The following is a 144,179-nucleotide window of genomic DNA, read 5'->3' as shown; positions in this document are numbered from 1 at the left end:
TTGCTGATGCTGCACCTGCCTTAACCCGACTCATCCCCAATTTTAGATCCGACAATCCTGTGTCTCTCCCCAGTGGTGGGTCACTCCCATGTGTGTAGCATTCAACTCTCGTATGTCCTGGAGTTTTTGTCTCGAAATCAGAATCTCTTCTGCAGCCACATTATGACAAGAATGAACTTCATTCCACAGTTATGGCACGTTTGGATAATGAAAAGCGCTTGATCTCTTAAAACTGCTGTACTGTGCCACAGATAGCTTCTCTCTAGAGTTCATATGTTGTCCCCTCATTGGGCAGACCCTCTGATTGTCCTTTAAGCTTTACTTGATTAATCCTCTTATACCTACGGTTTCTGTGACTTTTGTTCTGCTTTTTATTCAGCTCAGATTGTATCTCAGCGTTGGATCTGACCTTCCTGTGATCTTCCTTCTTCTCAAGAGCTCTATTTACATGGTAGGCCTCATCAAGCTGTTATTTGTACCCTAGGGCTTTTCAGTACTCTTTGCATGGGGCTTCCTGTTTCTGGGCACATTTGGTAACTATTTCCTGTATGAGCAGATAAAAAGTGACATTTCTCTTCAGTGTGCTAAGAGTTGTGTGACTTGCTCACCCTTGTGTGACACCCCACACAGGACTGGAACAGCTGGAAAGGTGTGTGTGTGAGAATATGTTCTGTAATCAGGCACACATAAAAGGATATGAAAAGCCGGCTCTTATTCAAACAGTTTGGGAAACATGTACCATGATTATGCAAAGAGCAATTCATCCCATTCTAGGTCTACTTAGAGATGGTTAAGACAATGCAACACTTCGCAGGCCATATCTTAGAAGATGCTTTAGTGGTTTTGAATATATCAATAAAAGTCTAGGCGCGTTCTGAGTAGTTGTAACTAGCCTTTGACCAGTGGACTAGCAACTCTGCTTATAGCAGGACATACATAGGGTGCGTTGTTGTTGGGAAAGTGGATGAGGGAAGTAAACGTTCATAAATATGAGCTGAGGAGGCGTATGTATTCATGAGAGAATTGTGTTTTGCGAGCTAGTTTAAGAATATATTCAAAAAGTGAGTTTTTAGCCTCTTTGTGAAAGACTGGAGGGAGGATTCGTTTCTCAGCTACACAGACGGTGAGTTTGAGAGGTTGATTGCTGCTCCGATGAAGGACTGCTGTGTTGCTTGATAAGTACTGAATTTAGTGGTCGCATGTTATAGTGAGTATCTTAGTAGAAGCAGACTATAAGAGATGGTAAGTAAGTTGGCAAAATATGGAGGCTGGCTTGGGTGAACGGCTTTATAAACAAGCAGCTGATTTTAAATGTTTTCTTTGATTTTAGAAGTAGCTAGTCAAGGTCTCGTAAGAGATGTCTGATTTTTTGTGTTCTTGTTCAAGGTTACTTTGGCTCTAGAGTGAAAGGCCACTTTGACGTGCAGAGCTGAGGAGAGCTGGTTACTGTCTAGAATGGCATTTCCAAATTTAAGCTGGGAGATGATTGTGCCTTGAATTGCTGTTTTTAATTGATTCTGGAATAGAAGTTTTTTTATTTTCTTTAGCAAGTGTAAGTATAAGTTTGGTGATTGAACTGTCCTGTGTCTTTGGGGTTTTAGAGTGATAAGTAGTACATTATCCCGGGTGAAATCCGATGATGTTATCATTGGTGATAGATAGATAGATGTTATTTATCGATGATGTCTTTGGGTGTTGTTGTGTACCACCTGCATGTTGGGGCATTTTGACTCCTGTGTCAGACAAGTGAGCGCTGAACGGTTCTAAATGTACTTTGATTAGATTCAAAGTACTTTTAGTATGGATCCTCCAGGGTCGCTGCGTGTCATGCCAAATGTTGTTGAGGTGCATTTGCCAGTCTTCACTATCTGACTCTGGTAGAACATGAAGAAGGAAGGCCGGTGTATGACTTAACTTTGGATTCCCATTCTGTAGTTAAGCATGTCCAGCAATTTGCCGGCGACCAACCATATCAAACATATCAGACCGGTCCAGTATGGTGAGTAAGTACTGTTGTGTTTGTCCAGGACATGGTGGACGTCCTGTAGGATTTGTAGGGTTGCCATTTGGGGACTGAGATCTGATCTGAAACCTCACTGGTGGTCTTCTGGAACGACGTTGTGATGTATGTAGGTCAAGCTTTGGGAAAAAAGACAACTTGACTATAAACTGCCAACTACCATCACATACTGTACGCTCCTTTGGTGAACACCTAGCAGATTTGATAACCCACTGCTCATTCACTCGCACACGCCAACAACATCATCCTAAGGCACCTCAACCTGCACTGGAGCGACGTAAGCAAAACTCTTATCAGGTCTTTAAAGGACCTCTTGCTCAGTAAGAATCTCTCCCAGCTTTGCAAAGGGCAAACCCAAAACAAAGGCTTGACCCAACTAAGGAAAATTCTGACTTTTCGCTGAATTTAGATCCTGTTTTGTATCTCCTTTTTTTAATAATAGGAATTTTTGATTAATTTTATGTAATTTTTCCTTTTTTAACAATGTTTGTTTCCCAATTTTAATTAAGTTTCTATGTATTCTACTAAACCATGCGGAATTATTTTACTATAGTGTTTTCACTGTTATTATATATATATATCTTTGTTTTGCTTCCATATTTTTACTTTGTTGTTGACAAGTTTATATTTAAGTGTTTGTAAGAATTTATGTCTCTACGTTAAGGTGCCCAAAGGGAATCTTATTTTTGACTATATACGAGTGGAAACCTACCGGCCCACTTGTGTGAGGTTCTGATACTATGAACTTTCCCTGTTCGTAGCACTGACATTCTGCATGTATGTAGTGCACGTATGTGTGTGTGTGTACCCTGTGTGATACATACATGGTGTATGTGTGAGTGAGCCGGAGGCTTATGAGATCCATTTCGGAGGTGAAGGTAGGTTCTTTTCCAGACAGTGGATATGTATTGCTGACATTCCTGAAGTTGGAGGGAATAGACCTAAACATGGATATGAGGCGAGTGGGACATGGCTGCTTTAGAAACGTGCTTAGATGTTTTGATTGGCCAGGAGCTGCTGATTAGTCTTCCTGAAACCTGCCGTTTGGTAGATGGTAGAGTAGGCGAGAGGGATTAAAATTTCAGGTGAGGGAAATATTTAGGTGAAATCTGATTTTTTTTGTCTTTTCCTGATTAACTCCTTCAGTTGGCTGAAGACAACCAGGCACAGCAAACGCACACATCTTTGTGCCTTTTGTCCAGGCACAAGACCGTCCTGCTGTGAGAGGCATCACTAAGCAGAAAGGCTGAGTCTGGAGAGCAGCCTGGAGAGGACACATGAAAAGGACAAAGACCTCGAACTATTCCTGAAGCTGCAGACAGTGGTGTGATCTTAGTGTATAAATGTGGGACCTTACTTCAGTTCCAAGACTTCTATGGCAATTAAGGGAGAGCTCTGCAGATGACTGCTGTGAACCCAGAGTAGGGGTCTGCCTCACAGCCGACTTCCCAGAGGCGACACAACATTACCTGAGTCTGGATCTCCTGCTGGAAGACCGGTGCTACTCGACACAACAAATTCCTTGAGAGCGAATCTGTTCCCTAGCACACTAGAAAGCTTGCCCCATGCTGTAAAAAAAGCCTTACAAACAGGCTTGTGTGCATAAAGTGTCCTGTGAATAATATTAGAAAGTTGGCCGCCATAAAGGTTCAGGGCATAAAATTGGCTACCACCTTGCTGCATACCTAGTGAAAATACAAAACAATAAACACAAAAATGACCAGATAAACGTAACCTAACATGGGCGGACGTAGAAACAGAGCTAACACGGCGGAATACCCATACTGCATTTCCCGGGACTGTCTTTTTCTTTTCTTTTTTTATTTGGGACAATCTATCCCAATAAATTTAAGTAAATGTGTCACATTTCTGAGTTTTAGTAGAGAATGAGTTGAACAAAGAAGGAGGCAAGTTTTAATGTATTCCAAAGCAGAATTTGTTGGCAGCACTTGAAAGATATCAATTTAGTTAACACCAGTAACACTGTAGGTCCTACACATTGCATTTATTTCCCCTTATTGTGTCATTGTATGTGGCCTCTTTGATGGGGAGTGCTATCAGTTATGTCGTTTTTTGTCTCTTGATTGATGTCAAATTGCAGTCTCACTTCTGCGTGAGTGGACTGTACGGGGTTTGGTTTTGAAAATCTCGTCACCGTACATACATGACATACCTCTTAATTTAGGTCAGAGAATCTCCGTTTTTAAGCAAATATTTTAACGTTCTCCTGCTTTAAAATACCTCCAATCCACTGAAACGTACGCGGAAATACAACATTTCCAACTTTTGCATCCAAAAATGTTAATTCTAAAAAAAACTGGGAGATGGGGAAAACTCACCGCAACCTGGAAGGAAACGTTACTGAGAACAGCATTTACTCAGCAGCAACATTAAATACATCTGTAATCAAACAATATAGTTCGTATAATGAGGTATATGTTCTTCTAAGTACCAGTTCCATATCAGGTCACCATCTAGTCTGCATAGTATAAGCTGGAGTTCAATAATGTGGAGAAAATTCCATAGTCATAGTTCCAGGAGTAAGATTTAAAAAATACCCATAAGCGCATAATTCATCTTGGTGGCCTAGAGTTATTTACCACAAGATCTACAATCTACTATGGATGACCAGTGCCTTCCTACATACGGGCCAACATACCCATATGAGACGGGAAAATCCTGATTTGTAATCCAAAAATTGCTTCATTTTAGCTGTTGTTTTCTTTTAATGGCTGCAAAAGCAACAGTAAATGATCACATCTATGGACAGCAATAACACTCACTATTTAATAAGTTATCAATGTGTTTCAATGGAACAGATAACTGACACAATCGTGTGCCATCCCAGGATGCCGGGCATCCATGCCGAAACCTTACTGTGCCAGTCTGTTGCGAACAGTCTCTCGTCCCCACTGGTGGCTGGTCAAGGCGTCCCTCAAGGTTCGATCCTTGCTCCCACTCTGTTCAATCTCTATCTGGAACCATTGGGGAACCTCCTAAGCAAATCTGGAATCCTCTACCATCTCTTTGCGGATGACACCCAAATCTACCTCAAGGGGTTTTCCTCACAAGATCTCTCACTACTCAGCTCTACTCTCAACGCTACTCACAACAGGATGTTAGCTCACCAACTCCTTCTCAATCCCTCCAAAATGGAATTCCTCCTCTTATCTAGCTCTCTCTCTCTCCGCCTCCTGTTCAAGCCTGGATGGATCAATCAAATCTACTCAACAGTAAACCCATCATTGTGGACTGCGCTAAATCTCTAGGTGTCATACTTGAAAAAAGACTCAACCTAATCTCACACATCAACTCCATGGCCAAGAGCGCACATTATCAGCTGCGCCTTTTATGGGGGATTCGCCGGTTCTTCACGGAGAAAGACTTAAAAACCTTAGTCCAATCGCAAGTTCTCTCTAGACTGGGTTATTGTAATTCTCTTCTGACTGGCCTTCCCAAATCTCACCTCTCCCCCCTCAAATCTGTCCTCCATTTAGCAGCTCGCTTCATCTCAGGGTCCAAATGAACTGACCACATCACTCCTATCATGTCTTCTCTCCGTTGGCTTCCCATCGAGGCTAGAGCTATCTACAAAACAGCGTGTATCACCCACAAAGCTTTGCACACTTCCTCCCCTCGCTATCTGGTGAAGAAACTAAAATTGTCTGGAGGCTCAAGACCTTCTCGCAATGCGAAAAAAGTTCCTTCTTGAGCCCCCCTCCTTCAAAAGGAAAAAATTGTTGGCACAATCGTTCTCAGGTAATGCGGTGAAAATCTGGAATTCGCTTCCTCCTTCGCTCCGTGCCATCACCTCCATCCAGATCTTCAAAGCGGACCTCAAATCTTTTTTTATTCAAAAGACACTTTCAGAACTAATTCCGTCCTTCTGAGACCCCGCCAGGAAGTTTTTTAGTCATTGTTAATTTGTCACATATATTTATATTTTTGTTTGTACATCCTGTGCTTGCTGCATTTGATATTGTGTTCCTTTTGCCTGCGTTGTTTTGATTCTATGGCCTGCTATTTTTCGCCAGGAAGTTCTTTAGTCATTATAAAATTTGTCATATTTATTCTTATTTTTGCTTGTACAGTCTGTTCATGCTGTGCTTGAGATTGTGTGCCTTTTGTTCCATTCCTGCAACAGTTCTCTCATGTAACGTAACTGGTTCTATTGTACAGTGCTGACAATACGGGTAAAGTCCGCGCTTTATAAAAATGCATTAAATAAAACATTTTTTAAAGGCAGAATCTATCGATACTGGTTTCACCCAGGAGCTCTGCGTGTTTATCTGCATTTGTCGCCATTCTGCAGCCGTGACCTGTTAGACCAGGCGGGTGAGGCCGGGATACAAAACCCCTATTTTATCAGAAAATGTGTGAGATCCAGTAGGAACAATTACGATTTGAATGTATCTTTAGCAGGCAGAAAATGTTGATTAAACCCCAAAACAGCTTGCAAGGACAAACAATAGCCTGGTTAGAAGCCTCTCTCTCTGGACAGCACAGATCTGGTCAGTATCTGCCATGGACTGGATCCTATAAGCTCAGACAGACTGTGCAGCAGGACAGGCTCTGAGCTTCAACAGTGTCTCTGCCAGCTGACAGCAGGCCTTGGTGAAACTTTCTTGGCAGTGTCAGACCGTTCAGCTGGTCTCTGTGTTCAGTTTTATGCTGTAAGAGGCTGCTAAGTAGTTGTAGCTTTTCATAAAATATTTTTTAAACTACAAAACCATTTCATAATATTTAGACCTTCCACAATTAAGGAATAGTGTCCACCGTTCTTTAGATTAGAATTTTTTAATGGTTACTTAACAACACTAGTAAGAAATACTTTTAGAATCAAGTCTTTACAATAATACAAAATCCTAGTCTTTGCTGTGGTAACAATGTGTTATTCTATGTCAGGACCAGAGGCGAGGATTATGCATAACTTTCTTCACTTTTTATTATTCAGCAGATTCAAAGTTAACAGAAAAAACATTCCACACTACAAATCCCATGAGTCCAAGGGAGAGTGTCCATGACAACCATTAACCAATAGTAACACTGTCCGTAACTGTCCCATAAGGCCCTGCCGCATGCAGTCCTTCCTCTTTCTTCATTGCTGCCTCAGTTAAATCCCTCATTCTCTTGACGACTCTTGGGTTGTAGGGTGATTTGGGAGATATTGAGCACTTCTTGACAGATTTGTTCACTGCTATTATTGTGTTGGGAACGAGATTCGCTCCACAGCGATTTTTCTCTGCGCAGCAGGCTTTGGCTTCGGCACGTATTAGTACCGTGCTGGTCCACTAGCGGTGCTGTTTGCGACGTCCGCAGCCTCTTCGAGGCACATTGCGGCCTGTGGAGCAGCACTCTCGATTTTACTGCTCTCCACAGATACACCACGCGTTAGAGAACTGCTGTGTGGGTCAGGTTCCCAAATACATAGCGACTGACTTAGGCGGCTTTAGGGCAGTGCAACAGGTGTGGCTGCACAGGGCGCATACCAGTGAAGGGGGCGCTAACCTCTGGGGGGGGCGCTGTTTTTATCAATAACTTATGAATAGAGAGGATGGGCACTTTTTCCTGGTGGTAGTGAGAGATTCTGAGCAGCCGGACATGGGGTGTGAGGGTGCCCAAAAGGATTGTACACCCAGCGCCACCAGCGCTAAAGCCGGCCCTGGACTTACTGCTGGGGATTTTCCCTCCCTTCCCAACCCTCGCAAGACACAGCTGCGTCAGTAAGACTCTAAGGCCCTTCTTAGGCCAACTGACAGTGTGTTCTGGTTTTTTTCTGACTGGCATCAAGCACCTTCAAGGGGCCGCCCTTGGAAACACAAGACTTGAATGATTGAATTTGGTGCTCACACCCCCTGGTTTATATATGGCATCCTTCAGGGACCACGACTTCTTACCTGAGCTGGCCTCTGAGGAGGAATGGCCCCCACAACGCGGTATCCCTGCAGGGGTGGACAAGCTCCTTTCCTAAGCTATAACTAATGCTCCAGCACCCCTGCAGGAAAGCTTTGACTTCCCAGGTCTCAAGCAGCGCCGGGATCTTCAAGGACATAGGGGGAGGGCAGTTAACACCCAGGAGACCCTGGAACATTCCCAGCACCTCTTTTTAATAGAAAAGACAAGAGTTTTTTCCTCGTGATAAACCTAAGAAGTTCAATGAGTGGCTGGTTTACTGTCACTTTAAGATGGACGTCATTCACTTCCTCAGAGATCTCTTATAGCAAAATGACTGGATGGTGCGTCTAGATCTCATGGATGCGTACCTTGAGGTTCCTATTTTCTTCCCTCATTGCAGTTTTCTACAATTCCAGGGGAGATACCAGATTTTTTAAATCCAATCTCTCTGTTTAGGTCTGTCCTCAGCACCTTGGTGCTTCACAAAACTTCTCTGGCCAGTGGTCGAGACACTGAGGATGAAGGGCATCAGGCTGAATATATACCTCAACGACCTCCTCCTGATGAACCAATCACACTCGCATCTGGTGTCACATTTGAACACGAGTATTGCGCTCCTTCAGAATCTGGGTTTTGTCATCAACTCACAGAAATCAGAGTTGATGCCGAGGCAGACCATGAATTTGCTGGGGTTTCTCCTAGACTCCAAGAATGGGTGGCCATTCCTTTTCCTTTCTTGGTCCTAAGATCTGGAAATCTCTTCCTGTCTCTCTGAAGAATGACTCTTCCTATCTCAGCTTCCGAAGAAACCTTAAGACTTGGCTATTTTTGCAGTAAATGCTCCCCTGGTCACTCTCCCTCTAGCGATTTGTTTGCTAGTCGCCAGGAAACCCTTTTTGGGTAGCTGCGCGCATTGCAAATTTAATTTAATAATAATAATGATAATAGACTCCACCACAGCCACACAGAACCTTCAGGTATTGAAGGCTTCATGAGATCAAGAAGGAACTGGCCAAAGTACCGAGTAGAGACAGGATCTCTCTCAGCTACTGGCGGGATCTTTTGCGATCTGATCAATGACAAGGGACAAGGTCTCATGTTGTGTCCTCCTTAAGATGGCCAATACGACAGCAATACAATATATCAACCGCTTGGATGGTACTCGATTGAGAGCATTGGAAGACCTGGTCACTGACTTCCAACAGCAAATTTCCATGACGGCAGAGTGCCTTCCAGGCTCTCTGAACTCAGTGGCGGTCTGGAACTCTAGACATTTCACGGACTCCAGCGACTGGCAGTTGGACCCGGCGACCTTTCAGACGTTAATGGACCTGCGGGTTCCCTGCTGTGTGAACCTGTTCCCATCCAGACTGAATGCCCAGGTTCCTCGATATGTCACCTGGAGACCAGATCCGGGTGCAGTGGCAGTGGACTCCTTCCTACTTGATTGGACAACAGATCAAGCATATGCGTTCCTGCCATTTCTTTTGATTCATACAAGTCCGGTGTCAGGGTGCTTTATTGGTGCTGGTGACTCCGATCTAGAAATCTCAGGCTTTGTTCCCCTCCCTTCTGGAGCTGTCATGGATGGAACCGATACGAGTTCCGTGGTTTCCCTAGATCCTATGGGACCCCAACGGCTGTCCACGTCCTATGATGTTGCAAGGTGAACTCCATCTCATGGATGATTTCAGGCAGTAGTGACAGGACTTAGGACTTTTGATAGAGGGTGAAAAACTTATCAAGCAGGCATAGGCCCTAGGAGGAGCCAAGCAATACAGATTGCCATGGAGAAGATGGGTTCATTGGTGTATGGAGAGACATCTGGATCCCTTGGGGACGCAAGTTACGGAGGTCCTGAATTTCCTGGTGGAACTGTCTAGCTCAGGGCTCGCTTATTGTGGTGAACTTTTTAAGATCAGCGATTTCAACTAGGCAGCACTTCCCTCCTCAACATTGTCACTGGAGCTTGTCGGGTGGCACGCACGACCTCACACCACCTCCCTCACAACATCTTTGCGACGCCTTATCTGATTTTTTCTTCAAAAAAGTTAACGACATCTATCAGGCTTTTTCTCTAAACACGGACTCTACACCATTATCCTTGTCCTCCACCTCACGGGATAACACACTGACCTGCTTTGTCGAGCTCACTATGGATCAGACAAGGAGTATTATTTCAAGAATCAAATCAGGTTCTGCATTAGACCCGTGTCCGCTCAAAGTTCTTATGCCAGTTATGGACACGTTGATACCGGCTATAACTCATGTTTGCAACACTATGTTTAGCTCCGGAATTTTCCCGGCTTCTCTGAAACATACGTTGGTCAAACCCCTCTTAAAGAAAGCCAATTTGAATAAAGATGACCTGAAAAACTATCGTCCGATAGCCAGTCTTCCTTTCCTGGCTAAGGTAATAGAAAAAGCCATGAATCAGCAACTGTCGGAATTTGTGGAGCAGCACCAGTTGCTCGATAACACCCAGTTCGGATTCCGCAAATGTCATGGCACGGAAACTGCCCTTCTAAAGGCTGCGGATGACATCAGAGCCATACGAGACCAGGGGGGGACAGCACTCCTGGTACTGCTGGATCTTTCGGCGGCCTTCGACACGGTCGACCACAAGATCTTAGTCGACCGTGTCGAACGACTGGGGGTCCAGAAAACTGCTCTGGACCTGCTTGTATCGTTTCTGGCCAATAGATCACAAGCAGTATCTCTAGGACCCTACCAATCATCGAAGGTGTCTCTGCCGTGTGGGGTCCCTCAAGGCTCATCCCTGAGTCCGACACTATTTAATATCTACGTGTCGGACCTTGCAAATGTCATCAAAGCATTTGGGATGAGCCTGACCTCCTACGCCGATGACACCCAATTGGTACTGGCTATCAAAGGGGATGGGGAGGAAGTGGCCAATCGATTCACGAGAGGAATGATGGCAATAGGTGACTGGATGGCCACGAATTGTCTGAAACTCAATTCAGAAAAAACTGAAGTGGTCATCTTCGGTCACCTCTCCCCGGGCTGGTCACCTGTCTGGTGGCCACCATCTTTCGGTCCCCCGCCCAGTCCAGCTAGCAGAGTGAGAAATCTAGGCGTCATCTTCGATGCTGGCCTCAATTTTATGGCACATGCGAATAAAACTGCGGCTTCAGCTCATATGAAATTGAGAATGATTAGGAAAATACTACCTTTCCTACCGAACACGGCCGGGAAAACACTGGTCAGCTCACTAGTCCTGTCCTCCTTGGACTATTGTAACGCTCTATTCTTAAATGCCCAAGTCCGAGTGACAAATAAGATGCAGTCAATCCAAAATGCAGCCGCACGAATGCTGGCTGGGATCCCCAAGTTCGCACCAGTTACAAACATCATTAGGGATCTCCATTGGCTCCCGATACGCAGCCGTATCAAATTCAAATCGCTGTGTATTGTTTACAAGTCACTCAATAATCAAGGTCCCCACTTTCTCAAACAGAATCTTCTCCATCATGTCCCAACCCGATCTCTTCGTTCCTCTATTCAGAACTTCTTGGCTGTGCCTTGCACTAGAACAGTCACCTGGGGCGACAGGCGTTTCCTGGTTGCCGCCCCTAGACTCTGGAACACCCTTCCTGCACATATCCGAGCAAGTCCCTCCCTGTTCACATTCCGCAAACAGCTAAAGACGTGGTTATTTGACCAATAGCCTTGTATATCTTCTTTACCCCAGTTGCTGATCCATCACTTAACTAGCGCCGAGACGCCCACGGGTATTCGCCGCGCTCTACAAATGTCAATAAATAAATAAATAAATAAATAAGCTGCTAAAGGGAATCAGAATGACACAACCCCTGGAACATAGGTATTCTAGAGATTTCTGCGAAACTGGTGATGCTATTGTGCCTTATCTCTTGCAAGGGAGTTTCTGATAGCAGGGTGTTGGACATCACGGCAAGGGTCTTCACCCTGGAAGGTGTTACATTCACTATTGTGCGAAGGACCAAAATTAATACCAGGTCAGCAACTTACCCGTCTTTTGAAGGTTCTCCTAAATTCTGTGCGGTAAGGTGCATAAAGGCTTACGAAGACCTGATTGCAATTAAAAAGCTGTTGAAGGCTGTTGCTTCTCCCTCCATTACCAGGTGGTTAAGATGGCTCATGGCAGAGGCCAGGATCGATACTCACCTTATTTGGGGCTCACTCAGCCAGGGGGGCTATGGTATCCAAGGTCGATCAGGTTAGTAGCAGACTAGACGACATTATGAGTGCGTTGGATTGGTCTTCAAAGTCCACCTTCAAATGGTTTTATTTTAAACCTATATATGATGCTGCATCCTTGGCGGTAAGTAAGCTTTAAAAAATGCATAATCCTTGCCTCGGGTCCTGAGATTGATTGAGAAATATAAAGGAAAGTTTCAATTCTATTAAGGACGCGGAAGAAATGATTATCCTACCCACATCATATCGTTATATGCCAACCCTCCCAGATGTCACGTACCCTCATGCTGTTATCATATTCAAGATGCTTCTTAAGATGTGATTTGTAAATGTGTTTACTGAGCGTTATTATGACCAGTGAAATTCTACTTGGAATAGGCTTCTTGGTAAGTTACTAGAGGCTTGATAGTGTCTCAAGATATTATGCTGTATTTCCTTATCAGAGAGGTTCAATGATTTTATTTAGAATCACAGATCGTTTAATGCAACTAATTACTGTATTGCGCTCGTAATGAGTTCTTAATACAATAGTATATACTTAATGGTTATGTTTCTTTCATAGGCTCAGGTTCCAAGGTGGATTGATGCTGCTTGAACGTAACTTCCCGTCAGTGAAGAAGAGGAAAGACTGTGTGCAGCAGGGGCGTATATGACTGTTAAGGACAGTGTTACTATTGGTTTTTCAGGACACTATCCCTTGGACCCATGGGATTTGTAGTGTTAGGTTTTTTTTCTGTTTAACTTTGAATCTGCTGAATAATAAAAAGTGAAGAAAGTTATGCCTAATCCTTGCCTCTGTGTCCTTAATAGAACGTAAACGTTTCTTTATGTGAGCTAGGACATTTCTCATTCTATGTCAGGAAGCGGAGGCGAGGATTATGCATAATCTTTCTTCACTTTAATAACAGCAAGTTCAAAGGTAAAATAAAAAACACACTCCTTGAACTACATATCCCATGAACCTTAGCGGTAACCATGGATACCTAGTTACCAATCACAGTCCATTAACCAATGTCCATATAAGCAATCTTCCAGTGTAGTCCTTCCTCTTTCTTCACTGCTGCCCCCGTCAGTTAAGTCCCTTCACGACTTATTTGCCTTGGGGGCTTTGACGCGTGGGGTATTTCTTAATTATTCAACTTGTATTATTGCTCTTGACTGTTTATATATTGCAGTTTTTTCTCCCGCTTGGTGCTAAACGCGGTAGGCTTCGGCTCGAGGGTTTTACTTTGACTTTCGCGCGCTGTGTGGTGCCGCCTCGCGCTGCCGACAATTCTCTGTTCGTCCACAGCGCCCTTTGCGCGTGTGTGGTAGGAACTCGCAGGGGCTTTGCAGCGCTTCTTTATCAGTGTATTTCTTGCCCTCCCCCCTCTACCTGACACCGCTTTGCGGTAAGATTTTTCGGGCTTAGCCCTTTCTCTGTACATATATTGGTTGTTTTTCTTTACAAGTGCAGCTAACTTTCTGAGCATTTTAGTTGCTGGGCACTGGTGAAGGGGGAACCCTTTTATATTTCACAGGGTGTTTTTTCATTTTATGGGTGCCCGACCCGCTGTTTTAATGCAGTCTCGTAACAAGCATGATTATGTTTCCTTGCCCCCTCAGGGGGAACAGCCCTCCCAAGGACGCCCTCCTGCAGAGGTGGACAAGCTCCTTTCTTCGGCCATTGCACCTCTGCAGGATAGTGTCAATAAATTGTCAGCACACGTCTTTAAGACTAGCACTGGCATCTTGGGTGACTGAGGAGCTGGGCCTAGTGGCATGCACTCTGTGTTGCCACGCAGGGCCGCTAAGCATGACGCGGGGCACCTCGAAGGCTTTGGTCGCCTAACTGAAGCCTTCCATAAGAGTGCGCACACGCTACGAAGCGCACCCTACTGGGAGGAAGAGTTACCCGGGAATACTGGTGACGATGTCACCCCAGAATTTGACCCTGAAGACGGGTTTCCTGATGGCGGAGAGGGTGATGACATTGAGGACGAGGATGATTTCTCTGATGACTTGCAGGATCCCAGCAGATCTTGGCGCCCCCAGTCTTCCTGCTCAGATATGGGGGAAGGAGAGTCAGTTCCTTCTGATATGATCGACCCTACCTGTATTTTTTGTCCATGTTCTGCGGATTGGGTCCCTGACAAGAAGGTGGCTGACTACGTTGCCCTTAAAATTCGCCAGCCCCTTACTCAGGAAGTTAGGTCCTGTCTCCGGTCTGAGTGCCCTAGGTCTTCCCTTCCTAATGGTGTCACAGCTACCCCGGAGATTGATCCAAAGCTCTGTAACTTTTTCCACAAAGTATATGAAAGACCCTAAAAAATGAATAGATAGGTCTTGGAGGGCTTGCCAGGACAAGCTCCTGGATATTGTTGGTCCCCTCACCAAGATTATTGAGTTGGCAGAAAAGTCACGTGAGTCTGGACAACCTCTCCCTATGGATGACGTTGCCGGGTGGGCGCAGAGGGCTATGTGCCTTTTAGGCAATGTCAACTGCGCCCTCTTGGTTGAACGTCGACGCTTTCTTTTGTTAAAGATAGATCCCAAACTTGGGGAGTTGTCTTCTTCTGAGGCCGGACCTGTGGCGCAAGGCTCCCTTTTTGGCGATCCTTTTGTTAAGGAATTGGGAAAGTTTGTCGCCACCTTTTCAGCTTTGGACAAGGCACAAGCTTCTGTGAAAAAGATCTTTCCCAAAAAGGTTTTTGGTGGGGCTGGAGGAGGCAGGGGTCGCTCTTTCGGCCGCCAATACTATCAAGGCCCCAACTGAGCACAGGCCAAACGCAACAAAGGCTGGAATGATGGTCGTCAAGGCACCTTCTACCCCTCCTATGGCGGCAGAAGAACGAACAGAGGCCGTGGTGGAGGTCAGGCCAATTCCGGAGGGTACAATGGTAAGCCTAGATCTCCTCTCTCCTGTTCGGTTGGGGTGCAGAATTTCTCTGTTTCTGGCAGAATGGGCGTCTCTCACATCAGACCCTTGGGTGTTGGAGACGGTTCAAGGTTTTCATATAGAGTTCTACGGGACTCCCATTCAAACTTCCCGCACACGTCCTTTAGTGTTTTCAGCCCTAGAAGAGTCTCTGATAGATCAGGAAGTTCACGATCTTCTTTCCAAAGGCGCTATTTCTCTTTCACGTCTCCATCCGCGAGGCTTTCTAAGCAACGTTTTTCTTGTAGAAAAGAAAGAAAAAGGCTTCCGACCGGTTATCAACCTCAGGTCTTTTAATGAGTGGCTGGTTTACCATCACTTCAAGATGGAGGGGATCCTCCTCCTCAGAGACCTCCTTCTCCAAAACGATTGGCTAGTTCGTTTGGATCTCAAGGATGCTTACCTGTCGGTCCCCCTCTTTTCTCCACATTGCAGGTTCCTTCAGTTCCAGTGGAGGGATAAGATATTCGAGTTCAGAACTCTTCCCTTTGGTCTTTCCTCAGCACCAGCTGTTCCGCGCTACCGTTGGAGCACCACGCGTGTGGGCAGGTTTGCGAGCCCTGGCTGCACGCATTAGAGGCACCGTACCTCATTGCGCCGCCCCACAGGAACAGACTGCGGGCCCATTAGGGACACTTCTTGGGTCACCCCGCTATGGCAGGACCTCCTGACCTGCCCCCTTACTGACCCAGAGAGGTTGTATCTTTTATCTTTCTTTTTCTTTATTGTTTTCTATCACCGTGTAGTACTGAGCACCTAAGGTCCTGAAGAATTGCCAGTTGGGCAAGAAACATGTCGACCGAATTAGAGGGTTGAGGTAGTCCGCTGTGCCCCTTACAGTCCCTATCTCCCCTCCCACTCTTTTAATCAAGGGAGTCAGCCACGTTAATAAAGGTCCTTGTGAGCTGACCCACCTTTTTTAACCACCACTCCCTCATGACTACACCTTGACTTGACCCCTCACACGCACTCAACCATTGGCTGGAACAAAAGAACTCCAACAAAGAGCGCCTGTTAGGCGTCCGTCAGACATTGCAGCGCCAGTCTGACGAGGAGCAGGAGGCCAATGATGAAGCATGACATCTAGCTTACTGGGTGTGGGAGGCCTTCTAGTTCCAACAAGGGAACACCTTGTTCCCTGCCTTTGCTCTCCTCCCATGCACACACACACTTTATTATCTATCCCCCGGGAAACTTTGTACCTTTGTGGTATTGGGTTGACTGGACATGTACACTGGACCCCGTTAAATATTGTCCACATATGGTTCCCTCTTTTGTATTGCTTTACCAAACTTCTCAGACCGGTAGTGGAACATCTCCGGACAAAGGGCATCCGATTGATTATTTACCTGGACGATATCCTCTTGATGGATCAGTCCAGGGACCAGCTTCTCCTCCACTTGCGGATTACAGTTTCACTTCTTCAGAATCTGGGCTTTACCATCAATGCTAAGAAGTCGGATCTTGTTCCCCAACAGAGCATGATTTTTCTGGGTTTTCGCATCGACACGCAGGATGCAACGTTGAATCTTCCATCCCAGAAGATTTCCAAGATCAAAAAGGAGATTCTGAAGGTTCTCCGGCGAGACAGAATCTCCTTACGACAGTTGGCCAGGATTGTGGGATTGTTTTCGTCTTGGATAAAAGCCATTTTTCCAGGGCCTCTGCATTACAGAGCTCTTCAGAGGTTGAAGGCTTCGCATCTTCGGAGGGGCCTCACCTACTCGGAATTGATCTCCCTAACCTTGGAAGCCAGGTCGGAGCTTCATTGGTGGATAGACCACATGGAAGCATGGATCTGGTGATAGAGTCGAATGCCAAACGCCTGGGCTGGGGAGCCAGATGCGGGATTCTCTCTCTGTGGGAGGAAGATGGACGGAGGAGGAACTTCTTCTTCATATCAATTGTCTGGAGCTCCTGGCGGGCTCCTTTGCCATTCGCTCCTTCACAACGAATAGAGTCTCCTGTTGTGTTCTCCTCAGAATGGACAATACAACGGCGGTGCAATACATCTACCGTCTGGGAGGTACTCACTCCAAAATCCTGGCGGAGCTAGCCAAGGATTTTTGGCATTATTGCCTTCAGAGTCAGATTTCGGTGACGGCAGAATATCTCCCGGGGGATCAGAATTTTGTGGCGGATTGGAACTCCAGACATTTCAGGGATGCCAGCGACTGGAAGCTGGACCCTGTGGGTTTCCTTAAGATTACACGCCTTTGGGGTCTTCCTCTGGTGAATCTTTTTGCTTCCAGATGGAATGCCCAACTTACCTGATTTTTCAGTTGGAGACCGGATCCGGGAGCGGAAGCTGTGGACGCTTTCCTTCAGGATTGTTAGGGGATCCTAGCTTATGCCTTTCCCCCTTTCCTGTTCATCCAAAGAGTTGCTTCCCAGGTCCGTCGACAGAGAGCCTCTCTGATCCTGATTACTCCGATTTGGCGGGCCCAGATATGGTTTCGGTCCCTTCTGGAGTTGTCCTGGGACAGACCAATTTGACTGCCCTCATTCCACAGAATCCTGTTGGATCCCCTGGGTCAACCTCACCCTCTGGTTCTCCAAGGCCATTTACATCTTATGGCATGGAGGATTTCAGGGGACGATGGACTGAAGTCTCACTTTTGAGAGACGCTGAGTTCCTTATCCAACAGGCCTGAGCCCCGGGTACAACCAAGCAATACCGATCCGCCTGGAGGAGATGGGTTCTTTGGTGTGTGGCGAAACACCTGGATTTCGTGGGCGCCAGCTTTGCTGAGGTAGTTAACTTCCTGGCGGAACTTTTTCAACAGGGGTTAGCTTATTGCACCATTAATTCTTTCAGGTCGGTCATTTCAGCTGGGCATTCTTTGGTAGATGGTGCCCCAGTTGGTGAACATCCCTGGCTTTGTAAGCTTTTGAAGGGTATAAGACTTTCTCGCCCCCCAGAGCCTCGTTATGCGGGTCTTTGGGATGTTAACTTAGTTCTTCATTTGCTGACTTCTTGGCAAGATAACGAGTTTCTATCCAGGAACGAGATCTTGGCTAAGTTAGCTATGCTCCTTTGTCTTATTTCCTGCAAGAGAGCATCCGACGTCAGAGCGCTTGACATTACCGCTCGGATTTTTACCCCGGAAGGGGTTACATTTACCATTTCCAGGAGGACTAAATCAAATACAAGGTCAGTAACTTATCCTGCTTTCCCTGATTCTCCAAAATTGTTTGTGGTCAGATGCTTGAAATCCTACGAGGATATGACAACAGAGGTTCGGCCTCCTGGAGAACGGCAACTCTTGATTGCCATTAAAAAAACGTTTAAGGCAGGGTCCTCTCCGACCATCGCTAGGTGGGTGAAATGGATTATGTCGGAATCCGTCATTGATGTCAGGGAATATGGTGCACATTCTACTAGGGGGGCTATGGCTTCCAAGGCTGTCCAGGTAGGTGGCAGGTTGGAAGACATTATGAACGCGGCTGATTGGTCTTTGGAATCTACTTTTAAAAAGTTGTATTTCAGACCAATTCACGAAGCCGCAGCGTTGGTGGTAAGTAAGCTTTGAACATGCATAATCCTCGCCTCCGCTTCCTGACATAGAATGAGAAATTTCCTAGTTGGCAAGAAGGAAAGTTTCAATTCTATTAAGGACGCGGAGGCGAGGATTATCCCCCCACCCAGGCAATCTTTATTTGCCTCCCACCCTGACGATGTGACTGATTTCATGTGTGTTCAGATACATACTTCTTCGTATCAGGGAAGTACTGCTGGTATTATGATGGTTTGATTTCTGTTTTTGTAAGTGAACATTTGCATTATTGTTCTTGTTCTTTATGCCTTGCTTGAATCCAGTATATATTCCTATGTTCTTTCATTTGTGCTTGTATTCTTGATTACATAGTTTTCTGCCTGATAGGCCTTTGCTCTTTTTATTCATGAGTTTTTGCTGAGCCTGGAAATTATAGTGTTTTCTGTTCTCCTAGGTTCTGATCCCAAAGCGGAATAGAATGCGGATGGCTTAAAGGACCATACTGGAAGAATGCTTATATGGACATTGGTTAATGGACTGTGATTGGTTACTAGGTACCCATGGTTACCGCTAAGGTTCATGGGATATGTAGTTCAAGGAGTGTGTTTTTTGTTTTACCTTTGAACTTGCTGTTATTAAAGTGAAGAAAAGATTATGCATAATCCTCGCCTTCGCGTCCTTAATAGAATTGAAACTTTACTTTGTGCAAACTAGGAAATTTCTCATTCTACTTAGATGTCAGAAAAGAAGCTCATTGTGCCTAGTTTGAATTGTGCATTGACATAGCACTATGCCTACTGAATGTGGCGGCCATGTTGGAATGGTAAAGCTCACGTTCCTCTGAAGCACAGAACGTCCTCAGCATTCCATATCTAGGCGTACATGCAGCGGCCATGTTGGAATGGGCACCTTCCAGAGGAAGCAGACAAACTACGAAACGGCCACGTTAAAAAATCAACTCGTGTAAGCTGCACCCGGATGGCCCCGTCCTGGGTCGTGGGGGGGGGGTTTGACTGTCTCTCCATCCTGGTTCACATTGTTAATCCACTGCCCGGAGACCGGGAACACACTAGATGGCGGCAGGAAATGGCCGGTAGTGGGGCAGAGTCACGCAGACGGTGGAGCTCTCTGATTGGTTACAAGGGAAGGTGCGCCGGAAATTCGCCTGACAGACGGAAACAGACGATTAAAGAGAAGCTCAGCCTGAGAGGAAGGAGGTGAGTGACAGGGAGACCCCGAGAGCGGGGAAGCGACCTGAACCTCCCCCCCGAAGAACAGAAAACAACAGAGATAGAGAGCCCCCCCCCCCTGAGAGCACCGCGGATAGAGACCACCACGGATAGAGACCACCACATCCCACAGAGAGACCCCCCCAGGAGAGGGAGAATCCTCACACCACTCCCAATGAGAGAGAGGACAGCCCAGAGCGAGAGACTGCCGGGGGGGGAGAGAGGGATCCCATACACATGAGACCCCCCCTACTCACACATAGAGCCTGACACTGGATGAGAGAGAGAGCCCCCATAAACACACAGAGGCCCCCACCGGATGAGCTCAGAGAAGCCCTCACACCACCCCCAAACAAGAGACCCTGCTACAGAGATTGAGCGCAAGACACCCCCCCCCCCCCCCCCCCCCAAGAGAGAGAGAGAGAGAGAGGTCACCAGCAAGAGGGAGAGACACCCGGCCACACAATCATGACTTTATCTGATATAAAGTGGACTTTTAATTACTCGCCCTCTATCTAGTATCATGTATTACTTCCTGTGTCTAACGCTTCCCATCTCTTCAATTAGTGCCATCTCCATCCTGCTCTAACTTTGCCCTCGTGATTAATGTTACACTCCGCTGTCCTGCCACAACCCCATCCCAGTGTTTTAGGTCGAGCCTGGGTAGCTCTCTGCGAGGCATGCCCGTATTGAAGTAGGGGCTTGAAGCTTTGCCCACTCTCCAATATTTTTTATTGCCTCGTGTCATTGTCCACCGTAAACTGTGTCTGTTCATTGGTCAAAAGGCTTAGTAGTCCCTCCTCAGTATCACCTTGTCTCATTTTGTAACCACCTATGGCAACATCTCCTGTTATTTGTGTTGTTACTCTGTAGGCTTTAATTACAGCCTCCAAGCACTATTTTCTCAAATAGCATCGATGCCACGCACTCTCCAAAGGCTTTTAAAAACTTTTATAGCACGCATTTGTATTGCGATAGGTCTCGCATTTCCAAGAGTTTAGGCTATTGGCATTGAAAATGACAATACCTTTTATTTATCTGTTTTAAAAGCAACACATAAATAAAAGGCATTGTCATTTACAATGCCAATAGCTCAAAGAGAGACCTGTTGTATTGCAAATGCTTGTTATGCTAGTCTCCTGCCATAACAGTTGCTGATGCTGCACCTGCCTTAACCCGACTCATCCCCAATTTTAGATCCGACAATCCTGTGTCTCTCCCCAGTGGTGGGTCACTCCCATGTGTGTAGCATTCAACTCTCGTATGTCCTGGAGTTTTTGTCTCGAAATCAGAATCTCTTCTGCAGCCACATTATGACAAGAATGAACTTCATTCCACAGTTATGGCACGTTTGGATAATGAAAAGCGCTTGATCTCTTAAAACTGCTGTACTGTGCCACAGATAGCTTCTCTCTAGAGTTCATATGTTGTCCCCTCATTGGGCAGACCCTCTGATTGTCCTTTAAGCTTTACTTGATTAATCCTCTTATACCTACGGTTTCTGTGACTTTTGTTCTGCTTTTTATTCAGCTCAGATTGTATCTCAGCGTTGGATCTGACCTTCCTGTGATCTTCCTTCTTCTCAAGAGCTCTATTTACATGGTAGGCCTCATCAAGCTGTTATTTGTACCCTAGGGCTTTTCAGTACTCTTTGCATGGGGCTTCCTGTTTCTGGGCACATTTGGTAACTATTTCCTGTATGAGCAGATAAAAAGTGACATTTCTCTTCAGTGAGCTAGGAGTTGCGTGACTTGCTCACCCTTGTGTGACACCCCACACAGGACTGGAACAGCTGGAAAGGTGTGTGTGAGAATATGTTCTGTAATCAGGCACACATAAAAGGATATGAAAAGCCGGCTCTTATTCAAACAGTTTGGGAAACATGTACCATGATTATGCAAAGAGCAATTCATCCCATTCTAGGTCTACTTAGAGATGGTTAAGACAATGCAACACTTCGCAGGCCATATCTTAGAAGATGCTTTAGTGGTTTTGAATATATCAATAAAAGTCTAGGCGCGTTCTGAGTAGTTGTAACTAGCCTTTGACCAGTGGACTAGCAACTCTGCTTATAGCAGGACATACATAGGGTGCGTTGTTGTTGGGAAAGTGGATGAGGGAAGTAAACGTTCATAAATATGAGCTGAGGAGGCGTATGTATTCATGAGAGAATTGTGTTTTGCGAGCTAGTTTAAGAATATATTCAAAAAGTGAGTTTTTAGCCTCTTTGTGAAAGACTGGAGGGAGGATTCGTTTCTCAGCTACACAGACGGTGAGTTTGAGAGGTTGATTGCTGCTCCGATGAAGGACTGCTGTGTTGCTTGATAAGTACTGAATTTAGTGGTCGCATGTTATAGTGAGTATCTTAGTAGAAGCAGACTATAAGAGATGGTAAGTAAGTTGGCAAAATATGGAGGCTGGCTTGGGTGAACGGCTTTATAAACAAGCAGCTGATTTTAAATGTTTTCTTTGATTTTAGAAGTAGCTAGTCAAGGTCTCGTAAGAGATGTCTGATTTTTTGTGTTCTTGTTCAAGGTTACTTTGGCTCTAGAGTGAAAGGCCACTTTGACGTGCAGAGCTGAGGAGAGCTGGTTACTGTCTAGAATGGCATTTCCAAATTTAAGCTGGGAGATGATTGTGCCTTGAATTGCTGTTTTTAATTGATTCTGGAATAGAAGTTTTTTTATTTTCTTTAGCAAGTGTAAGTATAAGTTTGGTGATTGAACTGTCCTGTGTCTTTGGGGTTTTAGAGTGATAAGTAGTACATTATCCCGGGTGAAATCCGATGATGTTATCATTGGTGATAGATAGATAGATGTTATTTATCGATGATGTCTTTGGGTGTTGTTGTGTACCACCTGCATGTTGGGGCATTTTGACTCCTGTGTCAGACAAGTGAGCGCTGAACGGTTCTAAATGTACTTTGATTAGATTCAAAGTACTTTTAGTATGGATCCTCCAGGGTCGCTGCGTGTCATGCCAAATGTTGTTGAGGTGCATTTGCCAGTCTTCACTATCTGACTCTGGTAGAACATGAAGAAGGAAGGCCGGTGTATGACTTAACTTTGGATTCCCATTCTGTAGTTAAGCATGTCCAGCAATTTGCCGGCGACCAACCATATCAAACATATCAGACCGGTCCAGTATGGTGAGTAAGTACTGTTGTGTTTGTCCAGGACATGGTGGACGTCCTGTAGGATTTGTAGGGTTGCCATTTGGGGACTGAGATCTGATCTGAAACCTCACTGGTGGTCTTCTGGAACGACGTTGTGATGTATGTAGGTCAAGCTTTGGGAAAAAAGACAACTTGACTATAAACTGCCAACTACCATCACATACTGTACGCTCCTTTGGTGAACACCTAGCAGATTTGATAACCCACTGCTCATTCACTCGCACACGCCAACAACATCATCCTAAGGCACCTCAACCTGCACTGGAGCGACGTAAGCAAAACTCTTATCAGGTCTTTAAAGGACCTCTTGCTCAGTAAGAATCTCTCCCAGCTTTGCAAAGGGCAAACCCAAAACAAAGGCTTGACCCTGGATGCGATCATAGCTCAGAAAGAAACACTAACTATTGACAACATCCTCTCTGTCAACTGGTGGGATCATCACATCATTCTGTTCTACAGTAATAATACAGTCCACCCCCAACTCACACATAAAAAACCCTTTGGTGGACGAAAAACGTAAGGCAAATTCCCCTAGCGGACCTCGAAGAAGGATTGGAATCACTACTCCCCTCACCAGATAACCTCTCAACAACTGAACTAATTACCCACTACAACTCAACAATGTCCTCCAAACTGGACCAAGTAGGGCATCTGAAAGTGAAAAGGGTGAGAAACACACCCTCAAGATCCTGGTTCAAAAAATACCTCCACACTGAAAGAAGAAAGCTTAGAGCGGCAGAAAGACTCTGGAAAACAAATACATCCACAGGCCAACTGGACCAACTCAGGAGGGAACGCATGACTTGCAAAAAACACATTATGAATGACAAAGCCAACTTCTTCATCAACGCTCTACACAAAGCCAAATACTGCCCGTAAGAGCTTTTCAATATCATCAAACAACAAACCACTAAGCCGTCCCTAAAAACCCTCAGACCTATGAAGAATGGTGTGACAACTTCACCAATTTCTTCAATGATAAAATCACAAAGATTGAGCGCTCCCTTGACGATCACAACCAGTCATCCAAGGGAAACCTCCCTCCCGGAAAGGAAAATATCCAGCCTTTCCACTGGACTGCCACCCTACCAACGATCTCGCCACTGGACAATAACTGGAGCAATCTAATCCAAGGGCCCCACGCATTTCCTAAAAGCTGGAAGGTTTTCAACCAACTCTGAGGCAGATATATCTGCTCTGTTGACTATGTCCAAACCTTCCTCCCACTTTGCGGACCCCCTCACAGCAGCCCTAGTAAGAAAATCTCAATCCTACCCTAACCCTCCTCTGGTCTAAGAATATAAACAGTTCCCTGATGACTGGAGTGATGCCAGACTGCCTCAAATTCTGTCCAGTCACGCCACTGCTTAAACATTGGGTGCTGACCCAAACGATCTCGATAACTTCAGACCTGTCTCCAATCTCCCCTTCCTAGCCAAAACTCCAGAGAGCTGTGCTCTCAAGCAACTAAACCAACTCATGGACAACAACAAGCTCCTGAATCCTTATCAGTCGGGCTTCAGAAAAGGATGCAGCACGGAAACCGCTATTCTGAACATAGTAGACGACCTACACAAATCCCTGGATACAGACCGATGTTGCATACTCATAGACTTATAGTCTGCCTTCGACACGGTGGACCACAAACTCCTCTTGGAGTCTCTCCAAAAGAAGGATTGGCGTGGATGGGGTGGTCTTACGCTGGTTCTCATCTTTTCTACAAAACAGCGCTCAACAAATAAAAGTAAACTACCTGACCTCCAACACAACGGCAATCACCGGGGCATCCCCCAACGATCTGTCCTCTTGCGTACACTGCTCAATATCTACACGGAGCCCCTCTCCGTCATTCTCAACCTAGCTAACATCCCCTTCCATCTATACGCAAATGACACCCAGCTCTACATGGAAATGTCTTCACTAGGCGACGTACACCGGTTAAATGCCACCGTCAAAAAGTCCAACACTGGCTAGCTCACAACTCCCTGAAGCTCAACCAAGATAAGACTGAGCAGTGTCCCCAGATGCAAGAATGGCTAAACTCCATTGACGCTCTTAAGTGCAAGCTTTCCCTAGATGACTCCACCAAATCCTTAGAAATCACACTGGACTCCATGCTGATCATGAAAGATCATATAAAGTATAGCGCGAAAAGTACCTTCTACAACCTGAAACTTCTGAACAATAGCAACCCCTAATTACTTCCGAATTATCTCAAATCTGCCAGGCAAGTGCTGGTGTTGTCTAGTTAAACCGTGGGAACGCCACCCTCACAGGCACTGCGAAATCCCACCTTGCTCCCCTTAGAACCACGCTCCATGTCGCAACCAGAATGATGACAGGAATAAAAAAAATATGACCACATCTCCCCTTCACTGAAAGAACTGAACTGGCTCCCAATTGCTTGTTGTTGCTTCAGAACTGCTTGTCTCGCTCATAAAGCCCTTCACACTGGGAAACCAGCTTACCTTGCCTCAAAATTTGCAAAGGCAGGTCATCGAGAAGCCTAGGAAGCTCAAACACCCTGCACCTCATCCCACCTAAAGCGCACAAACAAAAACCTAGGCACGCTCCTTCTCGAGCAACGCACCAACATCTTAACTAGCAGGACATCAATCGCCCATCAAGACATGACCTCAACCCTTAGCTCTCCTTCTACACCTTCCTTGTCTTTTATCCTCCATCGTGCTCAACCTTAGACTTGTTTTCATTCAGTTAATCTGTTCTGATTATCTGCGATATTTGTTGAACATGTACTGATGTAAGTCACTCCAATACCTTAGGGTCTTGTCATTGCTATATAAAATTATTAAATTAAAAACCTATATCGTTGATTTTCCCTGGTGATCAAAAGGTAGGAAGTTGTAAATTACGTAGGTCATGCATCAGGTGGAATCACATACGTCGATTTTCCCTGGTGAGCAGCAGGTAGGAAGTCGTCGTCTATGTAGGTCATGCATTGGAAGAATCACATATGTCGTTGATTTTCTGTGGTGATCAGCAGGTGGGAAATTGTCATTTATGTAGTTCATGCATTGGGTGGAATCACATATGTTGTTCATGTTCCCCGGCGATCAACGGGTAGGAAGTTGGCATGTTGTAGGTCATGCATTTGGGAGGAATCTCATATATCGTGGTTTTCCCAGCCAGGGTACGTTGACACTGAACAGTGTTTGCACCTAAGGTTTGGATCTGAGTTAGGTATCGTTAAGACCGGTGTGATCTGACCCCGGTTCAGGGCATTTGGGAAGAATCCGTGATGTATACATTGTACAAAGTGCCTCCAAATCCTGTTTGAGATGAGAGGACACAGTCAAGTCAAGTCAAGTCATAAAATTTGTATAGCGCACTACATACCCAGAGGGTTTCAAGGCGCTTAGGAAGGGGAGGAGGATTATTTGTCAAATATCCACGTTTTAAGCTGCTTTCTGAACGCTAGGTGATTCTGGGTGAGGCGAAGGTAAGCGGGGAGTGAGTTCCAAGTTTTGGCAGCCAGGTATGAAAAGGATCTGCCTCCCATGGTGGTCTTGTTGATGCGAGGTACAGTGGCGAAGGCTTGGCTGGAAGAGCGAAGTTGGCGGGAGGGGGTGTAGAAGGACAGTCGAGAGTTGAGGCAATCTGGTCCGATGTCGTAGAGTGATTTGTGTGCGTGGGTTAGCAGTCGGAAAGTGATCCTCTTATTGACGGGTAGCCAGTGGAGGTCTTTAAGGTGACCAGAGATGTGTTCGTTGCGTGGGATGTCTAATATGAGCCTGGCTGAGGCGTTTTGGATTCGTTGTAGTTTCTTCTGGAGTTTAGCGGTGGTACCTGCGTAGAGGGTGTTTCCGTAGTCCAGTCGGCTAGTGACTAGAGCGTGGGTGACTGTTTTCCTTGTTTCGGAGGGGATCCAGCGAAATGTTTTTCTGAGCATGCGAAGAATGTTAAAGCAGGAAGATGATACGGCGTTGACTTGTCTGTTCATTGAGAGTGAAGAATCCAGGATGACGCCAAGGTTCCGTGCGTGGTCTGTCGGGATGGGTGCTTTTCCGAGGGCTTCCGGCCACCAGGAGTCGTCCCATGCAGAGGGGGATGTACCTAAGATGAGGACTTCTGTTTTGTCTGAGTTCAGTTTCAGACGGCTTTGTTTCATCCATTCGGCGACTTCTTTCATTCCTTCGTGTAGGTTAGTTTTGGCGGTGCTGGGGTCCTTGGTGAGAGAGAGGATCAGTTGAGTGTCGTCCGCGTAAGAGATGATGTTGAGGTTGTGTTGGCGGGCGATGGCCGCGAGGGGGCTCATGTATACGTTGAATAGGGTGGGACTGAGTGAGGATCCTTGAGGTACGCCGCAGATGATTTCAGAGGCCTCGGACTTGAATGGTGGGAGGCGGACTCTCTGGGTTCTTCCGGTGAGGAACGAGGTGATCCATTCCAGTGCTTTTCCTTGGATTCCGATGTTTCTGAGGCGTTGTAAGAGGGTGCTGTGGCAGACTGTGTCGAAGGCTGCGGAGAGGTCGAGGAGGATGAGGGCGACTGTGTCTCCATTGTCCAGTAGAGTTCGAATGTCGTCTGTTGCTGCGATGAGGGCGGTCTCAGTGCTGTGTTTGGCTCGGAAGCCAGATTGTGAGGGGTCGAGTGATTTGTTGGCTTCGAGGAAGGCGGCGAGCTGGTTGTTGACGGCTTTCTGGATGACTTTGGCCGGGAATGGAAGAAGCGAGATGGGGCGGTAGTTTTTGAGTTCGGTGGGGTCTGCTGTTGGTTTTTTCAGAAGGGCGGTGAGTTCAGCGTGTTTCCAGTCTTCTGGGAAGGTAGCGGAGTTGAAGGAGCAGTTGATGACGTCTCGGAGGTGCGGTGCTATGACGGAGTCTGCTTTGTTGAAGATGTGGTGAGGGCATGGGTCTGTGGGGGATCCGGAGTGGATGGAATTCATCAGGCGGATGGTGTCCTCAGTGGAGATTGGGTTCCAGGCGTTAAGGGTGTTTACGGGGGGAAGATGGTCTGCAGATGGTAGGGTGGGTTGGCTTCCGGGTTGGTTGTCAAAGCTGTTGTGGATGTCAGCAATCTTGTTGTGGAAAAAAGAGGCTAGGGAGTCGCAGAGGGTTTGAGAGGGGGTGATGTCGTTGGAGTTGGCCGAGGGGTTGGAAAATTCCTTGACGATGTTGAAAAGTTCCTTGCTGTTGTGGGCGTTGTTGTCAAGTCGATCCTTGAATGCTGTTTTCTTGGCTTTTCGGATCAGTTGGTGGTGAGTACGGGTGGCGCTTTTGAAGGCGTCCTTGGTGCTGGTGGATGGGTCTTTTTTCCAGGCCTTTTCCAGGGAGCGGCACAGTTTCTTGGACTTCTTGAGATCATCGTTGAACCATGAGGCCTTCTTGTTGCCAAGTTTGTGATGACGTTTTTTCAGTGGTGCTAAGGTGTCGGCGGTGTTGGATAACCAAAGGGTGAGGTTGGAGGCAGCTTCGTTGGCGTTAGAAGAGAGGGCTGGGGAGGTTCGAAGGAGCGATGTGGAGATCTGATCCGTGGTGATTTTGTTCCAGTTTCTTTGTAGAGTTGGTTGGAGGTGGATGATGGGTTTCGGCTTGTTGTAGGTGAAGTGAACGCAGCTGTGGTCAGTCCAGAGGAGATCCGTAGTGTGGCTGAAGGAGACATGGTTGCTGGAGGTGAAGATGGGGTCGAGTGTGTGACCTGCGATGTGGGTGGGGGAAGTGACCAGTTGTTTAAGTCCGAGGTTGGCGAGGTTGTCTAAGAGGGTGGCGGAGTTGCGGTCGTTGATCTTTTCGAGGTGGAAGTTGAGGTCTCCCAGAAGGATGTAGTCTTTGGAGGGGAGCGCGTGTGGGGTGATGAAGTCCGTGATGTCTTCACTGAATTTTGCGCGGGGTCCTGGTGGTCTGTAAAGGAGGGTGCCTCTGAGTGTGGTCTTGGGGTCGATGTGGATCTGGAAGTGAAGGTGTTCAGAGTTAGCGAGGTTGGCGTCGGAGCTGGTAGAGATGCGGATGGATTTCTTATGGACGATAGCAATTCCTCCTCCTGTGTGGTCGGTGCGGTCCTTGCGTGTGATCTTATAGTCATCTGGGATAGCGATGGCGATGTCAGGGGCGGAGGATGCGTTCATCCATGTTTCCGTTAGGAAGGCGACGTCAGGAGAGATGGTGTCTAGTAGGTTCCAAAGGTCAATGGCGTGCCTGTGGACCGAGCGGGTGTTGAGAAGGATGCATTCTAGGTGGTTGGGGTCGGGGATCTGTGGTGTGGTCGTAGCGGAGATGTTGTCGGTGCCGCTGAATCTGCAGGAGTAGCAGGAGAAAGGTCCATGGGTGTGTCCAGGAGCGGCTTGGACGCAGTTGGGGGCGCGGCCGGGGTTGAGGGCTAGGAGGGTGGCGGCATCGTAGGTAGTGCGGGGGGGCTGGGGAGCGCGAGGGGCAGGGGGTCTGGCGCTGGGCGCGGTCCAGGCGCGGACGGGCGTAGACGGGCTTACCTTTGGCGCACCTTCGGCGCGGATTGGGCGCGGTCGCTGCGCGTGGACGCTGCGCGCGGGAGGAGCTGTCATATATGGATGGTGGAGGGGGAGGGGCGAGGGCGTCTCAGCTGGGAGGCGGGCGGGCACACGAGGACGACAACAAACACGGAAAATGGAGGCGGGGGGAGGAGCAGAGCGGAGCGCTTGTGGTGAAACGCGCAATACAGTTAAAAAAGGCAAAATCGGTTACACAATGCAAGGCGAGTCAAGCGGCAAGCAGGGCTGACTGCAGGAAGCAAATTCTGAGGCAGTTAATACAGAAAGAGGAGCAACGATACCACGGGTCACCAGCGAGGCAGGGGAGCGACCACTCCGCTCGAGAGCAAAGTGAGTCACAGCGTGGTTAAGGTAGCGGAGCTCTCTATGAGCTTAGTGGGAGGGCGTCTCAGCTGGGAGGCGGGCGGGCACACGAGGACGACAACAAACACGGAAAATGGAGGCGGGGGGAGGAGCAGAGCGGAGCGCTTGTGGTGAAACGCGCAATACAGTTAAAAAAGGCAAAATCGGTTACACAATGCAAGGCGAGTCAAGCGGCAAGCAAACAGTGCAATTGCTATCATAGACGCTGACAACAAATATACAGTATACTCTCTGGGACATGTAGTTTCGAGGCATCCTCTTCATTCAGGGATATCCAGGGTTTCACCCTCTACAGGTCTCACTCTGCAGTTAGGAGTATCTCTCGACTAGAGAGTCCCCTACATTCTGGAATGCCACTGCCAGAAGTCTCCATTTGCACTCCAGATTTTCTGTGGTTTCCATTTGTAAGTTAAATTCTGATCACTTGTCTGTTGTGTGTGAATAGCCCCCTACGACACAAGGTTTACCTTGTCTGAACAATCACAATACAACCCTCCCTCGCGGCCTCTGAAGACGTTAGTGTCCAAAGTAAATCTGTGTGCCTTGGTTATGCAGCTCCCTTCTGCACACTAGCCAGGGGAACTGGCAGTTTAGCTCCCGCCCCAGACAACACCCTAGCCACTAGGACTGGAAACTGCTTCCTCGCAACATAACACACTGGGTAACGAGGGAGTCGCTGCCAGCAGCGGTTCCTTCATAGGAGTATCAATGGTCTGCCCCACACACTCTCCCTGCCTCCTATTTCTTTTAAAGTGTTCCTTTCAGTCCCTCTGACCCTTGCTCTGTGCAAGGGTTAGGCAGAGACAGGGCACTTCTTTAAGACTAGTGCACTAGTGCTCACGTGCCCCTGTTGCAGCTTTTTCTGTGCTCGTAATAATCCAGCCCAGAGCCGTAGCATCCTGCAATGCTTAGAGCAACACCCACTGGTGACCAGAACCCTCTCTGATGACCACAGCACGGGCGCTTTAGGCTTCAGCCCTGTGCTTCCCGAGGCTGTGTGTCGATCAGGAAGGGTGCTCGTTTACCAGCTTGTAAGAAATGGGGTTACCAAATCTCCAGGGGGTAGCATGGAACCAAGCGGGCTGGCCAAACTTCGGAGGACATGTGAAGCACTCACACAGTACCCACAGATGACACACCAGGCACACCACAAAAGAGGCAGGACACCAGCTTGAGTTGGAAAAATAATAAGTTTAGTATATCTCCAACCTGCAAGGCAAAAATGCATAAACAGTGGTATCAAAACACGGCGCCAACTGGCACCAGAGCCAAGTACATCAAGGGGGATTATTTACATGGGAAGTAAGGGCTGAATCTGTAAGTCCATGGCTGAAATAAAGAAGGTGATTACATTTGTCATTAAACCTGGGGTCACAATGGCGGGGCCAACTCAGGCTCTCATCCTTAGCAGTTTAACTCCGACCCAACCCCTGTAAAGGAAAACTTCATGGCATCACCGTAAATCCCAACAGACAGGAACACCTGTAATAAATCAGCGATGGGTCGCTCATTAACATGGGAGGTAACCAGGGGCCTGGAATGACACGTCAGGCCAGCACCGGGGCAGAACACCTGCAGTAAAAGGGCACACCCGGGTTTTACTCCACCCCCAACCTGCGGGCATAAGACATCAGGCAGAGCTTGTGATGCTTGAACTCTTCCAGGGCCATCAATAACAATAGCAACCGGTAACACCACATTAGGCCTGGAAGATAACCATCCCATCAGGTAAGTAGGCATCTTGCATTGAATAAAACTTTAGGTATACACACTAGGCATCAAAGGTAACCTTGGGGAACATGGCTTCTCAGCCCCCAACCTGCAACACAAACATTAGGCAGTGCATTGGCATCAACTCTTCCCGGGTCACCTTAGGGGAACAATAACCCATGGGGCCCAGAACCTACGAAAAAGGGCAAACCCTCCCTGGGACCTAGACATGCAGATTGGCAAGCACACAGGGTAACTTGCGTTATCATAGATTGCAGTCCCTAGGGATTAATTCTACTTATAGAAACAACCCCGGCCTCCACTTTTCACTGTGGGGAGGTTGCCCAGTCTAGGGGTCCCCTGTGTACCTTCAAGGCCAACATGGCCAGTCCCGGTGTCCAAAAGACGAAGGTAGGAGGGGGGCTTCTACGTACGGATACACACCACATCTTGGTCCTGCTATTGGAAACCCCTCTTTTCATTCTATTAGCCCTGACGAAGTTCCCGTGGCATGGGGGATCGAAACGCGTTGGTTGTGTGCTGTTGTTGTTTTCAACAGAAATTCAATAAAAAGAAGAACCTCCAAAGAACTTACCTCTTATTGGCTTTTTATGCAGTGCTCCTTCCTTTTTGTCTTTAACACATGGGGTTATCTTCAGGTCCTGTGGTAGTCCATGGTTGCAATTGTGTAGCTTAAATGGATCACAATGTCTTTTGTTGCAAATGCGATGCAACATAAGCCTGGGCACTTTTCAGCAGTTAGCTGTCAGATGTTGAATACTTTATTCACTCACTAAATAGGTGACTGTTGTCCAGATATTATTTAATGTACTGGGGGAAAGGATTTTCTATGCAGAAAGAAGCATACACCCAACATATTTAAATATAATTCAAACCAGAGCGGAAATTATGATTCCTTCTTTGTCATGAGCATGTTTTGTTTCATTCACACAACATTGTCTTTACGCCACAAACTGTTCTCCTAGTCACAGTTATTTAAATAGGATAGTATGGAATTTATAAGAACCCTAAACTTCCTGTATCTCTAACTAAGGTGTGGTATTTTGAATATTAAATTGCCTCCTAGTGAGACTTTTACATAAAACTTTGTAATGATAAAAGACTGTTCTTTAGTGTTTTTTCTTGAAAAAGATGCTTCCAGCGGCATAGTTGGTGCAAACCCTAAATGTAAAGAATGGTATTAAGCCTAATGGAGATGCTCAGAATAAAACGAGCATCGTTTTAATTACAAGAAGCGGATACTTGTAGGCTAAATGTTTGCTGAGTGTAATGCTATACTTTTATGCAAACTAACTCTAGAAGGTGCAAGGAGAGTCTTTGTTAGCTGGTCTTCAAGTAGGAAGAGGCTCTCCCTACTCAAGGCATTCCTCCTCCTCTTCTTTGTTGTAGAGTACACTAGCTATTGTCTGGAACTAGACATGGCTGTGACGGTCTCCACAACACAGGATCTTTCCCATTGAGCTGGTGCTCACAGTTGTTCTGTGCCAGTTGGGCTTCAGGTGTAGTGCAGGAAGCAAGGAACAGACTCACTCCACTGGGCAGTCATCCTCTCCCATGCATGGACCAGGGTCCTTTATTCACCTCTACCAAGAAATCCACATTGGATGCCACAGAGGTATGTTGATTGTAATAGGATTGTGTTGGGTTTTAACCTCTTGATGTATTTAGGGATCAGGCCACGTTTAATCTTATTCCTCAACCTGTTAATGTTCCATGACAGCAGTAATTACTGCTCTTGGTCAGTCCTGCCGGGCTCGTTCATCTAAATGGTATTCTCCGCCCTCAGTAGTTGGACATCTTCGTCTGCATTGGTGTGCCTGTCAGCATTGCTGTTCGTATGCCAATACTCTGCATCCCCTGTCCAACAGCAAAAAGTCAACCCCCTTCCCCTCCGTCCCCACTCTCCCCCACTTACTTACTTTTATTCGTCAACATAACAACTGTGTCGCGGGCAGGTCGTAGAAGACTGTCTCCCACCCATTCCTCTTAACCATACCCTCCTTCCCCCTTAAACTCTAGAGACCTCCCACCTTAATTGAAACCTGTGGGGTAGAGGAAGAAAAACTATTATTAAGAAACAGTGGTCACTATGACAACGCTCTGCTGTTCCAAACAGTTCAGGTAGTGAACCACGTGCTGACATCTCCACTAAGGCTCTGCTGGGCCAGTCTAAGTAGTCACAAAATGTTCTCCTCTCTCTGTGCAGTTGTTTCAGTTTCACTGGGTGCATGGCCTGATGTTCCTGTTTCCATGTTGACAATGGACACAAGCATCGGGTGGTCGGTTTCAGAATCTATGGACTGGACCTGGTCGGAAAAGTCTCTATGGACATGTCCTTTGCGTGATCCTTGGGATTTCCTTCTCGTGTTCGGAGTCTTGCCAGCCTCTGTGTCTGAAGATAGGCCAGGTTTTGAAGGGCATCGCTGAGGTATAAGAGGGGTTTTATTTAGTTTCTTGTTGAAATTGGTCTCCCGCTGTGAGAAGATGGCCTGGTATATGATGATCACTAATTCTAGTGAGCACCTTGCACCAGTCCAAACGACCCTTATGGTGATTGGTTGTAAGTCAACCTTATAGACCAGCTATCCTAATGGTAGCATGGACAAAGCAGTCAGGCTAAACTCTAGAGGGCATGTGAAGCCAGCTGTTTTACCATATGCAATCCTTTAAATACCAAATGAAAGGACACCACACAAGTTATATATATATTATAAAAATATATGTAGTTATTACTAGAATAATCCCCTATACTCTTTATGAGCACAGAAGCACAAGCGTTAAACAAAGAACACAGTATAACGTACAATAAGCTGCACAATTATGGATAGGCCGGGTGGCCAATCAAATCATATATTAAGAAAGTGGTATAAGAACCATGTCACGAACAATGAAGGGGCCTAGGGCCTTGGGAATCGCTGGGCCTACACTGGACTAACAAAGGTTAGGACATAGAAGGCCCACAGGATGCGGGTGCAGTGTCTATAGACAACCGTGTTTACCATACAAGTCAATGGTGCGTAAAAATCAGAAAGTTATAGGTTTAGGAGTACTCCGACTGGACTAGAACTTAGCCACTTTAAACTAGGACACTAGAGGTGTAAACTACTATAGGAGCACCGGAGTTAACTCATTACCTCACCCACAGGAAGTGGGTGCATAAGTGCCAAAGTGTGTCGGGTTTCGTTGTGGAGTTCTATGGAGCCTGGAGGTGAAGATGCTGCAGGCGACCAGGAGAGAAGAGTCCGGTTGGATCGAAGATGTAGAGTACCTGAAAGCAGAGGGGACAGAGTCTAGGGGCCCGATGTAGGTAATTCCTATTTACCTACTCTTAAATACCGAATCGTACCGATTCGGTATTTAAGAGTTGGTAAATAGGAAAGGGGCAGATGTAGGTAATTTTTATTTTAGAATTACTGAATCTGTGAGATTCGGTATTTACCGATTCGGTACATACCAAATCGGTATTTCCCATTGATTCCTATGGGCTTCAAGGCCCATAGGAATCAATAGGAAATACCGAATCGGTAGTTACCGAATCGGTAAATACCGAATCTCACAAATTCAGTAATTCTAAAATAAGCCCATAGGAATCAATGGGAAATACCGATTCGGTATGTACCGAATCGGTAAATACCGAATCCTGCAAGGGTGAACGGGGTGTCACTTTGACACCCTGTAGCACCCCAATTCCAGGCTTGTGTGCCATGTGGCACACATACATGCCCTAAGGGCATGCCTGTGTGTCACATCGCACAGGTGTACAAGCACAGATGTGCATGTACACCTGAATTCGGTATTTTACCACCCAATTGTATTGGGTGATAAAATACCGAATTCTGAAGGCCTGTAGCACTGTAACAGTGCTACCTACATCTGGGATTTACTGAATCTGTAAAATTACCGATTCGGTATTTTACAGAATCGGTAAATTTACCGATTCTGTAAAATAATGGCCCCTACATCTCAATCACCAAATACTGGTCGGTAACGGCCGAATTCGGCCGTTACCGACCGGTATTTGGTGACCTACATCGGGCCCTAGGGCACTAGCCAGTGACCAGCGTTGAACCAGGAAGGAACCAGGCGATGTCGGGTTGCGATCAGGTGATGTCGAGGTGTTTGTCTCCGCTGCCACGTGGACCAGGAAGGATCGAGGACATCCAGGAGGTAGTCACGGGCTGTTCCACGAAGGCTCTTTCTGTCGGCGGTGTCGGTTCTCGAATCGGAGTCACCAAGCCTTGGCAAATGCAACCCACGCAGGAATCGGAGATGGCTTCTGGATCGGACCAGGAGGGTCAGATCGGTAGCTCCTTTTCAGGGGAGCTGGGGCCAGTCTGGAGCAACCAGAGCAGCAGCGTAAATTCGATGGATCGTCGTCACAGAGGCCACTAGCCAACGGGCAAGTGACCGGACAACGCGTCGAGCAGGAAAATGCAAAAGGGCCCCACACAGCACTCGATGAGTGTGGAGAGGTGATCTTTGGTGCACAGGCTGCTCAGGGCTGGGGCTTCTCAAACCCCAATGCACAGCTTCGAGGGGGCCTCAGGAGCTGCACGGGAAGCACTTCACTGGCTTTCCAAGATGGCCGGTCCCACGTCTCACGTCGCCTCCACGGGTCTCAGCTTGGCTAAGACTGTGGATCGGGCTGTTGGAAGTCTGGGAGTCCAGGTCTTGTCGGTCTCTGTCATTCGAGCTCCGGCGGGAGCAACGGCAAAGAAAACCTTTGAGCGCTGATGGTGCCTGCTTGCACAGGGTGTCCACTCCTTGACCACAAGGGAGATTCTTCAGTCTTCTACGAGTAGTAGGATGTCGAAGGGTCCAGAGTTTTGTTTCAAAGTTTCAGTCAGGATGATCTGATGTGCATTGGCACAGCTCCTACCTTTATTCCAAATCAAGGGGCTGGATCACATGCTAGGTCCCTCCTATGGGTGGGACCCAGGAAGGGGGTGGTTACACCCCTTTCCCTTTGTCCAGTTTCGCGCCAGAGCTGGGGCTGGAGGGCCCCAGCACCGGTTTGAACAGGACTTTGCATGGGACACCTTGTGTGCCCCAGGCAGTGTCTAGTTTCATTCAACCCTCCCTGCTACAATCCACTATCTCCTGTCTGGGGTGGTGTAAAACCTCCCTGTGACAGGAAACCCTTTGTCCAGGCCTCCCTTGCCGGAGTTTCGGTCAGCAGCAGGAAGCCAGACTTGTGTCTGTGGCAACAGCATCCATTTTGTGATGCTGGGGCTCTGGTTAGACTTAACCGCGTTTAAGCAAAGTAACATGTCTTCTCCCTCTAGAAGGGTGGAATGCCACCCTCATCTCCAGGACTGGCGAGGGGGTAGTATTCCAAAGCGTATGACACCTTACACGACATGTTTTGATAAAGCCAAACCAAAGTTAGCAGTGAACCGCGAGGTTCATAACGCACTTAAGAGTATATGGTATGGCAATATCCCAGAACAGCTAAGGGACTTGGTTCTGAAAGCTGCAGACAGGCTCAGCTCATGCTATAATTTGTGATACTAGAACAGGGGTATAGGGTGAGACACTTGACTGCACTCAATCTAATGAATCCTGGTCTAGTCCTATAAGTGGGTGCCAAGAACCTGAGGCCATATACCCCTAGGCCTCCAGATTCAATGCCAAAGGCACTGTGTACAATTTGACAAAATGGTTCAGCACACCATATAATATACAGTGACAATATCAATGTAGTCAAAAAATATCAATAAGCCATGATGTATTCTCTTCTTTCTTTATTTCAAATCTTCACAAAGTAGCCAACGCGTTTCGTCCGAAGGACTTCTTCAGGGCGAAATGATATTCTGGACCTTAACAGTAAGAAAAATCTCCAGGTACTGTGATAAAAAATCTCCAGGTACTGTGATGACACCAGTCTCCAAGCACTGGGATGGTAGATGTCCTTTTGTTATGTAATGGATGGATAGAGTTTTATGTGATGAATAATTTCCAGCAGAAAGGATGGATGTCAAATACACATCCACAACCGGTGATAAAAGTATTCACCTTTGTCGAGTTGCAGTCAAATGCGGTCTCCTCGGGCGTCGTCTCGGAAAACTGGCTCAGCTCATGCTAGAGCATCATCTCACATAAAACCAAGCACTCTGCCTCCAGGATTAAGGCCTGCCATAGGAGTGACTTATAGGTATATATGTGTCCAGATATAGGTTTAGATATAGGTATTCTTTATCTAAGCAAGGGGTGATTACACGACCTTGCCCCAGCTGAGTGATCGGCCAGTTGTGTCAGTTTGGATAGCCAGCCAGAGGTGGCAAAAGATATGCTGCAGCCCCTGCATACACCTATGCCCTGGGTACCTATAGTACACTGTACAGGGGCTGATAAGGTGACCCAATACCCAAGTGGAAATGTACCTAAAGTACATGGTTGTGAATTTAGAGAGAGAACAGCAGGCTGTGGGTCTGATTGGCAGGCCCACAGCCACATTAAGTCGAAAACCAGTGAAATAAAAAAGCAAAAAGTGGGGTGACGATAGGAAAGCAGACCCTACTCAACTACACCCGCCGATGCCTGTCTATTCTTTGCAATTTGGGCCATGTGCTTTGTTGCGAAGCAGTAGGACGTTGGATCCAGGCGAACTCTCAAGTCTAATGGGTCGGCATTCCTCTATTCTAGGTCTAGGCCTCCTCCAGCGTGTGGAAAAAGGCTGTTCTCCATTCATATATTACTTTGAGTTTAGCTTTGAACAGGCCTTCTCCAGCGTGTGGAAAAAGGCTGTTCTCCCCTCATATATTACTTTGAGTTTAGATTTGAACAGGCCTTCTCCAGCGTGTGGAAAAAGGCTGTTCTCCCCTCATATATTACTTTGAGTTTAGCTTTGAACAGGCCTTCTCCAGCGTGTGGAAAAAGGCTGTTCTCCCCTCATATATTACTTTGAGTTTAGCTTTGAACAGGCCTTCTCCAGCGTGTGGAAAAAGGCTGTTCTCCCCTCATATATTACTTTGAGTTTAGCTTTGAACAGGCCTTCTCCAGCGTGTGGAAAAAGGCTGTTCTCCCTTCATATATTACTTTGAGTTTAGCTTTGAACAGGCCTTCTCCAGCGTGTGGAAAAAGGCTGTTCTCCCCTCATATATTACTTTGGGTTTTGCTGGGATGTACTGTATGTTAATGGCCCTGATTTTTATTTTGACGGAGTCAAAAGTGTGCCTTTGCTTTTGTACTTCTTGTGAATAATCAAGAAAGACCAATATTTTTGCATGTTTGTATCGAATTTCTCCCATTTGTCTCACCTCTCTCAAGATCAAGTCCCTTTCTTGGTAGTTATGGACGCGGGCAATGAGGGGTCTTTGAGATGCTCCCACAGGTGGTTTAGCGCTGAGAGCTCTATGTGCTCTCTCTATCACAAAACCGGTTGAAAATTTTTCCGAAGGGAGTGAGACTTTCAGCCATTTCTCTAGAAAAGCCCGTTTCCTCAGCCCCACCAGAAATCCCATGAATTGCAGATTGATTCTTCTTGTATGATTCTCTGTGTCATCCACTCTCCAGGTCACTTCTTTCAGGGTAGTATGTAGATCCATGAGCTCCTTGCGCCTATTATGGGTCGCATCTTCCACCTCCGAGATTCTGCTTTCCGTTTGTGGTACTTTCTCTGAAACCTTATGGAGGTCCTGGCGAATTAGGTTAACATCTGTGTGGACTTCGCCTATCTTGCTCTCTAGGGTCTCCCTTGAAGCGCGGATGGCCTGCAGGAACACCGCATTATCCAGCCTATGAGATAACTCTTCCTCTGGGCCTCTCTAAGGGGCCACCATTTTTGTGTACCTGTCCATCTTGCCTTGCTTCTGCTGCTTGGAGTCCTTATCCTTGGCCACTCTGAGCCTGTGGTTACCGGGGGCCTTCAGTTATTGTGGGTGGGGCGAGTCTGTCCAGTTGTGAGTCTTTACCCTATTTATGAGGTCTCTTCAGCAAGACCAGCCCCCTCTCCTGCACATCAACCGCTGTCAAGATCTCGTAGCTTAAATGCCTTTCGTGAGACTGGATGCTGGAGTTAATTTCTGTGGGTGCCCCTGTATGTCTGATCTGGCTTCAGAATCTCCACCGGGTGTGGCAGAGGGGCGGAGGTTCCTGAATGGTGTCATAATGAGAGTTGGACAAGGCGGACTAGGAGTCGCAGGCTGAAGGTCTCTCTGTATCTTAAGGTCTCTTCGACCCCCAGGATTTAGCAGCTAGGTGTCAGGGTGCTTTCAGGCCGAGGCGTTCTCCACCCCCAGTGCCCTCTGTTCCTCAGGATGTGTAGTGTTGCCCTCTGTGGCGATTGTAGGTGTATCTGCCAAGGAGTTAAGTGGCTCCAGAGTGTTCAAGGGTCTCCCAGAGCAAGAACACCCGTAAGGGCCTCTGTGCATTTCTCAGGGAGGTTGTCTCATCCACCAAATTGACTACTGCTCGCCTAGGATTGAGTCTTAAATGTGGCCTTCGTAAATGGCTGTGTTGGGTCATGTCTTCAGGCTACAGTTGAGTGAGCCACTATGAGTTCCCACAATGGGGAACCCAGTGTCTCTATCTCTGCCAGCAACCGGGGTGTGGGGGAGTCTCTCATAGTCCTCTATTCTCTCCTAATGGGGTTATGTGGAGCCCTCTACTCCTCATAAGTGGCCTCTATTCAGAAGTTCAGCGAGAAGCTGAAGAATTATCCCCCGGGCTGGCACTGAGCACCCTCAGTTGGACGGTCCCTTGTTACAGTCCCAGTCTTGGTCCGACCACTGTTCTGCGTCTCCGAGAAACAGGGCCGCAGTCAGCACCACTTAGCAGGTCTGTTCCGAGGTGCTGCTGCATTTGGCACAGCCCCACTGTTCTCCGTTCCCAATAGCCAGCCTCACCACTCGATAGGCCCACCCCAGTCGCACCCTCTCCTTACTGCTCATGTCACTGTGTTTGGCGTGTCAGGGGTTTTCCTTGTCCCTTTAGAATGAGGTTGGGGGTAGGCTCTCATTTTTCTCCTTTGGCGCCGCTGCAGATTCCCTAAGATCATCTGCTGCCATCTCTCAGGGAGGAGCCTCCCAAAATACTCTGTACTGGAGCACCTTCCGTGTAGTTCCCTCTTCTCCGGGCTCTGCAGGTAGGCCTCACTCTCTCCGGGCAGCCCAATGTGCCTAGTCCGCACCGGGTGTGGTAACCCCACTGAAAGATGCCAGAGCCTCACCCCACATCTCTTGCACCTCTCCGTCCTCAACAGTAGGTAGGTGGGCTATGGCTCACTGAGTGCGAGCCAGGCTGCGAGTTCTGCCAGGCTGACGACCGACCAGTGGAGCCAAAGCAAGAAGCTGTTTGTCGGCCATTTTGTTGCCCATGCCCCTGGAGTCTTCCCTTGTTTCTGTATTTTTGGGTATCCAGGTGCTTTGCCTCAGTACATGTTCAACAAATAACGAGTATAATCAGAACAGCTGAATCAAATCAAAACAAGTCGGAGGTTGAGCATGATGGAGGAAAAATAACAGGGAAGGGGTAGAAGGAGAGCTATGGGTTGAGGTCATGTCTTGAAGGGCGACTGATGTCCTGCTAGTTGAGATGTTGGTTGAGGAGAAGATCCTTTAGCCGTCTCTTGAAACTTGGGAACAAGAGGTTTGTCTTGCTATGCACTGGAATGGAGTTCCATATTTTAGGTGCGTTGCTCGAGAAGGAGCGTGCCTGGGTTTTTTGTTTGTGGGCTTTGGGAGGAATGAAGAGATGGGGGGTTAGAGCTCCTTAGGTTCCTTGTCTGACCTGTTTGTTGAGTTTTGAGGCAAGGTAGGCTGGTTTCTCAGTGTGAAGGGCTTTATGAGTGACACAATCAGTTCTGAAGTGGCAGCGAGCTTCAAGTGGGAGCCAGTTCAGTACTTTCATGGCAGGGGAGATGTAGTCATATATTTTGATTCTCCTGACAATTTTGCTGTATTGAGAGTGGTTTTAAGGGGAGCAAGGTGGGATTTTGCAGTGCCTGTGCAGGTGGCACTCCCGCAGTCTAATCTAGACAACACCAGCGCTTGAGTTGCAGATTTATGATCATTTACGGTAAGTAGAGTTTGATTTTGTTCAAAGGCATCTCTGGTGTCCTGATTAGCTGTTGTCAATCCTGCTCATTAATCACAAGAGAGTATCAGAGGGTCAAAAGTGAGACAGGCTAATTATCAAAGACCTCCCCAGACGGCACAGATGCCGCTAGGAAGTACCGACGGATAGAGCGGTGCTTCACCAGTCCTGAGCCGCAGCCAGGCGAGGTGAGGTGTACACTTCTTACTAATCAGCCCACTGCTGATTGTATGAAGAGATCTGGAACAGACACAACCTGGAGGCTCAGGTGACTTTTCTGTGTCGTTCCTACACTACATTTTACTTATCTGTCACATTGGGTTTCTTTGTTTGCAGTAGCTGTATCTTAAAGGTCCTGAAGAAAGCAAGGCTATTGGCCAGTTTTTGCTGAAACATGTCGACCACGTTACACCACTAGACAGGTTATAAATTCACCCTGTCTTGGCTATTTTTTAATATTGGTGCTAGGAGTTATACCTTATTAAATTATTTTTTGCTCCTTAAAACCAATTTTATTCACCTTTCTATATTTGTCCTGGTTTTCCCTGCACTGCACATTACACCTTTTTTTAACCCTGTCAGTTACTTTACCAACACATATGGTTTCAACCATAACACCAACACTTACTGACTAACAGGAAGGTCAACCCCTTTCTGCTAGAACACCAAGATCTGGTATAGTGTTGGTCCTCGGAGCCCCAAATGATGAAGGGCGGTTCCGAGTGGTGACTGATGGGAGCCAGAGACCAGACACTGATCTTGATCTGGCATGCTTTATAGCACTCGCCCCTTAGTCATATGGCCAGTGGGAGCGCTACACCTTCTCTGTCTTTGATAATTAGCCTGTCTCACTTTTGACCCTCTGATACTCTCTTGTGATTAATGTTAGGTGGGCATGTATTCAGAGCTGGTCATTAAACTGCCCATGGGTCCCCTTTACTGTATGTGGTTTGGATGTCAATCCTGCTCAAACACTTCTCCTGTGTTCTTATAGGCTCTTGTCTGTCCTGTCCTAAGACGTCTCTAGTGTTGCAGTTGGCTCCAATCTGTCCTGTCTTAACTTCCCCCTCCCCCCACCCCAGAGTGGGATCCCACACTTCTATGTCCAAATATAACCCATCTCACTCTGTTGGGTCTGACGCTCCTCTTACCCATCCCGAGTATTGCCATAGGACTATTCTTATTTTTGATCTCACCCTCTTGTGCCTTGGAAGAAACGTTCCCCTCCTTTAGAAGGGGCCCTCTGGTAACCTAATTCCCCTTTTACTGTCATGAGTCACGTGTTGCCATAACCCTCCCCCATGTTGGCTCTGAGCTCCCCTGGCCCTACCCATCCCTTATATTGTCTTTTGCACAGTTGTGTTACCATAACCCTCTGACCCCCTTTGATTTGCCATAACCCTCCCCCTTAGTTGGCTTCACCCCCACTGTGTGTTGTCCTAACCCTTTCCTGATGTTGGCTCTGACCGTCCCCTATTTGTTGCCCTAACCGTTCTACAATGTTGGGTCTAATCCCCACTTTGTGTTGGTCTTGGCTCTGGCCCTTGTGTGTCTTGCCCAAACCATTCTTCTGTGTTCGATCCTAACTCTTTCACTGGTGTCTCGCCCTTATCCTTTCCCCATGTTGTCTCTGAACCCCGTGTGCTGCCATAACATTTCCCTAATGTTATCTGACCTCCCTGCGTGTTGCTGGAACCCTTCGTCTGTGTTGCCCTAACCCCTCCCTAGTGTTTCCTCTCCCCTCCCGTTTGTTGCCCTAACTCATCCCCCATGTTGGCCCTGACTGTTCCCAGATGTTGGCTCAGACTTGCTTTGTGTTGCCTTAACCTTCCTCCAGTGTTGGCTTTGAATCTGTTGTGTGTTGGCCTAACCCTCCTGCTATATTGGCTGTAACCCACAACCATCCCCATGTGTGTTGCACCAGCCCATCCCCGTTGTTAACTCTGACCCACCCTTTGTGTTGCCTTAACCCTTCCTCCAATAACTGCTCCACAGCGTTGGCTCTGTCACCCCACCCTGCGTGTTGCCGCAACTCTTCCCCAGTGCTTGCTCTGACCCTTGTATGTCTTGCCTTTAATCCTTCTGTGTTTTGCCACAACCCTTACTCATTGCTGGCTCTGACCCGCCCCTTTTTGTAGCCCTTCCACGCCTCAATTTTGGCTCTGACCTCCCTGTGTGTTGCCCTAACCATCCCCCAATGTTGGCTTCGATACCTCTGCGTCTTAAGCTAACCCGTCCTCTGGGTTTCACCCTAACCCTTCCCCTAATGTTGCCTCTGACATTCCTGTGTGTTGCCTTAGCCCTTCCCCGATAATGCTGCAAACCTTCGACGATATTGTCTCTGAACGTCCAGTGTCTTTCCCCTACCCCTTCCTCAATATTGGCTTTAACATTTGTGTCTCTTGCTTCAAATCTTTCACACAAGTTGGCTCTAGCCTATGACCTTTTGTGTTTTGCCCTAACTTTACCTTAAGTTGTCTCTCACCTTTCTGTGTGTTGCCCCAAGCTTTCCCCAGTGTTGCCTTAAACCTTTCTCCGATGTTGGCTCTGATGCCCCCAGTGTTTCCTCTGTGTTGGACTGTAAATCGTCCACTGGTGTCTTGCCCTAAGCCTTTCCTCTGACATGGACCCTACCCAGGGGAACTTCAGTGTCTACCATCGTCAAGCCCTCTTAGTGGCCCAGGGCTCTGGTAAGAATTAGGATTTGTGACATTTTACTTAAGGGTGGACCCAGCAGAAGAAGCTCTAACTGCTGCCCTAATCCTTTCATGTGTGCTTGATAACAACCCTGCTGTTCTCCACCCACACCTTTGCTCCAGTGGTAACCCAGAATATCTCTGAGTAACTTTCCTTGTGTTTGCTCTGCAGGCGTCTCCCACATCTGATGGTGAAGGCATTCAACCGACTTGAAAAGCAGAAGTGGTGCAGAGGACTGAGCCTCCTCCCCCCCCCTCCCCCTCCCCCAGTGCTACTTTGAGATGCAGGAAGTATCTGAGGCCAGAAATGACTGAGCAATTGGAAGAAGAGGGCGAGGACTGGCTGTGGCTACCGTCCCACAGCCCTGTAGCCATGCAACTCTTGCTCTGAGAGAGCGGCCTCAACAGTGCCAGGCCAGGAGGGGTGGGTGGACTCCCGGGCAGCTTGTGGTTACTGCCTCCGTCATTCCCCACCATGGTCGTGACTGTCCTATTACTGACCACTCTCCTTTGGCGCAGTCAGTGCCAGACAGTCACCAGCCTGGCCTCTTCTGGTGACAATGTCAGCCACACAGGCTACCTGCAAATCGGTGATGGCAGCTCACAGGAGTTCTCATTCCCAGAGAAGAAGCAAGGCATCCTAGTCATTGCCAGCCACTACACGACCCTGGGGGGCCCCTCATACCGGCTCTCGCTGTCTGTCGCATCCCTGGACCCAACTGTGCTGACCATTGAGAATGTGAGTGACACCAGCCGGGCTGGGCAGCAGGGCAGCAGCTACGTGGTCAGCATCCGGTCCGGCATTTCTGGAATGGCGCCTCTGCTGGTGCAGCTGCTGGGTGGGCAGCAGGACTCTGGACAGCCTGTTCTTATCGAGGAGCGCAGAGACTTCCGCATCAAGGTGGCGCCTGATGAAGACGCGGTGCCCCAAGGCTCTGGGGGACTGGGCCACTTCTCAGAGAACCCATTGCTGTATGTCTTACTGCCCCTCATCTTTGTCAACAAGTGCGCCTTTGGCTGCAAGGTGGAAGAGGAGGTGCTTCGGAGTCTGCTGCGGCAGCCCCAGCCGGTGCTGCTTGGCATAGTCTCTCAGTTCGTAGTCATGCCCTTCTATGCCTATGTGCTCTCACTGCTCTTCTCGCTGGATAAGCCCCTGGCCTTGGGTTTGGTCATGACCTGCTCTTCACCTGGCGGGGGTGGAGGATACCTGTACAGCCTCCTGCTGGGTGGGGATGTCACACTTGCCATATGCATGACTCTGCTCTCCACCGTAGCAGCTACAGGACTCATGCCGCTGTCATCTGCCATCTACAGCCGCCTGCTGGGTGTGCACGAGACTCTCCACGTGCCATTTCTGAAGATCCTGGTCACTCTGCTCTTCATTGCTATCCCCATCTCCACAGGCCTGCTTGTGAAGTGCCACCTTCCGCGCGTGTCACGTGGTCTGCTGCTGCTCATCAAGCCCTTCAGTTTTATGCTGATCGTGGGGGGTCTCTTCATGGCCTACCAGATGGGGGCCTTCATCCTGGCTGATGTGCGTCCCTCCATTGTGCTTGCTGGTATTTCGGTGCCCCTTTTCGGACTGGTGCTGGGCTATACGCTAGCCCGCTGCTTTGGGCTCGTGTTGCCCCATCGCCGGACTGTCAGCATTGAGGTGGGAGTGCAGAACAGCCTGCTGGCTTTGGCTGTCCTGCAACTTTCCTTTCAACGGGCGGAGGCAGACTACGCCTCCCAGGCACCCTTCATCGTAGCCCTGAGCAGCACCTCTGAGATGCTGGTCATTGTCATTGTTCACTTGGTGTATATGAGAATTTTCCCCAGCCCATGAGGACTCCCAGCTGCCCTTGCTAAGTCTCCCTTCGCACCATCTCCCTCCCTCCATGAATCTCCAGATACTGGTCTCATAGTTTCTCACTATCCCCTGCCATGCCTTAAGCTTACCCAAAGACCCATCTCTGAAGCCATCAACTCTTCTCGATGGACCCTATGGGCCTTCTGTCCCCACCTCCTCTCCTCCTGCCCGACCTATAATCTCTCAGGCTGCCCTCATACCAGATGAATCCACGCTCAAGACCTCTGTCCCAGGCCGTATCCTGATGTTTAACAGCATTTACAATCTGGACCCTTCACCGCTTAAAGAAACAACGCCTCTTCTTCCCTCCTCCCATGTTTATCCCAGAAATCTCCCAGCCCTCCCTGGACCGTGTCCTGCCTCTTTGCAGAGGATCTCTTCTCTCATTGTACAGGAGCTGCCACATGTCGCTGTACGCCCTCAGCAAGGACCCGATCTACTGGAGTCTGATGGAGCAGTCACTTTTCAGGAGTCACTAGGCGATTTTAATTTAGCTTGAAGTAATGTGACAATCCTGCAGAAACCTTCCCGTACTCTATGGTTTCTCTTTTTGGTTCCCTCGTCTTCCCAGGATACACCGACTCCCCCCCCCTACCTTCTTGTGAATCCCTGGGCCATTCATATGATCCCTCCTTTCTTGGCCTGGGTCTTTCCTTGGCCTGGGTCTTTCCTTGGCCTGGGTCGATCCTCTCCCCTGGATCCCTCTTATCCATGCTCTGTTTCCACGATCCTTTCTCTCTTCCCGGCATTCATCCTCCATGAATGTCTCCTCTCCCCTGGATTCCTCCTCTCCTTGTGCTGTTCCCATCACCCTCAACTCTGCTCGACCTCTACATTGGATCTCAAGCTCCCCTCTGCCTGGATTCCTAATCTCCCCTAGATTCCTTCTCCCCTCTGCCTGGATTCCTCATCTTCCCTAGATCCCTTCTCCCCTCTGCCTGGATCCCTTATCTTCCCCTAGATTCCTTCCCTCCTGAGCCTTGATTGTTGGCTTCCCTTTGACACTTCTCCCCTCGACCTTGGTCCTTTGTCGCCCCTTGCTCCGTCCTCTACACCAGGCCTCAAGCTTCTCTCCATGTGGATCACTCCTCTCTCCTGACTCCACGACTCATCTCCCTTGGACCCTGTCTCTCCTCTGCCTGGCTCCCTCCTCTCCCCGGCTCCCTCCTCTCTCCTGGCTCCCTGGTCTCTCCGGATCCCTTTTCGCCATGTAAGTTATTGGACGCCAAAGACCCTTGGCCAGCAAACACTTTGCACTAACGGAGCCGGGTTACTCTACTAATGAAACATTTTCTATGTTACAGGACACCTCTGGGTGTCCCAGGATGACCATTGACCGCGATTGTCTTTTTATAAGTGCAGATTTTTAATAATAATAAAAGTGTACAAATCTAACCTACTGTGTGCTGTACCTGTGCTTTACAGAAGTGCATGAACCTGGTAAGAATCTTCTCTCTGTCCTTGCGTCGGTGCCTCCTCTTCTACCACCTCAAGTCTCTGCCAGTCTCTGTCCTGCTGTCCTGTCTCTCTTGTGCCTCTCCCTGTCCTTCTGCCTCCGCCTCCGCCTCTCTGTCCCTCAGCATCCCTCTCTCTGTCCCTCTGTGACCCTCAGCCTCAATCTCTCTGACCTTCAGCCTCCCTCTCTCTGTCCCTCAGGCGCCCTCGCTCTGTCCTTCAAGCTCCTCATGGCTCTGTCTCTGTCTGACCCTTAGCCTCCCTCTCTCTCTCTGTCCCTCAGACTCATGATGCTTCTATCCCTCAGGCTCTTCGTGCCTCTGTCTCTGACCCTCAGCTTCCTTCTCTCTGACCCTCAGCCTCCCTCTCTGTCCCTCAGGCTCCCCATGCCTCTGTCCCTCTCTGACCCTCAGATTCCCCCTATCTGGCCCTCAACCTCCCTCTCTCTGTCCCTCAGGCACCCTCTCTCTGTCCTTCAGGCTCCTCATGGCTCTGTCTCTGTCTGACCCTTAGCCTCCCTCTCTCTGTCCCTCAGACTCATGATGCCTCTATCCCTCAGGCTCCTCGTGCCTCTGTCTCTGACCCTCAGCTTCCCTCTCTCTGTCCTTAGGCTCCTCCTAGCTCTGTCCCTGTATGACCCTTTGCACCCCTCTCTGTCCCTCAGGTTCCTCATGCCTCTGTCCCTCTCTAACCCTCAACTTCCTTTTCTCTCTCCCTCAGGCTGCCCCTGAGTCTGTCCCTCTCTGACCCTCCGCTTCCCTCTCTTTATCGTCCCTCATGGTCCCCTTGCCTCTGTCCCTCTCTGACACTCAGCCTCCCCTCTCTGTCCCTCAGAGTTCTCTCTGATCTTCAGCCTCCGTCTCTCTCTCTCCCTCATGCTCAGCATGCCTCTGTCCCTCTCTGACCCTGACCCTCAGCCTCCCTCTCTCTGTCCCTCAGGCTCCCCATGCCTCTGTCCCACTCTGACCCTGACCCTCAGCCTCCCTCTCTCTGTCCCTCAGGCTCCCCATGACTCTGTCCCTCTCTGACCTTCAGCCTCCTGCTCTCTGTCCCTCAGACTCCCCATGACTCTTTCCCTCTCTGACACTCGGGCTCCCCTTGCCCCGGTCTCATTCTGAACCTCAGCCTCCTCTCTGTCCCTCAGTCTCCCCATGATCCTGGCTCTCTCTGATCCTCAGTCTCCCTCTCTCTATCCCTCTGCCCCTCTCTCTGTTCCACAGCCTCCCCCTCTCTGTCTCTCAGCCTCCCTCTCTCTGTCTCTCAGCCTCCCTCTCTCTGTCTCTCAGCCTCCCTCTCTCTGTCTCTCAGCCTCCCTCTCTCTGTCTCTCAGCCTCCCTCTCTCTGTCGCATCCTCCCTCTCTCTGTCCCTCCCTCCCTCTCTCTGTCCCTCTGCCTCCCTCTCTCTGTCCCTCTGCCTCCCTCTCCCTCAGACTCCCCATGCCTCTCTCTCTTCTCATTCTGACCCTCAGCCTCCCACTCTCTGTCCCTCAGCCTCCCTCTCTCTGTCCCTCAGGCTCTCCATGACTCTGTCTCTCTCTCTGATCCTCAGTCTCCCTCTCACTGTCCCTCAGGCTCCCTCTCATTGTCCCTCAGGCTCCCTCTCCTTGTCCCTCAGGCTCCCTCTCTCTGTCCCTCTCTGACCCTCAGCATCCCTCTCCGTCCCTCAGACTCCCCATGCCTCTGTCTCTTCTCATTCTGACCCTCAGCCTCCCTCTATCTGTCCCTCAGCCTCCCTCTCTCTGTCCCTCAGCCTCCCTCTCTCTGTCCCTCAGCATCCCTCTCTGTCCCTCAGACTCCCCATGCCTCCCTCTCTCTGTCCCTCAGGCTCCCTCTCTCTGTCCCTCAGCCCTCCTCTCTCTGTCCCTCAGCCCTCCTCTCTCTGTCCCTCAGGCTCCCTCTCTCTGTCCCTCAGACCCCCCTCTCTCTGTCCCTTAGACCCCCTCTCTCTGTCCCACAGGCTCGCTCTCTCTGTCCCTCAGCATCCCTCTCTGTCTCTCAGACTCCCCATGCCTCCCTCTCTCTGTCCCTCTGCCTCCCTCTCTCTGTCCCTCTGCCTCCCTCTCTCTGTCCCTCTGCCTCCCTCTCTCTGTCCCTCTGCCTCCCTCTCTCTGTCCCTCTGCCTCCCTCTCTCTGTCCCTCTGCCTCCCTCTCTCTGTCCCTCTGCCTCCCTCTCTCTGTCCCTCAGCCTTCCTCTCTCTGTCCCTCAGACCCCCTCTCTCTGTCCCTCAGACCCCATCTCTCTGTCCCCCAGGCTCCCCATGGCCCTGCCACTCTCTGACCCTCAGCCTCACTGTCTCTGCTCCTCTGCTTGTCCACGCCTCTCTGGTCCTGTGCATCCCTTCCTCTCTCAGTCCTCTGCCTGGGATGTATTGTTGGTTTCTCTGGACTGTACACCTGTTGTCCCTGCCCCACCTCTCTCTGTCATTCTGCTCCCTTTGTGTCCCCGTGACGCTCATTCTTTCTTGCCTCTTGCTGCCCCCTGACATCTCCCTGGCCCCGGTCTATCTGTTTCCCCTACCCAGATCAGGCCTCTCTACACCACAACATACTTTGCCTTCCGCCCTCAGCTTCGTTTCTCTTCAGCCTCCCATGCCTCTCTCTGGCCCTCTGCCTCATGCGTGTCCCTGTCCCTATGATCCTCTCCGTCTCTCCTGGTCCTTGGCTCCCTCAATGTCTCTATCCTCTTGGTTCTCTCTCTTTCTCTCTCTCCTTCTTCCTTTCTCTCTCCTTGGCCCTCTCCCGCATCACTGTCTGTCCTTCTGAGCCTCCCTGTCTCTCTCTCTGTCCCTTACTGTCTCCGTCCCTCTGATCCCCCCTGTCTCTCTCTGCTCCCTCGGTGTCTCTGTCCCTCTTCTCCTCCCCGTCTCTCTCTGCTCCCTCAGTGTCTCTGTCCCTCTGATCCTCCCTGTCTCTCTCTGTCTCTCTGCTCCCTCTGCGTCTCTGTCCCTCTGATCCTCCCTGTCTCTCTCTGTCTCTCTTCTCCCTCACTGTCTCTGTCCCGATTCTTCGTGACTGGCCCAGCCCGGAGGCACAGGGAGGGCCCTTCAGGCTCTTGCATTACAGGTTCAGCAACATCCGGGCTGACAGCAGCAGGAGTGCAGGACTGCAGCGATGGAATGCGGCCCTTCCTGATCCCTGCACCCTCCCCTTGAACCCTGCACCCTCCCCCTTAACCCTGCACCCTCCCCTTGAACCCTGCACCCTCCCCTTGAACCTTGAACCCTGCACCCTCCCCTTGAACCTTGAACCCTGCCCCCTGCACCCTCTCCTTGAACCCTGTCCCACTGGTGCTAGACAGAACCCTGGCCCGCCGGTGCTAGACTGAACCCTGGCCCGCCGGTGCTAGACTGAACCCTGGCCCGCCGGTGCTAGACTGAACCCTGGCCCGCCGGTGCTAGGCTGAACCCTGGCCCGCCGGTGCTAGGCTGAACCCTGGCCCGCCGGTGCTAGGCTGAACCCTGAACCCTGGCCCGCCGGTGCTAGGCGGAACCCTGCCCCGCCGGTGCTAGGCGGAACCCTGCCCCGCCGGTGCTAGACGGAACCCTGCCCCGCCGGTGCTAGACTGAACCCTGCCCCGCCGGTGCTAGACTGAACCCTGGCCCGCCGGTGCTAGACTGAACCCTGCCCCGGCTATGCTAAACTGAACCCTGCCCCGGCTGTGCTAAACTGAACCCTGCCCCGGCTGTGCTAAACTGAACCCTGCCCCGGCTGTGCTAAACTGAACCCTGCCCCACTGGTGCTACACTGAACCCTGCCCCACTGGTGCTACACTGAACCCTGCCCCACTGGTGCTACACTGAACCCTGCCCCGCCGGTGCTACAGTGAACCCTGCCCCACTGGGTCTAAACTGAACCCTGCCCCGCCGGTGCTACACTGAACCCTGCCCCACCGGTGCTAGACTGAACCCTGCCCCGCCGGTGCTACACTGAACCCTGCCCCACTGGGTCTAAACTGAACCCTGCCCCACTGGTCCTACACTGAACTTTCCACGCCGGTGCTAGACTGAACCCTGCCCCGCCAGTGCTAAACTGAACCCTGCCCCGCCGATGCTAGAGTGAACCCTGCCCCGCCGGTGCTAGAGTGAACCCTGCCCCGCCGGTGCTAGAGTGAACCCTGCCCCGCCGGTGCTAGAGTGAACCCTGCCCCGCCGGTGCTAGAGTGAACCCTGCCCCGCCGGTGCTAGAGTGAACCCTGCCCCGCCGGTGCTAGACTGAACCCTGCCCCGCCGGTGCTAGAGTGAACCCTGCCCCGCCGGTGCTAGAGTGAACCCTGCCCCGCCGGTGCTAGACTAAACCCTGCCCCACCAGTGCTAGACTGAAGCCTGCCCTACCGGTGCTAGACTGAACCCTGCCCCGCCAGTGCTAAACTGAACCCTGCCCCGCCGGTGCTAGAGTGAACCCTGCCCCGCCGGTGCTAGAGTGAACCCTGCCCCGCCGGTGCTAGAGTGAACCCTGCCCCGCCGGTGCTAGAGTGAACCCGACCGAACCCTGCTACTTTCTGCCTGACTGAGTGAGTCCTGCGGCCCCTTACTGCCTGACCCAACCCTGCGGCCCCTTACTGCCTGACCCAACCCTACCACCCCTTACTGACTGACCCAACCTTGCAGCCCCTTACTACATGACCCAACCCCGCCGCCCCTTACTGCCTGACCCCACCCTGCCGCCCCTTACTGCCTGACCCAACCCTGCCGCCCCTTACTGCCTGACCCAACCCTGCCGCCCCTTACTGCCTGACCCAACCCTGCTGCCCCTTACTGCCTGACTGCCTGACCCAACCCTGCGGCTCCTTACTGCCTGACCCAACCCTGCGGCCTTTCACTGCATGAGCGAGCCCTTCGGCCCCGTAATGCCTGAGTGAACCCTGCCTGCAAGCATTCCTCCCATCACCTTTTGTGTGTCATGTACCGCCCGACGTGGCCATGGGTATGCCTAGACATGGGTCCTGTGCTCACTGTGCCACTGGAACCAGGCTACACCAGACTGAAGAAACTGATCAGGGTTCGGGCTGGGACTGTTCCTATTGGAGCAGCGCAAGACTGATTGGCATGTTGTTGGGTCCAAGCGTGGCATGGTGGGTAAAGAACAATGGGTTGCAATGCTGCCTCGAGTGATTGCCAGTGCTTAGACTTACTGCAAGCATTCCATCCATCACCCTTTGGTGTTCTTGACAACATATGGATGCGGGTTGCATGTTGAACCATCCTTCTGACTGCTGCCGTCTCGCACTAGGACCACATCGCCATGATGTATGCGAGACTTCTGGCGTGTCGGTCTCTACTTTCCCCTTCTGTCCCTCCTCATAACATGAGATACATGGTTGTCTGGTTCTTGCAGAGGGTGTGGGACCAGGGTTTGTATTTTCCACCCACCCTTCAGGTGTCACACCGGTGGCACTGAGCGGCGGAGCTCAGTATTTGCACTGAGTGTGGCACAAAGTCTCAGATCTGAATCTGTAGATGTTTCGTGTGCCAGGCCACATTGTTGTTGCCCTGCCCTCTGCTGGTGGCGAGTTCAAGGACTTGGAGGCTTTCGAATTCCTTCCTTCAGAAGTGGGCAGATGCAACAAAGAGCAAATACTTGCCCCCTTCCCGGTTGTAGGACAATGTCACCTAATTCACCCGCAATTGTATCATGTATGTAACATGATGCTCCAATGAACAATTTGTAATAAGAAAGGTGTGAAGAAAAAATAAAGTTTAAAAAAATTAAAAAAGAAAGAACTTTGGGCCTTGTCGGACTTGAGGATAAAGGGAATTTCGAAAGTGGAGAGGACTTTATTCAGTGCAGGTCTGACCACTTCTGCAGCAGCGCTGGGAATCCATCACTTCTGGACACGAGATGAGCATAGCTTCAACTGAACCCCCATGTCAGGGGGGCTGCCACTCTACACGTTTTTAACAAGGTGGATTACCAACCGGACAAAAAATACTATTTGGAATACCTAACCTTTTTTAACGCACTCACTGCACTTCACTGTATCTACACCTTCACGGGCCGCACCCCCCACTTCATCATACGGCTAAGGAACAAAAGATCCCGACAAAGAGCCCCTTCATGGGTGCCCGTTTGGGATTGCAGCGCCGGCCCAACGAGGAGCAGGTCCAGATGATGAAGCATGACATCTAGCTCGCTGGGTGTGTCAGGACCCTAGTTCCGCAAGAGCGGGATCCCCTCCCTATCCCTCTTCCCCCTAGTACTCTCCTACCACCACCACCACCTTCTTGTTGATGGATGCTCCACTTAACGCAATTTACTAGGCACCACAATTAGAGGGACAGCGTCCACATTTGCTTTAACCCTTTGCGTGCGTCGGACGGCCCCCAGACATCCATCCTCACGGTGGGCGTGTGCGGAGGAAGGCCGGGGGCCGTCCTGACCACGCCCAGTCATAAATCACCCGCACCGCGGCGAAATTTATCACCGCGGTCAACGGGTTAAAGAAATCAAGGGCCACTCTGACCCAGAGGAGACGTGGCTGGCAGCGGGGACATCTGCTTGTCTCTGGCGCAAGAGTCTTTCTCAGTTGTTGGCACTTGTGACATTCACCCACAGCTTTCGCCGCGAGGGCTTCTTGGAGCTTGAATCCGCACTGTCTGGTGCACTGAATGGTTTGTTGCCACTGTCCCTCTGCCGCCATCACGGCCTGGCTCCTCGGCCTGTTGTAGGGAGGGTTTTCCGCGTTCCCACAGTGAGGCCATGGCGGCGGCTGGCCAGTCCTGCCCGTGGGTGCCTGAAGGACGTGAGCTGAGCCAATGGTTTCCCTTTCAGGAAAAAGATGCAACACTCACAGGCCCAGGTAACAGTGGGGTTTCTTTCTCTGCTTCCGAACCTGCCTGTCTGGCTTGCTGAGGCTGTGGCTGGAATACACTATAGGTCGACCTGGAGCCTCGGCTCGGGCTCTCTCCCGAGGCCCCTGGGGGGACATTGACGGTCACTCCAGTGTGTAGTGAAGGGTCATAGTAGTCCTCCTTCCCAGCACTTGTTATCTTTGTGCTCACAGTCCAGTGACCAGCTGAAAAAGGCCCCTTCTTTAGTGGGGTGCATCGACTCTGGCGATGTGACTCGCTGGGACCAGGAAAGACCTGGCGGCGGGTACATTATTAGGGTCAGGGGCAAATACCAGCGCATCCACCTTACGGGGCCAGGGTGCATTACCTGCTCTGGTGGTGACACACTTCCTGTCTCTGGAGCTTTCTAGGAGAAGGGGGTGTGAGCTCGAGGTTGCCTCTGCTGGGCCGGGAGGTCTGGTCTGGTCTGCACTGGTGCCTGTCCTCGCAGTGCCCGGGTGGCACCATGGCTTGGCACGGCTTCCCTTGCCTCTCACAGGCCGGGTTGCACCACGGCTTGACACGGCTGCCCTGGCCAGGTGGCATCACTGTTTGGCATGGCTGCCCTGGCCTCTCACAGGCCGGGTGGCACCACGGCTTGGCACGGTTGCCCTGGCCTCTCACAGGCCGGGTGGCATCACCGCTTGACACGGCTGCCCTGGCCGGGTGGCATCACTGCTTGGCACGGCTGCCCTGGCCTCGCAGTGCCTGGGTGGCACTATGGCTTGGCCCGGCTGCCCTGGCCTCTCACAGGCTAGGTGACACCACAGCTTGGCACGGATGCCGTGGCCTTCCACAGGCTGGGTGGCACCACCGCTTGGCACGGCTGCCCTGGCCTCTCACAGGCCGAGTGGCATCACCAGCTTGGCACGGCTGCCCTGGCCTCTCACAGGCTGGGTGGCACCACGACTTGGCACGGATGCCCTGGCCTCGCACAGACTGGGTGGCACCACGGCTTGGCACAGCTGCCCTGGTCTCACAGGCTGGGTGGCACCACGGCTTGGCACGGCTGCCCTGGCCTCTCACAGGCTGGGTGGCAGCACCGCTTGGCATGGCTGCCCTGGCCTCTCACAGGCTGGGTGGCACCACCACTTGGCATGGCTGCCCTGGCCTCGCACAGGCTGGGTGGCACCACGGCTTGGCACAGCTGCCCTGGCCTCTCACAGGCCGGGTGGAATCACCGCTTGGCACGGCTGCCCTGGCCTCTCACAGGCTGGGTGGCACCACTGCTTGGCACGGATGCCCTGGCCTCTCACAGGCTGGGTGACACCACCGCTTGGCATGGCTGCCCTGGCCTCTCACAGGCCGGGTGGCACCACTGCTTGGCACGGCTGCCCTGGCCTCTCACAGGCTGGGTGGCACCATGGCTTGCCACGGCTGCCCTGGCCTCTCACTGGCCGGGTGGCACCACCGCTTGGCATGGCTGCCCTGGCCTCTCACAGGACAGGTGGCATCACCAGCTTGGCATGGCTGCCCTTGCCTCTCACAGGCCGGGTGGCATCACCGGCTTGGCACAGCTGCCCTGGCCTTGCACAGGCTGGGTGGCATCACCAGCTTGGCACGGCTGCCCTGGCCTCTCACAGGCTGGGTGGCACCATGGCTTGGCATGGCTGCCCTGGCCTCGCACAGGCTGGGTGGCACCACGGCTTGGCACGGCGGCCCTGGCCTCTCACAGGCCGGGTGGCATCACCGCTTGGCACGGCTGCCCTGGCCTCTCACAGGCTGGGTGGCACCACGGCTTGGCACGGATGCCCTGGCCTCTCACAGGTTGGTGGCACCACTGCTTGGCATGGCTGCCCTGGCCTATCACAGGCTGGGTGGCACAACTGCTTGGCATGGCTGCCCTGGCCTATCACAGGCCGGGTGGCACCACTGCTTGGCTCGGCTGCCCTGGCCTCTCACAGGCTGGGTGGCACCACGGCTTGGCACGTCTGCCATGGCCTCTCACAGGCCGGGTGGCACCATCGCTTGGCATGGCTGCCCTGGCCTCTCACAGGACAGGTGGCTTCACCAGATTGGCACGGCTGCCCTGGCCTCTCACAGGCCCGGTGGTATCACCGGCTTGGCACGGCTGCCCTGGCCTCTCACAGGCCTGGTGGCATCACCGCTTGGCACGGCTGCCCTGGCCTCTCACAGGCCGGGTGGCACCACGGCTTGGCACGGCTGCCCTGGCCTCTCACTGGCTGGGTGGCACCACCGCTTGGCATGGCTGCCGTGGCCTCGTACAGGCTGGGTGGCACCACGGCTTGGCACGGCTGCCCTGGCCTCTCACCGGGTGGCATCACCGCTTGGCACGGCTGCCCTGGCCTCTCACAGGCCTGGTGGCATCACGGCTTGGCACGGCTGCCCTGGCCTCTCACAGGCCTGGTGGCATCACGGCTTGGCACGGTTGCCCTGGCCTCTCACAGGCCGGGTGGCACCATGGCTTGGCACGGCTGCCCTGGCCTCTCACAGGCTGGGTGGCACCACGGCTTGGCACGGATGCCCTGGCCTCTCACAGGTTGGTGGCACCACTGCTTGGCATGGCTGCCCTGGCCTCTCTCACGCTGGGTGGCACCACTGCTTGGCATGGCTGCCCTGGCCTCTCACAGGCCGGGTGGCACCACTGCTTGGCACGGCTGCCCTGGCCTCTCACAGGCTGGGTGGCACCACGGCTTGGCACGGCTGCCATGGCCTCTCCACAGGCCGGGTGGTATCACCGGCTTGGCACGGCTGCCCTGGCCTCGCACAGGCTGGGTGGCATCACCAGCTTGGCATGGCTGCCCTGGCCTCTCACAGGCTGGGTGGCACCACCAGCTTGGCATGGCTGCCCTGGCCTCTCACAGGCTGGGTGGCACCACGGCTTGGCATGGCTGCCCTGGCCTCGCACAGGCTGGGTGGCACCACGGCTGCCCTGGCCTCTCACTGGCTGGGTGGCATCACCGCTTAGCATGGCTGCCGTGGCCTCGCACAGGCTGGGTGGCACCACGGCTTGGCACGGCTGCCCTGGCCTCTCACAGCCCGGGTGGCATCACCCCTTGGCACGGCTGCCCTGGCCTCTCACAGGCTGGGTGGCACCACGGCTGCCCTGGCCTCTCACAGCCTGGGTGGCATCACCACTTGGCACGGCTGCCCTGGCCTCTCACAGGCTGGGTGGCACCACGGCTTGGCACGGCTGCCCTGGCCTCTCACAGGCTGGGTGGCACCACGGCTTGACACGGCTGCCTTGGCCTCTCACAGGCTGGGTGGCACCACCGCTTGGCATGGCTGCCCTATCACAAACCGGGTGGCACCACTGCTTGGCACGGCTGCCCTGGCCTCTCACAGGCTGGGTGGCACCATGGCTTGGCACGGCTGCCCTGGCCTCTCACAGGCCGGGTGGCACCACCGCTTGGCATGGCTGCACTGGCCTCTCACAGGCTGGGTGGCACCACCTCTTGGCATGGCTGCCCAGGCCTCGCACAGGCTGGGTGGCACCACGGCTTGGCACGGCTGCCCTGGCCTCTCACAGGCCGGGTGGCATCATCGCTTGGCACGGCTGCCCTGGCCTCGCACAGGCTGGGTGGCACCACGGTTTGGCACAGCTGCCCTGGCCTCTCACAGGGCGGGTGGCATCACCGCTTTGCACGGCTGCCCTGGCCTCTCACAGGCTGGGTGGGACCACGGCTTGGCACGGATGCCCTTGCCTCTCAATCAATCAATCAATCATAACATTTGTATAGCGCACTACTCACCCGGCAGGGTCTCAAGGCGCTTGGGGGAAGGGGACTGCTATTGCTCGAACAGCCAGGTCTTGAGTTGTCTCCTGAGGGCGAGATGGTCCTGGGTCAGCTGAAGATGGATGGGGAGGGAGTTCCATGTCTTTGCCGCTAGGTAGGAGAAGGATCTGCCATCAGCGGTGGCTCTTCGGATGCGTGGTACGGCGGCGAGGGCGAGGCTTGTCGAACGTAGCTGGCGGGTTGGCGCGTAGAAGGTCAGGCGGTCGTTGAGGTACTTGGGTCCCAGGTTGTGGAGAGATTTGTGTGCGTGGGTGAGGAGCCTGAACGTGACCCTCTTGCTGACGGGGAGCCAGTGCAGGTCCTTCAGGTGGCCGGAGATGTGGCTGCGTCTGGGGATGTTCAGGATGAGACGGGCGGAGGCGTTCTGGATGCGTTGGAGTCTTTTCTGTATGTTGGCTGTGGTTCCGGCGTAGAGGGCGTTTCCGTAGTCCAGTCGGCTGGTGATGAGTGCCTGGGTGACCGTCTACCTGGTCTCTGTCGGGATCCATCGGAAGATCTTGCGGAGCATGCGTAGGGTGTTGAAGCACGATGAGGAGACGGCGTTGACTTGTCTGGTCATCGAGAGGTAGGAGTCCAGGATGAAGCCCAGGTTGCGTGCGTGGTCCATGGGTTTGGGTGCGCTGCCCAGGGCCGGGGGCCACCAGGAGTCGTCCCAGGCAGAGGGTGATGATCCAAGGATGAGGACTTCCGTCTTGTCTGAGTTCAGTTTCAGGCGGCTGATCTTCATCCACTCTGCTACTTCTTTCATCCCTTCGTGTAGGTTGGTTCTGGCGGTGGCAGGGTTGCTAGTGAGGGAGAGGATCAGCTGGGTGTCGTCGGCGTAGGAGATGATGTTGAGGTTGTGCTGGCGTGCGATGGCTGCGAGAGGCCTCATGTAGATGTTGAAGAGGGTGGGGCTGAGTGATGATCCTTGTGGTACGCCGCAGATCAGAACGGGGGGAGGCGCACTCTCTGAGTTCTGCCGGTGAGGAATGAGATGATCCACTCCAGTGCCTTCTCTTGGATACCGATGTTGTTGAGGCGTTGAACTAGGGTGCGGTGGCAGACGGTGTCGAACGCTGCAGAGAGGTCCAGGAGGATGAGGGCCCGTTGTCTAGCAGGGTCCTGATGTCGTCGGTGGCTGCGATGAGGGCGGTCTCGGTGCTGCGGTTGGCTCGAAAAGCAGACTGCGAGGGGTCAAGGGATCCGTTCGTCTCGAGGAAGGCTGCAAGCTGTCTGTTGACGGTCTTCTCGATGACTTTGGCCGGGAAAGGGATGAGCGAGATGAGGCGAAAGTTCTTGAGGTCGGTGGGGTCCGCTGTTGGTTTCTTCAGTAGGGCGCTGAGCTCGGCGAGCTTCCAGCTCTCCGGGAAGGTGGCGGTGTTGAAGGAGGCGTTGATGATGTCCCGCAGTTGGGGTGCGATGATGGAGTCCGCCTTGTTGAAGACGTGGTGGGGGCAGGGGTCGGTCAGAGATCCGGAGTGGATGGTGTTCATCGTGCGGGCTGTGTCTTCGGTGGTCACCGTGGTCCAGGTGCGGAGGGTGGTGGTGGAGGGCGTTGGTACGACGGTTGGGTGCGTTGATGGTGCGCCGAAGCTGTTGTGGATGTCGGCGATCTTGCGGTGGAAGAACCAGGCGAGAGAATCGCAGAGGTCTTGTGAAGGAGAGATGTCGTTGTTGCCGGTGCTGGGGTTGGAGAACTCCTTGACGATGTTGAAGAGTTCCTTGCTGTCGTGGGTGTTGTTGTCCAGTTGTTCCTTCTGTGATTTCTTCTTGGTGGTGCGGATAAGCTGGTGGTGCTTGCGGGTGGTGTGTTTGAGGGCGGTCGTGTTGTCTGTGGTCTGGTCTAGGAGCTAGGCTTTCTCGAGGGTGCGGCAGTTCTTCTTGGAATCCTTGAGTTCGTCGGTGAACCAGGAGGCTTTCTTGCTTCTGGGTCTGTTGGTAGGGTTCTTAAGTGGCGCGAGGTCGTTGGCGCAGTCGGACAGCCACTTCGTGATGTTGCGTGCTGCTTCGGTGGGGTCCGTTGTGCTGGCGGGTGGGTTCTGACTGAGGGAGGTGGTGAGCTGTTCGGCGGTGATCTTGCTCCAGCTCCTGTGGGGGACCTGTTGCGGGTGGTGGTGGGTCGTGGTTCTTCTGTAGCTGAAGTGGACGCAGCTGTGGTCAGTCCAGTGAAGTTCTGTGGAGTGGCTGAAGGTGATGTGCTTGCTGGATGAGAAGACTGGATCAAGCGTGTGGCCGGCGTAGTGGGTGGGGGTGTTGACCAGTTGCTTGAGTCCAAGGTTGTCCAGCAGGGTGGTGGTGTTGCGGTCGTTGTTGTTCTCCAGGTGGTAGTTGAGGTCCCCGAGGAGGATGTAGTCGGCGAGGGGAGGGCGTGTGGGCTGATGAAGTCGGCGATGTCTTCGCTGAATTGTGTGCGGGGTCCTGGGGGGTCTGTAGATGAGGGTGCCTCTGAGGGTGGTCTTGGGGTTGGTGTGGATCTGGAAGTGAAGGTGTTCGGCCGCCGAGAGGGTGTCGTTGGAGTTGGTCGTGATGCGAATGGTGTTCTTGTGGACGATGGCGATGCCTCCTCCAGTCTGGTTGACGCGGTCCTTCCAGGTGATCTTGTATCCGTCCTGAATGCCGATGGCGATGTCGGGCGCTGAGGAGGCGTTCATCCAGGTTTCTGTCAGGAAGGCGACGTCTGGAGATGTGGTGTCGAGGAGGTTCCAGAGTTCCATGGCGTGTCTGTGGACGGAGCGGGTGTTGAGCAGGATGCACTTCAGGTGGTTACTGCTGGTACTCGTCTTGGCGGGTGCGGTGCAGGTCCGGATGCAGGAGAAGTTGCAGGCTCGGCAGCAGAAGGGTCCGTGGGAGCGTCGCGGGGTGGCTCGGTAGCATCCGGAGGTTCGGCCGGTGTTGAGTGCGTTGAGTGTAGCGGCGTCGTAGGACCGGCAAATGGGTTGGCAGCCTCGGGGACCAGGGTTCCTGGCGCTGGGCGCAGTCCAGGCGCGGACGGGCGCAGACGGGCTTGCCTTTGGCGCGCCTTCGGCGCACAATCGGCGCGCCCGCTGCACGTGCGTGGTGGCGTCATAATAAGGGAGCTGGGAGGGAGGGTCCGCTGGGTGGCGGGAGCGGGCTGCGGGCTGACCAATCGGCTGGCGGGGGCCGGACCGCAGGGAGGCAGCGGCGGGAAAACAGGAAGAGGAATGCGGGCGGCTCAGCGGCGGCTGGGTCGCCTGCAGCGGCGGTGAAGTCCAAGGCAGAGGCGGCAGTAGAGCAGCAGGAGGAGCGTGGGGGCACCCGGCCTAGGAGGGCACAGTGGTCTCACAGGCTGGGTGACACCACAGCTTGGCATGGCTGCCCTGGCCTCTCACAGGCCGGGTGGCAACACTGCTTGGCACGGCTGCCCTGGCCTTGCACAGGCTGGGTGGCATCACGGCTTGGCACGGCTGCCCTGGCCTCTCACAGGCCTGGTGGCATCACGGCTTGGCACGGTTGCCCTGGCCTCTCACAGGCCGGGTGGCACCATGGCTTGGCACGGCTGCCCTGGCCTCTCACAGGCTGGGTGGCACCACGGCTTGGCACGGATGCCCTGGCCTCTTACAGGTTGTTGGCACCACTGCTTGGCACGGCTGCCCTGGCTTCTCACAGGCCGGGTGGCATCACCGCTTGGCACGGCTGCCCTGGGGTTGGAAGCTTGCAGGTGGCTCAGGTCCTGCTCTGAGGCATGAAGGGCAGTCTGAGACCAGCTGGGGCCCTGCCTTCCCTCTAAGAGTCTTGTAAAGCCACATTCCTGCAGTAACTGAGAGTCTGAAGTCTGCCCTGGTTTCACACCCTCTGCCCCAGGGTGTGCGTCACTTCCGGCACTCATGGCTGTGCTGCCCCTCCCTGCGCTCGGTGTTTACCCTTCATTTGATCTGACTTTACAGCATTCACACGCGAGCTGCCCCCGCACAGTGTGCATGAGAGTAACCCCAGAAGAGACACCGCTTCAAAGGGGCAGAGCGAACCAGCAAGAAACAGAACGGCCTTGCTGGCCTCTCTGCAGAACTGTGAGGGGGTTTGTTTGGTAGGGCTGCTGCATAGTCAATGGGACAGTGGGATCACTTCTCAGCAGGACAGGACCGTGATACCGGACAGGTCAAGGACTTGTCTGCAGGACAGTGATACAGGGCAGTACAAGCACTTCTCAGCAGGACTGTGATATGAGACAGTGCATGCACTTCTCAGCAGGACAGTGATTTAGGACAGTGCATGCACTTCTCAACAGGACAGTGATATAGGACAGTGCATGAACTTCTCAGCAGGACAGTGATATAGGACAGGTCAAGCACTCCTCAGCAGGACAGTGATATAGGACAGTGCATGCACTTCTCAGCAGGACAGTGATATAGGACAGTGCATGCACTTCTCAGCAGGACAGTGATATAGGACAGTGCATGCACTTCTCAGCAGGACAGTGATATAGGACAGTGCATGCACTTCTCAGCAGGACTGTGATACAGGACAGGTCAAGCACTCCTCAGCAGGACAGTGATATAGGACAGTGCATGCACTTCTCAGCAGGGCAGTGATATAGGACAGTGCATGCACTTCTCAGCAGGACTGTGATACCGGATAGGTCAAGCACTTCTCAGCAGGACAGTGATACAGGACAGCGCATGCACTTCTCAGCAGGACTGTGATATAGGACAATGCACTTCTCAGAAGGACTGTGATATAGGACAGTGCATGCACTTCTCAGCAGGACAGTAATATAGGACAGTAGCCAGCAGACAGAGCCCCATTGATAGGCCGCGCAGTCCGACTAAGGAGACACAGCGTGTATACTGTTCGACCGACCAATCAATACCCATCCATCGCCTTTGACAGCGAGGTACTCGAGAGCACGTTTGGACGGCTTTCAAAAACCCAATTGATTTTTCGCATATGGCACACCATTAAAGGGTGTCCGCCCACACCGCTGGGGTTACATGAATGTAATGTAACTTAGCACCTTCCCGTCCTGATGAAGACCCGTCCATGAGGATATCAATTGCCTTTCGTATCCTTGGGTCGAAACGTCGACAATCTCCCCCTCTTTGAGCCTGCATCTTTTGTGCCCCTGCCCACTCACCCCTCTGAAAATACGAAGCAACGAGCAAATTGATCGCCGCAAAGACAGCAAAAAAGATTGACATTTTTTTGCATAATAACCATTGAGGGCAGGCTCTTGTTGAACCACGCCAAGGATTATCTTAACCTTGGACTCAAAGACATTTTGTAATTCACCACCCCCTGACCATCTTGGTCCTTTTCTATCTTACACCAGCACTAATTTCTCACTCTATGCACTTTACCCTTTTGGTAACCCCCTGTTCTACAAAAACTGCATATTTGTGTACTGTACCATGAGGAGGAATTTTATTGAGAATAAACAGTAGAGTCTTCTCTCCTCTACTTTTAAAACAATTGAAAAATTATTTTGTGTGTGTGCTGGACATCTGTTTGTTTTGGGCTAGTGTTTTCTCTTTTTTGTTTCCAAAATTCTTCATTGCAGGATTGATTTCGCATGTGGAATAAGAATTGAACAAAGTTCTTTTGAAATAATATCAAATATTGTGTGTGGAAGTTTACGTCTAGGACCACCATATCTGTAACATGTGATACAGGACAGGTCAAGCACTCCTCAGCAGGACAGTGATATAGGACAGTGCATGCACTTCTCAGCAGGACAGTGATATAGGACAGTGCATGCACTTCTCAGCAGGACTGTGATACCTGATAGGTCAAGCACTTCTCAGCAGGACAGTGATACAGGACAGTGCATGCACTTCTCAGCAGGACTGTGATATAGGACAATGCACTTCTCAGAAGGACTGTGATATAGGACAGTGCATGCACTTCTCAGCAGGACAGTAATATAGGACAGTGCATGCACTTCTCAGCAGGACAGTGATACAGGACAGTGCATGCACTTCTCAGCAGGACTGTGATATAGGACAATGCACTTCTCAGAAGGACTGTGATATAGGACAGTGCATGCACTTCTCAGCAGGACAGTAATATAGGACAGTACAAGCACTTCTCAGCAGGTCTGCTGTGCAGTAAATGGGACAGTGTGATCACTTCTCAGCAGGACAGGACTGTGATACAGGACAGGTCATGCATTCCCCAGCAGGACAGTGATATAGGACAGTGCATGCACTTCTCAGCAGGACTGTGATACAGGACAGGTCACGCACTCCTCAGCAGGACAGTGATAAAGGACAGTGCATGCACTTCTCAGCAGGACAGTGATATAGGACAGTGCATAAACTTCTCAGCAGGACAGTGATATAGGACAGTGCATGCACTTCTCAGCAGGACTGTGATATAGGACAGTGCATGCACTTCTCAGCAGGACTGTGATATAGGACAGTGCATGCACTTCTCAGTAGGTCTGCTGTGCAGTAAATGGGACAGTGTGATCACTTCTCAGCAGGACAGGACTGTGATACAGGACAGGTCATGCACTCCCCAGCAGGACAGTGATATAAGACAGTGCATGCACTTCTCAGCAGAACAGTGATATAGGACAGTGCATAAACTTCTCAGCAGGACAGTGATATAGGACAGTGCATGCACTTCTCAGCAGGACTGTGATATAGGACAGTGCATGTACTTCTCAGCAGGACTGTGATATAGGACAGTGCATGCACTTCTCAGCAGGACTGTGATATAGGACAATGCACTTCTCAGAAGGGCTGTGATATAGGACAGTGCATGCACTTCTCAGCAGGACAGTGATATAGGATAGTGCATGCACTTCTCAGTAGGACTGTGATACCGGGCAGGTCAAGCACTTCTCAGCAGGACAGGACTGTGATACCGGACAGGCCAAGCACTTCTCAGCAGGACAGTGATACAGGGCAGTACAGGCACTTCTCAGCAGGACTGTGATATGGGACAGTGCATGCACTTCTCAGCAGGACAGTGATATAGGACAGTGCATGCACTTCTCAGCAGGACAGTGATACAGGACAGTGCATGCACCTCTCAGCAGGACTGTGATATAGGACAGTACAAGCACTTCTCAGCAGGACTGTGATACCTAGCAGGTCAAGCACTTCTCAGCAGGACTGTGATATAGGACAGTGCATGCACTTCTCGGCAGGACAGTGATATAGGACAGTGCATGCACTTCTCAGCAAGACAGTGATATAGGAATGCGCATGCACTTCTCAGCAGGACTTTGATACAGGACAGGTCAAGCACTCCTCAGCAGGACAGTAATATAGGACAGTGCATGCACTTCACAGCAGGACTGTGATACAGGACAGGCCAAGCACTCCTCAGCAGGACAGTCATATAGGACAGTGCATGCACTTCTCAGCAGGACAGTGATATAGGACAGTGCATGCACTTCTCAGCAGAACTGTGATACAGGACAGGTCAAGCACTTCTCAGCAGGACAGTAATATAGGACACTACAAGCACTTCTCAGCAGGTCTGCTGTGCAGTAAATGGGACAGTGTGATCACTTCCCAGCAGGACAGGACTGTGATACAGGACCGGTCATACACTCCCCAGCAGGACAGTGATATAGGACAGTGCATGCACTTCTCAGCAGGACTGTGATACAGGACAGGTCACGCACTCCTCAGCAGGACAGTGATACAGGACAGTGCACGCACTTCTCTGCAGGACAGTGATATAGGACAGTGCATAAACTTCTCAGCAGGACAGTGATATAGGACAGTGCATGCACTTCTCAGCAGGACTGTAGTATAGGACAGGTCAAGCACTTCTCGGCAGGACAGTGATACAGGACACTGCATGCACTTCTCAGCAGGTCAGTGATATAGAACAGGGCATGCACTTCTCAGCAGGACTGTGATATAGGACAGTGCAGGCACTTCTCAGCAGGACGGTGATACCGAACCGGTCAAGCATTTCTCAGCAGGACAGTGATACAGGCCAGATCAAGCACTCATCAGCAGCACAGTGATACAGGGCAGTACAAGCACTTCTCAGCAGGACTGTGATATAGGACAGTGCATGCACTACTCAGCAGGACTGTGATATAGGACAGTGCATGCACTTCTCAGCAGGACAGTGATATTGGACAGTGCATGCACTTCTCAGCAGGACAGTGATATAGGACAGTGCATGCACTTCTCAGCAGGACAGTGATATAGGACAGTACATGCACTTCTCAGCAGGACTGTGATACCGGACAGGTCAAGCACTTCTCAGCAGGACAGTGATATAGGACAGTGCATGCACTTCTCAGCAGGACTGTAATATAGGACAGTGCATGCACTTCTCGGCAGGACAGTGATATAGGACAGCGCATGCACTTCTTAGCAGGACAGTGATATAGGAATGTGCATGCACTTCTCAGCAGGACTGTGATACCGGACAGGTCAAGCACTCCTCAGCAGGACAGTGATATAGGACCGTGCATGCACTTCTCAGCAGGACTGTGATACAGGACAGGTCAAGCACTCCTCAGCAGGACAGTGATATAGGACAGTACAAGCACTTCTTAGCAGGTCTGCTGTGCAGTTAATGGGACAGTGTGATCACTTCTCAGCAGGACAGGGCTGTGATATAGGACAGTGCATGCACTTCTCAGCAGTACAGTGATATAGGACAGTGCATGCACTTCTCAGCAGGACAGTGATATAGGACAGTGCATGCACTTCTCAGCAGGACAGTGATAAAGGACAGTGCATGCCATCCAAATCTACAAAATGCAGGCTCGGGTGGTGTTACCTACGGGGAGAAATGTGGGGTCACACGTCATCTTCCAATCTACAGGTGACAGAAAACAAACTTATAAGACAACTCACTGCCCTACCAATAAGTACCCCACTCATGCCTTTGAGATTGGATCTGGCCCTGAGGCCCATAACAGAAGAACTAGGGCTAAAGCCTCTAACATTTTGGCGTCGCATCTGGAGCAGTCAGGACCTCACTCCTTACCGATCCGAGTTGCAGGAATTCCTGACCCTACCTAACGCCGCCAAGATACCTTGGCTAAACTACATAAAGACAACATGCTATACCCTCGGACTAACAGAACTGTGGCTACACCCAGAAAGCACAAGCACCAGGATCCCAGGGAAAGCACTCTCCAGACTTTACTATGAAAAAATGCTTACCAGAGGCCTGGCAACTGTCCGAGAGGGCTCCCTGACGCATGCCTTCATCATAACCAAAGATTTATACAACTTTGAAACTGTGTTGGATGGCATGGCTCCTGCCTTAACAAGGAAACTCTTCCTGCAATGCAGGTGTGGGACTTTACCCCTAAAGACCTTCACTAAAGCGTGGGCGGAACAGCCGCCTACCGAGTTGTGTCCTGTTTGTGCTCAAACCAGAGAAAGTGAAGCCCATGTCATCTTCTTCTGCCCAGCCTACTCTAAAAGCAGACGATATTGGCTGGTACCGCTACTGAGAAACCTGGGATTCAGAACTTTCCTTCCAGCCTTAAGAGTTTTAAAAACAGACCTATCCCCGCCAACGGTGTTTGCCCTGGCTAAATTTTTAACAGCAATGTGGTATGCCAGAACTCGACATGTAAAGATGGCAGGGGACCACTGAAAACCTGTTATATTGAGACACTGCAATTTCTGTTTTAACAGTCCTTTTAAAAATTTTAAATGACGATGAATTGTTGTATATCTTTTATGATCAAACGATCGAAATAAACAGGGGCGGCCTTAGGCATGTGCAAGCTGTGCACCTGCACAGGGCCACCAAACCCCAGGGGCCACCACGCCAATATATATCCTTAATATAATAATCCTCTGAGGATGGATACATATTTGCGTGGTGGCCCCTGGCAGGGATTTGGTGGCCTCCGGCTCTGTGCCATTTCCAAGCACCCTGACCCCCCCCCCCCTTTACCGGCCTCCGCGCTCCGCCCTGCCCGGACACCCTCTTCCGGGGCCCCCTACCTACGCTCCGTGCCCAGGGCCGCCATGAGCCTAGTGCCGCCCCTGAAATAAAGATTTGAAATTGAATTGAACCGGTCAAGCACTTCTCAGCAGGACAGTGATACAGGACAGATCAAGCACTCCTCAGCAGGACAGTGATACAGGGCAGTACAAGCACTTCTCAGCAGGACTGTGATATAGGACAGTGCATGCACTTCTCAGCAGGACAGTGATATAGGACAGTGCATGCACTTCTCAGCAGGACAGTGATATAGGACAGTACATGCACTTCTCAGCAGGACTGTGATACCGGACAGGTCAAGCACTTCTCAGCAGGACAGTGATATAGGACAGTGCATGCACTTCTCAGCAGGACTGTGATATAGGACAGTGCATGCACTTCTCAGCAGGACTGTGATATAGGACAGTGCATGCACTTCTCGGCAGGACAGTGATATAGGACAGCGCATGCACTTCTTAGCAGGACAGTGATATAGGAATGTGCATGAACTTCTCAGCAGGACTGTGATACCGGACAGGTCAAGCACTCCTCAGCAGGACAGTGATATAGGACAGTGCATGCACTTCTCAGCAGGACTTTGATACAGGACAGATCAAGCACTCCTCCGCAGGACAGTGATATAGGACAGTGCATGCACTTCACAGCAGGACTGTGATACAGGACAGGTCAAGAACTCCTCAGCAGGACAGTGATATAGGACCGTGCATGCACTTCTCAGCAGGACTGTGATACAGGACAGGTCAAGCACTCCTCAGCAGGACAGTGATATAGGACAGTACAAGCACTTCTTAGCAGGTCTGCTGTGCAGTTAATGGGACAGTGTGATCACTTCTCAGCAGGACAGGGCTGTGATATAGGACAGTGCATGCACTTCTCAGCAGTACAGTGATATAGGACAGTGCATGCACTTCTCAGCAGGACAGTGATATAGGACAGTGCATGCACTTCTCAGCAGGACAGTGATAAAGGACAGTGCATGCCATCCAAATCTACAAAATGCAGGCTCGGGTGGTGTTACCTACGGGGAGAAATGTGGGGTCACACGTCATCTTCCAATCTACAGGTGACAGAAAACAAATTTATAAGACAACTCACTGCCCTACCAATAAGTACCCCACTCATGCCTTTGAGATTGGATCTGGCCCTGAGGCCCATAACAGAAGAACTAGGGCTAAAGCCTCTAACATTTTGGCGTCGCATCTGGAGCAGTCAGGACCTCACTCCTTACCGATCCGAGTTGCAGGAATTCCTGACCCTACCTAACGCCGCCAAGATACCTTGGCTAAACTACATAAAGACAACATGCTATACCCTCGGACTAACAGAACTGTGGCTACACCCAGAAAGCACAAGCACCAGGATCCCAGGGAAAGCACTCTCCAGACTTTACTATGAAAAAATGCTTACCAGAGGCCTGGCAACTGTCCGAGAGGGCTCCCTGACGCATGCCTTCATCATAACCAAAGATTTATACAACTTTGAAACTGTGTTGGATGGCATGGCTCCTGCCTTAACAAGGAAACTCTTCCTGCAATGCAGGTGTGGGACTTTACCCCTAAAGACCTTCACTAAAGCGTGGGCGGAACAGCCGCCTACCGAGTTGTGTCCTGTTTGTGCTCAAACCAGAGAAAGTGAAGCCCATGTCATCTTCTTCTGCCCAGCCTACTCTAAAAGCAGACGATATTGGCTGGTACCGCTACTGAGAAACCTGGGATTCAGAACTTTCCTTCCCGCCTTAAGAGTTTTAAAAACAGACCTATCCCCGCCAACGGTGTTTGCCCTGGCTAAATTTTTAACAGCAATGTGGTATGCCAGAACTCGACATGTAAAGATGGCAGGGGACCACTGAAAACCTGTTATATTGAGACACTGCAATTTCTGTTTTAACAGTCCTTTTAAAATTTTTAAATGACGATGAATTGTTGTATATCTTTTATGATCAAACGATCGAAATAAACAGGGGCGGCCTTAGGCATGTGCAAGCTGTGCATCTGCACAGGGCCACCAAACCCCAGGGGCCACCACGCCAATATATATCCTTAATATAATAATCCTCTGAGGATGGATACATATTTGCGTGGTGGCCCCTGACAGGGAATTGGTGGCCCTCGGCTCTGTACCATTTCCAAGCACCCTGACCCTCCCCCCCCCCTCCCCCCCCCCCCTTTACCGGCCTCCGCGCTCCGCCCTGCCCGGACACCCTCTTCCGGGGCCCCCTACCTACGCTCCGTGCCCAGGGCCACCATGAGCCTAGTGCCGCCCCTGAAATAAAGATTTGAAATTGAATTGAACCGGTCAAGAACTTCTCAGCAGGACAGTGATACAGGACAGATCAAGCACTCCTCAGCAGGACAGTGATACAGGGCAGTACAAGCACTTCTCAGCAGGACTGTGATATAGGACAGTGCATGCACTTCTCAGCAGGACAGTGATATAGGACAGTGCATGCACTTCTCAGCAGGACAGTGATATAGGACAGTACATGCACTTCTCAGCAGGACTGTGATACCGGACAGGTCAAGCACTTCTCAGCAGGACAGTGATATAGGACAGTGCATGCACTTCTCAGCAGGACTGTGATATAGGACAGTGCATGCACTTCTCGGCAGGACTGTGATATAGGACAGTACATGCACTTCTCAGCAGGACTGTGATACCGGACAGGTCAAGCACTTCTCAGCAGGACAGTGATATAGGACAGTGCATGCACTTCTCAGCAGGACTGTGATATAGGACAGTGCATGCACTTCTCGGCAGGACAGTGATATAGGACAGCCCATGCACTTCTTAGCAGGACAGTGATATAGGAATGTGCATGCACTTCTCAGCAGGACTTTGATACAGGACAGATCAAGAACTCCTCAGCAGGACAGTGATATAGGACCGTGCGTGCACTTCTCAGCAGGACAGTGATATAGGACAGTGCATGCACTTCTCAGCAGGACTGTGATACAGGACAGGTCAAGCACTCCTCAGCAGGACAGTGATATAGGACAGTACAAGCACTTCTCAGCAGGTCTGCTGTGCAGTTAATGGGACAGTGTGATCACTTCTCAGCAGGACAGGGCTGTGATATAGGACAGTGCATGCACTTCTCAGCAGGACTGTGATACCGGACAGGTCAAGCACTTCTCAGCAGGACAGTTATATAGGACAGCGCATGCACCTCTCAGCAGGACAGTGATATAGGACAGTGCATGCACTTATCAGCAGGACTGTGATACCGGACAGGTCAAGCACTTCTCAGCAGGACAGTGATATAGGACAGTGCATGCACTTCTCAGCAGGACAGTGATATAGGACAGTGCATGCACTTCTCAGCAGGACAGTGATACAAGACAGTGCATGCGCTTCTCAGAAGGACTGTGATACCGGACAGGTCAAGCACTTCTCAGCAGGACAGTGATATAGGACAGTGCATGCACTTCTCAGCAGGACAGTGATATAGGACAGTGCATGCACTTCTCAGCAGGACAGTGATATAGGACAGTGCATGCACTTCTCAGCAGGACTGTGATACCGGACAGGTCAAGCACTTCTCAGAAGGACTGTGATATAGGACAGTGCATGCACTTCTCAGCAGGACTGTGATATTGGACAGTGCATGCACTTCTCAGCAGGACAGTGATATAGGACAGTGCATGCACTTCTCAGCAGGACAGTGATATAGGACAGTGCATGCACTTCTCAGCAGGACTGTGATACCGGACAGGTCAAGCACTTCTCAGCAGGACTGTGATACCGGACAGGTCAAGCACTTCTCAGCAGGACTGTGATATAGGACAGTGCATGCACTTCTCAGCAGGACAGTGATATAGGACAATGTATGAACTTCTCAGCAGGACAGTGATATAGGAGAGTGCATTTACTTCTCAGCGCAGGACAGTGATATAGGACAGTGCATGCACTTCTCAGCAGGACAGTGATATAGGACAGTGCATGCAGTTCTCAGCAGGACAGTGATATAGGACAGCGCATGCACTTCTCAGCAGGACAGTGATATAGGACAGTGTATGAACTTCTCCGCAGGACAGTGATAGAGGACAGTGCATGAACTTCTCAGCAGGACAGTGATATAGGACAGTGCATGCACTTCTCAGCGCAGGACAGTGATATAGGACAGTGCATGCACTTCTCAGCAGGACAGTGATATAGGACAGTGTGATTCCATCTCAGCAGGGCTGTGTTGTAAACCAGCACTAACGCTTCTCAGATGGGCTTATGTGCAGTTAATGGGACCGTACAAGCACTTCTAACCAGGGATTTGCTATAGAACAGTAAAGGTGTTTTCAGCAGGGCTAATGTGCATTTAATTGGGCAGTACAAGCACTCCTCGGCAGGGATGTGGCATTGGACAGTACCAGCATTTCTCAGCATGACTGCTTTGCATATAATAGGACAGTACAAGCACTTCTTAGAAGGGATGAAATATAGGGCAGTATGCACACTTGAGCATGGATGTGATACAGGACAGTACGAGCACTTCTCAGCAGGGATTTGATATGGTACAGTACAGTGCAGGCTGTGATATAGGACAGTATGAGCACCTCAAGGCTGGACTCTGATGAAGGACAGTATGAGTACAGGAGGTGATATAGGACAGTATGAGCACCTCTAGGCTGGACTCTGATGAAGGACAGTATGAGTACAGGAGGTGATATAGGACAGTATGAGCACCTCTAGGCTGGACTCTGATGTAGGACAGTATGAGTGCAGGACGTGATATAGGACAGTATAAGCACCTCTAGGCTGGACTCTAATGTAGGACAGTATTGTTGTGTAGTTCCTATATTCCCAATAGACTCTGCGCATTGGAATAACATATACAGCAGTGTAGATGTAGGACGGAGGTCATCTAGGTCTCTACTGACTATGTTAGACTTAATTAGTTTTGCCAGCTAGCTCAGAGGTCACTAGAAACTTTCTCAAATGAATAGGGAGGGGTTAACTTCCCTGATTCAGACAAGAAGGGATTAGCTTCTGACAACCATATAACATGACATCTTTGCTCCCCCAGAATAAAGAGTATATCTCCAGAGTCGTGTGAAAACAATAGACAGCTATTTCACTCAGTCAATCGTGCATGCTTAATTTCACCAGAGTGCAGAGAAATAGAGAGACGGTGTTTTCAATAAAAGGTGTTATTTTATTGAGCAGTCTTCTTTCTCATGCAAGAGAAATGAATTGCCACAATTGCAATACTGATCATGAAGTGAAGTGCGTACAGTAAAAGGAGTAATATAAAATAATACTGTAAAAGCATTGATATGGTTTCTTAGCCATATGATACTTTAAAACTGATAAAATATTTACATACATAAAAACATTGACTAACGAACTCAACTGGTGCTTCTAAGGTACGCCTACCCCGGTGTACCTGACCTAAGCCTAATACGTGGGAATAAGTAAGTAAGTTGCAGTTTTAAGTTAAGTTGGTTTTTGCCAAGAATCTGAATCAAGAATTCTCTTTAAGGTTTTAATCAGCTCCGTACCGTGGTTATAGAATGAAGGAGGTCTTGTATCTCATTCTCAGGACTTGATCTCCCAGTAACCCGCAAGGGTGACTGGAAACACCGGAGCTGGATTTCTCGGCGTGAGAAAAGACAGCTTCTTTCCCAGTGTGTCAAACGTGAGGGACGACTTCCTTCGGCTCTCGCATCAGCTGGGCTTCGGGCAAGTAGATCGTCGCTCTGCTTCCAACCACTGTGTGTTGCTTAAGGCAAGTGTTGGTATATTTATACCTGGAAGGTGCCGTGTTTGATGTAAGGTTGGACATAAGACGTCACTAAGAACTGTCACTAAGAACTGGCAGTTCTTTCAGGACTCTCAGGAGTTATAGGACAAATCAAAACAGAAGCAAGGGGATTCCCGGACTGCTGGAGGCTTGGTTTGTTTAAAGAACACGTTGTACTTTCTAGGAGTCTAGGGAAGTAGCCTTGCCGTATTTGGACAGCATGGGCTATGACTTAATATGGATATGATTCTTATGCATTTATAAGGACATGATTTATTTTAACCATATAAGGGCATGAATCGGGAATATTTAATTAGGGTCCTAGATACATTCACAACAGTATGAGCATAGGACGTGATATAGGACAGTATGAGCACCTCTAGGCTGGACTCTGATGTAGGACAGTATGAGTACAGGAGGTGATATAGGACAGTTTAAACCCCTCTAGGCTGGACTCTGATGGAGGACAGTATGTTTGCAGGACGTGATATAGGACAGTATGAGCACCTGTAGGCAGGACTCTGATGTAGGACAGTTGATTGCATGACGTGATATAGGACAGTATGAGCACCTCTAGGCAGGACTTCGATATAGAACAGTATGAGTGCAGGACGTGATATAGGACAGTATAAACCCCTCTAGGCTGGACTCTGATGTAGGACAGTATGAGTACAGGAGTTGATATAGGACAGTATAAGCACCTCTAGGCTGGACTCTAATGTAGGACAGTATGAGTACAGGACGTGTTATAGGACTGTATAAACACCTCTAGGCTGGACTCTGATGTAGGACAGTATGAGTATAGGACATGATATAGGACAGTATAAACCCCTCTAGGCTGGACTCTGATGGAGGACAGTATGATTGCTGGACGTGATATAAGACATTATGAGCACCTGTAGGCAGGACTCTGATGTAGGACAGTATGAGTATAGGACGTGATATAGGACAGTATAAACCCCTCTAGGCTGGACTCTGATGGAGGACAGTATGAGTGCAGGAGGTAATATAGGGCAGTATAAACCCCTCTAGGCTGGCCTCTGATGTAAGACAGTATGAGCACAGAACGTGATATAGGACAGTATAAGCACCTCTAGGCAGGACTCTAATGGAGGACAGTATGATTGCTGGACGTGATATAAGACATTATGAGCACCTGTAGGCAGGACTCTGATGTAGGACAGTATGAGTATAGGACGTGATATAGGACAGTATAAACCCCTCTAGGCTGGACTCTGATGGAGGACAGTATGAGTGCAGGAGGTAATATAGGGCAGTATAAACCCCTCTAGGCTGGCCTCTGATGTAAGACAGTATGAGCACAGAACGTGATATAGGACAGTATAAGCACCTCTAGGCTGGACTCTAATGTAGGACAGTATGAGTGCAGGCCGTGTTATAGGACAGTATAAACACCTCTAGGCTGGACTCTGATGGAGGACAGTATGAGTACATGAGGTGATATAGGACAGTATGAGAAACTCTGGGCATGACTCTGATATAGGACAGTATGAGTGCAGGACGTGATATAGGACAGTATAAACCCCTCTCGGCTGGACTCTGATGGAGGACAGTATGAGTGCAGGAGGTGATATAGGGCAGTATAAACCCCTCTAGGCTGGACTCTGATGGAGGACAGTATGAGCACAAGACGTGATAGAGGACAGTATAAACACCTCTAGGCTGGACTCTGATGTAGGACAGTATGAGTGCAGGACGTGATATAGGACAGTATGAGCACCTCTAGGCAGGACTCTGGTGGAGGACAGTATGAGTGCAGGCTGTGATATAGGAAAGTATGAACACCTCTAGGCTGGACTCTGATGTAGGACAGTATGAGTACAGGAGGTGATATAGGACAGTATAAGCACCTCTAGGCTGGACTCTAATGTTGGACAGTATGAGTACAGGAGGTGGTATAGGACAGTATAAACACCTCTAGGTTGGACTCTAATGTAGGACATTATGAGTACAGGACGTGATATAGGACTGTATAAACACCTCCAGGCTGGACTCTGATGTAGGACAGTATGAGTGCAGGCCGTGATATAGGACAGTATGAGTACCTCTAGGCTGGACTCTGATGGAGGACAGTATGAGTACAGGAGGTGATATAGGACAGTATAAGCACCTCTAGGCTTGACTCTGATGTAGGACAGTATGAGTGCAGGCCGTGATATAGGACAGTATGAGTACCTCTAGGCTGGACTCTTATGTAGGACAGTATGAGTGCAGGCCGTGATATAGGACAGTATGAGTACCTCTAGGCTGGACTCTGATGTAGGACAGTATGAGTGCAGGCCGTGATATAAGACAGTATGAGCACCTCTAGGCTGGACTCTGATGCAGGACAGTATGAGCACAGGAGGTGATATAGGACAGTATAAGCATGTAAGATCTGAGAAGTCTTCAGCTTTGATCTTTTCCTTCACTTTTTTTAGGTCTCGCAGAGAGACCTAATGCCGCCGATCCAGAAATCTAACTTTTATGATCCGGATTTGTAGAAGTGCACCTGCTCGTGACCGCGCTTCCATCCCCCTGCCTTGCTCTTCAAAGGCTCCCCTTACCATTTGCTCCTGCCTCCCCGCCCACTGGTTCATTAACACTTCACGGCCGCAGGCCGTGACTCGCATCTCGCCCACTGGTTCACACTTCACGGCCCCAGGCCGTGACTCGCATCTCTACTCCCCCCCTGGTCTCACATCAAAGGCAGCAGCCTCCCACAGGCTTCCCCCCCCCCGAACGTCCTCTTTGGCTCCTTAACTTCTGCCCTCTTCCCCCAGTCCCTGTTCCTTTTCGTGTTCTTCGATAGTTTCTCTTGTTTTCTTGCTTCCTGCACTCTTCTCTTATCTTTCCTCTTCCTGCTCACGCGCCACAACAATGCCGAGAGCTTGTTAGAACAAGTAGGCTATCAAGCTGTTTACGTTTCCCTTGTAAATTGTCGTCAGAGATTTCGGGAGTCAGCAGCTGCTCCTTTGAAACATGGGTTCACTTGTAAACCTCTCATGGATCCTTGATCAGTTTATCTTGGACCCACAGCTAAAGGCTTTCCATTTTGGCGCGCAATTGCTCAACAGCTAGCCTCCTTACAGCTAGCTTCATTTAAATTGCCTGCCGCCCAAACTTCTTTTTGGGAATATCCCGTACAGTAATCGCAGCTCTCCCGTAGCATTTACCCAAACAAATACGACAAGTATTCATCATATTTAAGGTGGAAACTGGCTCATTCAGCCCATTGGAAGTATGACGGAGCGTGTCTACAAACATAAAACGTGTTGCCGCGTTGGCCTGCTTTGGTGTTAATCCCCCCCTTCCTCTCCATCCCTCCACCCCCCCCTCCTCTCCATCCCTCCACCCCATCCCCCGCATTTGAAACTCTGCAAATACTAGCTATGTTTATTTGCATCTTCTGGAGAGAAACTTTCATCCTAACTGCCTGCTTGTAACCTTGAGTCGAATTGTAACATGGAACCTTGAACGCTCCACCCTCTCTCACCCTTGTGAATTCATTTCGCATTTAATGTTTTCCAGAACTCTTGGCAGGCAGCATCCAATTACTCTCCCTGGTGATACATTCAGTTTGTGTAAGGTGAGCGATGTCGTAGAATATCTATCGCGAAAAGAACAGTTGATGGACAGAATGCAGGACAATGTCATACATTCACCCCAGTACAGAGATCTGGGCATAAATCCATCTTTTTAGGTCTCGGCCTAACCAGGCAGCCCACCCCCTCCCTCTCCAGCGTGCGCCCCCTTCTCTCTCTGTTGCCACACGCATTAGTAGGCAGCCCACCCCCCTCCCTCTCCATATGGTAGCTCGAGTTGCAGGCAGCCCACCCCCTCCCTCTACAGCGCCTGCCTCCTCTCTGCCCATGCATCCCACAATTCACTCACTTTCTTTTGCCACAAAGCCCTCACAAGCGCACACTCACATTTTTCTTTAAAAAAAATGCATTATAGGGGGCGTTTTGCTTTTCCCACTTTATTCCTGCAATACGTTACATTTTTTTAACTTGTTGTCCCAGTTTCTGTCTCTTGTTTATATGCAGAGTATTACTCTGTTCCTTCTCCTGCCCTAGCATTCCCATTGTTTACAAAACATGGAATTGACGCTCAATGTGATAAAATGACCTGCCGAGTATCATACATTTTAGCCAAGTTAGTTAGCCGAATTTAACACTGTAGCGCCTAAGTCAACACTTTATCGCTAAACCTCAGGTCTTCCACACATGTTCACCGTATGGAAGGAAATATTGATTCCATTTTTTCCCCAGTCATATTTTTTGTTTTTTTGTGTGGTAAAGACTCGACCCCACTTTCCCCCCCAAAAAAAATTGCCAATGGGCTTGTTTATAGCTAGCAGGTTGGCTCAGTGAGTTGAACTTTAGCTGCTAAACAAGGAGTTTAAACCCGTCAAGACCAGATCTGCATTCATTCCTTCCGACGTAGATAAAACTTAGTGGTTTTACATTTGCTAAGTAACACCTGTGATTTCAAAACGCTTCTATTCCCCTGCCTTGCCCTTCAAAGGCTCCCCTTACCCCGCTTCACACTTCACGCCAGGCCGTGAATCGCATTTCTGCCCCGCCCCCCTCCCAGCGCTGCCTTGTTCTTCAAAGGGATCCGCTCCCCCCCGCGCTTGTTATATGCGCCTTTGAGTTGTACTTTACCCTTGCTCGCTCATGATCAGAAATGCATTTAGACAAATGTTTTGTTTGTATTTTTTTTTTTTGGTAAACCTTTATTGTTACATTAATCAGATACAGGTATGGGCCTACAACCATCACGGCTGGCCGCTAGTACAGTTAGGTCAAATCAAGTCAGGCATATCATGAAAAATAATAATCCGCCACCCGCAGGCCCCGTATTGAGGCTAAATAACATTCGCCCACAGCTTATCACGTGTATGTCAGGATTTCTTTTTAAAGGTATAAAGAAGAAAAGGATCCGGAACCGTATATTCAATCAATAACAAAGTAAGGAATTGCAATAGTGTAGGATATTCACAGACAGGATCACTGTGGTTGAAATATTGGCGCCGGTGCACATTAACCAGGATAATCAATAAAAACCTTACACATTGCATCGTTATAGCGATCCGCCCGTCATGCCTATGAACATCGTAGGAACATCTTCCCTAGTTGAATAGACTGGCAAAAACACAGGAATACACTACCAGATCCCAGAAAAGAAAAAGAAAGAGAAGGAAGAAAAGGGCCATAGTAACAATAAAAGGACAAGACTAAGAAGACCCATCCTCCCAACCCCCCACCCTGCACTCCTGTAGATGGCTACGGCCTACCCCCCCTAGCAGTGTGCCTGTCGCCCTGAAAAACTAAAACCCCCGAAAGAAACAAGTCCATAAGAAATGAAAAGAAAGTAGTTACGAGCAGTGTTCCCTCTAACCCGCGCGGCTGGGCGCCCGCGCAGCTTTAAGGCACCGAGCGCGCAGTGCCTCTTGTGAAGCGCGCACACGTTCTGGCCGCCGCCCGCTTTCAGAACGCGAGCGGCGAAAAACGGCAATTTACTGGTTGCCTGAGGCCTTACAAATGCCCTCATTCAGTCCACAGCCTCTCTCTATTCAGAAAAGCCACGCATCAATTCCAAAAGCATTACGTGTGCTTTACACGTCATGCTTTTGGACTTGCTGCATTTCTTTTTTAAATAGAGCGCAGCTGGGTGCTGATTGCGGGCCGTTGTGAAAGTATTGCTGTTAAATGCAGCACTCTCATGTGCATTGCTCTCAATCAGCACCCAGCTGCGCTCTATTTAAAAAAGAAATGCAGCAAGTCCAAAAGCATGACGTGTAAAGCACACGTAATGCTTTTGGAATTGATGCGTGGCTTTTCTGAATAGAGAGAGGCTGTGGACTGAATGAGGGCATTTGTAAAGTAGGGGGGCACTTGAGGGCAGCAAGGCCCGGTTCACCGGCCTGGAGCATCGGGGAGAGAGGGGCTGAGGACCCCCGGTACCGCAGCTGTGTTGACAGTGGCGGTTGGTGGGGTTTGTGAGAGGGGGGGCAGGCATGCAGGAAAATAGGAGACATGGATCTCATGCAGGGAAATTAAGGGATGCAAAGTAGCAAGAACAGAGCTAGTGCTCTAGCTTGTACACCTGTCTCATCCAGCCATGCTTCTCTTTTTCCGTGTATCTCACTGTCCCTGCCGCTTTCTTTTGTACCTATTGCTGCTTAGTACCTCTCTGCTGTAACTGGCACCGGTCCCTACCTCTCATTACCCCGTGCCTGTGGCCGTTTACCTCTCCTTTTCTGCTGAAAATCTGAGCAATATACACACTATGCAATGATTGTTCTCGTCCCGAATTTGAATTCAGCGCTGAAAACGAAGTAGCAGGCACGGCCACTTGGCGCTGTGTAATATCTCTGGCTACTTCATTTTCAACACAGTGCCAGGTGTTGCCACGCAGTTGAATGCCCTTTGCAAAAGTTGACAGGCTCGCTTTAAGTTGTTCATTGCTGCATTTGCGTGTTCAACTGGTCCAAACGAAGTGAGACCTTTGCCCAGCCTGGCTGAGAAACAGAAAGGTGAAAGGGGGAACAAAACCCTTTGAGCCGTATGGGTGTTGCGCGCCTGCTCCTAATTTTCTCATTATCCCTCCTCTATACCCCCAGTGCACCTTCTCTGGGCCAAACGCGCTGCTCGAAAATAATAAAATTATATTTTGAATTTAAACCATGTTTATTGGCTTTTCCGTTTCGGTTCTTGTGCTGCTTTCGGACAGAGTAGGAAACCCCGGGAACCACTCTGACCTAGGCAAGGAGATGGTTCCATTGACCCAGCAGGGGAGAGAGACAGGGGTAAGACTGACTGCACCGCCTCACTGGTTTCAGTCCACGCCCGGGCTCAGCACCACTCAGCACACTACAATGGACCACATCGAGGACACGACTCTGATTGGGAAACGGTAACCGCAGGCAGTGGGACGCATAATCACACACACATACACAACATACAAAATTCAGTGAATAAGAAATGTATTCAATTTCACACACGCATACACACAAACACATCCATTCACGACAACACTCTCCACCAAACATTCATGCATACACGCACGCACGCACGCACAAAACACTTTAAAAGAAAAGAAAAACACACACACACTCTTACCTTGCTGCCGGCTCCGGTCCGCGCCACCTCTGGGATCTGCTCTGCTCCCCTCACGTCACGTCACAGGCTCACAGCCCCTCTAGGCCAATCCTGGCGCCAGTTGGGGCACAGGCTTTCTCGCCCGCAGCACGCCCATTAGGAGGCCGAAGGGCTCCTAATGGGCATGCGCAACCAAGCAAAAACACAAATGCGCATGAGTGGACACGGTGCGAAAATTCGCCCTCCGTCCCCACTCATGCGCACTTGTGGTGCTGCATGTCCCCTGGCCTGGTGACGTCTGACAAAGGACGGCAGACCGCCCACCCCCTTCATGGCAGTCTGGCGTCATGCAGACAGTTGAGTCCTTCTTCTCCGAGCCCTCGGCGTCTTTGAACGATTCACTTCAAAGACGGGCTGAGCGGGGAGGGGGGCAACGCCCCAACGCCCATAATGGACGGACCGCCACTGTGTGTTGAGGAGATGCATGGAGCAGTAACGCTACAGCCCCCACACACATAAACACACCCTACGGCTGGACGGGCTCCAGCTGCAGCCCAAACCCCCTTCTGACCACCCACACCCTTCCAAACTCGGGGACACAGGAGCAGCCTCGTCACACCAACTGGAACACGCAGGAACAACCCCGCCCTACGGTGCCACCCGTCGTCACACCTGGGAACTGTTTGGATTGACACGCAAAACAAAGTGAAACAAGGCATGATGTGTAGGAATCTGCAGCCTGCCATCAGACGTCGGCGAGCATCCAGTACGGTTACAACAAGCGTATAAATATGAAAGCCCACACATGAGACTTCGAGGAGTTTGCAGAGAAGGACAACCATTGCACAAGATCTAGGATGACTCCTGTCTAAATCTCCAAACAGGTCCAGCAATACATCGAACAACATGTGTACAGGACAGGTGATGCCAGGCCTTTCCTCGCACTTTGGAACGTGGCGCTTCAGCAACCATGAAGAAGTTAAAGAGACTTCTAGGCAGTACCAATTTACAAACCTAGCGTACACAGACAGGAGTGCAACATTTTAATCTATGCTAGATGAACACTTCTGAGTTCCCATGCTACCATTTTGTTTGCTGGAGGCTTTTCTCCAAAAGGGGATTGGGCATTGGGGAAGGCAAAATAACTCAGTTTTCTGCTGCAGCACACAAGCACCAAGCACGTTTTCACATCATGACCAGCCCAAAGCGGTCCCAGACTGATAGAGCAGTTGCAAGTGTTGCACAGGCTATTGGTGCAGATGTATCTTCCAAAGCCCGCTCCGATGATTTTTATGAGACGTTTCAGGTCACAGAATGGCACTTTTAGAGTCTTCAGCAATGTCTCCTGTTGGGCCGCCATGTAGTGAAAGTTCCCATCATATTTTTGCCACTCCCGGTGTTCCTAAGAAGGGAGTTCGGGCCAGGATTGCTGACTGGCCACCTCGAAATAAGTAAATGCAAGCCGTAAGGCAGTCATTTGCAGAAATTTCTTTGTCATCCCCATGAAGGCTAAGAATCGTTCTGCCGTTAGACATGTTACCAAATTACATTGGCAGAGAAGCTGTCCTTTCAAATTGAATTACTATCGGCAGTTTCCCTTTATGTGAAACATTTTATTTGTACTGTATTGTTTTCTCTTGTTTCATCTCTTGGTATCAGAGTACTTAAGGAACATGTTTTATATTTATTTGTAAAAGACAGTATATCCCATTAACAAATTCTAGAGGCAAAGCTCACCATACTCAAAGATAGCGGTATTTGTCATACTCCAAGTAATTCTAGTAATTATTTTGAAAGAAGATGCAGCAGTTATTATCAAAAATGTAACAAAAGTAGTCCAGGGTGAAACTTTATTGAGACCAGCCAAAATGTCTGAAGTTTTTTCATCCAACATTGTGCAACATTTACTAAGGTTTTCAAAATGTTATATTATTCAAGTTTAGGTAAGTTATGCATGCAGGGAGAAATCACTTGCGCTGTGCTCGCTGGTCTCTCACATAATTTTTTTATGCTAGTAAGCCCTCGAGTGAAAAAGTAATGAAAGATACTTAGGAGTATATTTATGAAGGGGTTTTGGGTCTTGTTTGCACCACTCAACATGGAGAAAAGAAATGCAGCAAGTTTTTATATAGTGCGAACTCAACCGAAAAAGTATTGCAGCGCTTTACATGATTTATTATTATATATTTTTTTGTCTGCATGGGGAGATTAATTTATTTGCCCAGAATCACAGGATTTTAGGCTGACCTGAGACTAAAAACCCATCTCCAAAATCGACAGCTCAAGCATTAAGCCACAACCCCAACCACAAGAGCGGAAGCATTTTCATTAATATATACAACTTGATTAAAAAAACAACTGTCTTGGCCAGGGCTCGAGACGGGGTACCACGCGGGTGGACGGCATCCCCCCACTTATTTTGCCGGGAGCTCGATAACTGGAGCAAATGGAGCCACACATTCACTCTTTGGCCTCTCTGGGGTGAGATCGGAGCCCATTCAGAACGCTGCTCACGCGCTGGCTTCTCTGATGCAATTGCATCCAAGGGGTGAGTGAGCGGAGGCAATGACAGAAGCAGCAAAATATCAGTAGGGTGGCACACTATATGATGCACTCACTTTTAGCTTAATTGCTTTGAAGCCACACCCTTAATTGCATTGGTTACGCCCCTTTGAAAGAACCCCGAGTATTTTCATCCCACTCAAAGCCCTGGTCTACAAGCGCGGTCAGGTTCTTGGCGCACATAGCCTTGGCTGCAGCGCACAGAGACCTTACTCTGCCGCACACAGAGGAAAATAATTAGAGGGAACATTGGTTACGAGTAAAGTGGAGGAGGACCTCCAGGCCAGCCCCCGGCCCCTCCCCACCCCGCGTTAAACCCTCAGTACAATAAACAATACTAAGTCGGATACAATCAGTTTGCAAGAGGGTAATAAGATACATTGTTAGCCCGCAGAGTTACATAGTCACATAACATTTCCGAGTCTTTTCTACCTCCATTAGCCCGTTAGTAGTCCCTGCGTAATGGAACCATCTCTAACCCTGGCCCACCCTATCAAGCTCACCCACATATAGCAGCCAGACAGCATCAAAAAAGATTGTTTCGGGAGACTCGGGCACCCCGAGTGGGGGGAACAGTCGGTCGTGTAAAGGAAGATCATCGCGGGGATCAATCCACCCCAATACGTTCACCAAACGTCGAGGCAAGACTGAGTATGGGGCCCTTAGCAAGTGGGGAAGAGTCACATTTCCATTCCCCTGTCGGAACCTTGTCGGCGTATTCGAGGGCGCTGCGTGATCAACCGGCCCCTCCGGCATTACAAGTCCAATGTCTCCCGATTCAGGTGAACCTCTCGTTGGCCGGCTAGGAGTTGTAAAAGTCGGGCCCCTCAAAGTCTCACTTGTCGGTGGGGTATCCAAGGCACAGCCCACTGATGCGGAATTAGGCAAAATTTCAATCGCCCAAGATTCGACTGGTGCCTCCTTCCTCGGGGTGGCAGTAATGGCGTCTAGCTTTCCCCCAGGTTTCGTGCGTACCATTGTAGGGCACTGCGGAGGGCGCCGAGGACCAGAACAAGATCACCAACCACCATCCTTTCGCAATGCACCCCGATCTCGGCGTATCTCCCTGCTCTGAGTACTCCATCGCCTTGGGAAAGCTGAGGCCGGGTATTGCTATCCCGGACTGCAGCTCGGTCTGCATCCATCACTGTGCAGGATCGGGAGCGGGTTTCAAACAAAGGAGAGGGGGATTGCATGGTGCCACTTACAAGCCTGTGGGATCGGGTGCAGCAATCAGAACCACCGACACCCCCAGGTGTACCTCGCCATAGACGAAAACCCTCTCCTGCACAATTCGGGAGACTCCCGCAGGTGTCAGGAAAGGCTAAATTCCACGTCCGATTACCTCACCAGCGAGTAATCCGGTTCCGGGAGCTGCAACCTATGCGGTGGTGGTCCGGACCCTCTCAATGGCACCGCTGGCGGGGCTGAGGCGCTGCCAAAGGAGCAAGGCAAGTTATTCTCCCGCTCCGGGCGATCGATCAGGCTTCGCAACTGGTGGCCGCCATTGTTGCATTGGCGGTCAGCGTAGCGTCGCACTCAAAGCCCTGGCTCTGACGCCCCCGCAGGCCGCAGTAGAAGATGGAGCATATCTCTGGCATCAGAGGTGGTAGAGATCTCGGAGGCACACGATCGGCGGTCACGACCGTTCACCCGCACAGGACCGTAATGCAGGCACAGGATATCAGTCAGGATAGTATCGCGGGGCGGAAAATTCTACGGAGCCGGGCGCCTAAGCGGCCATCGCAGTCGCCGGCCTGGCTCCTCCCTGTTTTGTTTGTATTTTAATCACGCGATAAGATGCAATGTCTGGTTTAGGAAGCATTGGCAAGCCTTCCTTTTTGAAGGTCTGCTGATCCATATCGTTAATGGCATTAATACCTCTTGCACTTTAACTGTGGAGTATATAGGACGAGAGCCCTTTCTTTTTACTCGCTCTGATATGCACTTGCACTTTTATTCATAGTACTCGTCTTAGCCTGCCCTGACCCTGTTCTTTATCCGCTGCTAGTATGAATTCATGTTTATTTTAATCATGTAATAACGTGTATGGTACAGTCTTATCGTACTGTTGTGTTTTTTTCCCTTCTAAATTGTCTGCTATGCTTTTAATTAATCCTGCAATTCGAATGAACTTTGAACTTTAGTTTTAGCTGACCCAGAACTGCTATTGACGTTTCTCTATGGCGTGCGTGCACTGCAAATCTAGCATAGTGTTGTGGGATTGCACGTATGGCCAAGAACTCTCATATATTGTTTGTATGAACACGTGCAGCATATATAGAGCAAAAAATCCAGGAGCGCATGCGGTAACTTCTTTGACTCTAAAGGGAAAAGATTTGCCCTGCAGGGACCAGCGGCAACGTTACATAATCGCGCAGGAATCCCTGGCCAATAGAGGAAGTCGCTTTCGGTCTGAACAACGTTTAATAGCTTTGTCGACTTTGGTTTTTAGAACACATAGGCTATCAAGCTGTTTACGTTTCTCAGGATGGCGTCCGTTTCCCTTGTAAATTGTCGTCAGAGATTTCGGGTGTCAGCAGCTGCTCCTTTGAAACATAGCTTCACTTGTAAACCTCTCATGGATCCTTGATCAGTTTATCTTGGACCCACAGCTAAAGGCTTTCCATTTTGGCGCGCAATTGCTCAACAGCTAGCCTCCTTACAGCTAGCTGCATTTAAATTGCCTGCTGCCCAAACTTCTTTTTGGGAATATCCCGTACAGTAATCGCCGCTCTCCCGTAGCATTTACCCAAACAAATATGACAAGGCTTCATCATATTTAAGGTGGAAACTGGCTCATTCAGCCCATTGGAAGTATGACGGAGCGTGTCTACAAACATAAAACGTGTTGCCGCGTTGGCCTGCTTTGGTGTTAATCCCCCCCTCCTCTCCATCCCTCCACCCACCCTCCTCTCCATCCCTCCACCCCACCCCGCATTTGAAACTCTGAAAATACTAGCTACGTTTATTTGCATCTTCTGGAGAGAAACTTTCATCCTAACTGCCTGCTTGTAACCTTGAGTAGAATGTAACATGGAACCTTGAACGCTCCAACTCTCTCACCCTTGTGAATTCATTTCGCATTTAATGTTTTCCAGAATTCTTGGCAGGCAGCATCCAATTACTCTCCCTGGTGATACATTCAGTTTGTGTAAGGTGAGCGATGTCGTAGAATATCTATCACGAAAAGAACAGTTGATGGACAGAATGCAGGACAATGTCATACATTCACCCCAGTACAGAGATCTGGGCATAAATCCATCTTTTTAGGTCTCGACCTAACCAGGCAGCCCACCCCCTCCCTTCTCAGCGCGCGCCCCATTCTCTCTCTGTTGCCACACGCATTAGTAGGCAGCCCACCCCCCTCCCTCTCCATAACAACAATTGGTTCAAATATGCTCTCTCAATGTTTCAAGCTTTATTACAAATGTCACAAAAAGATGTTAATATTTTACTTCTGTTCTTGGATTTTCGTCACAATAAAATACACTGAACATAATCTTCACAAAAGTCATTTACAAAATGTTAAGCTATTGCCATTATAAATTACAATAACTTTCATTTAAGTATTAATTATTTAAAAAAATTAAAAGCCATTGTTATTTGTAATATCAATACATCTAAGTCACGTAAATACAACACATATTGCAGTACAAATGCTATAGGTGTCACATTTGCGAAAGTTAAAACTATTGTCAATGACAAAGCTATTAATTTCGCTATTTTCAAAAAACCAACACATTAATAAAAAAATTGTCATTTACAAGACCAATAGCTCAAACTTTCCTAATGCAAGACCTATTGCATTGCGAAAGCTTGTTTGAATATGCAAACGCAGGTGTGTTTCACTCCCATACACAACAGATGCAGTGAGTGCAAGGTTCTCTCAACCTAAAAGAAACTTATTTTGACTTGTGCTTGTCTGTTTACTTGTGCACTATTGTGCAACTTCCTCTGATGTGTATGCAGAATGTACCTTTTGTCCCGAATTTGTGTCCTGAATCAAAAATTAGCTAGCATTCGCGCCAAGAATTTTCAATTCTATTAAGGACACGGAGGCGAGGATTATGCTTCTCTTTCTTTACTGTATAAACACAGCAGCCAATAAACATACAGTTTAGTGCAATAAAAACTTCAAAGTCCATGGTGCTTGGCGTAGCCACGCCCCCTTCAGCACCCATAAGAGCCTAGGACACCCCTTCAGCTTCCTCTTTCTTTGCGCGAACTGCACAAGTCCATGAACCATAACAGTCTATAACTTCTCCAACATGGAAAAAACCGGAACCCTGGTCCAACATCATTCTTCAACAGAAGACTTCTTACTCCTTGTTCTTGTCACTGCCTGGAAAAAACGAAATCGACAACCCGTAACTGCTGTAAACAACAGAGTATTCATAAACAACGGGTGGGCAAGCATGATCATACAATGAACATAGCCGGGTGGGATAATCCTCGCCTCCGTGTCCTTAATAGAATTGAAAATTCTTGGCGCGAATGCTAGCTAATTTTTGATTCTATTACAGGACCGGAGGCTTCAGATTATGCTAGTTTAAAGCTGTATTGAATACTATAGAGGTAATGTCTCCCACCGGCTTATAATAGAACTGTCTGAATGTAGATTCAGACGACCAATCTGCACAATGCATTATATCTTGAACATTAGCCCCCAACAGAAATGATTTTGAAGCCATGGCACCTCGCACCGAGTGCGCCCCGAACAATTGAACATCAATACCAGACTCCTTCATAATAAATTTCAACCATCTTGCGATAGTAGCCGAGGACACAGCCTTAAAAGGTTTCTGCACAGCTATCAAAAGCTGCGTGACCCCCGCGGGCCTTACGGAACGAGTACACTCCTCGTATGATTTCAAGCATTGGACCACACATAGTTTTGGATTACTAGGAAAAGCATTGCATTCAATGTGTCTAGACAGTGTTTTTGTGCGACCTGTGATAGTAAAAGAAACTCCTTCCGGAGTAAATACTCTACCTGCAATATCCAAGGCGCGAACGTCCGATGATCTTCTGCATGCCGACAAACATAACAACATCGCTAACTTTGCTGACAACTGTTTCCTAGAAAGCAAGTCGTTAGACGGCCAGTTGTCCAGAAATCTAATAACCACAGAGACATCCCAAAGCCCCGAATACTTGGGCTTGGGAGGATTCGCCACTCGAACGCCCTTAAGCAGTGTACAAACCAAGGGGTTCATACCCACTGGTTTCCCGTCAATGCGAACGTGTCCCGCCGAGATGGCCGACCGGAAATTGTTCATGGATCTGTAGGCCAAACCGCTAGTTGCTTTGTCGGACAAGAAATTTACTATGTGAGAAATTCCTGCCCCCACGGGATCCAGATCCCGTTCCACGCACCAACATAACCAACTCTTCCAGGCTGAAGAGTACCTTTTCCTCGTGGAGGGAGCCCAGGCTTCCTTAATGTAATCGCTAGCCGCTCCCAAAATTCCAGGCACGTGCCACCGTTGCCTGAAAGCCTCCATGCCATCAGCGTGAGGCCCCGGGACATGATTAGCGGGTGTCGCTCCCGTGCTGGTCCCAGCAATAGCGTCTCCGACCATGGAAGTCTCCTGGGGAGGTCGCAACACATCCCTAACAGCATCGGGAACCATGGTTGCGACTGCCACAGAGGCGTCACTAGAATCACCTCGGCCTTCTGCTTGAGAATATGAGAGGCCACTCGTGGGATCAATAGAAAGGGGGGAAATGCATAGTTCACCGCCCGACCAGTCCTGCAAGAAGCCATCCGTCGTCTCCGCTGCTGGATCCGGCCTCCAGCTGAAAAACCTGGGAAGTTGACAGTTCAGTCTGGATGCAAATAGGTCTATCTGGCAGGGACCCCACAGGTCCTGCAACCAATGGAATATCCTGGGCAACAGCTGCCAATCGCTGTAGTCGCGAAGATGTCTCGAGTTCCAGTCTGCTACTACATTGGACTGCCCTGGAATATATTCCGCAATCACCGAGATCTGATGACTGAGACAATAATGCCAAAAATCCTTGGCTATCTCCACCAGCATGGACGATCTCGTCCCCCCCAGCTTGTTTATATACCGAACCGCAGACACGTTGTCCATCCGAAGGAGGATGCAACACGAGTGTTTCTGGGGTGAGAGCGTCTTGATCGCGAAGGAGCCCGCTAGGAGCTCCAGACAATTTATGTGCAACTTTAGTTCTTCTAGCGACCATCTTCCTCCTGTGGAAACTTTGCCACAACGCGCGCCCCAGCCCCAACGGCTGGCGTCCGATTCTATGACTACTTCCGGCACGGAGCCGAAGATGGCTCTGCCGTTCCACGCTTCCACATGGTTCAACCACCACTGCATCTCGTCTCGCACTTCCTGAGTCAGCGGAATCATGTCCGAGTAGGCCAGCCCTCTTTGAAGGTGCTGGATCTTGAGTCTCTGCAGAGCCCTGTAATGTAGCGGGCCCGGAAAAATCGCTTGTATTGACGAGGCCAACAACCCTACTACTCTGGCCACCGACCTGAGAGAGGTCAACTGTTTGCTCAGAAGAGATGTGATCTCCTTCTTCAAATCCCTCAACTTCGACATACTCAACTGTGCTATCCGCGAGTTGATCACAAAGCCCAGAAAGTCCATCTCCTGCGACTGAATCAGGGCTGACTTGTCCCTGTTTATCACAAACCCCAGATCCTGAAGGAGGGTAATGGTCATCTGAAGATGCCTCAACACCAGTTCCGGACTGTGAGCTAAAATCAGAATGTCGTCTAAGTAAATGATGAGACGCACCCCTTGCTCTCTCAGGTGCGCTACCACTGGCTTCATCACCTTGGTGAAACACCAAGGAGCCGAGGAAAGCCCGAAAGGAAGGGCCGAATATTTGAACCAACGTCCCTTCCATTGAAACTGAAGGAAACGACGGTGAGGGCGGTAGATGGGGATGGAAAGGTACGCATCCTTCAGGTCTAAACGTACCATCCAGTCCCCTGCCTGAAAAAGATCTGTTAACAGATGGATCCCCTCCATCTTGAAATGGTTGTAGACTAGGAAGTAATTGAAATCTTTCAAGTTTAACACCAACCTGTGACCTCCGCCCCTCTTCTGCACAAGGAAGATATTGCTGCAAAACCCGCGCGGGTTGTACTCGCACCTCGCTATGGCGTGTTTGTGCAGTGATTCTTCTATTTCACTTTCTATAGAACTCGACTCTAGTCGGGAAAAATGGAGAACCTTCGGGGCCGCTCTCTGTGTGGGGTTCTGATAGAAAACTAGGTGAAACCCTTGAATGGTCTGAAGGACCCATGCATCTTGAGTCAGGAGACTCCAATTGTGTAAGAAAAACATTGTGCGACCCCCCAAAGGCATGCAAAAGCAATCCATAGCGCTCACCTGAATTGTTCTGGGCGTGGAATCCAGCCCTGTTGCCGCCTGCATGAAACTTGTTTCTGGCGTATCTGCGACGCTGTGGGTAGAAGGTACCTCTTCTTGTCGAGTCCCAATCACCTCGACCTCTTCCGAAGTCACCTCGGGGGGGGGGACCTTGATTGCCGAAACGGCCTGGCGAGCGTCCCCTTCCTCGTCCGGCCCTATTAAAAAGGCTATTCTGCAGGGCTCGCTTGATGCCTGCTTGGGCCTTGTCCAGGGAGGTGAACGTACCCACGTACTTTGAAACGTCTTTCACAAAACGATCTCCAAAGAGATTGCCCTCTGCTAGGGGACCCGATTCAGCTGAAGCTAACTCAGTCAAATTCGAATCCATTCTCATCAACAGCGATTTGCGCCGTTCCGATGACACTGCGCAATTAGCATTACCGAGGAGACATATGGCGCGCTGGGTCCACCCCGCCAGAATATCTGGATCGATAATGACGTTGGTCTCTTTGGCATGCAAGGCCATTTCCAGGATTTTGGCCAGAGGCCCCACCACGTCTAACATTTTATCCTGGCAACCCCTCCAGGCGCGATCCAAACCTTTCTTGGGATCTTTGGCGAACTTCTTTAGAAACGTCAGCATACTGGCGTCGATCTCCAGGGTCTCAGCAACCCTGTGGGGAAGATCAGGACGGGGACATTCAGACCGCAGTCTGTTACGGACCTCCTTATCGAACCCTTTTCTCAGATTCTCCTCTAGGTACTGTGCCACAGCCGGGGCCGGGACCCACTCTGTGGAACGGGGATGCATAATCTCCGAAGGGTTGAAGGTAAACGGAGTGTCGGGACGAGCTGGTTCTGAAGCTGAAGAGGCAGATTTCTTTGCCCTCTTCTTCGGGGGCTGCTCCTCATCCGTGTCAGTAGTGTTAGTGGTGTCAGTGGTATCAGTGTCCACGTAATGCTGCTTACTCTTCGCCTTACCACTGTTGGCATAAGCATGATCTGAGTAGGACGGGGTCGGAAGAGAGCCCAAAGCGCTGGAGTGTGGCCATTGGTCTGATGAAACTGCCTGCGGAGTTGGTGTCTGCTTCTTACCGGGCTTGTGCTTGGCATAGCCATGGCGCTTGGCGAAGCTCTCGAGCTGCTTGGTGATCGGCTTTAATGCTGCCGCCAATGCTTGTTGTATAGTAGCAGGTACTGCACTTTCTACCGCCTTACTGAGGCCTGGACTGATGCATCCAGGGCCTCCACAATTTTGTCCTCAACTGCAGCAGATTGCTGTTCTGCATAGGTTCCTTCCTCCGCCTCCTCATCATAATAATATCCATCATCCTCCATGGTGAACTGTGACAAAAACCTGAGAATATATACCTTAATCCAATAGAGGTAGGCACAAGAGGAGTCAGGGGGGGGGGCAACCCCAAGCACACAGTGATATATTATAACAGAGTCAGGTAGTAACCCCCTCAGCAGATGCTGTAGTCAATTATTATTACAGCCCAGCAGGGCGTCAGAGCCAAAATATAGATATATGGAGCGTGTGCCACTCCAAACGAAGGCAAGGACTGTTATTGCAGCCAGTCAGGCGTTCTTACAACCAACTGCGACACTATCGTGTGTAAAAAATGGTGGAAAAACGGACTTCGGCGTGTGTAGCCCAACGCGCGCCCAAATCCTACTAGGAATTAGCCCAATGGGCGCGCGTTGTGCTGCACGCTCCTGCCGTGTGGTTTACGGCTCGCTTTGGCGGTCGGGCGATCAGGGGAGCCCTTGCGCAGCCTGACCGGGGACAAGGGAAGACCAGAAAGCCCCAGGTAGGCGTGACCGGCACTCGGTCTTTGTCCTGACTCCAGCGCCGCTAGGCGCACCTTCGTGGGAAGCGGGAGCAGAGCTCCGATCCGGCGCGAACGCGCCCCTCAGACTGCCCGCCTACGGCGGGGAACACACACCGCGGGAACACCCGCGTCTATCTAACAAAGCCCTTAGTAACTGAAAGCAGGCACTAAAAAAGCAAACCACATAAGCGCTACGCACAAGGGCGCATTTGCACACATTTAAATTGAGAAATCACACGCAAATCGTCCTGCATCAGTCACAAAGCATTGCAAAACATCACACATGCATTAGAGAAGGGGCTGGGCACTTAACTCTTGCTGTGTGAGCAGCAAAGAAAGAGGAAGCTGAAGGTGTGTCCTAGGCTGTTATGGGTGCTGAAGGGGGCGTGGCTACGCCAAGCACCATGGACTTTGAAGTTTTTATTGCACTAAACTGTATGTTTATTGGCTGCTGTGTTTATACAGTAAAGAAAGAGAAGCATAATCTGAAGCCTCCGGTCCTGTAATAGAATTCGGACCTTCTGTCCTGAATTCTGACCCTTTGTCCTGAATTTTTGCAGTCACTGTCCTGAAATTGCACCCATGCCAGTTGGTCACCCTAGTCTCATCGCTATGGTCACAGCAGAGGCACACCCCACATGGTCGCACCGCCCGAATCCCAATAAATTCAGACCACACCAGTTTGTTTTATGGAAGAATTAAGGCCGCAGTTTATTAGGCATTATCACTTACAAGCGATCCTTTACACGCCATTATTTCTGTCTGGCGACTGTGCGTTCTTACACAACCAGCTCTGCACTGCGCCCTACATTCAGTGCGGCTCTCTTTTTCAAAGTGACTTGTCCCCGTCCTTAACCACCAATTGCCTCTGCACTGTGCCCTACATTCAGTGCAGCTATCCTTGCCAAGGTAACCCCCTCCCTGGGACACACCTTTTCCTTTCTCTCCGGGCAAGCTTCCGCTTCCGGCCCGACCGGGTAACCTTTTACCTCCGGTTTCCACACACTCCTTGGGTAAGCGTCTGCTTTAACCCAACCGGATGGCCCCTTTTGCATCCGGTGTCCACTCACTCCCGGGTAACCAGCCGGTTCCCACCCGGCCGGGTGACCTTTTCACTTCCGGGGCCCACACATTCCCTTCCGGGTTGGCGTTTGTCCCCGCCCCCGCCCGAGTTGCGCAATTAATTGTTTACTTCCGGTTCACCTGAACACAGGGAGCTCGGGGAGCTTGCCAGTGACCCCCTGGGTCCTGCCTGCCCCATTTGTAGTCTGAGCCCGCTGCGCCACCTGCTTTTTGTATTCTTCTTGGATCGCTTTGTAAGTACCGCCTGTTGTCCCTTCTTCCGAAACCACAGGATCTCTTGTAAGCCCCATATGCCTCTGCGACAAATCTCACCCACTTTGTCTATCCCCCCCCCCTTCAATTCATGTCCCTCCAAGGGTGGGTGGGTGGGTCTTCTCCTGCCAAAATTCCCCGGAGAAAGAGGGCCTTGTGCCCGGTGCCCACCCTTAAATAGCCCTTATCTCCCTACCACATTCCTACCTTAAATTTATGGCTGAGCTGGCCCAGCCCCAATGCTTGGTGGGCCCGCTCTTTCTCTTTCCCTGCCTTTGCTCCCCTTATCTCGCGCCAATCATTGGGTGCTCGGGCTCTGCCTCCCGGGGGCGGCCTCCACTGAGACCCCCGGTCCAGCCACTGTCCCCCTCCCCCTGGGGAGTGGGGGGGCCGAACCAAGGGGCACAGCAGAGGCACACCCCACATGGTCGCACCGCCCGAATCCCAATAAATTCAGACCACACCAGTTTGTTTTATGGAAGAATTAAGGCCGCAGTTTATTAGGCATTATCACTTACAAGCGATCCTTTACACGCCATTATTTCTGTCTGGCGACTGTGCGTTCTTACACAACCAGCTCTGCACTGTGCCCTACATTCAGTGCGGCTCTCTTTTTCAAAGTGACTTGTCCCCGTCCTTAACCACCAATTGCCTCTGCACTGTGCCCTACATTCAGTGCAGCTATCCTTGCCAAGGTAACCCCCTCCCTGGGACACACCTTTTCCTTTCTCTCCGGGCAAGCTTCCGCTTCCGGCCCGACCGGGTAACCTTTTACCTCCGGTTTCCACACACTCCTTGGGTAAGCGTCTGCTTTAACCCAACCGGATGGCCCCTTTTGCATCCGGTGTCCACTCACTCCCGGGTAACCAGCCGGTTCCCACCCGGCCGGGTGACCTTTTCACTTCCGGGGCCCACACATTCCCTTCCGGGTTGGCGTTTGTCCCCGCCCGAGTTGCGCAATTAATTGTTTACTTCCGGTTCACCTGAACACAGGGAGCTCGGGGAGCTTGCCAGTGACCCCCTGGGTCCTGCCTGCCCCATTTGTAGTCTGAGCCCGCTGCGCCACCTGCTTTTTGTATTCTTCTTGGATCGCTTTGTAAGTACCGCCATGCCTCGCCGGGAGCTATCGCTGCCTGCGAGGCCCCCCCCATGCCTTAACTGCGGCCCCATTCTTGCAAACTACCAACAGCCCCTTGCATACAACACTGCTAGCATATTTCGTAGCAGGATATCCGTCCCAGTGTCAGAAAGGTACACCCCATCTGCTCTGTAATAATGCGGCTGACGCAAGTTAATCATGGTGCGCCTGATGCTACCTAAACCTACCCCTTTTAAAAATGTCTTTATAATGAGAAAAAAGTTGCCCCTACATATAGATGGGAAGTTATTTCCCACAGAATTCAATAATCACAACATTAGCATTTTTTGACTAGTTGCGGCATTTTTTAATCTTTAAGCAGTGCACCCTTGACTGTTGAAAAGCAATGCTGAATTCCCCTTTATTGCCTCCAGCTCTGTCTGTAGCCCTGGAAAGGTCACAGTACTTGATTGGCCAACACCGCTCTGCACTCTGTGAAGTAGAAGAAAAACACAGCAATGGTGACTCAAATTTCTTAGGAATGACTTTCATATAACGCATAAGCATTACAACTTTTTTTTTTTTTTTTTTTTACTTCTTGCGCATCCCATATTTCTGAGTTAGGATGTATTCTAGTAAAGGACTCCCGCCTGTTATTACCTGTACCCAGCCAGGAGCCTAACTGAGCAATGCCGGCCATCCACCTGTACGCTATATACCGTTATTCAGTGTCACCTGCTAATTTCATCTCTTTTATATGGCTTAATGAAAAGGCTATGCTGTGTGGTCCGGATTAACTATTTTCGTACCAATTAATTCATACTTCAGCTGTTCACACTTTTCACCGGGCAGAAGCTAATTGCCCCCGGGCTGCATGCTCTTTCTTTCCCTACAAACTAAAGGCTAAACATTATTTAACTTGTCTAACATGTGAACATTGACGAACCTGTAGAGAAATCTCCTTCTGCTTAACTTACTCAGCTGTCGTATTTGCCCTGTTTGATAACCACACTGTCAACTCGACACTCCATCCATGTGAAACTTCCTTCTGTTGTATAAACCTGGAACCTTTTACGCCTTCCTATATACCTTCTATAGTATTATGTGCAAAGTATAACTTTCTCCCGTCCCTGTGTCTTACCTAAGCATAATTATCTATTAATACTCTCTCCTGCATCGTAGTTATCCTCAAACGTTGTACTGGCAAGCTCGACTAAACATTTCACATTGGTGCCTCTTCTTTTTTTTTTTTTTTTTTCAACCAAAACACCTTCTAACCAGCTCAGCTCCCTCCCCCTGCCGTGTGCCCCCACTCAGCATTTGCGTCGTAGTAGGTCCATACCTACACTAACCAATTATTCTCCTTTTCAGGACAAGTGTGCCTGCGAGCCACCAAAGACTCACTCCAACTACCTAGATCCCATCCACTACGGTGTGTCCTTACTGCATATTCGCATCTGTTATGGTGAATTGGCGCTAGCACGGCATCTGTGACCCGGCAAGTGCTCCCCCCTGGTCTGGACAAAGGGGGCACTATCTTAGTAGCACCTTGCCGCAAACAATCCGACCCAATGATCTGCCAACTCTGACCTGGAAACCATGTTCCCCTGTTGCCAAAGTCGGCCCACCTGCAACATATGTTAACCTACCATCTCCCGCCCATGTTAGCTCTTAAACCCCCCACTTACGGCAATGAGCCTGGCAGCAGTCGTGCGTCCCCTTGCTACTGTACCCCCCAGCGCTGTCTTGGCGGTGTTCCTTATACTTTCAAGCCAGCTGCCCATCCCGCTGTTTTTTTTTTTTGGTTTTTTTTGCCCAGTCCGTGACCTCCACTACTGCCCCTTTCTCTGTCCGCATGCATGCTCCTTACTTATACTCCAAAGTAAAAGCAACATATTAGCCCTCTTACTCGCACCACCTGTGCCCCGACTTCGTCGCACATGCCCTTGTTAACCGCACTGGCACTTTTTTATTTTTATTTATTTTTATTTATTTATTTCTTGATTTCTTTATTTTTTTTATTTCTTTATTTATTATTCTTACTATTACTGTTTATTTATATATATATATATATTTTTTTATTTATTTATTTATTATTATTTTTTTTTTTTTGCTGTTGTCCACCTACAGGCACCCCCCCTTGTGTTGAGCCCCAGGCATGTCTATTGATTGTAGCATAACTTCCACTGTAATATACCACCAGTACCTAATCTCTGATTCACAACTCTTGTGCGCCGTACCTTCCCTATGTTGTTACCCCAACCGCATGTGGACTACTACTCATCGCGTGACCTACCAAGAACGCTCTATCCTCTTCACTGACCCTTTACCAAATTCATGCCACCCTTCCCCCCCCCACCATCCGGCATTGATGGAGGCGTGCTGGGGAAGGGGGCAGAGGGTGTTAGGAGCTCATCATTCTCCCAACACCCCCCACCCCAAACCCCCGGCATGAGCCTTGCCCCTCTCCCCAAGGCCGGTTGTGAATTTGCATTCCCCTTTCGCCACCGCTAGTAATCCTGCACCACCGCCTGTCATGCAATCCATGCACCCAAGCTTGGAAATAACTACCCTTGAGGCTATAAAAACAAACCACAAAACAAATTTTGTAAGGGATGGTGAACCTTAGCGAATTCCTAGTTTTAAATCCGAGGCTCTTTCGTATTATGTTATATTTGAATACTATCATTTCTATTACTACGTATACAAAGCGATCGATGGATAAATTTAGCAATTCGCATAATTTTTCAACCCTGCCACATACTTTAGTTCAAGCCTTAGTTGCTGCTTATTTATCTTCTGCAACTAACCACCATTGACAAAGCCCATAGACCCGATTTCCTGTCAGTATGCTGCTACTTCTTGTGACATATATATAGTGCAATGACAGACACAACAAGCATTTACAATGCAACGGTCTCGCCTTTGCAAACGTTAGAGCTATTGGCATTGTAAATGACACATTTTTTATTTATGTGTTGGTTTTGAAAACAGATAAACAAATGGCTTTGTCATTTACATTGCCAATAGCTTTTCTGGCTGCCTAACTTAGTCAACTATGTAGCAAAATGTGGTCCTCCTCCGCCACATAATTCAAGGAGGCCTTGCTTAGGGGTGCCTTAAACCAGTCACCTTCGTGCATTGATCTAATTTTGTGTCATTCCCATTTTTCTTTCATTCACTACTGGTACAGCATAGTGCAACTTGTTAGCCCACTTCAGCCATTGGCTAACTTCACTGAGAGCTCCTGCACAATGTGCACTAATTTAGAAAAAGTAAGGTCCTGTAATCTCAGCGACTAGTGGCTCGGTGTAGGCTTTTTATTAACAAGATCGATGAAGCAAAAAGGGTTATCTAAATAAAGTTTAACAAAACCCAACAAAAAAAGTAAGCATTCGCAAAAACAAAAGGTTGGAAGCAACGCCAGACCTATGGGCTTCGCCAATGCTTGATTTTATTAACACGTTCTTCTCTAGTCTACGAGGAATAACCATGCCGGGGAGCAGCCAGTCTACTCCAGCTCTCTGCCTGCAGCACGTGCTGAAAATGCTGATACCACATTTCAGTGACTTTCTAATATCTTACAGGACTACACTTGAAGAGATATGCTAGCACTGCCACCTCTCAAATTAAATAACAAAATGGTGCTGCATCCACATCTTTTCTAAAAATAAATGTGTGTACGTTAACCGAGGGCAGTGGCTACGAGGAAGGAACTTTCTACTAGAGTACAATATGGCCTAATGTTTATGTTTAAAGTGGCAACGTAAGAACACTAATGTATTTTAGATGATAAAAGAGGCATGTGAACTGCAAGAACGAAACAATGGTGCATTTCTTCTTCGTACTGCCACGGGCTGAAAAATAATAAAAAAAGATCACATAAATCCCTAATGGGCATATGATTTGAATAAGCGTTATCATGTTTCGAATTAGCGACACCCAAGAAAGACTATTTCAATATGGCAGCCATGTTTATAGTGATTAGTACATATGGTATTTTTGACTCTCGCTCAGTTTTTGGCGCTGTGTGTTGGAGGGGCTCAGCTCCAGCTTAAGTCTTTTTCTCAAATCTTCTGGACTGCCCGGTCACAGTTCAGAGCTGAGGATGCAGCACAACCCCACAGCATCTTCAATTAGGCGCCAATAAATACATGAACACATTCAGTGAATAATAACGACAGAATGCCATGACGAAAAAAGGGGCGGGACTTAAAAAAGACACAAACGCCCACGAATCGGATCCAGCCGGTGTAAAATCTCGGCTCCCCCACTTCTACACATTGCGTGATCCTGAGAGCACCGCAAGCTCAAAAACAAACTAAATGCCGATTTGTTCATGTTATCAGAGCAGGGCTCGGGCTGGTGCTGGCTGTGCCACTCGCCCGGGCGGTGTCGCCAATCGGGATGCGAGGTGGGGGGGGGGGATAGCGGCCATGCAGGGCCTGGCCACAGCTGGATAAAGAAGCTTACAAACGCCCACAGAATGCCATGACGAAAAAAGGAGCAGGACTTAAAAAAGGACACAGAAACGCCCACGAATCGCATCCAGCCGGGGGAAAAGAGTAATTGACACCCATCTCTTCCAATGGCTAGCCTCCATTTATGGAGCTAGCCAATGGAAGAAGGGGCGGGTTAAAGTACACAGTATTGAGATAACAAAATCTCAGCCTGCGCCAACACTGCTGCGCAGTGTACGCTAGGTCAAGACCTAAAAAGCCAATGGCTGACGTGAGCGGACTGTGCCCTACGCTGTATGATGTGGTGGGTGGAAAAAAACGTCAACCACACATTAATAGACCAATGGATAAATTGCCAAAATATGAAAAACACCCCCACAAACAATGAAGCGTTAAGATCACTACACAAAATGAGAAGGAATGAACACCCAGTACAGAAATTAACCCATTTGGGTGGACCAAATTGACAGTGCAGATGTTGGCATTAAGCACGTGATAACGTAGCAACAGGCTGCCGAGTGAACTATGCAGCACAGAAGTAGTCTGCACCATCATGTGAAGCAAGCACAGGCTTTGCTGCAGACACTGCCACTGACGTCTAAACATACGATGCAGCGGACCACTGTTCATCTTAAGATAGAGAATGGGCACGGGTATTTGAAATTGCCTTTAAAAAGATATCTAGTTCTTCTACTCTGACCGAAGCACACAGGTGTATAGTTAGATCTCTGGGATCACTCTCTAATAAGGGGACACGTGGAGGTCAATCACTCAAGAAACATTTATAGAGCGCTGCTTGCCACCCGAGAGGGTATCCAGGCGCTCGAATCCTCCTTTACACCACCACTATTGAAGGTGTGCATTAGACCGCTGGGACACAGATTCACAACCATCTAAACGACAACTGGGGTAGCCAAATATCACCAAAAGCCTCAACCACAAATGAGATATCTCTGTTAAAATGTGAGAAAATCACGTCTTGGTGCTGGGAGGAAACCAGCAGAATCTAGCCCATTATAATGTGACTAAACCCTTTGACCACAACACAAAACAAGTAGAAAATAAATGTTGGGTACTTGATGAGCAGGTTATTTCAGTTCAGTATGAAGGGGGTGGGGTGCTTGTGTTTCCATTGATGTAATTTCGAATTTGACGAAAATACAGTAGTGACGTGACTAAAAACAGTGTGCAAAGTGCTGCTGTCATCAGCCGAGACCATTTTGCTGGGTTGGGCAGGCCTACGGTTGCAGGTCTTGCCAGTGCCAGCAATTTGGTGTGTCTTAGGGTCACTTTCTCGCACCAACGAGTAACTGGGGTCATCAGTAGGTCAGTTTTTCGTCCTATTAAGCGCCAGTGGGAGTCCATTACTAGCAATTGGGTACAGTCTAACATGGGGGTAGTCTTGAGTCGCTGGGGTGGGCACGGCACTTACATGAAAAGGAAAGATGCGGGGGAAGGGATGTGGATACGACACTGGTTATGGGGAGGTTAGACTCTAACAAGGAGCTGCTAGCATCATTATGCCTGACCCAGACCCCGATATCTGCCCTCAACCCACACACGGTGCCCCAGTTTGGGGAAGAGCGTCCTCGCAGAGCTGTGGTGCCATTCAAGGCACCTTTCTCCCACTATACAAAGGATACCTTTGTGGTTACCAGAAGTGATTGAAGTACTGCAGTCAGAGAGCCTGGGCGCAGCTGGCCCCCTATCCTAGACTGAAGGAAGCGATGGAGAGTCCTTGGCTGGTAATGGAGAGCTACTCGCCGGTATTGCCTAGGCACTTCCTTGGCTGCCAAAGTTAGCGGGATTTACCTTCAGGGGAAATTTAGACTACTGAGGCGAGATAAGGTTCTGGTAGAAGATTGATCAAGTTGCTGACTGCAGAAAAGCAATGGATCCCAGACCCTTCAAGCCGAGTAGTTGGCTTAGGGAATGGAGGGAAGTGGGGTGGTGGTGCCAAGAGAGGAGATGAACGAGAAGAGTAAGAGTGGTTTTTGTAGACATTTTTGTGTTAATTATTAAAAAACTGAGAGTCGTGAAGCCAAAAGATTCCATGATGTGGCAGAGGAAAAAAGGTGCGTTTGATCCTATAATAAGTAAGCATGCAAATTCAAACATAACTCCCTGCGCACCCCAAATAAGTGCTTTAAGAAATCTGAAGAAATGAGAGCTCAAAATTGATTCAGACTGGTTTGCTTAGCAAGGCTCCCCCCCAGTTTTGCTTTAAGATCCCAGGGGTTAACTCTTATCCCAATTGAAAGGCTGCTCAACAACTTTACTGTGGCTTCTGCTATGGTGTTAGAACACCTACAGTGGGAGTGGAGTGTTTGGCGGGACAAGGTGGGGCATATTTTGTAATAAACCAAGACTCTTTGGCACAAAGGAATGCAGCTCCGCATAAAATCGAAAAAGAGGTACCATTGGGCCTTTTAGGGCGGAACCTCTAGAAGGGTTTGTGCGTTCCCAGAGGGTCGTAGTTCCTTTAGATTTCCTCACAATCTGTAAGCTTCACAGGCCAACTTGTTGATTTTCATCTGCTAGGCTTTGGTTCAGTGGTCCCTACTTCAAGTGTATGCAAATAGGTTGCTCTGATTTCTGTGCTTGCTATGTGCCTTTCTAAGCTGTCTTGGAGCCAGTCTTTAAGGAATCAGCTAAGACAAAGTTGATCCTGTATTAGCTTGGTTAATGTTAAAATGCACCCTCAGCATTTAATATGAAGCCCTTTACAGGTGTGTGGCTTAGGTCAGGGTTTTTTACCAGTCTAAGGTATTTATTAACAGGTGTTTTCGGGCTCCGTGCTGGCATTTCAGGGTACCTGCTGTACATCATTAGATTTATTTTATGAAAGAAGCGAACCTCCTAACATCTGTGCCACACACTCATTGCCTTTAAAAGTAAATAACTACTAAGGAAATAAAAGGGCGGAAGATTTCAACTCATTTAAACATCAAATTGCTGTGGTCTCTGGAACTTGAAGCATTGGGTAGGAGGCGTGTTACCAGGAGCTTAACATGGGGCATGTTCAATCAGTTTAGTTTGTGCACATTGTCTTGAAGGGCCATTTGTGTGCTGTAGAGAGAGCGGGGCTCTGGGCAAGGAAAAACGGTTTTAGAGTCACTGCTCTTGCCAGTAAGGAGGAGAGAGCGCACGATGCTTTAAGCTACGAAGCCTACATTTGTAAGGATTTTAAACTATTCTGTCAAAACAATCTTGCCGTATATTAGTTTAAAAATATGTTTAGCAAGCAGCTCAAGTGCATTTGTTTTACAAAGCCCAACCCTTATAATTAAAACTTTCTGCAATTTAGACAATGTATTACACTTTCTATTGGTTTTTGCGAACTGCAAACCTGTATTAAATAAGGACCTAAGGCTCTTGGTCTCTGAAGAGCAGCTGTTTACTTTGAGGACGAGATTTGTTCTCTTGCTTTAGATCACTGGGACTTATGAGCTTGGCCAAATCTGGCCCTGGATCGTCTCTCTGTAATAAGTCCCTGACGTAAACCCCCCACCAAGTCAAGCAGAAGATAACTCCGCTGCTCCGCATCTGCGCTCCCCATCCTGGGAACTGGTGCTGCGCCAGTGCATGCGGGAGGGGGGGGGGGGGGGGGGGCGGCCAACTCCTCTGCTATTCTGACATTTACTTGTTCACTTTGTGAGGGAATGCATTTTTACAGTTCAAGGATTGATTCATTGAACACTAGGCATTCACATAACCAGGATTATGCTAGTGTATCAGAAGAACAGACTTAAAATCAATACTGCTAAAAAATGTAGACTATTAGTAGCACTAATTGTTATCTGCGAAAAAACTCAGTTACTTGTCCTGGAGTACTGCAAAACTAGAGGCAGGAAGATCACGGCTATGCCTGCAGTTCTGATATTGCACTGTTCATTCAAATTCTCGTTGGTTCCTTGCCCTGGCTTTGTCATTCTTCGTGTATCCTGCTACCTAGTGACGGTATTGGAAACTGCTTGAAAAATAGCTTCTTCAAAGGTTTGTGCCACATATGAACATGCCATGGATGGTACTTCCATCTCTTCCATGTTTGTAAAAAAAATCTTTACCTTCCTTAGTTTTCTCATGTTTGACTTTGTAAACTTGCCTCTAGCCAAGAGTAGTCTTACACTCTCCTCTGCAGAAGCTGCTTTCCGAGAAGCCTTCTTTCTTCAGTTTCTGGTATTCCAAATGGATGCATCAGCAAACTGCAAGGCCTTTGCGTTTCAGAACCATTCACTGTATTCCATCAGGACACTGTGGTCGCACGGACCTATTCCCTCCCACCTTGTTCCCTAAGGTTCTGATGCAGGTTCATTGGAATGAAGGGATTGTTCTTCAAATGTCTGCATTTTCCTCAGTGGTGCCGATATCGCCTCATTTGTCAGGTAAGTTACTTCCTGTACCACTTGCGGTCTAGATTGCTGGCTCATCTCCAGCCGGTCCCTGGACGCACTGCACGAGTATCTAAGTGGCAGCCTCCTCCTGATGCAAACCTGGCAAACACCTATTTTGGTTGTCTACATGCATTCAGGTATCAGTACTCCCCTTAAAATAAACCGTGCCCTTTAATCAGTCTCCCGACACAGGCAGCCTGTCCTTTTACTTCATAAATATACCTTCTAAATATCAGTCCCTCTTACACTACGATTGGGAAGAGTTTAGGATAGTGCACTTGTACACTGTGTGACGGGGAGGGCATGTACTTTACTTAGGATTGTGGGTAACTGCCTTTGAGATGGAGACGCAGGTAATGGAGCAAAGGAGTGCCAACATGGATTTACTTAGATCAATGACGTGGTGTTTCAAAGACAAAACATCTTGGTCATTTTACACAGGGGGGCAGAGATGGGGACAGGAATGCTAGTAGATGTGATGTTGCACTAAGACATGGAATCCACAAACACCAGATCAGTAAGTACTTAGACAAAGTATCATGCTTACAGGGATAGGGATTGTCTTGAAACTGATTACATAGACACTGAGATGAAGAATGTACAGACCGGCAACGACGTGGACACTTCATTTGTCTTCTACTGTGGGACAAGAACATGTACACACCCACTCGCAACCCACACAAAACAATAGATACTGAATAACTCTTATGCTTTTGGTTGAAAGTTGCAAAAACGAACCTCTTATTGGAGCCCCTGTGTTGCAAAGTAAACCATATTGAAACATGTATTAAGTACTTCTTTATTCAAGATCAGGATCCCCAGAAAAGAGTAGTGTTCTAGGACATGCATGCTTTAGGCGACTGCATTATGCCAAAATAACATCAAGCATATGCAACAGGTCTCGCATTTGTGAGAGTTTAAGCTGTTGGCACTGTAAATGACAATAACTTATTTATGTGTTTAAGTGCGTATTTACGCACTACTCGCAGGTTTTCAAAACACATAAATAAAAGGCATTGTCATTTACAATGCCAATAGCTCAAACTCTTGCAAATGCGAGACCTAATGCATTGCAAATGTTTGGTGCTCTCCTGGCAGCAAGGGCTTCACTGGCCTGTGCTGCCTGGCCACGGAGGGTGATTTGTTGGCAGCAATGGTTTCAATTAGTTTCAGCTGCCTATGTTCTCTGCGTGTCTTCACGCAGGTGCGCGGCCTTCAAGAAGCCGTGTAGCCTGCAACCTGAAGTCTGCATGAGCGAGCTGCACAGCCTGGGCTCTCTAGGCAGCACGATCTTCAAAGAGCCACAGCAGCCTATGCTCTTTCTGCAGCATGGGTTTAAAGAAGCTGCGTGGTTTGCGCTCTCCAGGAAGCAAGAGCTTCTAGGAGCCTGCAGCGGCTTGTGCTCCCGGGCTGGCGCAAGGGTTAAGGGGCCTGTGCTACAGCGGTGTATATTTTATGGTCAGCAAGGGTTTCAATGAGCTGTCCAAGGTGTGTGCTCCTTGCTTAAAGCAGCTTCAAGGAACACAGTGGCCTGTGCTCCCTGCTTAGCGAAAGCTTCAAGGTGCTAAAAAGGCCTGTGTTCACCAGACATTAAAGGTTACCTGTGCCCTCTAGGCATCATAGGCTCTAAGGAACTAGCTACTGCGTTGTGTGCTCCGGACTCCAGAGCCTCAGGAAGCTGCAGCGGCCAGTGCTTCCAGAATTGCGGCTTCTTCTGTTTGCGCTCCCACGGTCTTCAAGTCGCTGCACAGTCCCACTACTTGGAGAAACGGGGAGCAGAGCGGCCAGGGAAGAAACGGAGCGGCCGACATCAAAAGAACAAGACCTCTAGAAACACTCTCCCGCTGAGGACTAAGAGACATGGACGAGAGAGGGAGACCTGGGGAAACATTCACCGCTCTGTACCAAGAGACAGCGTGAGAGTAAGCGAGGGAGAGAGAGAGACCCTAGATAACACTCTCCCGCCTGGCACCCTGAGACTACGAGAGAAGTGGCCAAGGAAGAGACCTGGTGAAAATACACTCAATGCAACAAATAAATAGAAGAAATGGTCACTTACCTCAAGGGCAGCGTCCCATGAATGATGTGGTGGCCGCCATTGTTAAGGAAAATGAAAGCGGGCAAGGCACGCAGATAGTAAAACAAGCGCACGCCGCCGCATGCGTTCACTGCGCTTGTCGGCTGGCTCGTGCACAGATCCTGTGCTAACGCAAGGGAAGCTGACGCCTGCGCCGTACACGCTCCCAGCGCTTGTCGGCGCGCGGCCAGCTCCTGTCGCCTTTTTTTACACCCCATCCCAACAGGAATCGCCAGCGCTAGCTCGACCGAAACTAGTAAGCAGCTCCAGATTTCACCCCGGAGTTCCCTAGGAGACTAGAGGGAGTCTACTCTGGATGCATGCGGCTACAGAAAACGAGAAGCTACACTCAGGGATTGCCCTCTGGACTTCAATTGCAGTCCTGAACAGGTAAGATCTAACTATCGTCAGGTAAGTACGGGGGAGGGGAGGGGAGGGGGTTGTGTGTGTGCTTCCGTGAGTGTGGCTGTGGGTGCGCGCGTGATTGTGAGTGGCTGCCGAATGTGGAGCAAGAGATGTGCACGGCTGGGGGGGGGGGGAGGGGGGGGGGCGTTCACGAGGTGCAATCGGCGCTCGTACCCAGGCCTGACTCCGTTGAGAGCCGACTCAACTGCAATAGGTCGTCTCGACCTAAAAATACAAGTCATGCACCACACAAAGCACTTCCCCCCCCCCCCCCGTAGTCAGCCACACCCTCTATTATAATAACAATGCCGCTGGCGTTATCCTTTTAATCCGCTTTTTGCATGCTAAGCAATTTTATTTCTTCCCGACACAAAGTCCTTTATTGTTAATACCCAGGTTGCGAGGGACCCTGTGTTACCTTTTTGACTTTAATGCTATCCCCCAAATGGCCTTCTATTTTGAATAATTATAACTGGCAATGTCCAAATCTGCAAATGAGTCTCGAAAGAATATTGTTGGACCGCCTTGGTATATATCCACCGGGGGAGACAGGTGCCGGGTCATGCGTCGGTGGCGATCCCCTGGGACAACTAGCCTGAGTTGGGTTGTATAGAGTGGGACTCATAGGATGCTCTTTCTGTCACTTTTTGGGAAGTATGTGTCACTTTCTGTCCCTGCGACCCTTAGCAGGGGTTCGTGCTCGCGGGCTGCCTTGCCCTCCTCCCCACTGAAATGGAAGTAGTACTATGAGTCTTTATTTATATATAATGCCTCCTGTGGTCTACATGAGTACTCATATAGGGAGAAAATACGAATGCGCCGCCACAAAGGAGTAGAGCATATTTCCCCCTCTTTGAGACCCTACATGTTCTGGTGAAACCCGTTCTTTCTGAAGAGGACCCCCTCCTTTGCGTTTTTATGGGCCTAGGAGTAGAGAGGTCACAAGTGCATTCAGAACTGTCAGAGGGGGTGGACGTGCTGCTGAAGCGTTGAGACACGAGTAAAGAAGTTCAGTGACGAAACATACTTGACACTAACTACTATATACGTGAGGCAATGAATACTTCAGCTGGCCGGCGCAGTCACTGATCTAACCTGGACTAGCAGATCTCAGCCTTGGCAGGCAGCCATTACTTGAGCTGTGTACCCCCCCCCCCCCCCTGAGAGTGGCAGGGCTTACACCACGTCAGTGCAGGACAGATGGGGCTACCCCTGGGGGCGATGTTTGAACATGAGTGTTAGGGAGGATAGGAGTAGGATACTCCGAGAAGAGAAGGGGAAAACATATACACAAAAGAAAGAAGAACAGGGGAAAGGACATTGCCTAACTGGTGTTGTATACCTTACTTTACCCTCCAACACTCCGCACCACATCTCGGTGCACCCGTCAATCCTGACGGCCCAACCGCAAGCCCCTGCAGGACCAGTATTATCCTTCCACCTGTCTTCTGTACTCTTTTGTAACCTGTACATGTCTCTTTTCTCTTGTAACACACTGTTTGCTACGTCTTACATTTTATTTCCTTTCGATACATGCACACGTGCCACCATAGCCTACGTAACTTTTGTTGTTGTTTTGGAGTGTCTGACATTTATTGCAGTATTATACCTTTACTAGTACTTTGTAACCTCCACACATCACTTTTCCTCCTGTAATGTACCCATTCGTACCTTTTGTATTTTTAGTTAGACTAGGGGGCGGGGCTTGGGGGGGGGGGGGGGCTTTGGCCGTGAGGGGGATCCGGCCAGGGGCACACATTTAATGTCATTGAAATTGAATTGGTGTTCAAATGTGCATACTGATACTAAAGCATTTAGAAGTGCCGGTACACAGCACCTGCGAGTACCGGCCCAACCAAAGCACTGTTTATTCCATATATAACTTAACGTTTTCCTTTTGTAATTTGTTCACTTGCAATGCTCTCATGTATCCGTTCTTGTTCTTGTCCTTATTGTGTAGCGCTCTGACGCCTCCGGGTAAAGTCCGCGCGAGAGAAAAAACGCATAGACAAAGATATAGCCCGCTTCATGGCTGCCATTCCGAGAGCGCCCCGCCTTCCTCATGCGAATAGGCTGTCAGATATCTGGGAATGTAAGACCCTTGCACGTACTTGACTTAAGCACTAAGAAAAGACTGACGGCAGAGAACAAACGTTTACGGTCAGCTGCTGTAAATGTGCCGATTTTTTTTTTTTTTTTTTAATTTATTTATTTATTTTTTGAGTCACCAATTTACTGTTGTTACATTTGACTGGCACTTCATTTGCCCAGTCCTTGTAGTATCCTTCTCACCGTCAATGGAAGGCATCCGAGAACTGGGTGCTAATGAAAAATTGTCTAGCAGACGCGACAAAGAATTTTCAATTCTATTAAGGACACGGAGGCGAGGATTATGCTTCTCTTCACTTTACTGACATAAACAGCAGCCAATAAAAACTTTAAACTGGCATGACCCCGGAAGGACAACCCCCTCCAACAGTATGCACCAATCACTATCAAGTCCAATGTATAACTGTCCATGTTTATCTATACGACCTCCTCTTTCTTTGCGACACATCATCAGTCCAACAAGACCGGAGGCCAACGTGGCAACCATCGCATCCATCGTCGAGGAAGGCACCTCCTGCACCACGTCACAGATTTCCAGAGCATAGACTGTTCACCTCATGTCTGCTTGTGCTGATCTCCTGAAACAAGAACATAAGTCGTAATGGCCATTCCCAAACTTGGAAATACAACAAGCCAATAACAATCATTCGGTGGGTACAAGAATTCATCAACCATACAATATTGCATGAAATACAATCCTGCAAGCCCGGGTGGGATAATCCTCGCCTCCGTGTCCTTAATAGAATTGAAAATTCTTTGTCGCGTCTGCTAGACAATTTTTCATTCTATGTCAGTCCACGGAGGCTCAGATTATGCTAGTTTAAAGTTTATCCACCACCACCGAGGCCACATCCACAATAGGCTTATGATAAAACACTTTAAAGGTGGAATCAGAAGACCAATCTGCCGCAGTCATGATATCTTGAAGCCGAGAGCCGGCACCAAAGGATTTTGAGGCCATAGCCCCTCTCACAGAATGAGCCCCAAATTTAGAGGTATCAATACCCGCCAGGCCCAACAACCAGGTAACCCACCTGGCCAGAGTCGCACTGGTGACTGGGCGGAAAGGTTTCTGTAATGAAATCAACAGTTGACCAAAACCAGTTCTAAATTCTCTAGTACAATCCTCATATACCTTCAAACATTTGACTACACATAATTTACTGTGATGAGGAAATGCAGGATATGCAATACATTTTGTATGAGTTTTTGTACGCCTAGAGATCGTAAAAGAAACTCCCGTGGGAGTGAATACTCTACCTGATAAATCCAAGGCCCGAATATCCGACACTCGCCTGCATGAGACCAAGCAGAGGAGAAGTGTAAGTTTAGCTGAGAGCTGTTTGCGAGACAGACCCTCATTAGCCGGCCAGGCCGCCAAAAAACGTAGGACCACTGACACGTCCCAGAGTTCAGTATACCTGGGTTGAGGGGGCTTCACTAAGCGGACTCCCCTGACTACTCTGCACACCAAAGGGTGTTCCCCAACGGGCTTACCGTCAACATGCGGGTGCCCCGCAGAGATCGCCGATCGGAAGTTATTCACTGTTCGATAAGCCAGACCAGACCGCGCCAGTTCCGATAAGAAATTCGCTATGACAGTGATATCGCATCCCATCGGATCCCCCTGCCGTTCGTTACACCAACCAACCCATCGTCTCCAAGCTGACTCATATCGCTTGTGGGTGGAAGGTGCCCATGCCTGAGATAAGAAAAAGAGAGTGTCCTGTGAAACTCCCGGCATTTGCCAACGTCGCCGGAAAGTCTCCACGCCATGAGGGACAATTGATTCTGAAGGACCAACGGGTGGGGAAGACCCACCGGGTCCGTGAGAAGATCCGGGAACGATGAAATTTGCACTGGCGCTGCACAGGTGAGACTCATTGCCACCGGGAACCACGCTTGTGCTTTCCAGCACGGTGAGACCAAGACCAATTCCGCTTTCTGCCTCCGAACCTGAGCCAGAACTCTCGGGATCATGATAAATGGAGGAAACGCATACAGAATGCCCGTCGTCCACGATTGAAGGAAGGCGTCCGAGCTGATCGCCAAGGGATCCGGGCGCCAGCTGTAAAACTGGGGAAGTTGCCTGTTGAGCCGAGAGGCAAAAAGGTCTACCACACACGGACCCCATTTGTGGTTCAATGCCCCGAAGATCCGAGGGTGCAGTTTCCAATCGCTCGCATCTCTCAAGTACCGAGAGTTCCAATCCGCCGTCACGTTGGCAGACCCCGGAATATATTCCGCCGTCACCGAAATTTGATGGGCCAGGCAATAGTGCCAGAAATCCTTCGCTATCTCCGCCAGGAGGCGAGACCTGGTTCCTCCCAGGCGATTTATGTATCGCACCGCGGACACATTGTCCATGCGTAGGAGAATGCAGCATGACACTTTCTGAGGGGACAGAGTGCGGATCGCAAAGGAACCCGCCAGAAGTTCCAGGCAATTGATGTGGAGACTCAGTTTGTCGCTGGACCATCGACCCCCCGTCTCCACCGAGCCGCAACGGGCTCCCCAGCCCCAGCGGCTGGCATCTGACTCTATCACCACCTCCGGGGTGGCCGCGAAAATGGCTCTGCCATTCCACGCATCCATATGCTCTAACCACCAGTTCATCTCCGTACGAGCCTCTGGCGAAAGGGAAACTTGTTGAGCGTAAGTCAGACCTTTGCGCAAGTGCAATGCCTTCAAACGCTGCAAGGCCCTGTAATGTAAAGGGCCCGGAAATATCGCCTGGATAGATGACGCTAGAAGTCCGACCAGACGCGCCAAAATCCTCAAGGAGATTGTCGGAGAGGCAAGCGCTCTCCTCAACTCCTTCCTGATAGCCACTCTCTTCTTGAGGGGCAAGAGTAGTTGAGCTTTCACCGAGTCGACCTGGAAACCCAGGAATTCCATCACCTGAGAAGGTTGCAAGATGGACTTCTGCAAATTCAGAAGGAAACCCAAGTCCTGAAGAAGTTGAATCGTCCAGGACAGATGGAGTGACACCATCTCCGGCGACCGACCTAAAATCAGTATGTCGTCGAGGTAAATGATGAGGCGAACGCCCCGTTCCCTCAAGTTCTGTACCACGGGTCTCATCAACTTGGTGAAACACCATGGGGCGGACGACAGCCCAAAGGGCATGGCCGAAAACTCGAACCACTGGTCGCGCCACTGAAACTGTAGAAAACGCCGGTGAGGGGGGTAAATGGACACTGCCAGGTAGGCGTCTTTTAAGTCCAGGCGTACCATCCAATCTTGCTCTAGGAGGATGTCGCGCAGTAGGTGTATACCTTCCATTTTGAAGTGTCGATACACCACCCAGCCGTTGAATTCCCTGAGGTTCAACACTAGTCGATACCCCTGGTCCTTTTTGGGGACCACGAAGACAGTGCTCACGAAGCCCAGGTCGTGTGGAACGGTTTCCACAATCGCGCCTTTCTGGAGTAAAGAGCATATCTCTACGTCGATAAAACTCTGCTCTGTCTGGGAAAAATGCAGGGCATTCGGTCTCCGCCGTTGGATCGGGGAGGCATAGAACTCTATGTGAAATCCCTGTACTGTCTGCAACACCCAAGGGTCGCTCGTGAGCGTGCGCCACCTGTGGAGAAAAAGAGACAGTCTGCCTCCCACCATATGTTCTGACGGACACAAAAGTCGTACCTGAGTAGGAGTTGTCTCCAGAACCATTCTGCTGGCCACGATAGGATCCTCTCTGTCCTTTGCCCCTGCCTCCTCTATCGCGGGAGGGGTAGAAGTTGGAGCGTCTGTTGCCTCTGCCTCTCTGATCTGCTCCACGTGAGGTCTGTGCATAACCTCGGCCGGACCCTCGACCTCGTGGGCGTCCGGCCCTATCAAAAACACCAGTGTGGAAAACCTTCTTGATATTTGATTGCGCCCGGTCCAGCGCGGAGAAGGTGGCCACGTACTTGCCCATTTCTCTAACGAATTTGTCTCCAAAAAGCATACCATTGGCGAGCGAGCCAGGTTCGGAAGGGGCCATTTCCGCCAGCTGGGAGTCGATTCTCATAAGAAAGGAGCGTCTTCGCTCCGTAGACAGGGCCACATTTGCGTTCCCTAAAAAGCACATGGCACGTTGTGCCCATTCAAGGATCTCTGACACATCCAGTGGCACCTTCCTATCCTTTGCCTTGACTGCTGCGTCCAGAATCTTTGTGAGGGGTCCAGCTACGTCCAACATTTTGTCCTGACACCCTCGCCAGGCTCTATCTAATCCCTTTTTTGGATCCTTCGCAAACTTTCTCATAAAGGCCGCCATTGTGGGGTCCAAGTCCGGCGTATCTGCCACCTTTCCCGTCAAGGATGGCCTGGGACATTCAGATCTGAGCGTGGCTCTGACACTACTGTCGAAACCCTGACGCAGGTTATTACCCACATAGTGTGCCACCTCCGGGCACGGCACCCATTCCGTGGACCTAGGGTGTACAATGTTGTTTGGATCAAACAGGAGGTTCTTCGGCGCCTGACTATCATCAGCCTTATAGGCGGTGTGTTTCACCTTCTTCGATTTCTTCCTGGACGTCACCGAGTCCACCTCAGAATCAGAAGTGACAGGCGGGGACGGGGACGAATCCCCAGACGTATCCATAACCATCGAGCCATGATCCTTCATAACATTCCTGGCCATCTGTGCTAACACCTGGGCCGAGGCTTGAGGAGAGGTATCACTCTGCCGGGCTGACTTAAACTTCCTCTTGCCATATTTCTGAAGGGTGTGAGTAAAAGGCTTGAGAGCCTTAATCAATGCCTTATTGACTGACCCTTGGACATGGGTATCCAGGGCCTCAACCAAATTTTCCTCCAATTGTTCTTCCTGTGGCTCATACTCCTCGTACTCATTATATTCTGCCCATTGGTTATCCTCCTCGGCGTAGTACGCCATAGCTTTAAAGCAGGGAGGTGTGGAGGAACTTCAACAGGGGGGAGCAGCCCAGCGGTGCCTCAAATACACACACACACACTGTAGTCCGAAAGAATCACCACTCTGTGAGGCTAAGATTGAGGTGGAAGGAGACCCCCTTGTGCACACAAAGCTCCCCTAGAGCAAGGCTCTAATCCGGACACGCTCCGGTAGGCATTCTGTGAGACCAGGATTTATGCAGCCTGAAAGACGCGCGATGTGCGAGGAGCCGGTATCATAGAAAACGAAAGTCGGCTCCTCGCGCATGCGCGTCGCGTGTGGGGCGAACTCGACTGCCTCCTGAGCGCGAGAGGCTCGCGTCTGTCTCCTCCTGCTCCACCGCCCCCTACCGAGACACGCGCCCTGCCGACTCGCGGTCAGAAAGAAAAACAAACGCGCGGTAAAATACCGAAGCGGGGCAAGTAAGCAACCCGAGCAATAAAGGCGAAGGCACCAAACACGCATCAGCAACACGAAAGAAGCGTGTGGGAAATAAACAACACAACGGGAGACGTCGCATTCAATAAACGCGAAGGCATCAAGAGTACGTCAATCACAATCAAGTCAAGAGCACAATAACGCGCTGTTCACAACCACCGCCCTTAAAACCATTAACCACAATAAAGTAGAAATGTAAAGGGCACTTAACTCGCTGCTGCAGCAGCAAAGAAAGAGGAGGTCGTATAGATAAACATGGACAGTTATACATTGGACTTGATAGTGATTGGTGCATACTGTTGGAGGGGGTTGTCCTTCCGGGGTCATGCCAGTTTAAAGTTTTTATTGGCTGCTGTTTATGTCAGTAAAGTGAAGAGAAGCATAATCTGAGCCTCCGTGGACTGACATAGAATTAATTGCTAGGTGTCGTTAGTTGCATTTTTTGCTACGTGAGCTGGGTGACTGAAACGTGCGACCTCATTCGCCAGTTCTCAGGTGGAGAATTTCAAACCTACTTTTTAGGCAGGGACTAGGATGTGCGAAGAATCGTGGGAGCACGTAGCTCTTCTTGTAGTGGGGGTGCCGCAAATTAAGGAGAGACAAAACTAAATAAAGGGGAGAGGACGGTAACTTTGAAATAATCTGACCGGCGATATTGGGGAGACCAGCATCCGTCGGGGTACGCGCCGACCTACGCCACCCATCGGGAAAACAATTTACCTCCTCCCAATCTGCCCCGGAAGGATGAAGGGCCCGTGCACGGCGCCTATCCCTCCGCACCCGCCCCCCCCCCCCCTCAACCACTGCTCCTGGCACAGTAGACTCGGCACCCCGATGGCAGCTCCACTCTCGGATCCGCCCTCCCCCTACTGCCCTATTTATCTTTCGCTAGACACCCTAGAAGCCCTTGTTCATCTTGCGCGACGTCCTCATCCGCCTTCCACCCCTTATACATTCTTGACTCCGTGGATGCCCGGAGCAGCGGCCTGTAACCCACGTGTCGACAGCCGCCTGCTCTATTCCCTTTTCAACGACCAGACCAGGCAGCTCTTCCCCCTGGGCCCCGTCCTCATATGTGCAAGGCACGAGACCCCAGCAGAGCATTGCAGCGTTTGAGGCCGCCAGCGTTGTGCCATCCCTTCTCTCTACCCACTCTTGTGCTCATTTTAAACTGCCCATTTGTGTCCCCCCGCCCCCACGGGCATATTGCTCGTGACATTGTCCTAAATGTCCCCTAAAAACACTTCCTGGCAGCACTGCTTCCGACTTTCACTTATTGCCCTCGCCCCGACGATGCCAGGAATAGGATCCTCGCTCTTTGAGAGGCAGAGGTCTGTCACGAACAATTCCCCCTGAGCCCCCTAACTACCCACTTGTTCCGTAGCCATCCGTATCCCCGTTGCGCTGACCCATGTTTTCTTATTTGACTACCGGGGGGGGGGGGGGGGATTCCCGAACTCCTTGCCGGCACTTCTCAAGCTCCCTGCACCCTTGCCCCCCCCAACCCCCGCCTCCCTTATCCACTTCTCCCTGCCATGCCTGGTGGAGCCGGCTCCGCCCCCCTCCCCCCTAGTTCGCCAACCCCTAGTACCATAGGCGGCCCTCCCTGCTCTCCTCATCTTACAAATTCCTTTCCTGTGATGACTCCCTCTTTCCTGACACTACCCCCTCCGCTGTATCTTCCCTCGCTGCCTGTGAAAATGTCGTGCACGAAATGAGGCCCGCCACCAGAAAAAATCACTTCTCTACAAAACACCACCTATCACAGGAGTAACTGGTGCAACAAGCACCAGCAAAGTCAACAGGTCTGGCACCAATGTGCTACTGCATGCAAGTACAGGACCGCGCAAACGCTGTTCAGCACAACAAAGCCAGACATTCTTGGTCCACCAAAGCCGGGAGAAAAGCTCGCAAAAACAGTTCAAAAGGATGATCCTCTGGAGAGAATGCTCTAGGAGTTAACCAACTGGATGTGACACATCCCCCTCTCGCTCCCGACCAGCACCACGCAATCACGAACCTCCCCTGCGCGCCCCCACACCCCACAAGCAGGCACCCTTTCCCTGGCGCCATTCCCTGCGCACCTGTCCCGAGGCCCGCCTCCCCACCCCTCACGCCGACTCCCATGCACTCGGCCTCGCCCCTCCGCTGTTACACTTGTTCCCCCGGGCACCATGGCAACCCTGCCCGACTCCGACGCGCGCAACTGCCCCACCGGACATCGAGCCGACCTTCACTTATTGTTATCCCTTTATGGCAAGGTGCAACTTTTTCTCGTTCAATCTGCTAGTACCCCCCAAAGGCCACCAAGTTCCGTGTTACCCAATCTATGCCTCATTCCTGCCGTATACCTTTAGTGCCTATTCGCCACGAGTGCCAATCAAACATCTGCTGATGCTACACATTTTTCTCTCTTCTTTCTTCTGCTCCCTTTGCATCGGAGGCCTATTCTCCGAATGGCACTTCACTGTACGTCTCTCGCCCGCGCCCATAACCCTGTCTCCCCACTTTCTTTCTCCTGGACGGCCCCAAACCCTCTTCATCCCTCTTTTACCCTGCCATCCGACCCCCATTATGCCTCCTCTCTTGGCGCCCTTTTCCGCTATCCTTGTATGTCCGTTCTTGCGCCTCCCATAGTCCCTCCGCACCTTCCTTACCCACCCTCCCCCAACCTCCCCCCATCCTCTAAGCGCTGTAAATTAAGGCAAATCAACGTACTGCGACTTAGCCTTTCAGCCTCGAGAAGATCACAGAGTGAGTTCGCTAGGGGGGCAGTTTATTGCCTATGAAAACCCTGTATATGAGTTCAGTTTGGTGCCGCCCCTTATGCGTTGGTACTTATGTGACTTTTAACTTAAACCTATTTTTATTTCTCCACCTTCATACTGTCTGACAAAAACAGTGACAGTTCCATCTGCTATTGCTGCTCATACACTTGACGCCCGGAGGCTGTGCCTTCCCTCGAAAACAGAGCCCCCAGTACCCAGAACCAGCCCCTCCCCTCTTGTTACGCCACTCTTCGATCCTCAGCCCCATGACACTAAGGGGCATCAACTACCCGGCCCCCATCTCAGTAACCTTTAAACCAGCAACCAACCCTTCCACTCCGTCCTCCTTTTACCCGCCGCCTGGGGGGGGGTGCACTTCTACACACTTATCCTGGCTCACATCCCCAACCGCCCCTTGAATATCCTTGAGCCCCCCCCCCCCCCCCCATGGAAGAGCACACCCTCTACTTCTGGCCCCTCTGGCCTCAATCCCTCCATGCCCTTCCTTATTCTAACCTTGCGCTCGAGCCCTCCCGTGCCCCCCCCCTCCCCAAGACTTCGCACCTGACCCCCTCGTGCTCGGCCTCCCCCCCCTCTGCTATTGTTGTTGCATGGGCACTCTGACGCCCTGCCCCAGAACGCCGCCTCGCCCTCTGCTGTAGGAGCCTGACCCCACTGTCCCGTGCCATTAAAGCCCGCGCCACGGACCCCAGCGACCCCCCACTTCCACAGAGGTCCCCTTCCCCCATCCATCGCTTGTTAATATTGCGGGGAGTATTTAACTTGCTACTCCCACCCCTCCTTATCTTTCTTAATATTGCACACTCTCTTGTGGCGGCCCTTCCTTTACTTGTTACTCTGCACACCCAGCCCCAGCAAAGTCCCCCCACCCTTGCTACCCCACACGTTCTCTTCTGTACCCACTACACTGCAGCCCCCCTAGATCCATCCCTCCCTCCCCCGCCTCCCCCACCTCACCTCGCACTTTGTCGACGCTGCACCTCTTCTCCTGCCAAAATTCCCCGGAGAAAGAGGGCCTTGTGCCCGGTGCCCACCCTTAAATAGCCCTTATCTCCTACCACATTCCTACCTTAAATTTATGGCTGAGCTGGCCCAGCCCCAATGCTTGGTGGGCCCATGTGTGTAGAAGACTAATAGTCTTAAATAAGATTCCAGAAGAGGAATATAATCCAAATGAAGTTTATTGGTAGGTTTCCAATCACAGGAGGAGCGCCTCATCAGCCAGGAGTCCAAGCAGCAACTGCACAGCTCAAGCATGTGCACGGAATGTATACATGTATTCTTTTGAATGTGGAGACGCTTTCAGAAGCCAGGTGTCCGTTGTGCTTGTGCAGTTGCTGCTTGGACTCCTGGCTGATGCGGCGCTCCTCCTGTGATTGGAAACCTACCAATAAACTTCATTTGGATTATATTCCTCTTCTGGAATCTTATTTAAGACTATTAGTCTTCTACATATTGGCGACGAGGATGGGATAACAAGGAATACAATACACTACAGCCCGCTCTCTCTTTCCCTGCCTTTGCTCCCCTTATCTCGCGCCAATCATTGGGTGCTCGGGCTCTGCCTCCCGGGGGCGGCCTCCACTGAGACCCCCGGTCCAGCCACTGTCCCTCTCCCCCTGGGGAGTGGGGGGCCGAACCAAGGGGCAGAGTGTACATTCTGTGCCCAGCCTGGCTCTTCTCGCTATGGTTTCCACGGGTGTCTCCATAGGTTTACGCTCTGTCCATGCCTCAGCTCTATGGTTAGAGCGCCCACTCTGGCTCTCCAGTCTAGAGTTCCCGTATATACTCTATCCCCGCCGCTCCTCTCTATCGCTCGAGTGTACTCTCTGCCCCGGGGGCTCTCTATGGCTGGCGCTGTTCTCGGCGTTGTCTAGGTATCCTCTCAGTCCTTGCTTCAGCTTTAGGATCAGAGCGCCCACTCTGGCTCTCCTGTTTCTGGTTCCGGTATACACTCTATCCCCGCCGCTCCTCTTTATCGTTACTGTCTATGGTTCCGGTGTACACTCTATCCCCGCCGCTCCTCTCTATCGCTCGAGTGTACTCTCTGCCCGGGCGCTCTCTATGGCTGGCGCTGTTCTCGGCGTTGTCTAGGTATCCTCTCTGTCCTTGCTTCAGCTCTATGGTCAGAGCGCCCACTCTGGCTCTCCTGTTTCTGGTTCCGGTGTACACTCTATCCCCGCCACTCCTCTCTATCGTTACTGTCTTTTGTTCCGGTGTACACTCTATCCCCGCCGCTCCTCTATATCGTTACTGTCTATGGTTCCGGTGTACACTCTATCCCCGCCGCTCCTCTCTATCGCTCGAGTGTACTCTCTGCCCGGGCGCTCTCTATGGCTGGCGCTGTTCTCGGTCTTGTCTCCCGTGGCCCCGGTGATGCTTCTGACCGTGAAAGCGCTGCAGGGAGAGGAGGCCCGGCTGCAGGTACGGGGTTGGAGGGGAGGGGTGGGAGGGTCTGCTGGGGTGCAATGTCTGTCCAACACAAGACAGTGGGATCTGTGTATTGCACAGGTGGGTGGGGGAGGGGAACTTTCCTATGTGCAGCACCAAGGGAGGGTGGGGGGGCTTTCCTATGTGCAGCACTGAGGGGACTTTCTGTGCATCACTGGAGAGGTCGGTCTGTGTGTCTAACGCAAGAGAGGAGGGGTGTATGCCCAGCACAGGTCAGGAGTGGTCTGCATCTGCAACGCTGGAAGGGAGGGGGTTGTAGGTAACACAACTGGGGGCGGATCTATACATACACTGCTGACTGGGATCTGGAACCTGTTAACTGGGATCTGGAACCTGTTAACTGGGATCTGGAACCTGTTAACTGGGATCTGGAACCTGTTAACTGGGATCACAAATTTGTTAGAATTCGCGCCAAGAATTTACAATACTATTAAGGACACGGAGGCGAGGATTATGCTTCTCAATCCTTACTGAAGCTCACTGCAGCCAATGACAATGCTTGCTTTTCATTATTTAAACGTTAAACAACTACACATCCCATCATGACTAGCACATAGGCACGCCCCCCTAGTCCATAAGAGGCCTCTGCCTGCCGTCATCTTCCTCTTTCTTTAAGGCGAACCGCTCCAACAACAACTTGGATAACTTGGTAACTCCGCCAACGTGGAAGAACATAAACTTTTCAGGCGTAATATCCTGGCCGTCGTCGACGCTCAGTCGTTCTTCTTCTGAACCTGCAATAAAGGATATGAGACCGTAACCACCATAACCACTGGGTGGGCAAGCGTTTATACATAACATGCCGGGTGGGATAATCCTCGCCTCCGTGTCCTTAATAGAATTGCAAATTCTTGGCGCGAATGCTAGCAAATTTGTGATTCTATTGCATGACCGGAGGCTTCAGATTATGCTTGTTTAACGCTTATTAAATACAACAGAGGTAATATCCCCCACCGGCTTATAATAATACGTTTTGAAGGTCGATTCTGATGAGCAATCTGCGCTACGCATGATATCTTGTATACTGGAACCCAACATAAATGACTTTGACGCCATGGCTCCTCTGACTGAATGAGCACCAAAAATGGTGATGTCAATGCCAGCTTCCTTCATGACATAACGAAGCCATCTGGCAATGGTGGCAGCTGCCACTGCTTTAAACGGTTTTTGTATGGCAATCAACGATTGAGAACAGCCCTGCGGCCTATTAGCCGCTGTACATTCCTCATAAGTTTTCAAACATTTAACAACACATAACTTGTCATTCTCTTGAAAAGCATTATACGATATATGACGAGATAAATGTCTTGGTGCGTCGTGAAATGGTAAAAGAAACTCCTTCCGGAGTAAATACTCTACCTGTAACCTCCAGCGCCCGCACGTCCGACGACCTCCTGCATGCCGAAAGGCAGAGTAACATGGCTAACTTAGCTGACAACTGCTTCCTGGATAAAAGAGAGTTTACCGGCCATTTGTTAAATAACTCCAAAACCAAAGACACATCCCACAACCCGGTGTATTTGGGCTTTGGTGGGTTAGCCACCCTAATTCCTTTAAGCAATTTGCACACCACTGGGTGCATGCCTATTGGTTTTCCATCCAGCTGAGCATGGCCTGCTGATATGGCTGACCTAAAATTATTGACCGATCTGGAAGCCTTATCCGATAAGAAATTCAGCACGGGGGGTAAGTCTGCCCCCACGGGATCCAGATGTCGTACCATGCACTAATCCACCCAATTCTTCCAGGCCGAGGAGTATCTTTTCCGCGTGAATGATGCCCAGGCCTGCTTGATGAAAGCACAAGTCCTGCTCGAAACGCCTGGCAACTGCCACTGAAAGCCTCCAAGCCATCAGCTGAAGTCTGCCTTTCATTATCAAGGGATGCTGTTCCTGATGAGGGCCCAGCAATAGCCCTCCCAGATTCCGGGAGGAGTCTGGGACGGTCGCAACTCCACTGCATTAGTTTGGGGAACCATGATTGTGACGTCCACCATGGGGTCACCATGACTACTTCCGCCCGTTGCCTGATCACTTGGGACATCGCTCTGGGGATCAGCAAGAAGGTGGGAAGGCATATTGCATCCCCTCCGACCAATCCTGGAGAAATGCATCCGTTGCTTGCGCCACTGGATCCGGTCTCCAGCTGAAGAACCGGGGTACCTGATACGTTAGTCTGGAGGCAAATAAGTCCGTCCTGAACGGACCCCAAATTCTCTGCAGCCATTGGAACACCTTCGGGAGCAACTTCCAGTCGCTATAGTCCCTGAGGTATCTCGAGTTCCAGTCCGCCACCTGATTGGACTTGCCCGGTAGATATTCCGCAATTATCGATATCTGGTTCTCTAGACAGTAATGCCAGAAGTCCTTGGCTATTTGCACAAGCATTGACGACCTCGTGCCGCCCAACTTGTTGATGTATCTCACTGCTGACACATTGTCCAAGCGCAGGAGGATACAACAGGATGTCTGCCTCGGGGACAACGTCCGAACCGCGAACGACCCCGCGAGCAGTTCCAGACAATTTATATGAAGCGAAAGCTCCTCTGGAGACCATCTGCCACCTGTGGAGATGTCTCCGCAACGAGCTCCCCAGCCCCAACGGCTGGCGTCGGACTCTATTGTTATTTCTGGGAGAGAGCCGAAGATAGCTCGGCCGTTCCAGGCATCTTCGTGGCCCAGCCACCATTGTAGTTCGGTTCTCACTTCTTGTGCGAGAGGGATACTGTCCGAGTACGACAGTCCCTTCTGCAGATGCCTGATCTTTAACTGTTGCAGGGCCCTATAATGTAGAGGGCCCGGGAATATCGCTTGTACTGATGACGCCAATATCCCTACCACTCTGGCAATCGCCCTGCGTGAAACTATCTGACTGTTCAGCAGTCTCCTGATTTCCTTCTTCAGGTCCATCAGCTTGTCCTTCGGGAGGCATAGCTGCGCTGTCATGGAGTCGATCGTGAAACCTAGGAAGTCTATCACTTGAGTGGGTACCATGACCGATTTCCTGGTGTTGATTACGAACCCCAGATTCTGAACCATGTGGTCGTCAGAGTGAGGTGTCGCAAGAGGGACTGCTGGCACTGATCCACTATTAGGATGTCATCCAGATAGATTATGAGGCGTATACCCCCTTCTCTGAAGTATGCTACCACTGGTTTCATCACCTTGGTGAAGCACCTAGGAGCCGAGGAGAGCCCGAAAGGCAGAACCAAATATTCGTACCATTGGTCTTTTCACCGGAATTGGAGATATCTGCGATGCGGGGGAAATATTGGAACGGAGAGATAAGCGTCTTTCAGGTCCAGCCGGACCATCCAGTCTCCTACCTGGAGCAGATCTGTGAAAAGATGGATGCCCTCCATCTTGAAGTGATTGTATGTGAGAAACTGGTTGAAATCTCTGAGGTTCAGAACCAATCTGTTTCCGCCTCCCTTCTTCTGTATAACAAAGATATTGCTGCAGAAACCGTGAGGACCCTGATGAACCGGTGCTATCGCGTGCTTCTGCAGCAACCCGGCGATCTCTTCGTCTATAAAACTAAGATCTTGTTGGGAAAAATGGAGACCTGCAGGGAGTCCTGATTGAACAGGACGAGAATAAAACTCCAAGTGAAAGCCTTGAACTGTTTGTAACACCCAGGCGTCCTGTGTAAGTTCCCCGCCACTGCGCAAGGCAGTGTTGTGTCTGTCCCCCCAAAGGAAGAAGATAAACATCTGCTACTCTCACCTGAGTTCTGCTGGTGTTTGAAGTTCCCCCTGTTGTTATTCGATTGATAACGGCTCCTGTTGAACCTCCTATGGGAGGGGTAGAAGGTCTCACCACGGGTGGAATCGTACTCGTTTTTGCCCCTGCCGAAGTCGCCTCTGTGGGAGTCTGGTGGACCTCCATGGCCCGACGAGCGACCCCCGCCTCGTCCGGCCCTGTAAAAAACTCCTTGGCTGAGAGCTCTCTTGATGCCTGACTGCGCTTTGTCCAGAGCCGTAAAAGTCCCCACATACTTGGAGACGTCCTTCACACATTTGTCCCCAAACAATTGACCCGCTGCTAGGGGTCCTGGCTCAGCGTCCGCTAGCTCGGTCAAATTACTATCCATCTTCATAAGTAGTGATTTTCTCCTTTCCGATGAAATGGCACAATTCGCGTTGCCCAGCAAGCAGATGGCTCGCTGGGTCCATCCGGCCAGCACGTCCGGATCCACTGGAGAGGAAGCCTCTTTGGCCGTCAGAGCCATCTCCAGAATTTTGGCCAAAGGTCCGATTGCGTCCAACATTTTGTCTTGGCATCCTGACCATGCCCTATCCAAACCTTGTCTGGGGTCCTTCGAGAATTTCTTCAAGAAGGTCAAGAGACTTGCGTCAATCTCTGGGGTCTCCGCTACCTTGTCCGGGATGTCAGGGCAAGGGCATTCGGACTTAAGACGGTTCCTCACTTCCCTGGGGAAGCTCAGTCTAAGGTTGTCGTGGATATAGGCTGCCACCGCCGGAGGTGGCACCCAGTCCTGTGACCTGGGGTGCATGATGTCAGACGGGTCGAAGGTAAAAGGTGTATTAACCGGGACCATATCTGCCTGCGCCTTCTTTGCCTTCTTTGGAGGAGGATGCTCCTCCGAAGTATCCGTGTCTGTGCCTGTGGTAGTGTCTGTGTTGGTGTCAGTGTCCGTGTCTGCATGGACCTTACGCTTTGCTTTGGCCTTGCTGCCGGCATAAGAGTGTTCCGCCGTGTCTGGTAAGGTAGCTAGGGCCTGTGCATGAGGCCATGTGGCAGTGTCAACCGAAGGTTGACCAGAAGTGGATGCTTCAGCTTTTTTCTTTTGTGGCCTGTCATAGCCATGCCTCTTGGCGAAGCCCTCCAATTGTTTTCTGATAGGGCGAAGGGCTGTAGCTAGGGCTTGTTGCACTGTTTGTGGTACTGTAGTTTCCATAGCCCTATTGACTGAAGCCTGGACAGAGGCGTCCAAAGCGTTGACCAAATTGTCTTCCAGGACAGCCTCCTGCCGTCCCTCATATATCTCCTCCTCAGCATATTCCTCATTGTAATGCTCCCACTCAGACATTGCAGGGGTGGCTTCTCTAAATGCCCTTCAGAGAAGTTAGCACTCAAGATTTATCTGAACACTGTCCAGCCACAAGGAGGGTCAAGGGGGGGGGTCAGCCCTGAAGCACACTCAATACAAATAAGTTCAACCCCCTCAGCAAAGCTGTAGTCTTAGGGGGTAGTCTTAGGGGTCAGAGACCCAGGCCAAACACTAGATACCCAGAGCGTGTGCACACTCAACCACTGGCCAAAGATATTTTACAACCTTTTCAGGCGATATCCTAGAGCAGAGGGACCACCGGTATGTAAACTCGCTAAAAACCGCTATGAACTCAGTTCGGGATTCGCGCAGTGACGTGCAGCCCAAACGCGACTGAAATCCTACTAGAAAGAAGCTCAATTTCAGCGCGTTTAGGCGCACGCCGCGGCCGAGAGCCACCCGGACCGTACACGTATCATCGGCCTACAAGGGGTGCCGAATGCGCATGCGCGAGACGCGCTTAACTGGGAAAGCCGGGCAATAACAAAAAGGCTCATCACTTGTGATCAACACGGTGTCCGTCTGCTCCCAGTCCACGACCGCTGCTACCTCGCGCCGCTAGGCGCTATGAAAAGCCACAGAGGAATGAATTTCAGTCGCTAAGCGCCGCTGGGACGCTAGCGCCCGTGCACAAAACCCCCAATACGCTGATCATCCCTGATCAACCCTGAAGACATGTAATTAATACTTCACCACTTAAGTAAATATCGATAACATAATCCGTTATTATCGCGATTTACATAATCAGTTATCAATTGACATTTGCTAAGCAGCAGAGGGAGGAAACAAAGTGCACTTAACTCTTGCTGTGAGCAGCAAAGAAAGAGGAAGATGGCGGCAGGCAGAAGCCTCTTATGGACTAGGGGGGCGTGCCTATGTGCTAGTCATGATGGGATGTGTAGTTGTTTAACGTTTAAATAATGAAAAGCAAGCATTTTCATTGGCTGCTGTGAGCTTCAGTAAAGATTGAGAAGCATAATCTGAAGCCTCCTGTCCTGCAATAGAATCTCTACACCGCTGAATGGGATCTGTACACCGCTGAATGGGATCTGTACACCGCTGACTGGGATCTGTACACCGCTGACTGGGATCTGTACACTGCTGACTGGGATCTGTACACTGCTGACTGGGATCTGTACACTGCTGACTGGGATCTGTACACTGCTGACTGGGGTCTGTACACTGCTGACTGGGGTCTGTACACTGCTGACTGGGGTCTGTACACTGCTGACTGGAATCTGTACACTGTTGACTGGGATCTGTACACTGTTGACTGGGATCTGTACACTGTTGACTGGGATCTGTACACTGTTGACTGGGATCTGTACACTGTTGACTGGGATCTGTACACTGTTGACTGGGATCTGTAACCTGTTGACTGGGATCTGTACACAGCTGACTGGGATCTGTACACCGCTGACTGGGATCTGTACATCGTTGACTGGGCTCTGTACACCGCTGAATGGGCTCTGTACACCGCTGAATGGGCTCTGTACACCGTTGACTGGGATCTGTAACCTGTTAACTGGGATCTGTACACCGCTGACTGGGATCTGTACACCGCTGACTGGGATCTGTACACCGCTGACTGGGATCTGTACACCGCTGACTGGAATCTTTACATCGCTGACTGGGATCTTTACACCGCTGACTGGGATCTTTACACCGCTGACTGGGATCTTTACACCGCTGACTGGGATCTTTACACCGCTGACTGGGATCTGTACACCGCTGACTGGGATCTGTACACCGCTGACTGGGATCTGTACACCGCTGACTGGGATGCGTGCTTACACCGCTGACTGGGATGCGTGCTTACACCGCTGACTGGGATGCGTGCTTACACCGCTGAATGGGATGCGTGCGTACACCGCTGAATGGGATGCATGCGTACACCGCTGAATGGGATGCGTGCGTACACCGCGGACGGGGATGCGTTCGTACACCGCGGACGGGGATGCGTTCGTACACCGCGGACGGGGATGCGTTCGTGCACCGCGGACGGGGATGCGTTCGTGCACCGCGGACGGGGATGCGTTCGTGCACCGCGGACGGGGATGCGTTCGTGCACCGCGGACGGGGATGCGTTCGTGCACCGCGGACGGGGATGCGTTCGTGCACCGCGGACGGGGATGCGTGCGTGCACCGCGGACGGGGATGCGTGCGTACACCGCGGACGGGGATGCGTACGTACACCGCGGACGGGGATGCGTACCTACACCTTGGACGGGGATCTGTACACCGCTGACTGGGATCTGTACACTGCTGACTGGGATCTGTACACTGCTGACTGGGATCTGTACACTGCTGACTGGGATCTGTACACTGCTGACTGGGATTTGTACACTGCTGACTGGGATTTGTACACTATTGACTGGGATCTCTACACTGCTGACTGGGATCTCTACACTGCTGACTGGGATCTGTACACTGCTGACTGGGATCTGTACACTGCTGACTGGGATCTGTACACTGCTGACTGGGATCTGTGCACCATTGACTGGGATGCGTACTCTGCGGACGGGTATCCGTTCGTACACTGCTGACTGGGATCTGTACACTGCTGACTGGGATCTGTACACTATTGACTGGGATCCGTATGTACACTGCGGACGGGGATCCGTAGGTGCACCGCGGACGGGGATCCGTAGGTGCACCGCGGACGGGGATCCGTAGGTGCACCGCGGACGGGGATCCGTAGGTGCACCGCGGACGGGGATCCGTAGGTGCACCGCGGACGGGGATCCGTAGGTGCACCGCGGACGGGGATCCGTAGGTGCACCGCGGACGGGGATCCGTACGTGCACCGTGGACGGGGATCCGTACGTGCACCGCGGACGGGGATCCGTACGTGCACCGCGGACGGGGGATCCGTTTTCCTAGCACTAGGCAGTGGGGAATTTGTGCAGCACACAGTATGTGTGTGCAGCACACGGTTTGTGTGTGCTTGTCTTTGCAGCACTGTAGGGGTGTCCATGGCCAGCGCGCTGGTGGGACGGAGGAGGCTTCTTTTAGTGTGTCATAAGAGGAGAGGGTTCCGGAGGTAGAGTGTTCTGTACTTTTACTGGATAGGTGTGGTCTGGTTGTCCAATCCTGAAGGAATGGAGTGTTAGCCTGTCATTGAAGAGGTATGTATGTGTTGCTTCCCAGGTGTGAGGGGCAGCATTTCTCTGGCAAATCGGTCATCTTACAGTGTCCATTTAATATTTTTTTGTTGCCATAGATCACGTTGCACCATGTGCCATCCATGGTATGCAGTATTAAAAAAAAAGTTACATGATGAGTGGGTGAGGCTAAATACATGTGACCCCGGAGCATGGCCCTTCTATTGTCTCCTCAGCCAGTCCGGCTCCAATCACAGTGGGTCTCCTTTGATATTCGTGTCCCCGCCTATTTGAAAGGTCTGTAAGGTACACATAAAACTTTCAGGGCGAGATTCAAAGCCGGAAACAGAAAGCAAAAAAAGTTTGTGTGCATCAACTCTCCGGTTTCTGAAAGCTCAGCTTTGTTATACAAGATTTCTGTCCCTGAGGTTATTGTTGGTACAGAAACTGCCTTGCCCTGCTGACCAGTGGCAACGGGGCCTGCACTAGACCCTGCTGTTGCTGCTGCCTGACACCCTGTGAGCTTCAAAGTGCCTCACCTGAAGTCTTGGAGAGGCTTTAGAATTCTACTCCTGTGGTAGATTGGGACATAAAAGACTAAAGTCAGCGGGTAAAATCTTTGACCAGGACAATTCTGGTTAGGGTATCCGACCCGTGCTCCATCGTGGTCAGGGTTATATTGTGCCTAGGTCCTCCGCTACCGCAACCATTGACTATGCTCTGCTGGCACCAGGGGAAATGTCATTCAGTGCTGATGCCGGGCAATATATAATTCCCACACAGATGTTATGTTAATTTGCATAGCGCACTAATCACCTGAGATGATATTCAGGCGATGGAGAAGATCAGGATTCGGTAAGTGGTGAACAGTGGAGGATTTCTTTTTGGTGTCAGTTTTGGCAGGGATTGATCTGTTGGTGGGTCTGCTGTGTCACTGTAAAACGTGAGGTGTTTTTTTTAAGGGGCGCTGTTTGTTGTGATATTCTTGGGGTAGGGTGACTGATCTAGGTAGTATTGTAGTCACTGTATGAAGTGTTGGGGGCTGTAATGTAAGTACTTAGGTTCTACTTGAGGCACAGGGTGACGGCAGGTGCCCCATGTTCAGGTAGTGATGGTGGCAAGGAGCGGATGCTGATTTGCATGAAATTGTTCCTTTGAAAGCTGCTGCCATTAGTATTCATACCTTTGCTGTGGAGTGTGTGGGGGGGGCCTTGTGTGATCGCGGAGTAGTGGCAGTCAGCCCATCCCCTGGCTCAAATACCATGGCTATGAGGATATTTGGGACCCATTTAAAGTACCTCATGTCACTCTATGTCGATGGAAAGAACGTTGGATTCATGGCTGGTGATATAAGAGTTGTACTTTAGGTGTCCCTTAAAGTTATGTGTCAGTGGTACGTTGCCCCCACCTGCTCGCGTAAAGGTACATGGTTATGGCATTGGCATGGGACTGTAAGCCCTGTGGATGGGTTCCCTAAGCGCTGCATTCCTACCACTCAAGAAAGCATTATTTGCCCTGTTTTCATGTGAGCTGTGTGTTCTCATGCTTCGCTCTGTAATTCAAGCAGTATTTGGTATGACACATGCCTGCTTTTTCATGGATGTAACATGCCAGGATCGTTGCACTTATACCTGCTACTGTAGCTCTTCTAAAGCCACGCTTCGGCATGAGCTGAATCGGAGACCCCTGTTTTCTTTGGGTGACTAGACTGTGTGTAGGGGCGTGCTTGTTTCTTGGGATGTTCGCTCACAGGCCAAGTGCTGGCTCTATTGCCCACGGCAGAGCAGGCCACCAAAGGAAAAAAAGCCTCAAAGTGGACCATGCCCGATCTTTCCCTTTCTTGGATGCTGAGAGATCAGAAGGGGTTGCATGGGTGTGTGTGTGCACTTCAGATGAGTTCCTTCTGACAAGGTTCTGCACTCTACCCGTACAGGTTTCACAGGAGGACCAGATCTCCACAGTGAAGAAGCTGGTGGCTGAGAAGCTGAAGGTCCCGGTCGGTCAGCAGCGTCTCCTCTACAAGGGCAAGGCACTAGCAGGTACAGGGCATGTTGCTTGTGTTAAAAGTGGACGCACATATACCATGCTTTGAACCCCCACGCTCACCATTAGCTTTATTACTTCATTCCGTCAGAGGACCAAAACGTGCTAGCCACCCCCAGTGCCAAACACATTGGCACAAATAGAAAGTCTTTCGTTTTTTCCAGGCTGGAAATTCTTGTAGTAATTTTTTGCCCCGAACTGTTTGAAATACCACTACTATCACGTGATTCAGGAAAACAAATAAACCTGTTCTAAGTCTACCGTCTTTCTTTCCTCTCCCTTTGTCGGTGCTTGCATGCTCTGTACAGGGTATGTACTGCCCAAACACATGATTGGATTGAAGTCTTCCTTCCCTGCTTTCTTGGGAAGGTTTCTTTATTTGTCTTCTTCTCTGGCATATAAGGAGCTCCTTTCTTGCCTCCTCGTGAATGTTTCTCTACCTTTCTGCTTCTCTCGAAGATGAGCAGCTCCTGTCCTGCCTCCTGCTGAATGTTTCTCTACCTGTCTGCTTCTCGTGTAGATGACCAGCACCTGTTCGGTCTCCTCGTGAATGTTTTTCTACCTGTCTGCTTCTCTTGCAGATGAGCAACTCCTGTCCTGCCTCCTCATGAATATTTCTCTACCTGTCCGCTTCTTTCAGACGAGCAGCTCCTGTCCTGCCTCTTGTTGAACGTTTCTCTACCTGTCTGCTTATCTTGCTGATGATGTGAATGTTTCTCTACCTGTCTGCTTCTCTTTCAGATAAGCAGCTCCTTTCCTGCCTCACATTGAATGTTTATCTACCTGCCTGCGTCACTTGCAGACTAGCAGCTCCTGTCCTGCCTCTTGTTGAATGTTTCTCTACCTGTCTACTTCTCTTGCAGATGATGTGAATGTTTCTCTACCTGTCTGCTTCTCTTTCAGATGAGCAGCTCCTGTCCTGCCTCATGTTGAATATTTCTCTACCTGTCTGCTTCTTTCAGGCGAGCAGCTCCTGTCCTGCCTCTTGTTGAATGTTTCTCTACCTGTTTGCTTCTCTTGCTGATGATGTGAATGTTTCTCTACCTGTCTGCTTCTCTTGCAGATGAGCAGCTCCTGTCCTGCCTCATGTTGAATGTTTCTCTACCTGTCTGCTTCTCTTACAGATGAGCAGCGACTCTCTGATTACTCCATCGGCCCAGACTCCAAGTTGAACCTGGTGGTGAAGCTGACCGAGAGACCGTCCCCTGAGGAGCCACCTAAGGGGATGTCCCCCCAGCCGCGTGGAGTCTGGCTCCTTTTATCTCAGGTGCTGGCCAGACACTTCAGTACATCTGACGCAGAGAAGATTCTGGAATATCTGCAGAAGGTGAGAGTGGGCATCTGACAGCGTGGGTGATACCTCTGAGCTGTATTCTGGGCCTTCTGCTTGCTCCACTCAAACTGTCTCAGTGTATCAGTAGGCGCAGCTTAAACCGATAAAGCTCAAGGGAGCATTGAACATGCTTACCAAGATCAGCCAGCTTTTGACATGTAGGTCCCCACCTCCTGCTATTCCGTAAAGTAAGCAAAATTCTGTGGGCTCCTTTGTAAACTTCTCTTCCAGCTTTCCTTATATGTGCCTCGTTGCATCTTCAAGGGTATGTGAATGGCGACATTCATACACCTTGTTAGAAAGGGGATTTCTGGTTGGCTAAGGCTTGCACCAAAGCCAGGCAGAAACCACCACTCTAGTCAGGGCAAGGGAGTCACCCGCCAAGATAACCCCTACTCACCCCCTTGGTAGCTTGGCACGAGCAGTCCGGTTTATTTCAGAGGCAATGTGTAAAGCGTTTGCGCAACACACACATGCAGCAGCAACATACTAGGTACACCACAAAAAGGAACTCCACTCAAGGTTCTGTATAAAAATGGCCTTTGTATTACCATAAACACATTAGATCACATAATTACACTGTGCCAACTGGCACTGGGCAGTATTTACAGGGGATTATATACACGGGACAGGGCCACATGGACCACTGTCAGAATCAGTACTTAGTAGAAATAGCACTTAGAACATAGGATAATTGTAGCACCAAATAGCAACTGTAGCACACAACCAGTAACCACTGGTAAAAGGTAAGTACACACTAAGCAATCCTAACCACCTTATGCATATATCACGCAGGGAACCATGAACTCACTAGCATAACTATACTAGGTAAAACAACCTCCTAAGCATAAACACATTTAGAGGTATAGGCAAAAAGGCATTTGCATATTATGCATAAATCACATTAGGCAAGTAATTACATTTGCGCAACAATCACATAAGGCATAACCATGTACCCCTAGCAAGGGCACAACAAATGAAACTGTCCCCAGGCCAATTTGGCTTCTCTGGGGCTGAAACGCTGAAAACGCCCTTTGTCCAAAATGTCAGGGCTACCAGCTGCCAATGCAGCGATGCGCAGGGGCACCACCTAAACGTTGCAGCTGCCCACTAAGGGCTGGGCAGCTGGGGAAACTGAGCCTGGCACCAGCGTGGCTCCTGGCTCTCCTCTGGGCTCTTAGAGCAGCAACAGTGCCCAAAACAATGTGGGAGCCTCTCTGGCTCTAGATACAGAATGCCCTCAGGAGCCTCTCAGGCTCTGATGACTGCAATGCGCGTTGGAGCCTCGTGGGCTCTGAGTAAGCAAAATGCCCCTAAGTACTGTGGGGCAACACACGGGGAGAAATCACGGGCCCCAATTGCCCTTTAAATCGAGAATGCGCCCCCGGAAGCCCTCTAGGCTCTAGAAATAATTGGGGCTTTGTCGGAGCCCTCAGGCTCTAAAAACAACAATGCCCACCATTGGAGGGGCCCACTGTCAAGTGGTACAAAAGGGGGTGGTGATGGACGGAGCATCTGAATCAATCAAACACTCACACCCAGTCAAAAGATCTGGGTTTAATCCATCACCGGAATGCCAGAAACCGGTCCTCGGAAGCTTGTTTCCAGTCCAGGGAAGACATGGCTTGGCAGTTCGGGCTAGACTGTTCCCATGAGGCACAGGGTCAGACTGATTTGCATATAGCCATGTCTGAACTGGGTGGCAGAGTGGGCTAAAGAACGGTGATGGATTAAACCCAGATCTTTTGACTGGGTGTGAGTGTTTGATTGATTCAGATGCTTCGTCCATCACCACCCCCTTTAGTACCGCTTTTGGCCACCATAAGTGTGGCAGGGTATGCTCAGACGTGAGTCCCTTGCTCACTTTGCCACTGGATTCAAGCAAGCCGGGCTGAAGACGGCTGGAATGCCAGAAACCGGTCCTCGGAAGCTTGTTTCCGGTCCAGGGAAGATATGGCTTGGCAGTTCGGGCTGGACTGTTCCCATGAGGCACAGGGTCAGACTGATTTGCATATATCCATGTCTGAACTGGGGTGGCAGAGTGGGCTAAAGAACGGTGATGGATTAAACCCAGAACTTTTGACTGGGTGTGAGTGTTTGATTGATTCAGATGCTCCGTCCATCACCACCCCCTTTTGTACCCCACTGTCAAGTGGGGCTGCTTGAAGCACCAACAGAGCCAAATGTCGGAGCACCCTCTGTAGAGCGGGGCTGCTCGGGTAGAGGCACCGGCGGGGTGCAAGACCTCGCACCTTCTCCCCTAGGCGGCTTTCACTCACCGGCTTCCTGCAGTGGGGATCTCCTCTCGCCGCCTGGTCTCGCGGCGGCTGTTTTGCGGCAGCGCGGGGGTCTCTTCTTCACCAATTCGGGAGCCCCGTGTAGAGACGTCCGGCTCTTCTCCTCGTCACAGGAGCGAGGGTGGGCTCCCGTCCGCTTCCTGTCGTCGCCGGAGCTCTTCCGGGTCGCTGCAGGCAGCACGGCAGCACGGCGGCCCTTACTATACTCCGAGCAGGCTGCCTGCAACACAGGGTAGGCTCCCGCTAAAATGCACGAGTCCTTGGCGAGGTGGGCACCCGCTAGGGATTAAAAAAATTACGGCAAAGGAGCGGGGTGGCACCCGTGCCGAAAATGAGCAAAGGGGGGGATCCTCACGGCTGGGAATCCTTCGAGAAAGGGGATTGCAGCTCCGGGCTGCAGTTGAACACAGCAGCGCCCCCCTGGAGGAGAAATCAAGCGCTGCCCATGCGCTTTAGGAAACAAGGTCACAAGTGCAGGCAAAGTCAAGGAAAAGTCCTTAGGAAGGCAGGGGGGGGGGGCAAAGGCTGGGCCCAGGGGCCAGCTCACAGGGCCCTCCAGGCAGGGAGGCAGTCCCCAGTGGCGGTCCTCATGGCGCCCAGCAGCAGCAGGCCCCCCTCAAATTAGGACACAGAAGAATATTTTACATGGGGTCACAGCCCCTCTTTTATACATATATCTCCTTTGTCTCTAGGGTGCAGAGTTAAGGAAAAACCAGGTGCAAGTGGTTTTGGAGCACTCTGTTGTGCTCAGCCCCTCTCCCCATTCACAGGCCAAGCTAGGGACATCAGACGCACCACAGGGGGCGGAGCCAGCATTATGGAGGGAAGGCCTAGCCCTATTCAGGTCCCAGGTGCACTCCTCCCTGCCATCAACATGCACATCTCTCCATTCACCACCGGGGCAGACCCATCCTGACTCCTGGAGCCAGGCACACCAGCCAGCTCCAGCCAATCACAAGCCAGACACTCAATTCACATTTATGACCCAGACATGCCAACTTCTAGAAGTGGCACTTCCACACTAGACACAGTAAATTTGCACACATCATCGCGCAGCATTTCCTCTCACGAGTTCGCACATACCAAACTCGCCCCTGCACTCCCCACACACCAGGAACTACCATGGACATATACATTCCCATGGGAGGGCAGGTCAATCTCACAACATGCACTCGGACTGCCTGCGCACTTTACACTGGGACACAGTGTTAAAGTGCGCAGGAGCCAAAAATAACTAACACCAGGTCACAATTAAAAGCAAAATGTTTAGGGGTGAACCTGCCAAAAGGGCTAAGTCCAACACACCTGTGTCTCGCCTGATAGATATGAGCTCCTGCAACCCTGCGGGGAGCACTTGTGCTGGTTTAAGAAATTGCACTTCACTAGTGGGACGGTGGGGTGCTGAAAAAGTCAGAGTTCAGAAGCCAAAGCAAATGTAATTGGGGATTTCCAGGCTTATCCCTGCTAGTTGTGGCTCAACGAGCAGGCTTCCCTCACCTCCCCTAACAAAATAGCAAAGTTGGAAATCAAAAAGATACAATTCCAAACACAACAAAGTGAAAAATACAATGTAATGACTACGATTACGATACAATGATAACATTTGACAACGGGGATCCGAGTTAAACATTTACAAATTAAAGACCAAGATGGATCCAGAAGTTTTCCGGTCGCAAATGGCCCGATTCTCAGAATTGGCCATTTGCAACCCTGAAAAATGCTTTATTGTATGCATCATTCTCAAATTGCGATTCGTTAACATGTTACATAATCACAGTTTGGAATTGCTAAAACATATCAATTCGATATTGGTAAGGGGCATGTTTGATGCTTCCTTTCCTAATACCGAAATGTAGTGGTATGTAAGAATGTTTAGCAACCAAAATGAGCATTCTACCACCTACTTCAAGTAGGCGGTAGCCCATTCGCAAACCAGAAGGGGTCTCCAAGGGCAGGCCCAGACTGGGAACCGCAACCAACCCTAGCAGGTTGCTGCTCATCCGGCCCTGGGAGCGGGGGGGGTTTGGAGTGGGGTTGGGGGAGGGGTTCTAGCAAGAGGCACTGCTCCAGCTTTTCTTATAGGGGGCCGTTATTGCATCAAAACTTGTCCCCAGTCACAAAAGCCCCCCCCCCCCCCAGCACAGAACCGGCCCACTGGGGAAATGCCCAGTACCCACTACTGCCAGTCTGGCCCTGCCCAGGGGACCCCTTCCCCTTTGTGAATGTTCATAAAACTTTTTAAAGAGCAGGCAGTGGTCCCACTGACATTAGCCCACTCTTAAAAAATGAAACTTTTTTTTTTTTTACACATCCCGTTTTCTTTTAAGGAAAACGTACTGCAATAAAAAAATTGCTTTATTTAAAAGCAATCACAGACATGGGGGTCTGCTGACCCCAGCAGGCCACCATTCCTGTGATATTAGCAATTCCTAATGGGGTCGCAAATTGCGACCTATCTCATTAATATACGTGAGGTAGGTCGATTTTCGACCCACTAGGAATTCCTAAATGAAACTGTTATGAGTTTCATACATTATCAATAGCTATTTCCTAATTGCTATTCCCAATATTGATACATCTGGCCCAAACAGTCTCCCTATGGGGTGCAAAGGCAGCGTTCTCCTGTGGTCTGTACTATTCACAGCGGCGGCCTGCTGCAGCAGTGCATGTGTTTTTACCACAAACTTTACAATGCCATCTTTCAGAGTTCGATCTTTAAAGAGTTCGGTTTTAGCAAAAAATGCCTTGTGTTGCAAAATAGTTTTACTTGTAGCAGCGAATATCAGTTTACATCGGCTGCTACAATCGACTGACTTGTACTTACAAGCTTGTAATGAAGAGTTCTGTGACACCTGTTCAGGTGCTAAAATAGGCCTCAATTGGGAGGGATAGTTTCTTAGACACTTGTGGCAGCTTCCAGTGAGACCGCATTTTTCATTTATAATGGCCACTGGGTGCTTTGGATGAGAGAGGTTCATTTCTCGCTTATGTGGTTAAATGTTTTGAGCTTGGGCTCCAAGCAAGGGCAGAACAGAGCCCACCAGGCAATGATGCTGAAGTATTTGTCTGGGATCTTAGTAATTCGTTTTTAATGAATGGAAGCATGCCTGTGAACCACCTCTGTACAAGGCCATTCCTATATGTCTTGCACAGCTGTGCTCAGCTCCTTGTCTATGTGAAAGCGATGGCTGCTTTCTGCACTCTGCCTGTCTGTCTATCCATGTGGCAGCGATCCTAGCTCTTGCACAGGTTCTGGATGCATTCTACTCAACTAGTGACAAGTGACCGGTGTCACTGCTGTGATCTTAGTCTAGTGAATCTTCTCTTGCACGAGCCCTGTATGCATTCTACATCACTGGTGACAAGTGATCAATGTCACTGCTGTGATCTTATTCTAGTGAATCTTCTCTTGCACTGGCCTTGGATGCGTTCTGCTCCACATGTGACAGGTGTCACTGCTGTGATCTCAGTCTAGTGTATCTTAAAAGGTATTGGATATTTTGCAGCCTGCTATGCCCCGCTCCACTCCTCCATTTATGTCACCGAGGTGGTGGCCCTTGCACACGCATGCTGTGCATCGCTCAACTCCTCCATCCATTTACGTGACTAGTATTGCAGCTCTCACACAGGTCCTGTGTGTTGTATTGGCTCCATGTGAATGGTGCACGCATGTTATAAGATTTTTTTTTATAGATTACTGTATGTCCCAACCAAATGGAGTTTAGGGACCTGGCTTTAATAGCAGACGAACAAAAGCCCTAAGTGATTACTTAAGGAGAAAGTTACAAATTGAAGCAATCGAATTAGAGCTGAAAGAGTTTTTGTGGCCAGATAGAGAGGAACCAAATGTGGTTTGTTAACTTGCTCCAGTGGCCCCTGCACTCCTTTCATCTGTGGGGTTCTGTCTGGTTTCACTTCAGTGATGTCTCACCCAGCTCTTTTTCCAGTGGGTCCATTTATAACTGCCTGGGGATTTCCTATTGTATGTTGTGCCAAACAACTTTGCTGTGTAGATGGCAGACCAGTGAATGGATTTAGGTATTTTAAACCTTAAGAAGAAATATTTTAATGCCCCGATTAAACAGAGATGATTGTTTCAACCATAACCCCACTTGCCTTCGTCCATAGACGAAACTCGGTAAGTGCTCACAGCAGTGTAGGGCGTTGCAAACTCAAGCCTGGATTGTTAACACAAAGTTGTCGCACTTTAGTTACAGTGGGATTAACATTGTTTCTGTATTTATTAAACTGTAGCTCTGTCTTCTGGAGAGTCAGAGACGTGAAAGCAAGAGCGACCTGACCTGACCTGACCTGGTCTGAGCCAGTCGCTCCACCCGCCGCATGTCCCACCTGCGTGTGCCCAGTCCCCGTTTGCCGCCGCCACTGCCGGTAACTACTACCTGCATCGTCTTTTGTTGCATTTTGCCGCATTTTACTGTATTGTGCCAGTATTCTGTTTTGTGCCAGCACTCCGTTTCTCCCGCTGTTGTGCCCTGATTTCTCTGTTGTGCCCCTGACCTTTGTCCGCTCCATCGCCGCTTTCCTCCCGTTGTTGTGCCCCTGACTGTTTGCCTGCCCCCTGTGTGCCACTGTTGTGCCCCTGTTTGGTTTCTTCTCTCCGTTCCTCCGCTGACCCACCCCGTCCCTGCGGCCCCACGCCCGCTCCTTCAGCCTCACCTCGCATCGCTCCCCTCCCCTCTCGCCACCCCGCTCCCGCCTCCCAGCTGCTCCTCCCCTCTCCATTTATGGCAGAGTCCGCGCGTGCACGCAGCGGGTGCGCCAATGGTGCACCGGTCTGCGCATGGACCGCGCCCAGCGCCAGACCCCCTGGCTCTCACAGATGCCACCCCACCCGCCGGACGTACGACGCCGCCACCCTCGGCGCACTCCACACCGGACGCCTCCCCAGCTGCCACCAAGCCACCCCAGGACGCACCCACGGACCCTTCACCTGCCAACCATGCAAGTTCGCCTGCATCCGGACCTGCAACCCACCCGCACCCGCCAAGCACCATCAGCAATCACCTGAAGTGCATCCTGCTCAACACCCGCTCCGTCCACAGACACGCCGTGGAACTATGGAACCTGCTCGACATCACATCTCCGGACGTCGCCTTCCTCACGGAGACCTGGATGAACGCCTCCTCGGCACCCAACATCGCCATAGCCATCCCGGACGGCTACAAGATCATCCGGAGGGACCGCGTCAACCAGACCGGAGGAGGCATCGCCATCGCCCACAAAAACACCATCCGGATCACGACCAACTCAGACGTCACCCCCACAGCCGCCGAACATCTCCATTTCCAGATACACACGGACCCCAAGACCACACTCAGAGGCACCCTCATCTACCGACCACCAGGACCCCGCACACAATTCAGCGAAGACATCGCAGACTTCATCAGCCCACACGCCCTCCCCTCCGCTGACTACATCCTCCTTGGGGACCTCAACTTCCACCTGGAGAACAACAACGACAACAACACCACCACCCTTCTGGACAACCTCGCCAACCTCGGACTCAAGCAGCTGGTGAACACCCCCACCCACTACGCTGGACACACGCTTGACCCAATCTTCTCCTCCAGCAAGCACATCTCCTTCAGCCATTCCACCGGACTCCACTGGACAGACCACAGCTGCGTCCACTTCAGCTTCAGAAAGACCACAAGTCACCATCTCCTGCAACAGGTTCCTCGCAGGAACTGGAACAAGATCACTACCGAGCAGCTCACCGCATCACTGAATCAGAACCCTCCCACCAGATCAACGGACCCCAACCAAGCAGCCCTCAACCTCGCACAGTGGATCACCAACTGCGCTGACGACCTCGCACCCCTGAAAACCCATCCCAGCAGGCCCGGAAGCAAGAAAGCCCCGTGGTTCAACGAAGACCTCAAAAACTCCAAGAAGAACTGCAGCACTCTCGAGAATGCCTGGCGAAAGAACCCGACCACAGACAACATGACCGCCCTCAAGCACGCCACCCGCAAACACCACCAGCTGATCCACACCACCAAGAAGACAGCATTCAAGGAACGACTAGACAACAACGCACACAACAGCATGGAGCTCTTCAGCATCGTCAAAGAGCTCTCCAACCCCAGCGCCGGAAACAACGACATCACTCCCTCACAAGACCTCTGCGACTCACTCGCCACGTTCTTCCACAGCAAGGTCGCAGACATACACAACAGCTTCGGCGAACAGACCACGCACCCCACCACGGATCCGACGCCCCCCACCACCACCCTCCGCGACTGGACCCCGGTCAGCACTGAAGACACCACCCGCATGATGAACACCATCCACTCCGGATCAACAACCGACCCATGCCCCCACCAGGTCTTCAACAAGGCCGAATCCATCATCGCACCCCAACTCCGGGACATCATCAACTGCTCCTTCAACACCGCCACCTTCCCGGAGAGCTGGAAACACGCTCAACTCACCGCCCTTCTGAAGAAACCATCAGCAGACCCCACCGACCTCAACAACTACCGCCCCATCTCGCTCTTCCCGTTTCCTGCCAAAGTCATCGAGAAGACCGTCAACAAACAGCTGTCCGCCTTCCTCGAGACAAACGGATCCCTCGACCACTCACAGTCCGCCTTCCGAGCCAATCGCAGCACGGAGAACGCCCTCATCGCAGCCACCGACGACATCCGAACGCTGCTCGACAACGGGGAAACAGCGGCCCTCATCCTCCTGGACCTCTCCGCAGCGTTCGATACTGTCTGCCACCGCACCCTAGTACAACGCCTCAGCAACATCGGAATCCAAGAGAAGGCACTGGAGTGGATCATTTAGTTCCTCACCGGAAGAACCCAGAGAGTCCGCCTCCCCCCGTTCAGATCAGAGGCCACCGAAGTCATCTGCGGCGTACCACAAGGATCATCACTCAGCCCCACCCTCTTCAACTTGTACATGAGCCCGCTCGCAGCCATCGCACCCCAAGTGAAGTAGTGTGGCTCACTGGTTAGAGGCGGCAGACCCGAGAGCAGAGGACGGCCCGGGACCAGGGTTCGATTCCCGGCGCGGCAGGTTTCTGGACCAGGGTCAGCGGACTCGATAATTCTCTCGCCTCGGTGCCCACTCTGATCAGCGATCACACTCGGCAACTCTGGGCATTAGCTTGCCTCATCTTCACTAACGGCCCCACCAGACCGCCGGGGATGCCTGGTCTCACCCTGGAGATACCCATTAAGGGACCATCTCTCAGGGAAGCCAGGAAGGGTTTCGCAGCGGTCGAAGCGCCTTGGGACCCTATGGGTAAGTAGTGCGCTATATAAATGCCAATACATTTACATTTACATCGCACGCCAACACAGCCTCAACATCATCTCCTACGCCGATGACACACAGCTGATCCTCTCCCTCACCAACCACCCCGCCACCGCCAGAACCAACCTGCACGAAGGGATGAAATAAGTAGCAAAGTGGATGAAGAACAGCCATCTGAAGCTGAATTCGGACAAGACAGAAGTCCTCATCCTTGGACCATCACCATCTGCCTGGGACAACTCTTGGTGGCCCCCGGCCCTAGGCAGCGCACCCATACCAACGGACCACGCACGCAACCTGGGATTCATCCTGGACTCCTCCCTGTCGATGACCAGACAAGTCAACACTGTCTCGTCCTCGTGTTTCAACATCCTACGCATGCTCCGAAAGATCTTCCGTTGGATCCCCACCGAAACCAGGAAGACGGTCACCCAGGCACTTGTCACCAGCCGAATGGACTACGGAAACACCCTCTACACCGGAAACACCGCCAAACTGCAGAAAAGACTCCAACGCATCCAGAACGCCTCCGCACGACTCATCCTGGACATCCCCCGCCACAGCCACATCTCCGGACACCTGAAAGACCTGCACTGGCTCCCCATCAGCAAAAGAATCACGTTCCGCCTCCTCACCCACGCACACAAAGCCCTCCACGACCTAGGCCCCAGGTACCTCAACGACCACCTGACCTTCTACACTCCCACCGGCCAACTACGATCGACCAGCCACTCTCTTGCCGCCGTGCCACGCATCCGAAAAGCCACCATGGGAGGACGATCCTTCTCCTACCTGGCAGCCAAGACCTGGAACTCCCTCCCCATCCATCTCCGTCTTACTCAAGACCACCTCTCCTTCAGGAAGCAACTCAAGACCTGGCTATTCGAGCAATAACGGACCCCCCCCCCCCCCCCCCCCAGCGCCTTGAGACCCTCTGGGTGAGTAGTGTGCTATACAAATTTCTTGATTGATTGATAGGATGGATCAACAAATGACCTTCCAGAGGTTCTAAAAGAAGGATGTACATCTGGGCTGCTGGTGCAATCGCAGAGGGCGGACAATAACTCCGCGGAGATTGATTCGCATCCGCGGTGTAACTTGAGAATTCCTTGTAGACTGAAGGAGTGTGCTGGCACGGAGATCCTTGGCCATTTAAAGATGGAGGCAGCAGAACCTCGACTCTCCCGGTGGACCTTACGGGGTTGTTTCGATATGGTTGACCATAAGATCTTTGACTCTGGCCTCAGGGAGCTGACCATTGCTAATACAGTTGCATGTTCATGCTCTTACTTGTCAGATAGGACTTCAGTCTTGTTTGATGGGAGAGGCAGAAAAAACAAGAACGGGGGGGGGGATGGTGAGTCATTAGTGCTGCGCGGGCTGCAGGGGAGAAAAGAGCCCTACAAGCAGGAGGAGGCAGCTGCAGCCCGAGGAAAGTGAGTAAGGAGCAGTACAAAGGGAGCCTGTGAGGGCAGGGGGAGGAGAGCGAGCAGCATCATCAAAGAATTAGAAGTGTGGTGGCCGCGAATCGAGTGGCGCACTGTGTAGAGAGCTGGACACAGTAAAAAAAAAAAAAAGAGAAGCTCGGCCTGCAAGCATCTACCGCGTTTACCTTATGGGAACCAGCAGCGGCGGGCGCGATAATTGCTAACAGATGGGTCTGCTGCTCGCTCCCGCAAGGGAAACTCCAAACGTGCACGAGTGCCAATACAGAACAGTGCAAAGCATGCACAAGTTTGAACCAAAGTCCTGAGCGATTCCAAAAGGTCCCCTCGCGTAGGCGAGACCTAATAATGAGGAAGTAAATGTGTGCCAGGGCATAATTTCCTTTGCGCAAGATTCAGATATTTGCAACAGCTGATTGAGTGCAGCAGGTGGCCTTTTCCCCAGAACCATAATAGCCTTTGTATGGCAAAGCTTCTGCTTTCAGGTCCTTTGTGGAATGCAGGAGATAAAACAGACGCAGCCCATAAAGCCTGCTCTTTGGCCAAACCGTGGCTAAAATATCTCTGTTTCTGTGCTTTTACAAACCTCCAGAAACGGTGCATCATGAAGGATTACTAATGTATATAGAGAGAAGCAATACCATAATCAGGACATCACATTGCCTTGTTAGGTAGCCCCTCACACACCCTGTTGCTGCCTCATCATCAGTTCTCATCCTGGTGCCTGAAAACCAGCATGGGCTCCACCATATTTCAAGAAAACACTTTGGATAACTTTTTCCTTCCAGGGTCTTAGATTAAAAATACCTTAGACGCTAAGGCATCCTTTTATTCACTGTGTTCCAGGTATGATTACAAATTTTGAAGGGGTGTCTGGGGGTAATGGTTCTACCCCCTCCCTGTAATATTATCTAAGCTGGAACTGTGTGCTTTAGACTACTGCTTCCAGCTTTAATTTAGCAAACCAGACGCATGTTGACATATTTCAGTTGTTCTATTGATACATTTTCCCTGCAAGATCACAGGGGATGAGAACCTGACAGACTAGACCCATCTCTGCTGAACCTCCAAAGAAAGGTTCACTGGCCAGGTGCACAGGCCGATGGCTAGGTCCCATAGATCGAGATGGATTGTGTGGGCTCGTGTTGTAACTAAACGTAGAGTTGACCAATATCTGAATCTCCCTCCCCTGTTGACCATGCTGCTTTCTTTTTCTCCTTCTGCAGGATTACGAGCGAAGCCTTCGTCTGCTCAGCCTGGATGACATTGAGCGCTTGGCGACGCGCCTACTGCACCCCCAGATGCTAGAAGCCATGGAGATGGGCTTCCTGGACTAACCACTGGCAAAATCATGCTGTGAGGGGGACGGGTCCTGGTACCTCATGAGGAGGGATTGCTGGGGACACTGTGTAACGTGCACACATTAAATGCTGTTCCTGGGCACAGATTTTCGTTCTGCTTCCTGATTCAGTGTGGCCATTGTCCATTCTGCGGGTCCGGATGATAGACCAAAGGCTGGAGGCAGATAATTACAGCTCAGGGTGGTCCTGTTATGCGTCTTGTGGTTTTCTGATGTCAATCTTGAATATCTTAGGGCCTTAAACCACAACCTGCTGGGAAGCCATTCCTCGTGCCTTCTTGTATCCGTTATGGATGATGCTCGGTGGAGAGGCCGTTCGAATACCAATAAAATGAAGTGATAAGGAGATAAGCTAGTATTAAACGCAAGCTAGTCTAGACCACAATCCATTGCTGCCGGGTGGGGTCCCTTGCCTGCCAAGTCATCGATTCTGCTCCAAATCATATCCAGCTTCCAAAGGTCCCTTCCTGGAGCTTTTCAGAGCTCCCATCCTTCTGGGAAATCACCTGACGTCACTGTGGGCTCTGGCAAGCGAGGGCGGCACTTGTATTTGTGAAGGGGTCTCGGTGCAGAATGGTGGTCGCGAGCGGACAGTAAATGTGGGAGTTAGAGGTCAGTTTGGTTGGTAAGGGGGGCGTATCGAGCCAAACGTTTTAGTTGTTATATCTAGACATATATGTTAGTCGGTGAGGATGGATCGAGAGACAGAAAAAAAAATTCAAGGTCCCACCATTGAAACTGTCCAGTGAACCAGGGTGACGGTCAAGGTCCTGTTCTGCCGAAAGGAGCTGTTCAGTTTGAATCAGTAAATTTTAGAGAATGGGGGACTTCTGCAGGACTGCATACTGTCATCTTCTCCCGGAGTCTTGGAATATTTTAGGAAAGGGAATTAAATTGTAAGCACTAGTATGGCCAGACGAACACTGTAGATGCCAGTCTGAAGTGAAGCATGGTAATTTCTTTCTGCCTCTACCTTCATTTGTTCATTTTCAAAGTTAGTTTCTTTGTTCTTGAGTGACCCTATTTCTCCTATGACTGTGTTACCAAAATCCACACTCATCTACAGTGGTTGGCTTGTCCCACCTTGTGGTGCCTAGACTTCCATTCAGCATTTTTTGTCTCCTGGAATGCGGATAGCCCTTCAGGTGGGTGCCCTGGAGAAATGAGCCATAGCAATA

The 144,179-nt window shown here is 50.3% G+C and overlaps 3 protein-coding genes across 6 annotated transcripts in view; 2 read left to right on the top strand and 1 right to left on the bottom strand.

Moving 5' to 3' along the window:
* The window catches only part of SLC10A3 (solute carrier family 10 member 3), a 48,668-nt gene extending 1,179 nt beyond the window's left edge, over nucleotides 1-47,489 (top strand). The window contains exons 1-3 of one of the 4 annotated variants that reach the window (XM_086940128.1): nucleotides 19,703-19,746; nucleotides 21,289-21,360; nucleotides 44,415-47,489. In XM_086940128.1, the coding sequence (XP_086796254.1) occupies nucleotides 44,718-46,070 (1,353 nt within the window). In that variant the 5' untranslated portion in view covers nucleotides 19,703-19,746; nucleotides 21,289-21,360; nucleotides 44,415-44,717 and the 3' untranslated portion in view covers nucleotides 46,071-47,489. Of the gene's footprint in view, nucleotides 1-19,669; nucleotides 19,747-21,288; nucleotides 21,361-44,414 lie in introns of those variants that run through there. The other 3 variants (XM_086940129.1, XM_086940130.1, XM_086940131.1) reach the window with 3 other exon arrangements.
* A 21,568-nt stretch (nucleotides 47,490-69,057) lies between these two features.
* LOC147684270 (uncharacterized) lies at nucleotides 69,058-113,363 on the bottom strand. Its single transcript, XM_086942303.1, has 5 exons — nucleotides 111,710-113,363; nucleotides 91,068-91,946; nucleotides 90,387-90,454; nucleotides 89,935-90,104; nucleotides 69,058-69,076 (listed from the first exon to the last, which is right to left on the bottom strand). Exons 1-5 carry the CDS (start codon nucleotides 113,361-113,363, stop codon nucleotides 69,058-69,060), a joined length of 2,790 nt encoding a protein of 929 aa, XP_086798429.1.
* A 5,441-nt stretch (nucleotides 113,364-118,804) lies between these two features.
* UBL4A (ubiquitin like 4A) lies at nucleotides 118,805-143,086 on the top strand. Its single transcript, XM_086940127.1, has 4 exons — nucleotides 118,805-119,032; nucleotides 129,170-129,275; nucleotides 130,404-130,606; nucleotides 142,868-143,086. Exons 1-4 carry the CDS (start codon nucleotides 118,868-118,870, stop codon nucleotides 142,976-142,978), a joined length of 585 nt encoding a protein of 194 aa, XP_086796253.1. The 5' UTR covers nucleotides 118,805-118,867; the 3' UTR covers nucleotides 142,979-143,086.
* Nucleotides 143,087-144,179: the final 1,093 nt, after the last annotated feature.

The sequence above is a fragment of the Lissotriton vulgaris genome, chromosome 10 (assembly GCF_964263255.1).
Source record: "Lissotriton vulgaris chromosome 10, aLisVul1.2, whole genome shotgun sequence".
NCBI classification, from domain to species: Eukaryota; Metazoa; Chordata; class Amphibia; order Caudata; family Salamandridae; genus Lissotriton; species Lissotriton vulgaris.
Note: the sequence above shows the minus strand (reverse complement) of the source record. Positions and strands in the feature narration are given on the sequence as shown.

Coding starts and splice junctions, on each gene's coding strand:
- UBL4A (XM_086940127.1), top strand. CDS start 118,868: ATGGTTCCGGTGTACACTCTATCCCCGCCGCTCCTCTCTATCGCTCGA. Junction 119,033..129,169: donor GAGAGGAGGCCCGGCTGCAG/GTACGGGGTTGG, acceptor CTACCCGTACAG/GTTTCACAGGAGGACCAGAT. Junction 130,607..142,867: donor TTCTGGAATATCTGCAGAAG/GTGAGAGTGGGC, acceptor CTCCTTCTGCAG/GATTACGAGCGAAGCCTTCG.
- LOC147684270 (XM_086942303.1), bottom strand. CDS start 113,363: ATGGCGTACTACGCCGAGGAGGATAACCAATGGGCAGAATATAATGAG. Junction 90,455..91,067: donor AGACGTTTCAAAGTACGTGG/GTACGTTCACCT, acceptor ATTACTTCCTAG/TCTACAACCATTTCAAGATG. Junction 90,105..90,386: donor TTCAGGCAGGGGACTGGATG/GTACGTTTAGAC, acceptor ACCCTCCTTCAG/GATCTGGGGTTTGTGATAAA.